We start from the raw sequence: 144,179 nt of genomic DNA on the forward strand, positions 1-144,179 counted from the left end.
CCACAAAGGGACCAGGAACAATGATTGTAATGGCTATATTAGTGGTAATTGAAGATCAGTTAACGGATGTGCAGATATTTCCTTCTTTCTCTACTCATTCACAGGATCTCTCTCTCATGGCCTGACCTACATTCTCTAGACCAACCCTCTTCTTCGTTTCAGAGAGAATAAGCCCCCGTGAATTTCTCTGCCAGAATAAGACATGATAGCGCTATAATAGAGATCTCAATAGGAATAGTTTTCAATTTATTTTATGTAGAACTGAAGTCTATGGGGGGTGCTTCAGGGCAATAGAAAATATGTTTGTCACAACAATTGCTTATAACGATTGCTGTTTTATTCCACCAATACTGAAGATAGACACCAGTAATACAACGTCTCGGTTATAGCACCCATAACACCCCTACCTCTGACAAAATTAGGCTATAGCTCACAATGCAGCGATGATCTATCATGTCTGTCTCAGTGTTTAGTGGTAGAGAGCAACCCTTCTCTCTCTTTTTCTTTCTTTCTTTCTTCCTTTCTCTTTCTCGCTCTTTCTCTTTCTCTGTCTCTTTCTCTCTCTGTCTCTTTCTTTCTTTCTATCTTTCTTTCTTTCTTTCTTTCTTTCTTTCTTTCTTTCTTTCTTTCTTTCTTTCTCTCTCTCTCTCTCTCTCTCTCTCTCTCTCTCTCTCTCTCTCTCTCTCTCTCTCTCTCTCTCTCTCTCTCTCTCTCTCTCTCTCTCTCTCTCTCTCTCTCTCTCTCTCTCTCTCTCTCTCTCTCTCTCTCTCTCTCTCTCTCTCTTTCTCTCTCTCTCTCTCTCAATTCAATTCAATTCAATTCAATTCAAGGGGCTTCATTGGCAAGGGAAACACATGTTAACATTTCCAAAGCAAGTGAAATAGATAATATACAAAAGTGAAATAAACAATAAAAATGAACAGTAAACATTACACTCACAGAAGTTCCAAAATAATAAAGACATTACAAATGTCATATTATGTATATAAACAGTGTTGTAACGATGTGCAAATGGTTAAAGTACAAAAGGGAAAATAAATAAACATAAATATGGGTTGTATTTGAAATGGTGTTTGTTCTTCTCTGGTTGCCCTTTTCTTGTGGCAACAGGTCACAAATCTTGCTGCTGTGATGGCACACTGTGGTATTTCACCCAGTAGATGGGAGTTTATCAAAATTCGATTTGTTTTCGAATTCTTTGTTGATCTGTGTAATCTGAGGAAATATGTGTCTCTAATATGGTCATACATTTGGCAGGAGGTTAGGAAGTGCAGCTCAGTTTCCACCTCCTTTTGTGGGCAGTGTGCACATAGCCTGTCTTCTCTTGAGAGCCAGATCTGCCTACTTTCTCAATAGCAAGGCTATGCTCACTGAGTCTGTACCTAGTCAAAGCTTTCCTTAAGTTTGGGTCAGTCACAGTGGTCAGGTATTCTGCCACTGTGTAGTCTCTGTTTAAAGCCAAATAGCATTCTAGTTTGCTCAGTTTTTTTTGTTAATTCATTCCAATGTGTCAAGCAATTATCTTTTTGTTTTCTCATGATTTGGTTGGGTCTAATTGTGTTGCTGTGCTGGGGATCTGTCACGTTCGTCGTATTGAGGAGACCAAGGCGCAGCATGATATGAATACATTCTTCTTTTAATAAAGGAAGAACACTGAACAAACTAACAAAGTAACAAAAAACGACCGTGACGCTAAATACAACGAGTGCTGACATGCAACTCCACATAGACAACTACCCACAAAACCTAAATGGAAAATGGCAACCTAAATAGGATCCCCAATCAGAGACAACGATAAACAGCTGCCTCTGATTGGGAACCAATTCAGGCCACCATAAACCTACATTACCTAGACATACAAAATCCCCATAGATAAACAAAAACCCTAGACAAGACAAAAACACACATACCCACCCTCGTCACACCCTGACCTGACCAAAATAATACAGAAAATAGAGAAAACTAAGTTCAGGGCGTGACAGAATCTGTGGGGTCTATTTGTGTTTGTGAACAGAGCCCCAGGACCAGCTTGCTTAGGGCACTCTTCTCCAGGTTAATCTCTCTGTAGGTGATGGCTATGTTATGGAAGGTTTGGGAATTGCTTCCTTTTAGGTGGTTGTAGAATTTAACGGCTATTTTCTGGATTTTGATAATTAGCGGGTATCGGCCTAATTCTGCTCTGCATTTGGTATTTGGTGTTTTACGTGGTACACGGAGGATATTTTTGCAGAATTCTGCATGCAGAGTCTCAATTTGGTGAATTCTTGGTTGGTGAGCAGACCTCAGACCCCAGACCTCACAACCGTAAAGGGCAATGGGTTCTATAACTGATTCAAGTATTTTTTGCCAGATCCTAATTGATATGTCGAATTATATGTTCCTTTTGATAGCATAGAACGCCCTTCTTGCCTTGTCTCTCAGATCGTTCACAGCTTTGTGGAAGTTACCTGTGGCGCTGATGTTTAGGCCAAGGTATGTATAGTTTTTTGTGTGCTCTAAGGCAACTGTGTCTAGATGGAATTTGTATTTGTGGTCTTGGCGACTGGAACCTTTTTGGAACACCATTATTTTGGTCTTACTGATGATTTACTGTCAGGGCCCAGGTCTGGCAGAATCTGTGCAGAAGATCTAGGTGCTGCTGTAGGCCCTCCTTGGTTGGAGGGCCTCAGAGTCCAGTCCCTGGACTCCTAAGGACTGGACTCTGAGGCCCTTATCTCTTATAGACCTCACTAAACAACAGAGGACTGGACTCTGAGACTGAAATGGCTCCACATAAAGTGTCAGACAAGTTCATGCAATGACGTAGTGTGTGTGTGTGTATGTGTGTGCGTGTGTGCGTGCGTGTGTGATCATTTGTGTTGTGTATGTGTGTGTATGTGTGTGTCTGTTTCTGTGTCTGTGAAATGCATGCAGAATGGAATGTATTTGCGGGTCAGCAGACACCTGCCTTCTGTAGATTTGTATTGTGGATTGAGAGTTGAGAGGTGGCAGACATGGTGCCACACGTCTGCCCAGAAGGGAGCCATCTTAGAAGTGGAAGGATCATATTCTCAGTCATGTCTGTGTTGATGACCTCACACTGAGAGGGGAATAACAAGCCTGGTCTTACAAGAAGCTAGAATGACTATGCATGCGGAGGATTCCACACTCTACATGTCAGCACCCAAAGCCAATGAGCTCACTGAAATTCTAAGTAAGGAGTTACAGTCAGTATCAGAATAGGTGATTAATAACAAACTGGTCTTAAATACATCTAAAATGAAAGGCATTATATTTGGTTCTAAACATTCTCTAAGACCTAAACCTAAACTGGAGTTGTGCATAAAGAGCAAGTTGAGGAAGTTAAACTCCTAGCTGTAACCTTGGATTGTAAATGATCATGGTCAAGTCATATTGACAAAGTTGTTGTGAAGATGGGGTGGGGTATGTCTATGATAAAAAGGATGTTCTGCGTGTTTGACACAAAAATAAACTGTACTAGTTGTTCAGGCTCTGGTCTTGTCCCATCTTGATTACTGTCCGGTAATATAGCCAAGTGCAGCAAAGAAAGCTCAAAACAGGGTAGCACGTCTTGCCCTTAACTGCAGATACAGAACTAACATCAACAACATGCCAGTCTTTCCTGGTTGAGGATTGACGAGAGATCAACTGCTTCTCTTCTAGTTTTTATGATAAATATTACTGTGATAAAAAATTCCAGATTGTCTGCATAATCAAATAACATTCACCCATACATACCCCACCAGACATGCCACCAGGGGTCTCTTCACAGTCCCCAAATCCAAAACGAATTCACGTCATGTCTTGGAAATTCTAACCAAAAGGAAGAGATACTGTAGATTCTTCAAACAACAACTTTATTATAAGATCACTCAATAGTGCAGAGTTAAAAGCCCAACGAACAGAGTTGATACATGGGATTTAAAGAGCCTTTCAAGAAACCCAAGGACACTGTACAGCAAGAGAGTAAAAACTAAAAAAGGATAAAACAATATAATACAAATAAATAAAAGCTACATAGCTAAGCGATAGCTGAGTAAGGTCTGAGCTAAGCTAAGAGGAGAGACAGACTGAATGGATGATGCAGTGGTGCATCAAAGTTGCAGCATAATTTAAAATGAGCAGTAAAAACCTACCAAGGACATGCATTACTTAAATACAGCTGTAAAAACCTATTCACAAAGATAACTTGCTTTATCCTAACATATTGAATGACATTTGGACCATTTTGGGGTTCCTGGACTCATAAACCTCACATCACTAAAGGTGATTTTATTGGAGATTCTCCATTGGTTTTTAGTCAAGGATAGGCTTAATCCAGTTCTTTAAGTTCAGAGCAACATGTGTGCTAACATAAAACTGTTGAAAGCTAGTGAGTAATTAACGACCATAGAGTTGACCCTAAAGACCTTCCAGTACAGTGTCTTCAACTCTCTGACAGGAAAAATGATTTTAATGGTTCCGTGTTGCACCCAGGTCACACCCATAGAATGACCCCTATTGCAGAGCTCTGATGATTTCACTCAGCTGTTCAGCAAATGGCAAGGTCATAACTGCGTCTCCTACACTGTAGTAAACGGATTCCACTACAGTGTGTCATGTATGAGAGAGAAATATCACACTTGTGCACTGGCTTTAATAGAAAGATGGTTCTCACCATTTCCCTGTACATTTCTATTCCTACTAATCACATAGCAATGAAAAAAATGATACATTATTCACAAGCATTATGGAACCAGTTATATGATACTGACAGTGAATGCTGAGATATTTTGTTAGGCTATGTTTTGTATGTTTGTGGCCGACCTCAATCAAATTACCTTGAGGAGAACACTAGATATATTGGAAAATGATTTTGTCAGTGGAGCATAGTATTTCAATATTAGTGCCAACTCTCTACCTGGGAAGAGAGGTCTCATTGAGAAATGAGTGGCTAGATTTTCCTGACCACATTTGTTTAGCTCAGAGGTTGTGGGTGGCTAAATATAGGGATAAATAAATAAATATGTAAATAAATAAATATTAAGACAAATAAATAAATAATTGGGTGCATTAGCAGACCCACCCACATTAGCAGTTCCAACATGTCGACTAATTGGAAAATTTGCCTTAGTGCTCCATTTGGGAATACCCCAGAAATGGAAGAGAGATGGATTTAAATAAAGAGAGAGAGAGTGAGCGAGCGAGAGAGGGAGAGACAAAGAGACAGAGAGAGTAGCCCTGAGAAGAGAGATTAATTGAAATAAATAAATAAAAAGCTAGAGAGAGAGAGAGGTAGATAGAAAGATAAAGTGAAGCCCTGCAGTGTCGTATCAACCATTCATTCAACATTCAAAGGAATGCCCCAGACACATAAAAGCAGTGAATGAAACAAACTAATTGGAGTAGGTTGTCATATCGACGCCCCTGGCCTTGATCTAGCCATCACTATTATGCTTTTATGACTTGTCTAAGCACCAATATCCTTCTGTTTATATACCTCCCTAGGCTCCAACATTATACAGTACTTTGCAGCGGCTTGTCAAAAATTCAGAAACAAAACAACATATCCCCTCAGGAGAGATATTGGACATGGGTTTCATTTTGTTTTCCACCTCAGGGCCAGAGAACACATTAGAGCTCTTGGGCTGTTTTCCCTTCCCTCCCCGCCTCTGATTTTCAAAACCTCATAGAGTTGGGGAATAATAAGCCACAGATGGATCAGGCTAATACAGGGATGACTGTCTGGTTCTATTTCTTGGTGACATCAGCTCAAACACACATAGCAACACAGAGAGACTGACAGCTCCCCCATCTTGAACTACAAACAACACGATAGTCTTGGCTTTTTAATACTGTGTTTTGACGGGCATCCAGCTTTAATCACAAGGATGTAATGAAACATGATCTACTGTCAGATTGTTTTGCTTTTGGATGTGTGTGTGAGTGTGTGTGTGTGGGGGGGGACTGTCAAGTCCACAATGCTGAACACTCATGCCCATCTTTTGACAAAAAGCATTGATTGGTAACGCTTGCTCTCTTCTATCTGGAGAACAGGGACTAGAGCTCCCGCTCTCGCCTCTCCGGAATTACCATGGCAACGCGGATGAGACAGCAAAGTTGCGGTACTCCTCTCTGCACAGATTCAGAGGCTGCTGGTGACGGTTAAATAGGACACCAGCGTGTGTGTTTGTTTGTTTGTGTGTGTGTGTGTGTGTGTGTGTGTGTGTGTGTGTGTGTGTGTGTGTGTGTGTGTGTGTGTGTGTGTGTGTGTGTGTGTGTGTGTGTGTGTGTGTGTGTGTGTGTGTGGGTGTGGGTGTGTGTGCTCTGCTAGGGAGAGAAAAAAGAAAGCACACAATGCGGTGAAGAAGAGTCCTGTCCAATGGAGCTCCATTGATTGGGTTTTAATGTTGTACATTATTACATTCATGTTTTTTCTTGTTCCTCCAAGATGTCGACAGGACTCAATTGTTCCACATGGCTGATTCAGATACTGGAGCCAAATAACCATGTACTGGTCCTGACAGAATAACCCCTTTGAAATCGATCTGAAATATGAATGCATGATTTAGACACAACACCCTCCCACTGGGCACACACTGGTTGAATCAACGTTGTTCCAGTGTCATTTCATTGAAATTATGTTGAACCAATGTGGAATAGACATTGAATTGACATCTGTGCCCAGTGGGTTGTGTCTATTGCAGTGTTGCTGCAATCATGGAATCCCTACAACAGATTTGAAATAATAAAGGATTCATCTATGTTATATGATGTTGATGTGTTGAGAGGACATGCTCTTTGCAATTGTCCTGTTGCTACGCCTTTTAAAATGTGCCTGAGGAAAAAACATTGCAGAAATACAGACAATTTGAAAAATGTTTTTATCAAACTGAAGGCCGTTCACACTCACAGTGGAAAATAATTTCTAATTTTCCAATCTCGGATGGCATAATGGTTTTAGGGTTCTAACACACAGGGGCAGTTATCACTGTCCTTTGTTCCATGAGAGGACCTACTATTGCTCTGTCACATAGTTCCATGAGAGGACCTACTATCGCTCTGTCACATAGTTCCATGAGAGGACCTACTATCGCTCTGTCACATAGTTCCATGAGAGGACCTACTATTGCTCTGTCACATAGTTCCATGAGAGGACCTACTATCGCTCTGTCACATAGTTCCATGAGAGGACCTACTATTGCTCTGTCACATAGTTCCATGAGAGGACCTACTATTGCTCTGTCACATAGTTCCATGAGAGGACCTACTATCGCTCTGTCACATAGTTCCATCACAAGGCATGCTATCGGGCCGACTCTTTTCTCTGTATACATCAATAATGTCGCTCTTGCTGAGGTTGATTCTCTGATTCACCTCTACGCAGACGACACCATTCTGTATACTTCTGGCCCTTCCTTGGACAATGTGCTAACTAACCTCCAAACGAGCTTCAATGCCATACAACACTCCTTCCGTGGCCTCCAACTGCTCTTAAACGCTAGTAAAACCAAATGCATGCTTTTCAACCGTTCGCTGCCCGCACCTGCCCGCCCAACTAGCATCACCACCCTGGGCGGTTCTGACCTAGAATATGTGGACAACTATAAATACCTAGGTGTCTGGCTAGACTGTAAACTCTCCTTCCAGACTCATATTAAACATCTCCAATCCAAAATCAAATCTAGAATCGGCTTTCTATTTCGCAACAAAGCCTCCTTCACTCACGCCGCCAAACTTACCCTCGTAAAACTGACTACCCGGTCCTCGACTTCGGCGATGTCATCTACAAAATAGCTTCCAATAGTCTACTCAGCAAACTGGATGCAGTCTATCACAGTGCCATCCATTTTGTTACCAAATCACCTGATAACACACACCACCTCGACTTGTATGCCCTAGTCGGCTGGCCCTCGCTACAAATTTGTCGCCAGACCCATTGGCTCCAGGTCATCTATAAGTCTATGCTAGATAAAGCTCCGCCTTATCTTAGTTCACTGGTCACGATAACAACACGTTCTAACAGGTATATCTCACTGATCATCCCCAAAGCCAACACCTTATTTGGCCGCCTTTCCTTCCAGTTCTCTGCTGCCAGTGACTGGAACGAATTGCAAAATTAGCTGAAGCTGGAGACTTATATTTCCCTCATCAACTTTAAACATCAGCTATCTGAGCAGCTAACCGATCGCTGCAGCTGTACATAGTCCATCTGTAAATAGCCCACCCAATCTACCTAACTCATCCCCATACTGTTTTTATTTACTTTTCTGCTCTTTTGCACACCAGTATCTCTACTTGCACATCATCATCTGCTCATTTATCACTCCAGTGTTAATCTGCTAAATTGTAATTATTCGCTCCTATGGCCTATTTATTGCCTACCTCCTCATGCCTTTTGCACACACTGCATATAGACTTTCTTTTTTTCTACTGTGTCATTGACTTGTTTATTGTGTTATTGGCTTGTTTATTGTTTATTCCATGTTATTCCATGTGTAACTCTGTGTTGTTGTCTGTTCACACTGCTATGCTTTATCTTGGCCAGGTCGCAGTTGTAAATGAGAACTTGTTCTCAACTAGCTTACCTGGTTAAATAAATGTGAAATAAAAAAATAAAAAAACTCGTTCCACCACAGAACCCACTCCTTGTCCCCAAGCGCCGTTTCAGAGCCCACTACCTGTCTTGAGAGGTGGACATTGATTTCTGCTTCTCTTCTAAAGCTGTTGTGGCCAGTCTCTAACACTGTTGATTTCTGCATCTCTTCTAAAGCTGTAGTGGCCAGTCTCTAACTCTGTTGATTTCTGTATCTCTTCTAAAGCTGTAGTGGCCAGTCTCTAACTCTGTTGATTTCTGCATCTCTTCTAAAGCTGTAGTGGCCAGTCTCTAACTCTGTTGATTTCTGTATCTCTTCTAAAGCTGTTGTGGCCAGTCTCTAACTCTGTTGATTTCTACATATCTTCTAAAGTTGTTGTGGCCAGTCTCTAACTCTGTTGATTTCTGCATCTCTTCTAAAGCTGTAGTGGCCAGTCTCTAACTCTGTTGATTTCTGCATCTCTTCTAAAGCTGTAGTGGCCAGTCTCTAACTCTGTTGATTTCTGCATCTCTTCTAAAGCTGTAGTGGCCAGTCTCTAACTCTGTTGATTTCTGCATCTCTTCTAAAGCTGTAGTGGCCAGTCTCTAACTCTGTTGATTTCTGCATCTCTTCTAAAGCTGTAGTGGCCAGTCTCTAACTCTGTTGATTTCTGTATCTCTTCTAAAGCTGTAGTGGCCAGTCTCTAACTCTGTTGATTTCTGCATCTCTTCTAAAGCTGTAGTGGCCAGTCTCTAACTCTGTTGATTTCTGCATCTCTTCTAAAGCTGTAGTGGCCAGTTTCTAACTCTGTTGATTTCTGCATCTCTTCTAAAGTTGTTGTGGCCAGTCTCTAACTCTGTTGATTTCTGTATCTCTTCTAAAGCTGTAGTGGCCAGTCTCTAACTCTGTTGATTTCTGCATCTCTTCTAAAGCTGTAGTGGCCAGTCTCTAACTCTGTTGATTTCTGTATCTCTTCTGAAGCTGTAGTGGCCAGTCTCTAACTCTGTTGATTTCTGTATCTCTTCTAAAGCTGTAGTGGCCAGTCTCTAACTCAGTGTCAACTCTTGGACTCCTTAGTTCCCACCCAAAGCTTCTCAAATGCATGCGCCTCGGTTTCACGCTGTCTCTCTTTTTCTCATAGTTGTCTATCACTCTCTCTCTCTCCCTCTCCCTCTCACTCCCTCTCTCTCTCTCTCTCTCTCTCCCCTTCTCTCTCTCTTTCCTCTCTCCCTCAGCGCATTCCATTTGGTCTTCAGGGATGCTGTTTAAGCTGGAGACGAGCAGGATATTTCTCTTTCAATTTAGGTCAACTCCTTGCCCTACTTAAGACCTCCTGATGATTATTACTCTCTCTCTCTCTCTCTCTCTCTGTGCCGTGATAACTAGGCCCATTTCCACCATCACATGTCCACACACGCATGTGTTTCATATATACAGCAATGCTATTAATTAGTAATTATAAAGAGTGAAAAATAGGATGTTAAGGGGTGAACAGTCAATATTGACTGTGGGGTCATGGAAATGCAGAGGCTTGAACAAGTCATGGCAGTGAAGAGGATCACCATTGTTTATGGATGAAGCAGTGTGAAACGGGGTCAAGAACAACACATATCATTTTCACTGTCCAATCACAAAAGCTGCACTTTCACTTAATTTTAATATGATTGTGATGCGTTCTGCAGCCATTTTGATAAGTAAATGTAGCTATACTATTTAATCTTTCCATCTGAGGATAAAAACCTGACAAAAAAATACAATACTTTCATCTGTGCAAATACACTGGTTGCTATAGCTGACAAAAATAGTTGCTATGCAGGATGGCTAATGTCTTCTCACATAGCTAGCTAGTCAACTGAAGTCACAAACTCTACAGTTGGAAGGGCAGCAAAATAAGTGTCTATTTTCATTGCTTTTCTATTGACATTTAATTAGATATAGCTATCCATGATAATAATATTGTTGCAGGATTTTGCATGGATCAGAAAAGTTTGTCTCGTCCGTGCACAGCATTCTCCGTACATGGGCAAGATTGCATTTCAAAAGTGAGAAATTGTTTCTGAGGTCAGAAAGGCAGACAGCAAGGTTTACAAACCATCACTGTTGGAAATCAAATGCTAGGCTAGAAGCAAGAGGACATCATTTGTTAATAAATGCCTTACTTATAACATTGGTTGCATGGCAGAGATAGATTGTTGGTCGCATATTGTGTTTGTCCGTTAGCCCAGGGCTTTGGAATACAAGTGTGAATCCTTAGCCTAGAGCTAAAGCTTAGCGCCAGGTTAACAAATGCTTGTGTGAACACAGGATAAGCTAGCCCAGGACCAGTCTTAGCCTGGGGCTAAGCTAGCCTGGGGCTAAGCTAGCCTGGGGCTAAGAACAATGCAGTGTGAAAAGGCCTTACATGTCAACATACTGTATGTGCTTCTGTGCCACAGTGACCTGAAAGTTTGAAATGCCTGTGTGACAGAGATAAATTACATTATGATGTGCCTCTGTGACACAGAGAAATAATATCACAATATGCCTTTGTGACAGAAAAATTATTTCACCTTGTAATTCTGTAGCACAAAAAAATTACATCACACTGTGCCTCTGCAATACAGAGAAATTACATAACTATGTATCATGACACAGTGATTGTCACGCCCTGACCATAGAGAGCCCTTGTTTCTCTATGGTGTAGTAGGTCAGGGCGTGACGAGGGGGTGTTCTAGTTTAAAATTTCTATGTTGGTGTTTTGGTTTGGTTCCCAATTAGAGGCAGCTGGTAATCGTTGCCTCTAATTGGGGATCATATTTACGTAGCTATGTTTCCCACATAATTTTGTGTTTGTGCACCACGTGTGCACCACGTAGTCACGTTTCGTTGTTCGTTTATTGTTTTTGTTTTGCTTAAGTTTCACTTGATAATAAAGATGTGGAACTCTACGTACGCTGCGCCTTGGTACAGTTCTTACGACAACCGTGACAGTGATGTCATAATTAGGTCCTGCTGTTACACAGAGAAATCACATCACAAAGAATTTGATTCTGTGACACAGAAAAATGACATCACAAAATGTTATTGTGATGCAGAGATATACCATTACACCACAATGTATACCTGTGAGACAAAAGTATATTATATCACTATGCATCTCTGTGACACAGAGTGAGACAGAAAAATACATCACCATCAACAAACCTTTCTCTAGTTTGATATCAAACATTTATTTCAATATTTAGACATTGTCGACCTCATAGAATGGTGAAATACAGAGTGACTTCTGACTGAGACTTCTGTTTCGTTAGCAACAACGCTATCCACCAATCACCACGTCTATTCTGAATGCACACAGGCCAATGTTACAGATGTATAATAAAGCCAACTGACCTAGCAAACATGGAAATATAATGACTAGATTATATTTCTATAAATTCTATTTCTATGCTCTCAACTCTATACAAATACATCCTCTGCCTAAACGTGAAAACATCTTCTTCTGCCAAACCTGATTTCTTTCTGTAGATATGTTGTCCTACCTACTCTACACTGTAACAGCTTTGTCTGCATGGCAAAGTTACAAAGATTGTATTTACAGTGATAGGAAGAATGAAGAGTTAATCAATTGGTTGATTGATGAATTGAGTAGGTATAAATCAAGGTACCAGCCATAACTTTCAAAAGGTGTCATATACAGAAAATAATCCTTTAGATACAGTACATATCAAATTACCATGCAGATATGACCACAGTTTAAAGACATCATGGAAGGTACAAGTATACAGGAAAATATACAACTTTTTCCCTTCAGTTGTCGCTGCTAATATACCCTTTGAGGCGTAAAAAATATGTGTAATATTTATATAATATCAATTCAGTTTCAATGAAAAAAAAGAAAACCTTGATTATTGATAGAAATTTTCAACAATATCCACATTTTATACATCCAATCTTACTTTTGTATTATTGTGTACAAACCAGGTATTGGAACCAGCTCAGGGAACAGAACCGAAAACTGGAAATGAACAACATTTTTCAAGGAACAGAATCAGAACCGGGAATGAAAGTGATTTATACTGTTCCGGAACATAACTCTTATTTTAAAAGGATGGGAACCGTTTAATAACGTTATTTTATGCTCCAAGCATTTTTTTTCTGTCCCACAAAAAAATGCTACAAAGTGCCTATGCAAAGCCCTCACTCTGTCACTCAGAAACATATTCCAGTGTCTGCCTGACTGCCAGCTGAAAGTCTTACATTATTATTCTTTTTTTACTTTGTGGTATCCAATTGGTAGTTACAGTCTTGTCTCATCGCTGCAACTCCTGTACGGACTCGAGAGAGGCGAAGGTCGATAGCCGTGCGTCCTCCGAAACACAACCAAGCCGCACTGCTTCTTGACACAATGCCCACTTAACACGGAAGCCAGCCGCACTAATGTGTCGGAGGAAACACCGTACACCTGGTGACCGTGTCAGCGTGCACTGCGCCTGGCCCGCCACAGGAGTCTCTAGTGCGCGATGGGACAAGGACATCCCATCCGGCCAAACCCTCCCCTACCTCGGACGACGCTGGGCCAATTGTGCGCCGCCCCCATGGGTCTCCCGGTCACGGCTGGCTGCGACAGAGCCTGGACTCAAACTCAGAATCACTAGTGGCACAGCTAGCACTGCGATGCAGTACCTTAGACCACCATGCCACTCGGGAGACCCAGCTGGAAATCTTTGCCTGTGTGTGTACGTGTGTAGGCTACCTGCCCCTACCCTCTGAAGCATAGGCTACTGCAGCCTACTGACATTACTAGCGTGATTCATAAATTAGGGAGAAACATTTTTAATTGGAGAAGAATGGATTCACTTTTTCAATGCTAGTTAAGGATACTATAGTAATTACATGTCACATTGGATTTATTAACTACAAAAAGGTAAGACGTGTTTGTTATTTATTATTCTGGTGTCGCTCTGCACACACACGCTTGCTAGCTAGCTCTGGTCCAACGTTAAGCCAATTCTCGGAAGTTCAAAGACATTCAATGTTCCTCCATAGAAGCCCCTTCTACGTAGGTACAATTCTGTAGGCCTAATTCAGATCATGCATGTCTTAACAGTATGCCCAGTGTTTCAAGCCAAGCCTCCTCCTCCACCCTCTCTTGTTCTCTCCCTACCCGCAAAATTTCAGTCGCATCTCGCACCCTACAGTTGTCTGTCCAATGTAAACACCTATAGCTCCATAGCAAGCTGCTCTATCCACTGATTGATGAAGTAATTTAAATATATATTTTTAACTTTGATTTCAGAGGTTTAAAAAGGAACAGAAATGAACGATATGAACAATTTTTGGGGTTTGAACCGGTTCAGAACTTTATTTTGCTGGTCGGAACAGTGGAAAGGAACAAGAAAAAGAATGGTTGGTTCTGTTCAGAACAAAACGATTGGAAAATAATTTCAGTTTCAACCTCTGGTACAAACACAAACAAGCTCAATACATTAATTACACTTCTCAATACACTTCTCCCAGTCATATTTAACGTTAGAACTACCTTTCTAAGTGTCCTGATACTTCTAGCTTGGAGTTGTATTTTTATGATAACATAGCTTCAGTATTTCCCTTTTTAATGTGTATAGTATTGCTTACTAGGTGTGTCCAATCAATTTTGTAAGCACTCCCTCTTCTAATTAGGGCTATTTGGAAAAGCTGTTCAAAAGAGGACATTGTATTATTTTTTTGTACTCCCTGACGAAGTCCATGCAGCCGAAACGCGTCGGATTTAACATGAACATGCCATACGAATAAAGGCATTTTAATTAATTATATGAAGAGTGCCTTGGTCCTCCTTTCTTTTTGATGACCAATTTACCCTTTTTACCAAAGAGCACCTTCTGTCTACCAAATTTACTATTGTGTACCTTAGCGCTTCCCTTCCTCCTCTTTCTACATGAATTATCTTGGTAATCCAAATGCAACTGGCATGACCACTGTAAAAACGAGTGTAAACACTATTGTAGCTATCTCAGGTGTCATGAGTAAAGGTAGGGTTCTATGCACATAGCACTGTATATCAGGGATCTCAAACTGACGGCCCGCAAGACCATTTTATGTTGCCTAACCTTGATTTAACCTCATTAAAGACAGAATGTGGACCCGGGTGAAATGGCTTTGAGACCCCTGATGTATATGAACAGTAAGCTCTTGGCACTATTATAAAGGTATCAGCATATCAGAGGCTGGTGGGAGGAGCTATATGAGGACGGGCTCATTGTAATGGCTGGAATGAAAACAATGGTTTCCATATGTTTGATGTGTTTGATACCGTTCCATTTATTCCATTCCAGTCATTACAATGAGCACATCCTCCTATAGCTCCTCCCACCAGCTTCCTCTGCAGCGTAGTATACTATATGTACTGTATTGTTGAATGGCCCTACCTTTGCACAACAAACTGGATAAAGATCATTGAAAGGTTTTCATTGAATAATTATATTGTTCAATGGCAGCATATAACACACATAGGGATCCTCACATAGAGTAATGTTAGAATTACAGTGCTGGATACTGAGTATGACTTACGTGTTTACTGTTCTCTTGTGGGAGGGAGAGGGATGCTATTGCCATTATACAACCTCTCCTCAGTCCTGAATCGTGCATGGTTCATTATAGCCCAAGGAACACTAATGTATGATTGATTTTGATCTAACAGCAACCAAAGTTCCCAGCACAGGCTTTGCTGCCACATTGTCCAATCATGAAAATCAAACTGGACAATTAAATCAATTATTGTGCGCATATCAATGAACCAGGAAGAGCAGCCTCTGCCGAGAGCGTTTTCCCTTTTATGTCACTCATCAATAGATACATTTACTTAAAAATGATTTGAGTGCACAGTAAGTAGCATTAACAACTTGTACAGCTGTTAAACATTTTGCAGAAAAAACTAACATTTTCTTAAACTACCATACAGGTTGCTAATAGGAAAAATGTCACTGTATCAAAAAACAGCGAATACTTGTTAGTATACTTCTTCAAAGGCAATACAGGATGCAAAGTGTAAAGTCCCTCTTGAATTTCCAGTCTTTAAGCAATACTAATTTGATTAAGGTACTGTATCCACTGCTCCTGGTAAGCAATTATCTTACATACTGTATCCACTGCCCCTAGAAATATATTGTCTTACATACTGTATCCACTGCCTCTGGTAGTCTATTAACATACTTCATTTGATGCCCTTGTAAGCTAAGAAAAGCATGTTATACTGTTCGAGGGATACAATGTGTGGATAAAGCACAGGGAAAAACTGGTGTGTTCACAGCGATAATTAGGGTTGCAAAATTCTGTTCATTTTCCCCAAATTCCCAGGTTTTACGGAAATCCCAGTTGGAAGAACCCTGGAGTCGTGAGGGAAGTCAACCAGGATTTCTGGACAACCAGGGAATTTGGGGAAAGTTAACGGAATTTTGCAACCCATGGATAATATTTGGTGATTTCTTAAAACATTGCTCTGTTATAAATCACCTGCCAAACCAATTCATATCCCGCAAAAGTTCTAAAAACAACAACATTGAATGAACACATATTTGTTAAAATAGACTATCAATAATTAGTAATAAGCCAATGAAGACATCTGAATATTGTTGCAGATCAATCGGAGAACTATAAATATGTACATAGCAAAAAATATAAACATTTCTTTTCACAATTGTCATGGTACTGTATGTATGAAAGTGGTCTTATGAAAAGCCCCTCCAGCGTTGCTATGCAGTGCAACACCCAATCACGGTCACATTACACAAGGATATTTATATGTTGCTGAGAAAGAGCACAGAACATCAATGGAAAAGGCCTAGAAAACATCATGTCCATCAACTTAATAAATAACTTGCACGGTTCATTGCCATCAAAGGCTCTTGCAGGTTGATAACAAATAGTATCAAATTCGAAGTTCAAACCACTATAGCCATTGTATTAAAAGAGTTAGTACTTGTGCTTGTCAAATGGATGAAAGTTTATGTAATGAAATAAGGGTTGAAAGGTGTGCGCAAAATGACTTTGTGGCGATTATTCCAGCATCTCCTGCATTCTTAAAGGACCATTGTGTGTAAAGAACCATGGCGCGGCTGGTGTGTAAAACCTGCGAATTCAGACAAACAAAGAGGTGTAATGGGTTTGCACTCAAAAATCTGTCACATAAAGCTTACTTAATTATTTAATGTTTAAAATATATATTTTTTTTACTGCATTTCTCAAAGAACACACACCAATACATTTAATCCGGTCCTATCAAACCAAGTCTAACAATAAACTGCTGAAAACAAAAAAAATCAGATTTTTGCAGAATGGAAAAACACTGTAGTGGCCTTCCTGTACTAGACACACTGAGCTAGCTAATGAATGATGACCTTTAGAATGGCACTGGAAAAGTTAAGCCAGCCCAGTTAACACCACTGAATCCATGATGGATTTGATAATTTACAGTCGTAGCTGAATGTGTTCAATGGTCCTATTGTGGGTTCCAGACTAGACCCAGTGTAGAAGGCCACTCATGGGGGGACAGATAGGCCACCACATGGGCGGTAAGGGTAAGGGCTGACTGGGGCAGCTGTTCACTCTCTATAGGCCAGTCCCAGGGTGGGGGGCGGTGTGGGCGATGTCCCTTTGAAATAGTTCCTGGAGTTGTCTGGACTCTGACCTCTATCCGGGAGCAGGATGATGTTGCCTTTTCTCCGCAGGGTGGACTCCCTGCTGGAGGCGATGGAGAGGGTCTCGGAGGCGGCCTCGCTTCCTCCTCCTAGTCCCTCCACAGGGGTCACACGGATGGTGGTGATGCCTTGGTGGGGGTGGTGATGGTGGTGGTAGTGAGGGTGGTGGACGTGTGGGTGACCGCCTCCCCCACCGCCACTGCCGCGCTCGCTGCCGGTGTCGGTGCCCGTCTGGCTCCTTCTGCCATCGAAGGAGCCGTAGCCGTCCTTGAGCGAGTCGCAGCTCTCCGAGTCGCGGTTGAGGTCGTTGAGCTCGAAGGCCTGGCGGATGCTGCCACGCTGCTCCTGGGGCTTCCACCTCCAGGAGCCACTGCCGTCCGGAGGCTTGATCACAGGCTTGTTCTCTGGATGGGCCTCCACCCTCACGATCCCTTGGCCGGGCTCCTGGTCCATCAGGGCCTTGTACTGGATGGAGCCTGTGCAGCTGACCACGCTGCCGTCCTCGGAGCTCTTGGGGCTGCCGTGCTGAAGCAGACCCTGCTGCTTGGACATGGTGATGACCTGCATGATGCGTGGCTGGTTAGTTAGACTGTTAGTCCTGCAGGGGGCGCCGTCCTTCAGCCACTTGGAGCGAACCGAGCCTCCCCCACAAGGAATCCCACCGCCGCCATAGTTATCCTCCCTGTCGTCATCATCCTCGTCCTCCCTACTGGAGGTGCCGCTGTTGACGTGCTCCTGCGTCTCCTCTGGGATGTGGACGAGCTGGGAGGAGCCTGGCCGGGACTGGATGGACACGCGGGCCCCCCCTGCCAGGCCACTGCTGCCCCCGTTGTGGGGGAGGTGGTTGGACAGTGGCACGGTGCTGGCTGCCAGCTTCATGTACTGGGCGGGGATGTGTCCCTGAGCACGGAACTCAGCCTCCAGGCCCATGGCGGACGGCTCAGAGCTGCACCTCAGCTCCATGGTCCTCTGAGGCGAGGAGGAGGAGGACGTTGAATGGTGGCGTCCCACCACCACCCCACTGTCCATCACCTGAAGAGAGAGCTTGCGGTTCTCGTTCTTGCTCTTCCACTGAGACAGCAGCTGCTTGGAGCGCGTGGAGTCCATGGAGGAGTGGATGCTGGCGTGGCGGCGAGGGACGCGGTGCTCCTCGGGTAGTGAGCCACCATGTGACCTGGGTAACGTGCTACTGTTAAAGGTCACCAGACAGTCCTGTTTACCCATGGGACTCGGCGGGGTGATGCACTCCAAGTCGGCGCTGGCCCTCTTCAGATTATTCAGGGAGCTGGACTCACGGCAGGAGGGCACTCGGGTCAGGATGGTCTCGGGGTGGGCCGCGGTGAGGCCGTCGGCGGCGCTCACGCTATTTAGGCTGTTCATGCTGTTGAGGCTGTTGAGCTGCAGGTGGCGACCTGCATTCTGGCTGACGTTGGGCACAGTGTTGCTCCTGGGGGGCTCGCGGAGCGGGGGAGGCTGGGGTTGCTGTCTGGATGTGTCCTCACTGGGCTGGAAGTTACCCACTGCATACAGACCCTGAGAAGAGGAGAGACCATGACAGCATTCATTATTGGTTCAACTTATCTATAACCTATATCTACCTCTACCTACTGTATCTATCTACCTACAACTGTCTAAAATAAGTCTCTTTTGGGAAGACAGCATTCATTATAGGTTGAATGACCTATCCTGAATTACCTCTACCTACCTTTCTATTCCTACTATGTCTATATCTACCTATAACAAAATGGTCTTAGGCGTCTCGAGACAGACATTAGTATAAAATTCCAGGATTCCATGACGTTTTTTCAAGCACTATTGAAGCACAGTGAATATACAGTATCTGACACAATAAGACATAAATAGCCCAACCAAGAGCCAAGAGCCATTTGTTCAACAGGAGGACTGCAAGATTGTGGCAGTAGATTTGTCTTGGTCATTGAGTTAGATAGAATGCAGTCTGAACTGCCATACTGTTGGGGTAAATTACCAGTAGCACGATCATAGCCACAATCATAGCCTCAAGCACCTCTGATTGAAGAATATTAAATGTGAGGATATTGCATGGGTGTGTGTAGGCGGTGTGTCGTGTGTGTGTGGGATGTGCATATGTGGTATTTATAACTTGCTATGATTCAGTACAGTCAAAGATGGAAGTGGATTTTACAGCACATTGCTGAAAGGGACAGTATCTTTCCCAATCGTAATCATGTTATGTACCTGCACATTAAGCTAATTCAATGCACATTTCATTTTCTCACATTTCCATTACCGTATAGCCTACTTACCATTTAGCCTACAATATTTAAATAATGTTCAAACATTGATACACTCATAAACTCAGCAAAAAAAGAAACGTCCCTTTTTCAGGACCCTGTCTTTCAAAGATAATTAGTAAAAATCCAAATAACTTCACAGATCTTCATTATAAAGGGTTTAAACACTGTTTCCCATGCTAGTTCAATGAACCATAAACAATTAATGAACATGCACCTGTGGAACGGTCGTTAAGACACTAACAACTTATAGACGGTAGACAATTAAGGTAACAGTTATGAAAACTTAGGACACTAAAGAGGCCTTTCTACTGACTCCGAAAAACACCAAAAGAAAGATGCCCAGGGTCCCTTCTCACCTGCCTGAACGAGCCTTAGACATGATGCAAGGAGGCATGAGGACTGCAGATGTGGCCAGGGCAATAAATTACAATGTGTGTACTGTGAGACGCCTAAGACAGTGCTACAGGCAGACAGGACGGACAACTGATCGTCCTCGCAGTGGCAGTCCACGTGTAACAACACCTGCACAGGATCGGTACATCCGAACATCACACCTGCGGAACAGGTACAGGATGGCAACAACAACTGCCCGAGTTACACCAGGAACGCACAATCCCTCCATCAGTGCTCAGACTGTCTGCAATAGGCTGAGAGAGGCTGGACTGAGGGCTTGTAGGCCTGTTGTAAGGCAGGTCCTCACCAGACATCACCGGCAACAACGTCACCTATGGGCACAAACCCACCGTCGCTGGACCAGACAGGACTGGCAAAAAGTGCTCTTCACTGAAGAGTTGCGGTTTGTCTCACCAGGGTTGATGGTCGGATTCGCATTTATCGTCAAAGGAATGAGCGTTACACTGAGGCCTGTACTCTGGAGCGGGATCGATTTGGAGATGGAGGGTCCATCATGGTCTGGGGTGGTGTGTCACAGCATCATCGGACGGAGCTTGTTGTCATTGCCGGCAATCTCAACGCTGTACGTTACAGGGAAGACATCCTCCTCCCTCACGTGGTACCCTTCTTGCAGGCTCATCCTGACATGACCCTCCAGCATGACAATGTCACCAGCCATACTGCTCGATCTGTGCGCGATTTCCTGCAAGACAGGAATGTCAGTGTTCTGCCATGACCAGCGAAGAGCCCGGATCTCAATACTATTGAGCATGTCTGGGACCTGTTGGATCGGAGGGTGAGGGCTAGGGCCATTCCCCCCAGAAATGTCCAGGAACTTGCAGGTGCCTTGGTGGAAGAGTGGGGTAACATCTCACAGCAAGAACTGGCAAATCTGGTGCAGTCCATGAGGAGGAGATGCATTGCAGTACTTAATGCAGCTGGTGGCCACACCAGATACTGACTGTTACTTTTGATTTTGACCCTCCCTTTGTTCAGGGACACATTATTCCATTTCTGTTAGTCACATGTCTGTGTAACTTGTTCAGTTTATGTCTCTGTTGCTGAATATTGTTATGTTCATACAAATATTTACACATGTTAAGTTTGCTGAAAATAAACGCAGTTGACAGTGAGAGGACGTTTCTTTTTTTGCTGAGTTTATAATAGCATGAAACATATTGCTCAAAACTAGTGCATCCTGTTCTCATTCATAAAGATAATTGAATATCTCTAACACCCTATACAAAAGCACAACAGGACTCAACAAACAAGATAGCGAAACATGTCAATATTCATTACATCCATCAATATACAGACAGACAATTTTATATCACCTTATATCAGAGAATAATCAAATCAAATCAAATGTAATTTAGCAGATGTTAATGCAGATGTAGCAAAATGCTTGTGTTCCTAGCTCCGACATTGCAGTAATATCTAACAATTCACAACAATTCACACAAATGGAATTAAGAAATATATAATATTAGGACAAGCAATGTCGGAGTCCAGAGTATAAATACAGTATATACAGTTGAAGTCGGAAGTTTACATTCACTTAGGTTGGTGTCATTAAAAATAGTTTTTCAACCCCACAAATTTCTTGTTAACAAACTATAGTTTTGGCAAGTCGGTTAGGACATCAACTTTGTGCATGACACAAGTCATTTTTCCAACAATTGTTTACAGACAGATTATTTCACTTATAATCCACTGTATCACAATTCCAGTGGGTCAGAAGTTTGCATACACTAAGTTGACTGTGTCTTTAAAAAGCTTGGACAATTCCAGAAAATGATGTCATGGCTTTAGAAGCTTCTGAAAGGCTAATTGTGTCACGCCCTGACCATAGTTTGCTTTGTATGTTTCTATGTTTTGTTTGGTCAGGGTGTGATCTGAGTGGGTATTCTATGTTGTTTGTCTAGTTTGTCTATTTCTATGTGTTTGGCCTGATATGGTTCTCAATCAGAGGCAGGTGTTTGTCGTTGTCTCTGATTGGGAGCCATATTTAGGTAGCCTGTTTTGTATTGTGGGTTGTGGGTGATTGTTCCTGTTCCTGTGTTTGGTGTTCACTATTCGGGACTGGTGCGTCTTCGTTCATTTGTCGGTTTATTGTTTTGTTCTTGGTTTCAAGTATTCTAATTAAAATGAATACACACCACGCTACATTTTGGTCCTCTTCTCTTTCTCCTAATGATGGACGTGACAAATTGACAGTATTTGAGTCAATTGGAGGTGTACCTGTGGATGTATTTCAAGGCCTACCTTCAAACTCAGTGCCTCTTTGATTGACATCATGGGAAAATCTAAAGAAATCAGCCAAGACCTCAGAAAAAACATTGTAGACCTCCACAAGTCTGGTTCATCCTTGGGAGCAATTTCCAAATGCCTGAAGGTACTACGTTCATCAATACAAACAATAGTATGCAAGAATAAACACCATGGGACCACGTAGCCGTCCTACCACTCAGTAAGGAGACGCGTTCTGTCTCATAGAGATGAACGTACTTTGGTGCGAAAAGTGAAAATCAATCACAGAACATCAGCAAAGGACCTTGTGAAGATGCTGGAGGAAACAGGTACAAAAGTATCTACATCCACAGTAAAATGAGTCGACATAACCTGAAAGGCCGCTCAGCAAGGAAGATGCCACTGCTCCAAAACCGCCATAAAATAGCCAGACTACGGTTTGCAACTGCACATGGGGACAAAGATCTTACTTTTTGGAGAAATGTCCTCTGGTCTGATGAAACAAAAATATAACTGTTTGGCCATAACACCGTAACATCGTTATGTTTGGAGGAAAAAGGGGGAGGCTTGCAAGCCGAAGAACACCATCCCAACCGTGAAGCACGGGGGTGGCAGCATCATGGTGTGGGGGTGCTTTGCTGCAGGAGGAACTGGTGCACTTCACAAAATAGATGGCATCATGATGCAGGAAAATTATGTGGATATATTGAAGCAACATCTCAAGAGATCAGTCAGGAAGTTACTGCTTGGTCACAAATGGGTCTTCCAAATGGACAATGACCCCAAGCACACTTGGGGTCATTGGAAAAATGGCTTAAGGACAACAAAGTCAAGGTATTGGAGTGGCCATCACAAAGCCCTGACCTCATTCCTATAGAAAATTTGTGGGCAGAACTGAAAAAGCGTGTGCGAGCAAGAAGGCCTACAAACCTGACTCAGTTACACCAGCTCTGTCAGGAGGAATGGGCCAAAATTCACCCAACTTACTGTGGGAAGCTTGTGGAAAGCTACCCGAAACGTTTGACCCAAGTTCAACAATTGAAAGGAAATGCTACTAAATACTAATTGAGTGTATGTAAACTTCTGACCCACTGGGAATGTGATGAAATAAATCATTCTCTCTACTATTATTCTGACATTTCACATTCTTAAAAAAAGTGGTGATCCTAATTGACCTAAGACAGGGAATTGTTACTAGGATTAAATGTCAGGAATTGTGAAAAACTGAGTTTAAATGTATTTGGATAAGGTGTATGTAAACTTCAGACTTCAACTGTATCCAGCAATAGTTGAATAGGATGGCTTTGACCAGAATACAGTATATGCATATGAAATGAGTAAAACAGTATGTAGACATTATTAAAGTGACCACTGTTCCATGTCTATGTACATAGGGCAGCAGCCTCTAAGATGCATAGTAGAGTGACCGGGTGGTAGTCGGCTAGTGACAGTGACTAAGTTCAGGTCAGGGTACTGGGTGGAAGCCGGCTATTGATGTCTATTTAACAATCTGATGGCCTTTAGATATAAGCTGTTTTTCAGTCTCTCGGTCCCAACATTGATGCACCTGTACTGACCTCGCCTTCTGGATGATAGAGGGCTGAACAGGCTGGGCATCGGGCGGTTGATGTCCTTGATGATCTTTTTGGCCTTCTTGTGACATCGGGTGCTGTAGATGTCCTGGAGGGCAGGTAGTGTGCCCCCGGTGATGCGTTGGGAAGACAGTACCACCCTCTGGAGAGCCCAGCGCTTGCAGGCTGTGCAGCTGCCGTACCAGGCGGGGATTCAGCCCAACAGGATGTTCTCAATGGTGCATCAGTAGAAGTTTGTGAGGGTCTAAGGGGCCAAGCCGAATTTCTTCAGCCTCCTGAGGTTGAAGAGCCCCTGTTGTGCCTTCTTCACCACACTGTCTTTGTGGGTGGACCATTTCCAGATTGTCAGTGAAATGTACACAGAGGAACTTGAAGCTTTTCACCTACTGCACTGTGGCCCCGTGGATGTATATAGGGGCGTTCTCCCTCTGCTGTCTCCTGAAGTCCAAGATCAGCTCCTTCGTTTGAATGGTTTCAATAAGATTCATCTTTAGATTAGTGCTCTCCAAACCTGGTCCTAGTGAGCTATCGGGTATGCAGGCTTTTGTTCTATCCCAGTGCTAACACACCTAATTCAATTAATCAATTTGACCTGTTATTTCATTGACTAGATGTATCAGCCAGGTATGTTACAACATGGACTAGAACAAAAACCTGCACCTCCTGTCGGTCTCCAGGACCAGGACTGAAGAGCCTAGGGATGTGTCCGAAATGGCACCATTATAGTGCACTTATTTTGACCAGAAAACATAGTGCCCTTTATAGGGGATATGGTGCTACTGGCAGAGCAGCCTACATCTACAATAGTAGAGTGTATCACCAGGTAGTGTCCATGGACCAAGACTTAGAAGATCAGTGATCTAATGGAGATATACTAGATTTACTTGAGATGTACTGCAGATGCTGTACCTTAATTTGACCCAGTTTCTCACAAAAGGAAAATAATCCTGTAGACTATAAATGGATTATAATTAATATACTTTTTTGGGGGGGGTGATAAAATATTTGTTATGGCTAATCAAGTCTGACATTTTTAAGGGGAAATTAGCCTTTTTATACCTCAAATGGACTACAAATGTGCATTTCCTGCTGTGCAGGTAAATTCCTGCAACAACAGCATGATCAAATTAAGATACGGCATCTGTAGCTCTACTAGAGATCTACTAGAGCATCTCACCAGGTAGACGGCGATCCCTCCTCCGATGAGGAAGCCACAGTAGACGTCGATGGCGTGGTTCTTGAACTGGATGATGCGGGTCAGCCCACAGATGATGCCACCCATGATGAAGGAGAAGACCAACAGGGGCTTCAGCAGCTTGGAGGATTCTGTCAACGTCGCGTTGAAGTACATCTGGAGAAGAGAGGAGCGATACACTCTGGCATCCATATCAGGAAGTCACCAACTAACTAACTAAAGACTTCCTGGAATGGATTACGTACAGCTAATAATTCAGCTGTCTTCTATACAGTTATCTATAGACACTGTATATCCAGTTTAATTAAGGATTCTACTCTGAACAAATTGTTCTTGTCTGTAGAGAGGCCTGGAATCAATATACTATAAACAAAGGACTTTTAACTTCAAACGGAGGTAGCCCCTTGTTCGACACTTGATTTGCATTACGACTGCAGTCCAATTCAATCATTACAAGGATGACTCATGTTTTGGAGAACATTACAACCTTTTACTGCAGTGGGCTGAATCAGCGTCACATGGAGTGTTTATTGGTAGTCTTAAACCAATCTACTTTGAAAAAAAAGTATAGACCTCACACACATGGTTATGGGCTTGTACCATGTCAGATATAGAGTTGAAATGTATTTTGAGTTTGCATCCCAATATTACACTTTATATACACTTTATATACACCATATATATACAATGTATGTATGTAGACACCCCTTCAAATGAGTGGATTCGGCTATTTCAGCCACACCCATTGCTGACAAGCGAGCACACAGCCATGCAATCTCCATAGACAAACATTGGCAGTAGAATGGTCTTACTGAAGAGCTCAGTGACTTTCAACGTGGCACCGTCATAGGATGCCACCTTTCCAGCAAGTCAGTTTCTCAAATTTCTGCCCTGCTGGAGCTGCCCCTGTCAACTCTAAGTGCTGTTATTGTGAAGTGGAAATGTCTAAGAGCAACATCGTCTCAGCCGGAGAGCGCTACCTGCCTTAATGCATAGTGCCAACTGTAAAGTTTGGTGGAGGAGGAACAATGGTCTTGGGCTGTTTTCCATTGATCGGGCTAGGCCCCTTAATTCAAGCGAAGAGAAATCTTAACGCTACAGCATACAATTACATTCTAGACAATTCTGTGCTTCCAACTTTGTGGCAACAGTTTGGGGAAGGTGCTTTGCTGTTTCAGTATGACAATGCACAAAGAGAGGTCCATATAGAAATGGTTTGTTGAGATCGGTGTGGAAGAACTTGACTGGCCTCTACAGAGTCCTGACCTCAACCCCATCGAACACCTTCGGGATGAATTGGAACGCCGACTGCAAGCCAGGTCTAATCGGCCAACATCAGTGCCCGACCTCACTAATGCTCCTGTGGCTGAATGGAAGCAAGTCCCCGCAGCAATGTTCCAACATCTAGAGGAAAGCCTCCATAGAAGCGTGGAGGCTGTTAAAGCAGCAAAGGGGGGACCAACTTCATATTAATGCCCATGATTTTGGAATGAGACGAGCAGGTCATGTAGGTCATGGTCATGTAGTGTACATCACAGAATAATTAAATATAACAAAACCGTTTGACATAAACACCAGATTTCCTGCGTTTTCTTATTTTTATCATGTTGATTAATTATGAAATTACGATAAATATGAATAACATTCCACCCATGAGGCCTCTAGAGGGTGATTTTGTTATTTGACTGCAGGAAATACAGTGAAAATCATCGTAGAGCAGCATCCAGTGCACTTGGATGCGTGTGTACCCCTACAGTATGTGTGTGTGTGTGCGTGTGTGCTTGTAGCTGGATTACTTACAGAGATATAGACAGCAGCGAAGGCGGCCAGAGTAGCATGCTGCGAGGGAAAGGACTTCCTAGAACGACAGGGGAGGGAGACAGACATTTTAATCTTCTGCTTGAGAGATAGTGAGACAGACTCTAAAATTAAATCCACCGTAAAGGGTACAACCCATGATCGCATTGCCACAGCAGTGAGTTGGTTTTATTTGCCCCTCAAATCACTGACCATATTATAAGCAGTTTGAGCACATACGCACAGCAGGCTTTTGTTATAAACCAAGCCTGAGCTAGCTTGCCAGCAAGGAATAAAGTCAACAAATAGCCCTTTATTTACTTTAATAATTGAATGACGACCAATATGATTTCAGGGCTGTGCTATAGCCACCATTTGTCTATGGTCCAGACCCACTTGTCTACTAGAGTTTTCCAAACCCTGCATCATTTGTACAATACAAAAATAGCACTCTTAAAGGACTTAAAAGCGAGTTTTATCTGACAACTGAGGTACTTTCTAATATCGATGCCATAGTTAGTGCAAATTATAACAGGCAAACTTCCCTTCATGAGAGGCTGGACAGAACAGAAGACACACAGTATACATTCCGCATATTGATGAGTAACAGGAAGTGACAGCCGTGGTAAGATCTGAAAATGATAGCTGTGAAACGCTCGGCTGCCTGGGCTGTGTGTGGGTGCAGGCTGGTCTGACACAACATTCCCTGTTTCGTAAGTGCACGAGGGATGAACTGAGTGGGTTGTAGAAACGCCATCTTCAGTTTTCCTCGCTCTCTTCTCATTGCGGTACCAGCAGACCGTAGCTAGGACTGCTACATTGTTCAGTGAGTCAGACACAGTATTCATTAGGTTAAGCCAGTGACTTGGTAGAGAGTGGAGACATTAAGTGCCTTTAACAAACTAATGTCTCTGAGACTGGTAGTGAGTCACTCCTGAGGTAGAGGCTACTATGGGTGTTTTTCCGCAAGCTAGAGCTGTTATTAACATTACCCTGTTATTAAACATTACACTGTTCTTAACATTACACTGTTCTTAACATTACACTGTTCTTAACATTACCCTGTTATTAACATTACACTGTTATTAACAGTACCCTGTTATTAACATTACACTGTTATTAACATTACACTGTTATTAACATTACCCTGTTATTAACATTACCCTGTTATTAACATTACACTGTTCTTAACATTACACTGTTCTTAACATTACACTGTTCTTAACATTTCACTGTAATTAACATTACACTGTTATTAACATTACCCTGTTATTAACATTACACTGTTATTAACATTACCCTGTTATTAACATTACACTGTTATTAACATTACCCTGTTATTAACATTACCCTGTTATTAACATTACACTGTTCTTAACATTACACTGTTATTAACATTACACTGTTCTTAACATTTCACTGTAATTAACATTACCCTGTTATTAACATTACGCTGTTATTAACATTACACTGTTATTAACATTACACTGGTATTAACATTACCCTGTTATTAACATTACACTGTTATTAACATTACCCTGTTATTAACATTACCCTGTTATTAACATTACACTGTTCTTAACATTACCTTGTTATTAACATGACCCTGTTCTTAACATTACACTGTTATTAACATTACACTGTTATTAACATTACACTGTTATTAACATTACACTGTTATTAACATTACACTGTTCTTAACATTACCCTGTTATTAACATTACACCGTTCTTAACATTACACTGTTCTTAACATTACACTGTTCTTAACATTACTCTGTTATTAACATTACACTGTTCTTAACATTACACTGTTCTTAACATTACACTGTTCTTAACATTACACTGTTATTAACATTGCTAATGAGCATTTTGTAACATTCTACTGGGAAAAAACTGGTTGAATCAACGTTGTTTCCACGTCATCCCACATACAAAGTGTTCACTTTATTTTTTTTGCAGACTGAAGTCTACAATATTTACTGTAGTATACTGTAGTATTACAGTTTACTATAGTATAAATACTGTAGTTAAAGAAATTGTAGTGTATACTATAGAAATTACTGTAGTATTTTTGCACACTGTAGTATACTGTAATATTTACTCTAGTTTTTTGCGGACTGTAGTATACTGTACTATTTATTGTTGTGTTTTTGCAGACTGTAGTACAGTATACTGTGCTATTTACTTTAGTGTTTTTGGGGACATTACTGTAGTATTTACTAAAGTGTTTTTGTTTTATTATCTTTGGCATAGAAGTGGGGGGGCTTTCTCCTTGAGGAAACCTACTGAAGAAATACTAAAAGAGCAAATCTTCCATAAGCAGTAGGTCTGAATGGATAGTTCATAGCTTCTCCTCTTTTCTATAACCTACAGGGGACACAATATATTGTCTATACTTGGCATGCAGGTTTCTCATCTACGGATGGCACAAATTGGGATATGGGGGAGTGGAATGAGCAGAGTAAATGCAAATTAAATACTGCAGTATTTACTATAGTCTTTTAGTGTTTATGCGGACTGTTTTGTTTTTTCAGATATTTTATTTTGTGTATAATACTGTAGTGTTTAGTATAGTATTTTACAGTATAATACAACATTCTATAATAAGTACTACACATGATCGAGGGATACTACAGTGTGTAGTAAAGTATCCTACAGTATACTACAGTTTCTGTATACTACTACAATATTTTTTACTTTCTGAAGGCACTGTATACTGTTTCAAACTTTACTACATTACAGAGGTATGCTAATGACCATCTGTGGTAACCCACTAGAGATGACCTTGCAGGCCACTTAGAAAGCACAGTTTCAGAGCCTGTGTTCACAAGCTCCAAGGTTAAGTTTGCTCTAGGTTCAAATCTAGGATCAGCTTCCCCTCCACTAGTCCTAATCGTAACCATTAGTGGGGGAAATGCAAAACTGTCTAGGGCAGGGGTGGGCAAATGTTTTGGCTGAAGAGGCCACATCAGGATTTCAAAATTTAGCGGAGGGCCGCACAGATTTTTATTTGGGCTGATTTGTTCATCAAAAGCAATTTGCATGCCAGAAAAAGGGCAGTTATTTTAAAATATACAGGTCCATTATAATTTCAACATACTTTCTGTCAAGTTTTAGACATTCAAGAGTGGAGTGTTTTTTTAATAATACCTCCCCCCTTCAAATAAAAATAGTCATACTTCCCGCGGGTCGTATTTTGCCCACCCCTGGTCTAGGTGCAACTTCACCCTACACCTGTTTCCACAGACACAGTGGAGATTATTCATAAATGCTTACTGCCATGGTCAACCACATGTTCTACCAACCATATAGTTTCTCCTGAGGGTGATATTGCATTCAAATCTCTATGCATATTTTAAATACATTTTCAGAACAGTCTGGTTTACTGGGCCCGTGTCCATAAACTGTCTCAGGGTAGGAATTCTGATCTAGGATCAGATTTTCCCTGTCCATGTAATCTTATTTATTATTACTTATTTATTAACGCAAAAATTATCCTAGATCTGCACTCTGACCTGCCAGAGTTGATGACGGCTGGGTCTGCTCCATCAGAACAGATGTCCTCTATGATGAAGGAACTGTCGTCACAGGTCATGTTGAGCGTGGTGTAGTTGGGTTTACACACTGTCAGGAAGTAGGGGGCGTGGTAACCCGTCGACAGCTGGATGATGTCAGTGATGAGAGCCGTGATGCATAAGCCAAATACATGGACCCCTGGTAGAGAGAGATGGGAGGATGAGGGGAGAGACAACCCGCAAAGGTGGGGACAGAAAGAGGGAGAGCAAGGGAGATATTACTCAGCTAATCACCAAAACACCAAAAGACAAAACACTATACAAAACATGTGGCTGTTCACTACACAGGCCCCACAGAGTCTATGTTTTGTGAAGTGAGATACACCATATGTTTTTCAAAATGTCATGATTGAGAAAATACCAAAACTTACCAACAAACCGAACAGCTCGCCGTATATACGAGTTGAAATTGCAGCCGGCTGCATTGATATTGGCCTCTGTTTTGACCCCATTCTTTTTCCTGGACAGACAGCAATACAGGATACCTTCTCCTATCATTATCTACGGAGAGATTTGACAGAAAGGACAGACAGAGTGAGGGTTTAATTCCTGTATGTTGAATAATTGGACCAAATAATTTATTAATAGGAGTGCAATTCCATTCCTGAATTGACTGGAATTTAAATAGCAATGACACTAACTGACAGATAAATTATTCATAATCTCAGTTATGAGTTGCCTGTGGATAGCAGCAGCTGTTAGGGAAGGAGAGATAGCTAAAGTCAATGCAGTGCTGCTCCACCACCTAAGCCTTCTGCTTGTGAATCAGCTAAAACAACTACAGTATGGGCCTATGAGGCAACTACACTGACAGCCTGACAATGAGGCAGCTACACTGACAGCCTGACATTGAAGCAGCTACACTAACTGTCTGCCTGTGGGGCAGCTACGCTAACTGTCTGCCTGTGGGGCAGCTATGCTAACTGTCTGCATGTGAGGTAGCTACGCTAACTGTCTGCCTGTGGGGCAACTACCCTAACTGTCTGCCTGTGGGGCAGCTACACTAACTGTCTGCATGTGGGGCAGCTACGCTAACTGTCTGCCTGTGGGGCAGCTACGCTAACTGTCTGCCTATGGAGCAGCTACGCTAACTGCCTGCCTGTGGGGCAGCTACGCTAACTGTCTGCATGTGAGGTAGCTACGCTAACTGTCTGCCTATGGGGCAGCTACGCTAACTGTCTGCCTATGGGGCAGCTACGCTAACTGTCTGCCTGTGGGGCAGCTACACTAACTGCATGGCTGTGGGGCAGCTACACTAACTGTCTGCCTGTGGGGCAGCTACACTAACTGTCTGCCTATGGAGCAGCTACGCTAACTGTCTGCCTGTGGGGCAGCTACACTAACTGCCTGCCTGTGGGGCAGCTACGCTAACTGTCTGCATGTGAGGTAGCTACGCTAACTGTCTGCCTGTGGGGCAGCTACGCTAACTGCATGGCTGTGGGGCAGCTACACTAACTGTCTGCCTGTGGGGCAGCTACGCTAACTGTCTGCCTGTGGGGCAACTACGCTAACTGTCTGCCTGTGGGGCAGCTACACTAACTGTCTGCCTGTGGGCAGCTACGCTAACTGTCTGCCTGTGGGGCAGCTACACTAACTGTCTGCCTGTGGGCAGCTACACTAAATGTCTGCCTGTGGGCAGCTACACTATATGTCTGCCTGTGGGGCAGCTACGCTAACTGTCTACTTGTGGGGCAACTACGCTAACTGTCTGCTTGTGGGGCAACTACGCTAACTGTCTGCCTGTGAGGCAGCTACACTAACTGTCTGCCTGTGGGGCAGCTACACTAACTGTCTGCTTGTGGGGCAACTACACTAACTGTCTGCATGTGGTGCAGCTATGCTAACTGTCTGCCTGTGACACCTGACGCCATGCTGAGGTAGAGATTTGTTACAACAGGATGATAGCTGAGACAAACCTTAGACAGCTAGCACGTACCATCTCACCTGCTGGGGAGAAACAACTGACCTGTGTGGAAACACTAAACATCTGGGTCGAACCATCTAACCAGCGTGTGAGATTTCACTTGGCACATAGGCACGCCCTCTCTGAACAACTTAGTACTCATTGTCAAATTTTGTTACTGTTCTTTAACAGCCTATGTTTTTTTATTTTGATTCTAGGATCAATTACTACTGTATAGCCTATACTGTACAGATTAACGTCTGTGTTCAGAACAGTAGGAGGCACATGACATTTAATAGGGCATTGCCTGCATTTACTTTAATGAAGAAAGGATCAGTGAGTGGGAACAAATTAAACAGGCAGTATATATAGTCAAGGCAATCATATCTCCTGCTGCAGTGTAGTGATGTTATATAGATGATACTGCATTTCTTAAAGAAGGGACCCAATATGAAGTTAATGACTCAAGGAGAGCGATAGGAGTTGCATTAACCATCATAGAACATGCTGCTAGAGGCAAAGCCATTATACTGAAAGGTTTTTAGTATGGCTTTGTATTATATAGCTGTCTGTAGTTTTTGTGTGTAATACTAAAGATGACCTAGTGACCTATTTCTTCTCAACAAAGGAATTAGATTACAAGTCGCAGCTAAATATCTGAACCGTATCCAAGTTGCCTGCGAAGCCAGTGTCATAGTGCGATAACGTCGTCATAGCTAAAGTCAAAGAAAGCAACATAGAGAAACCAAGTGTAATCTGTGTGTTTCGACCAAACATCAAAACCAAGTCATTCAAGCATAAACAAAAACAAGAAAACCCTTCACTGGGAAGCTGTTTTATAAGTCATAAAATCTGTCTGTCTGTCTTTCTGTCTGTCCCTCTGTCTGCCTGTGTTGAAGTTCTGACAGTGGCCCTAGGTGGGCGGCAGTCCAATCGAAGCTGACAGCGCCAGCCAAACTGTACGGGCCTGAAAGACAAGGCATGACACTGCAAGAAGCACCACCCCGCAGGTTGCCTAGGTGATAACAGTCGAAGGAGAGAAAGAGAATGTGTCGCCGAGCGAGACGCAGTCATAGGAATTTTTGCTGAGGAGCATTGAGAGAGAGCAGCAGCAGAGTGATGCTAAGAATTGTACAAATATAACATGTCCAATTAATAGATAATTGTATGAATATAACACGTCAAATTAATGGAGAATTGTTTAAATATAACACGTCAAATTAATGGAGAATTGTATGAAAATAACACGTCAAATTAATGGAGAATTGTATGAATATAACACGTCAAATTAATGGAGATTTGTATGAATATAACACGTCAAATTAATGGAGAATTGTATGAATATAACACGTCAAATTAATGGAGATTTGTATGAATATAACACGTCAAATTAATGGAGAATTGTATGAATATAACACGTCAAATTAATGGAGATTTGGGGTGATCATCAACCAGCAAAATCAGGACATTATATTTTAGGTCAACACTTTTCATAAAAGTCCATTGGAAACTGTCTCGCAGACACCTTAAGGTTTGCTATTTCCTCACATTACTAGTTTATAGAATACAGAAGACACCATAGACAGAACAACATAGAGATGTTATCTTTATAGAAGATACTATTACAAAACCATGACCTTTAGCAAAATGATGACACTTGACCCCTACACCCAAGAGCAGAACACTTCTGGAAGAGTGAGATATTAAATATTAAAACAATGAAAACCTGTTCTTAACTAGACCCTAAAAGCGGAACCACTCTTCAAGAAAAAACTCTAGGGAGCATACACTTCCCTCAGAAGTGATCCCATTGCCTATGAGCGAATTCATCTGCATGAGTAAACACATCTGAGCATACTTTTGGGAGAAAACCCTTCTGATAAATCCAGGAAAATGAGAATGCTAAGTTATTAAATGTGATACTTTTTGGGAATGAACCCCAGACATTGTAAGCAAACCCTTTGGATTCTCCCTGAACCCTTAGGAGTGAACTCTCATTCAGCATGAATAAACCATAAGATGTGATCACTGATAAGTGGATGAACCCTTTGGAAGGAACACAGTGAGTATAAGGGCATGCTGGCCGTGAGTAACCCTTAGAAGTGAAATATGAAGAGTGAATTTTGCTGGTACACTAAATATAGAACCCTTAGAGGGGGACTATCCACACTCACAGAGAGTAAACCAGGACTGAGTGAGTTTGCCAGCAAACAGGCCCTAAAGCCTTAGACGTGATCCCTTGGTAGTGCAATTAGGGTCCCTTGAGAGTAAGAGCACACTGCTGTTATGAATTAAAGATGTTGACAGTATTCTCAGCATGCTCTGGTGAATGGAGAGGGTGAACTCTGATCCGGAGAGTAAAACTGATCCTAATCTATTTGATCTATTGGCATTGCTTTATAAATAGTGGAATCATGATGCTTGTCTTGGGTCATGTTCATTAGGCACCAACGTTTTACTTAAACCAGGAGTCACTACCTGGATTTGTCCAACAAGATATGCTAATTTCTGTTTCTGGGATGGAAATAGCTATTTCCACCATGCTGATCCATTGGAGTGTGCTAGATAACTAAAGCTTATTTTATTAAACTCCATTGTTGCATGCACTGCATTATGCATTAAATATGTGCTTTTCACTGTCTATGAAGATATAGCTTTGAACCTCATAATCTGTATGCATCTTTTGTTTTTCTTCATGGGTTCGTGCAGGTGACTGTGCATCATGACCTCCCCAGACAAATTGGTAGAATAGTTAGAATATGTGTTGGAGGTTGAAATGGGAGTCAGTGCTAAGTTTCTTGGGAGGAGGCTGAGCCAGTGCTATAGCAGCTGGTCACGTGCAGGAACACATGCAATGAGTTATTGCTTTCATGCTTCTTGTTTTATGAAGAATGTATGCATTTTCTACATGTGAGTAACAATTCTTAAATCTTGTAATCTTCTTTTAAATTGAGAGAATTCTCAAAATAGGGGATTATGGTAGAAATTACAAGATTATGTTATAATGCTGTTATTGCATCAAATGGTTGTTTTATGCAATAGAATAAGGGGTTGTTAGATTGCTCATCTGTGTGTGTTTTACTGAGGATGAGCCTCTAGAAGATTTACGATGTCTTTGGGTGATACTGGATTCCAGAGCATGAGTTAATGTTTCTGTTCTATAAGGTACCAGGGAGAGATGACTCCAGGGCCAAACCCTGGTCTTTACACAATGAGATACTGTCCTCTGTGAATTATAAGTATCTTTCATACAAATCTTAACCTTGTGACCCATTCCATACATCTGTTGTTTGTCATGAACATCCAGGAGGATGGATTTTGCTATAAAATGCTGTGGCTCAAATCCGCTCATTGATTTCTCAGTGATCACCTCCAGGGGTGTTTACTGACCAGCTCCATTACTGCACTAATTAAATAATAAAGTTTGATTGTTTTGAAGAAATCTAAAAGTCTCTCCTTTTGATTACAATAATTCCACCACAGGAATGAGATTTGTGGTTACACTGACCGTGGCTGCAGGTCCAGCGAAGGCCAGACTGAAGAGAATGAGGAAGGGGATGGCCTCCTGGGCAGGCTCGATGTAGGGCATGCTCAGACTTCGGTCATTGCAGCTGTAACCCGACCGCACTGGTTTGAACACATCTGTCAGCTCCAGAAAATACAGACTGACCACAGAGGAGGCCAGGATGGGAAGCTGGAGGAAGAGAGAGGGGAGGGAAAGAGAGAGGGCGGGAGGGAGAGAGAGAGGGGAGGGAGAGAGAGAGTAGAGGGGAAAGAGAACGAGAGAGGCAGAGAGAGAGAGAGAGAGAGAGAGAAAGAGAGAAAGAGAGAGAGAGAGAGAGAGAGAAAGAGAGAGATAGATAGATAGATAGATAGATAGATAGATAGATAGATAGAGAGAGAGAAGGAGAGAAGGAGAGAGGGGAGATTATAGAGGGGTAGTGGTAGGGAAGACAGAGAGATGAGGATGAGGGGATAGATAGAGGAAGACAGAAAAAGAAAGATAGGAGAGAGATATATAAAGAAGAGGAGGGTGGTAGAGAGATATTTGAGACAGAAAGAGAAAGAGAGTGAGAGATGAGCGACAAAGAGGGGGAAAGGTTAGAAGCTGTCTTAAGAACATATGGCAAGCAGCAGACCGAAAACAGACTAACATTAGAGCGCTGTCAGACAAGCTATCCATAAAACAACCCACTATTCTTCAAAATGACATCCTTCCTAAGTAATCCTCATTCTTCCTGAGTAATCCTAATCCTTCCTGAGTAATCTTCATCCTTCCTGAGTGATCCTTATCTTGACCTGAGTAATCCTAATCCTTCCAGAATGATACTCATCCTTCCTGTGTAATCCTTATCCTTCCTGAGTAATCCTCATCTATTCTCAGTAATCATCTTCCTTCCTCAGAAATCTTCATTCTTCCTCAGTAATCCTCATCCTTCCTAAGTAATCCTCATTCTTCCTGAGTAATCCTAATCCTTCCTGAGTAATCTTCATCCTTCCTGAGTGATCCTTATCTTGACCTGAGTAATCCTAATCCTTCCAGAATGATACTCATCCTTCCTGTGTAATCCTTATCCTTCCTGAGTAATCCTCATCTATTCTCAGTAATCATCTTCCTTCCTCAGAAATCTTCATTCTTCCTCAGTAATCCTCATCCTTCCTAAGTAATCCTCATTCTTCCTGAGTAATCCTTCCTGAGTAATCTTCATCCTTCCTGAGTGATCCTTATCTTGACCTGAGTAATCCTAATCCTTCCAGAATGATACTCATCCTTCCTGTGTAATCCTTATCCTTCCTGAGTAATCCTCATCTATTCTCAGTAATCATCTTCCTTCCTCAGAAATCTTCATTCTTCCTCAGTAATCCTCATCCTTCCTGAGTGATCATCATTCTTCCTGAGTAATTCTCATCCTTCCTGAGTGATCATCATCTTTCCTGAGTGATCCTCATCCTTCCTGAGTGATCCTCATCCTTCCTGAGTGCTGAGGACTTTTAAACTATAATTCTCTTTCCAGACAGGGCCACAAAGGATCAGAAAATGCTACCATTCAGTGATTTAATAACTTGCACTACAATTTCATTTGGCAAACTAAAAACATAAGGGATACAATAGGATACAACCTCTGGCCTGCTCGCCTCCCTACCACTGAGGAAGTACAGTTCCCGCTCAGCCCAGTCAAAACTGTTCGCTGCTCTGGCCCCCCAATGGTGGAACAAACTCCCTCACGACGCCAGGACAGCGGAGTCAATCACCACCTTCCGGAGACACCTGAAACCCCACCTCTTTAAGGAATACCTAGGATAGGATAAAGTAATCCTTCTCACCCCCCCCCCCCCCCCCCCCCTTAAAAGATTTAGATGCACTATTGTAAAGTGGCTGTTCCACTGGATGTCATAAGGTGAATGCACCAATTTGTAAGTCGCTCTGGATAAGAGCGTCTGCTAAATGACTTAAATGTAAATGTAAATGTAAATGAATAAGTGGTTCTATATTATACACAATTGTGGTAAGAGTGATTGGACCCCAATTATATTTGTAATGGCTAACATAACAGAATGGAAGTCTCTATATAAAAGCTTTACCCCTAGCACCTGTTGATGACCAACTGAGTTACTTTATGTTTGTACTCTTATCTTTTCTTATTGTTGTTGCATTGTCGAGAAGGAACCTGCAAGTAAGCATCTCATTGGACGGTGTATACCATGTGTATCCCGTACATATGACTAATAAAACTTGAAACTTGAAACTGTTACCCAAGCACAAAAACAATGTGTATTCCAGAACATGACCTGAACATAGAGAACATACAATGAGTGGCTTATGAAAGCACAGTGGTTACACAGGGTGGATTTTCCATTCATTCTCCATTTATTGTTCTCTCTACCTCAGCAAAGCAAAGCAATTATCTGAGTGCTCTGTGAGAACTGAATTTCTACAGCAAACACACAGGCAGTTTCCATATGCCTCTTGCTAATGGTGATTACAAATGATTACAACAGCAACAGAACGAGATAGCATACGATCTGTTGAGGATCCGTATGGGCAACGATCAAAAACGATGGAAATGTAACATTTGAAGGGAAATGTTATCTTACTACAGCTGACCAAAGGCATCTTCAGGAGCTACATTAACAGATCTTACATGAGTGAGATCAATGTTCTCTGTTGGGGACGGGGGTTACAGTAGGGAACTCTTTAAAGTAAATGTACACAAATGGGACATTCTCGCACCAGGAGTTTCTCGCACCAGGTCACAAGGTAAGGAAAAACTCCTGGCCCTACACAACTCCTCCCTCTTCCCTCCTGAGGCTTTCTCCATCATGCACTGAATGATGGAGACTAAGGGCTCAATTCAATCAGATACGCTTTAGCCGATATCCACATGTCGGAGGTGGAACTGCGTTAGAGCCGTCAAATCCACATGTCGGAGGTGGAACTGCGTTAGAGCCGTCAAATCCACATGTCGGAGGTGGAACTGCGTTAGAGCCGTCAAATCCACATGTCGGAGGTGGAACTGCGTTAGAGCCGTCAAATCCACATGTCGGAGGTGGAACTGCGTTAGAGCCGTCAAATCCACATGTCGGAGGTGGAACTGCGTTAGAGCCGTCAAATCCACAAGGGGCTCCCGGCAAACTAGAATTTGAGATGTATTCTACACTTCCATTAGGCTGATAGAAATCCTCATTATTTAGTTGAATGATTTGAGCTTCGTTATTAGGGCTCCCGAGTGGCGTACCGGTCTAAGGCACTGCATCTCATGCATCTCAGTGCAAGAGGCGTCACTACAGTCCCTGGTTTGAATTCAGGCTGTATCACATCCTGCCGTGATTGGAAGTCCCATAGGGCAGCGCACAAATGGCCCAGCGTCGTCCGGGTTCGGCCGGGGTAGGTCATCATTGTAAATAAGAATTTGTTCTTAACTGACTTGCCTAGTTGAATAAAGGTTAAAAAATAAATATATATTTCTATATAGCCTAAACTTTCTCGTTCTGAACTTGTAACGCGAATGGGACGAGTGTAGGTTCGTGACAAGCAGCTGCTCCCCGATTTGACAGCTCCAACGCAGTTACACCTCTGACACCGCCAAAACATCAGCTATGCAGGTGTCGGCTACTGCCCGTTAACGTTTGATCTGATTGAATCACTAGATCTAAATTAGACTAATTCAGGTAATTTAAGACTCCAACCAGAAGGAATTTAGAGCCAACCCAGTATGGGTCAATGGGTTATTTCTTCATGCAATTTCCAACCTGCTAATATACCAGTGCTATAAACGGTCTTGCTTAAAATTATACTGGCATTAACAAAATAATGAAGAGGATCATCATGATTGATATAATGCTACAATAACTGGTTCAACTAACGACCACAACACCTGACAATGCTACTAAGTACTGCTACTACTACTATACTGCTACTAGTACTATTAATACTATACTACTACAACTACTACACTACTACTAATACTACTACTGATACTAATAATGATACTACTATACTACTACTACTACTACTACTAATACTACTACTAAAACAACCAAAACCAGAATTTTTACCTACTATTTATGAGCAAAAGAATAAACGGACATAAACAACGGCATCAAAATAATGCTTAGCAAACTATTGGTATAAACCTAATCACAAACAAACACCTTAGGAGCTGTGCTACATGGATGCTGCCTGGTTGCCCACCATACTGATAGCACTTTGCAACCTTGTGCTTGTTTAATAAGAACTAATCATGCAAGTCTGTTCCTGCATCTGTTTGATTACTGACATCCAGGTTATGTGTAGGCTTTCTGCTTGTTGTGATGACACCAGTTCATTTACTATATAATTGAGCTCCATGAAGCAAATAACTGAATGATGATCTGCACGACCATCTTGCCTGTCACTAAGCAGTTGTAAAGGAATATCCATCTAAATAGGCTGAAGGTAAGGAGGAACAGCAGGTTGTCCCCCACCAAAGGGCAAATTACAAAAATGCAATTCCAGTAAATCTGGAAAGCTCTGTTTGAGCAACCATTGTTTTTGGCCACTTCTGCTCTAGTTATGTAGCAAAAATCGAATACTAACCATAACCATAGAAATAGGAATCCCCATTTAAGTCAATAACGCCATGAAGGATGGCATTCTAGTGATTCTATTTCTATGACCATACACTATTTTTAAGTTATTCAACATAACTTGAGTTCATGGTTTCCAGAGATAATGTTTTGTATTTCATTGCACCCTCTACTATTCAATCCTATGATAGAAGAGACTGGGCCACCAGGGCAGCTTGCGGGATCAGGTGGCTAGCGAGGCCAGTGATTTAGGTCCCAGGGTATGACACTTTTATAATCCAATGATCCCTCATACTCTCCCAAGATGGAGTCCCTCCCTCCCTCCCTCCCTCCCTCCCTCCCTCCCTCCCTCCCTCCCTCCCTCCCTCCCTCCCTCCCTCCCTCCCGCCCGCCCGCCCGCCCGCCCGCCCGCCCTCCCTCTCTCTCTCTCTCTCTCTCTCTCTCTCTCTCTCTCTCTCTCTCTCTCTCTCAATTCAATTCAATTCAAGGGGCTTTATTGGCATGGGAAACATGTGTTAACATTGCCAAAGCAAGTGAGGTAGACAATACACAAAAGTGAAACAAACAATACAAATTAACAGTAAACATTACACATACAGAGGTTTCAAAACAATAAAGACATTACAAATGTCATATTATATATATACAGTGTTGTAACAATGTACAAATGGTTAAAGCACACAAGTTAAAATAAATAAGCATAAATATGGGTTGTATTTACAATGGTGTTTGTTTCTCACTGGTTGCCCTTTTCTTGTGACAACAGGTCACAAATCTTGCTGCTGTGATGGCACACTGTGGAATTTCACCCAGTAGATATGGGAGTTTATCAAAATTGGATTTGTTTTCGAATTCTTTGTGGATCTGTGTGATCTGAGGGAAATATGTCTCTCTAATATGGTCATACATTGGGCAGGAGGTTAGGAAGTGCAGCTCAGTCTCTCTCTCTCTCTCTCTCTCTCTCTCTCTCTCTCTCTCTCTCTCTCTCTCTCTCTCTCTCTCTCTCTCTCTCTCTCTCTCTCTCTCTCTCTCTCTCTCTCTCTCTCTCTCTCTCTCTCTCTCTCTCTCTCTCTCTCTCTCTCTCTCTCTCTCTCTCTCTCTCTCTCTCTCTCTCAGGGAGCAGATCCATTGTCTACCAAGGGCTATCCTTCTTGTTGATGTCACACTTAGACAGAGTTAGCCTGCATTCATGTCCTGTTGAGGTTCTTTATGTTTCCTGAAGCATAGCAAACACAGTCGACATATTCAGCTAAAGAGAGTAGAGGAGGAAGTAGAGGATGGAGCAGAGAGCTGCTTGGTGCTCAAATTAGACATCGAGCACCACTGTGTGGTTTCTCCATTTTCATTACTCGTATCTTGTTTTCCTCTCACTCACAAGTTAGCAGGACATTTGTGTTGTTATCGAGCAGCACTGACCTTGCTGATAGCTGCTTTATTGATGAACAGTTCTACTTACTATGACTGATATCTTGTTGTCTTACCTAGCTACAGTTGAAGTGGGAAGTTTACATACACTTAGGTTGGAGTAATTTATACTAGTTTTTCAACCACTCCACAACTTCCTTGTTAACAAACTATAGTTTTGGTAGGTCGGTTAGGACATCTACTTTGTGCATGACTGTCACGTTCTGACCTTTATTTCCTTTGTTTTGTCTTTATTTAGTATGTTCAGGGCGTGAGTTGGGGTGGGCAGTCTATGTTTGTATTTCTATGTTTTGCTATTTCTGTGTTTGGCCTGATATGGTTCTCAATCAAAGGCAGCTGTCAATCATTGTCCCTGATTGGGAACCATATTTAGGTAGCCTGTTTTGTGTTGGGTTTTGTGGGTGGTTGTCTTCAGTCTTCGTGTGTCTGCACCAGATAGAACTGTTTCGGGTTCACATTTGTTGTTTTTGTATTTTGAGTGTTCACTTTTATTAAACAAGATGAACAATTACCACGCTGCGCTTTGGCCCTCCGATCCTTCTAACTTCTCCTCCTCAGACGAGGAGGAAGACAAAAGCCGTTACAATGACACAAGTCATTTTTCCAACAATTGTTTACAGACAAATTATTTCACTTATAATTCACTGTATCACAATTCCAGTGGGTCAGAAGTTTACATACACTAAGTTGACTGTGCCTTTAAAAAGCTTGGAAAATTCCCAAAGATTATGTCATGGCTTTAGAAGCTTCTGATAGGCTAATTGACATAATTTGAGTCAATTGGAGATGTACCTGTGGATGTATTTCAAGGCCTACCTTCAAACTCAGTGCCTCTTTGCTTGACATCATAAGACAATCAAAAGAAATCAGCCAAGACCTCTGAAAAATAATTGTAGACCTCCACAAGTCTGGTTCATCCCTGGGAGCAATTTCCAAACGTCTGAAGGTACCACGTTCATCTGTATAAACAATAGTACGCAAGTATAAACACAGTGGGACCACGCAGCCGTCTTACCGCTCAGGAAGGAGACGCGTTCTGTCTCCTAGAGATGAACGTACTTTGGTGCGAAAAGTGCAAATCAATCCCAGAGCAACAGTAAAGGACCTTGTGAAGATGCTGGAGGAAACAAGTACAAAAGTATCTATATCCACAGTAAAACGAGTCCTATATCGACATAACCTGAAAGGTGGCTCAGCAAGGAAGAAGCCACTGCTCCAAAACCGCCATAAAAAGCCAGACTACGGTTTGCAACTGCACATGGGGACAAAGATTGTACTTTTTGGAGAAATGTCCTCTGGTCTGATGAAACAAAAATAGAACTGTTTGGCCATAATAACCATCATTATGTTTGAAGGAAAAGGAGGGAGGCTTGTGTAACCAATGTGAAATGGGGTGAAGCGGGGTGTGCGCTAATAGCGTTTCAATCTGTGACGACACTCACTCTGAGACCTTGAAGTAGTTGTTCCCCTTGCTCTGCAAGGGCCGCGGCTATTGTGGAGCGATGGGTAACGATGCTTTGTGTGTGTCAGTTGTTGATGTGTGCAGAGGGTCCCTGGTTTGAGCCCAGGTAGGGGTGAGGAAAGGGACGGAAGCTAAAACTGTTACATTGATGCTGTTGACCCGTATCACTGGTTGCTGCAGAAAAGGAGGAGGTCAAAAGGGGGGTGAGTGTAACTAATGTGAAATGGCTAGCTAGTTAGATGGGTGTGCGCTAATAGCATTTCAATCGGTGACGTCACTTGCTCTGAGGCCTTGAAGTAGTTGTTCCCCTTGCTCTGCCACGGCTTTTGTGGAGCGATTGGTAACGATGCTTCGTGGGTGTCAGTTGTTGATGTGTGCGGAGGGTCCCTGGTTCGAGCCCAGGTAGGGGCGAGGAGAGGGACAGAAGCAATACTGTTACACTTGCAAGCCGAAGAACACCTTCCCAACCGTGAAGCACGGGGGTGGCAGCATTATGTTGTGGGGGTGCTTTGCTGCAAGAGGGACCGGTGCACTTTACAAAATAGATCGCATCATGAGGGAGGAAAATGATGTGGATATATTGAAGCAACATCTCAAGACATCAGTCAGGAAGTTAAAGCTTGGTCGCAAATGGGTCTTCCAAATGGACAATGTACCCAAGCATACTTCCAAAGTTGTGGCAAATTGCTTAAGGACAACAAAGTAAAGGTATTGGAGTGGCCATCACAAAGCCCTTACCTCAATCCCATAAAAAATGTGTGGGCAGAACTGAAAAAGCATGTGCGAGCAAGGAGGCCTACAAGCCTGACTCGGTTACACCAGCTCTGTCAGGAGGAATGGGCCAAAATTCACCCAACTTACTGTGGGAAGCTTGTGGAAGGCTACCCGAAACATTTGACCCAAGCTAAACAATTGAAAGGCAATGCTACCAAATACTAATTTAGTGTACGTAAACCTCTTGACACACTGGGAATGTGATGAAAGAAATAAAAGCTGAAATAAATCATTCTCTCTACTATTATTCTGACATTTCACATTCTTAAAATAGAGTGGTGATCCTAACTGACCTAAGACAGGGAATTTTTACTAGGATCAAATGTCAGGAATTGTGAAAAACTGAGTTTAAATGTATTTGGCTAAGGTGCATGTAAACTTCCCACTTCAACTGTACCTTAAGATGAATGCACAAACTGTAAGTCTCTCTGGATAAGAGCGTCTGCTAAATGACTAAAAATGTAAATGTAAAACCAAACAAGTCAGCGTTAACAGACAAAGAAGAGAGAACCTTTGCTTGTCAATGACATATGTTTGCATTTCAACCCTCCTTACCTGCACTATAGAAGCCCCCTGAGAATGCTTGTCCTACTTAATATGGGCATCGTGCCCCTCTCCCATGTGTACATCCAAGAACCAGGCCATATAGCCTTCAATGGCTGCATATACACAGGCAGCCCAATTCAGATCTTTTTCAGAGCTGATTGGTCAAAAGATCAATTTGTGTAAAAAATATCAGAATTGGGCTGCCTGTGTAAATGCAGCCTATGTAGGGGAAAACATATGAGACCCACCCGATGTTCTTTCAGGTAATCATCTATGGTTAATCTTCAATTGCTCTATAATGAATGGTAAAACCTACATATTTGTTGGAGCATCATCAAACTCATAATAATGCATTGAAACCACGCAGCAGTCTTCAGTACTATGGAGAGCTCCCAGATTCAGCAGATGACATTACTGTCTTTGTCAGTTAGGCCTCTAGTCACCAAAAAATGCTAATGCATTTATCAATCCATTGGCTGTATAGGCTTATGTCATTTTACATAGGCGTCACATGCTGTATAATAGAGTAATCCTGCATAAACTAGCATGGCATATCAATATTCGTGATTTGCAGTTTCATTATAATCACTGCGTGGGAGAAAACTAACAGGGCTAAATAGTTTTCCTTCCTGACCCTTGGGAGTCATTTTTGCATAATCCAACTAGTTTTGGACGAACATTCTCTAAAATATGTGGGTGTTGAGTTATATGATCAATAAAATAGAGATTAAACAAGAGAGATGTGACTATTCGGGTCACAAAATTAAAATTATTTATTCTCTATCATGTTCACCACTTTACATCATCGCCACTGTATGCATCTGTGATATGACACAAATGACAGAAAGACATGAAGAGAGCTCGTTAACCTTGAATAAGTAGCTTTATGGCAACCTCATCATTAATCCTAGCTTTGATCGTGACTGCCATACCAATGCACAGCACCGTGACTGAAAATTACACACATTTTGCCCGGCTACCTGTAGACAATGTGGTGCATACAATAAGATACAGCTGCATTTCCGCTGTCAGCGACCGCATATTCATTCAAAACCATAGATATCCTATTAAATTATATTATTATTATAGTATTCTAATTCCTAATTGTATTAACTCACCTACCTCAACGAAATAGAAACATGGCAGCAAGGTAACGCTGTCTTTTGTCACCTTCCCTTTTAATCTCTCTTTTGCAGACATGATGAACCTCCTGTCTCTCCTTTGAGAGGCCGGAGACAGAGAGTTGTATTTAATTCCGCCCGTAATTTTGGCAATGTAAGAGATTACGCTTCTGTAGCTGGTGGTTTCAGCTCCATCGCCAAGTGTCGCGCTTGTGTTGAAGGAACCGCTCCACTGCAGCCAGTCACTCGCGCAAAAAATCACTGTATCGAAACCAGCCACAAAACCAAATGATAAAATTCAAAACATTGTGCGTAATTAGGTATCTAGAGGGGAGAAACATGTTCCAAATATTGCATTACATTCCTTGTGAGTATTTAGTATTTGCAGGTGACAACAACGATGTGGAACGACTCGAGAAGGAAAATGCTAAAAAGATCGATACAAGTGACGTCAGAACAAGTGTACTAAAAACCTATTTTTCGCACGGGTGGCGCGCATTAGAGTACGCGCATACCCGAATGAATACTGGGTGCATGACAAGTGTTTGTATGTGCTACACATATAACTATTGTAGGGTCGACCCTCTAGTGTTGCACCACTAATTGTTAATTTTCATGTCAACACAAAATCAATTTTGCCTTTGTAGCCTAGAGGGGTCTAGATCAGAGAGCTGCAGGCGGAGGAACAGACAGATGCACGCACACACACGCACACACACACACACACACACACACACACACACACACACACACACACACACACACACACACACACACACACACACACACACACACACACACACACACACACACACACACACACACACACACACACACACACACACACACACAAATACCCACCTCCAACTTCATTGTTGTACAACACAAACACATCCTCAACTTCCCTCTGGTTTTCCCCTTTTTACAGAATGCTTTCCAATCCAGTTTCGCTGGTTTTCTCTTGCTTTCTGTGTTATTCCACTCATGTCTTTAAGTGTGAGAATCCTGCCATCTTCCACTTCTTCTTATGACAACCTAGTGAATACTGAGACAGTTAGTTGAAATGTGCCACCCCATCTGGGATTGAAACTCTCAGCTCAACCACAGTGTCTGTTAACTCCTTCATGTGGTCAGTGAGTTCACTTCATGTTCTTATGTGGTGGTGGCAGTTGCATCATCATGGTATTGTGACTGTCATTTCAGCTTTATTCATTATCTGGAAGGCATTTGGGAATTTCAGAGCACACCATCAGTTGCCCTTTCCTTCCAATAAACACTGGACAGTCAGCTTATTTATAACCCACAATAGCTTCATGCAGACAGAAATGGAAACTCCACACGCGTTCATCTCCAGTTTAACTCTCTCTTGAATTACTTCAGATATGAGACAAAAAGGCGCTTGGGGATTAACCATAGCTGTAGTGTAGGCTGCAGAAAAGTTTGATGAGATGTGTTTCACCTCAGGTGTCCAGAAGTCAAAGCAGATAACTGCTGCCATCTAATGGTAGAGCTTTAATATTACAATAGAAGGGAAGACAGCATCCCAATTGTTTTGAAAAGCTTCCTTTCCTCTCTACCTTAGTACTGTACCTACCCTTGACGACCAATTATCTTCAAGGACCTGATTAAACAATCCCCTGAGTTCTTCTGAGACATGTGAGCTGACCAGAAAAACTGTCCTTGTGATAGAGTACAACTACTGCTTAACACAGAGTTTTTCCTGGTCAAGTAACATGGCCAGGAAGAATCCAGGGGCTCTAACTGAAAGTATTATTGAAAAGATTCATTCCAGACATTTCAACTGTCAGTGATTAGCTAGGAAATAGTGCTATTATATAGTACTGGAATATTGCTAATGGTGCGCTATAAAACATGTAAGGTCCTTAAAACCCACAAACTCATAGCTCAGAATAACCACAGCAGGCAAGCAGGCAGGCAGGCAGGCAGTCAGGCAGGCAGGCAGGCAGGCAGTCACACATCTCTCATTTGAACTCCCCCATGGGGTCCAAATGGGTGCTAATGGTAGGTTTCTCCATGAACGAAAATGACCAAGCACTGCATAATGGTCATTTTATAAATAAAGGGGCCAATGTGTGACATTAGTCAAATTTTCAAAATGGTTTGATATACATTTAAATATGATTTTCTTGCAGTTTCACATGTGTAGTTACAGTCTAGATAAGCACAATGAGACCATAGCAACAACAAAACATCGCCATGTAATTTGAAATGTTATACGGAACATGGACACTGCATGTTTCTTTGTCATGCCTAGTAGCCAGGTCTGTTTGTGCTTTAGTCAACTTCGCTATCATTTATAGCCATGTTTAACGTTCCAAAAGAATGAAAAAGAGAATTTCTATATTTTTTAATAGTTGATATAATAATTGAATACAATAATATAATACAATGGGTTCTGTCAACAAAATCATTGACAATAATAATAACCAATAACGGCATCATGATAATCAGGAAACTCTTCAAGCAGTATGTGTGTGTGTGTGTGTGTAAAAACTAGACATCACATTCTTTCTTTTTCTGTCCTTGTTTCCTCCACTCCTTGACTCTCCTTGAAAGTGCATTGGGGCCCGAGGGGAGGAACCTTCCCTCTTCTCCCCCAATGTGCTTTGAGAGGGAGGTGAGGAATGGAGGAAACAAGGGGAGAATCTCAATTGCATTTCCTTGATTATTTGCATCAAGGAGAGGGACCCCTGACCTTCTCATCCAATGGGTTATGAGAAGAAGAAGAGGAGATGAGGATGCAACGAATCAAGGAAATGTAATTGAGATAATCTTCCAAGGACAGAATAAGCAAGTATTTGACAGCTATTACATTTTTTGGGGTAGTGCCCAGACTGCCTGACTGGCTGAGCAATCACAATACACATGGCCTGTCCAGAAACAACCCCTAGTACTTACTGCCAAGAGTCTAGACATTTGTGGAGATCTGAGAGGAATTGATGGGTGGTGACATGGTGAGAGCTCCACCTTACCCTCTAATTCTCCGTGTACACTAGCACGCGGTGCCGCACAGTGAAACACCGCTTCTCATTCATTTTCAATGGAAGGATAGCGGTGAGAAGCGGAGAGGGCGTGGGACCGTTGGGCGGTGCGAACGTGGGATGGCTCATTTTTTTTTTTTATGTCCTCATTTACAACTGCGACCTGGCCAAGATAAAGCAAAGCAGTGTGACACAAACAACACAGAGTTACACATGAGATAAACAAACGTACAGTCAATAACACAATGGAGAAATCGACCCGTAGCACTCACGTCTGTAGCCATGAAGTGCTTTGAAATTCTGGTCATGGCTCACATCAACACCATTATCCCAGAAACCCTAGACCCACTCCAATTCGCATACCGCCCTAACAGATCCACAGATGATGCAATCTCTATTGCACTCCACACTGCCCTTTCCCACCTGGACAAAAGGAACACCTATGTGAGAATGCTATTCAGTGACTACAGCTCAGCGTTCAACACCATAGTGCCCTCAAAGCTCATCGATAAGCTAAGGACCCTGGGACTAAACACCTCCCTCTGCAACTGGATCCTGAACTTCCTGACGGGCCGCCCCCCAGGTGGTAAGGATAGGTAACAACACATCCGCCACACTGATCCTCAACACAGGGGCCCCCCAGGGGTGCGTGCTCAGTCCCCTCCTGTACTCCCTGTTCACTCTTGACTGCACGGCCAGGAACGACTCCAACACCATCATTAAGTTTGCCGATGACACAACAGTGGTAGGCCTGATCACCAACAATGACGAGACAGCCTATAGGGAGGAGGTCAGAGACCTGGCCGTGTGGTGCCAAAATTCAGGGGGTCGCTGAAGGGGGGGGGTTGCCCAGGAGCCATACAAGCTAGAACCGCCACTGTTCCTACAGATACCTTGTAACTGGAGATTCCTTCAAAACGATTGTCTACAGTTACCGTGTAGGGCACTGCAAGGTTGGGTGACCAGGGCCATCTAGGACTGCCTCCTGGGGGAATTCAGGCGTGTGAAGGTTACCTTCAGCCACCCTAGTCAAATACTGTTCTCTCTGCTACCGCACGGCAAGCGGTACCGGAGCACCGAGTCTAGGTCCAAGAGGCTTCTAAACAGCTTCTACCCCCAAGCCATAAGACTCCTGAACACCTAATTAAATGGCTACCCAGACTATTTGCATTGCCAACCCCCCCCCCCCCCCCCTTTTACACTGCTGCTACTCTCTGTTGTTATCATCTATGCATAGTCACTTTAATAACTCTACCTACATGTACATATTACCTCAACTAACCGGTGCCACCGCACATTGACTCTGTACCGGTACCCCCCTGTATATAGTCTCGCTATTGTTATTTTACTGCTGCTCTTTAATTACTTGGTACATTTATTTCTTATTCTTATCTGTATTTTTTTTTACTGCATTGTTGGTTAGGGGCTCGTAAGTAATCATTTCACTGTAAGGTCTGTACCTGTTGTATTTGGTGCATGTGACTAATACAATTTGATTTGATTTGATTTGATACCGTGTCCTGCATACAGTAACTTCATGAGGCTGGAAACGAGGACCAGGAGGGGATCTGCAGCTCGACGCCGTGTGCCAGAGGAGAAGTCTGCTGCTCTGCAGGATGTTTCAAGGATGGGGTCCAACAACGCAGCAAGAGAGGCAATCCGTGTACGGGAGATCTTCACCTCCTACTTCTTCGAAGATAATGCTGTTCCCTGGCAACACCATAGACTACACTATGCACAACCAAAGGCTCTTTTAAGAGCCATCCACATTGCAATAAGAGTATTCTTCCATTTACTTAGCTATGTCAACTGCAGTTATTCAATTTCCATTTTTTCTCCCTTTGATTTCTACTTCTCAGGTGAGGGTGTTGTGTAGGCTATTTTAAGTCACCCATATTGAAACAATGTAGAACAATTAGACACCCTATAACCCACACCTACACACTCATGTATCAATCTGATTGATGGATTGTGTTGTGCAGTAAGCAGGCTCAGGTGTATAACTATGACTCCTTCCACCTTCAAAGAATAGCAAGAGTGCTAACCATGGAGAATAGTAAGACACTTCATTATTTCTATAACTACGCTATATTGCTTGTCCTTGTGTGTCTGTGCATGTTTTTCAGCATAAAGTACTCTGCAGCCATTTAGTGTGGACACCAGGTGAGGCCACACACACAGATTCATGTTGAACATTGTCTCTAACTACCTCATTTTCTCAATAACAGTCTCTATCCTTCACTTCATCTCTCTCTCCCCTTCTCCCTAAATCCTCTAGGTTATATCAGCTGTGTCGGTGAACCCCTCCCACATTTGAACTGGCTACATAGAAGGCACAACATGATCAGAGGTGAGAGGTCACTTGGTCGGGTCAACAGGAAGTATTATTAAAGAGATGCTTTACATAGAAATAGAGATAGATAGAGATGTAGTAGTCTCAGAGTTAATGATCCAAGGTCAGTTTTGCATCTCACCTCCTGATGATTATGATGACTGACAGTGTTAGAATAAAAAAACACAAGGCTAAATCATGCTCTCTCTCTCTCTCTCTCTCTCTCTCTCTCTCTCTCTCTCTCTCTCTCTCTCTCTCTCTCTCTCTCTCTCTCTCTCTCTCTCTCTCTCTCTCTCTCTCTCTCCATCTGTCTCTCAACTGCAGGTATGTTTTGATGTAAGAGAGGATCCCAACCACTGACCAGCTATAGCTAGGGGATATCTCTAGTCTTTATTAGATTTTTTGGGGTGGGGTTATATGTTTTTGTAACTTTTTTACCCCTTGTTTCTCCAAAATTTCGTTATATCCAATTGCTAGTTACTGTAGTTGAGGACTTGGTGGACTGTATATTCTGTAGGGTTAGGTTTACTTGTTCTCTTCCAGGCGCTTGTAAGGGCACAGATGACAGACCGGTAGGAATCTAGTTGAGGTTGTTTAATGACGCTGATTCACATAGAGTAGTAATGGCACAGCACAGCACATTGTATGGCTTGACAATTGTGTTAACCAAGAGTGTGTGTGGTTCTGAAAAGGGAGAAATGAAATACAATAGTAAATGGAAGGTATAGGCTTAATACAACCTCCAATTACATAAGCTATAAATAATATGGCTACAATAGGTTATCTGCTGCACTGGGCAATACAACCTAACAACATGGCTGTGACTTCACTAATGAATGATCAGAGGAGTGAAACTACACAGCAGTACTGAGGAGCACCATCATCCTCACACAACTGCATGAATTTGAATTATAATGCATTCACAAGGTCATTGTTAACAAAATACCCACACAATCTATAAAGTATACATCCATACAACCACAGGGCATATACGACTAGACACTGAAATGCTAAATGTCTGAAATTGGATGACAGAAACAACAGGGTTAGCAAGCTTAGAGTTACTAGCTCGCGGTAAAAATGCAAATTAGCATAACTAAGGAGTGCATCCACAACACATGATTTGTAAGAATATTAACTCACATTTATGAAGGACGCACACTGGCCTTGGCTAGGTAATCACATGAGATGGATGGAACTTATCAAGGCTTGTGTACTTTCTCTAGTTTCTTCCTTCTCATTAGTTAGAGATCGGGGAGAAAAAGGGATTAAAAAAAATATTACAAATATGCGTCCTCCGAAACATGACCCTGCCAAGCCGCACTGCTTCTTGACATACTGCTCGCTTAGGTCAGCCGACCAATGTGTCGGAGGAAACACTGCACAACCGTCAGCGTGCATGCACCCGGCTTGCCACAAGGAGTCACTAAAGCGCGATGGGACAAGGACATCCTGGCCAGCCAAACCCTCCTCTAACCCGGATGACACTGGGCCAATTGTGCGCCACCTCATGGGTTTTCCGGTCTTGGCCGGGATCGAATCCGGATCTGTAGTGACGCCTCAAGCACAGCGATGCAGTGCCTTCGACTGCTGTGTCACTCGGGAGGTCCCTGATATCTCTAGTCTAGCAATAGATGCTGTTGTTTTGTCTGTATAGCCTCATTTAATAAGATTATCAATAGTTAGCTAGGTAGCTGGGATATATCAGTCAGCTAACCATTGACAGAAACTGCAGTTCATTACTAAGTCAATTAGCACTAAAATTGAGAAATCTTACCTCATCTTGGAACTTTGACAATTAATTAAATGCCATGTTTCACAAAAAATATACTGTATATATATGAGTAGTGCAAATATGTATGAATCTGATAAGTCACTTTTTTTTTTGTTTTACAGTTGAAGTCGGAAGTTTACATACACCTTAGCCAAATACATCTAAACTCAGTTTTTCACAATTCCTGACATTTAATCCTTGAAAAAATTCCCTGTCCTAGGTCAGTTAGGATCACCACTTTATTTTAAGATGTGAAATGTCAGAATAATAGCAGAGAGAATTATTTCTATCAGCTTTTATTTCTTTCATCACATTCCCAGTGGGTCACTCCAATACCTTGACTTTGTTGTCCTTAAGCCATTTTTCCACAGCTTTGGAAGTATGCTTGGGGTCATTGTCCATTTGGAAGACCCATTTGCGACCAAGCTTTAACTTCGTGACTGATGTCTTGAGATGTTGCTTCAATATATCCACATAATTTTCCTTCGTCATTATGCCATCTATTTTGTGAAGTGCACTAGTCTCTCTGGCAGCGAAGCACCCCCACAACATGATGCTACCACCCCCGTGCTTCACGGTTGGGAAGGTGTTCTTCGGCTTGCAAGCCTCCCCCTTTTTCCTCCAAACATAACGGTGGTCATTATGGCCAAACAGTTCTATTTTTGTTTCATCAGACCAGAGGACATTTCTCCAAAAAGTACGATCTTTGTCCCCATGTGCAATTGCAAACCGTAGTCTGGCTTTTTATGGAGGTTTTGGAGCAGTGGCTTCTTCCTTGCTGAGTGGCCTTTCAGGTTATGTTGATATAGGACTCGTTTTACTGTGGATATAGATACTTTTGTACCTGTTTCCTCCAACATCTTCACAAGGTCTTTTGCTGTTGTTCTGGGATTGATTTGCACTTTTCGCACCAAAGTACGTTCATATCTAGGAGACAGAACGCGTCTCCTTCCTGAGTGGTATGACGGCTGCGTGGTCCCATTGTGTTTATACTTGCGTACTATTGTTTGTACAGATGAACGTGGTACCTTCAGGCATTTGGAAATTGCTCCCAAGGATGAACCAGACTTGTGGAGGTCTACAATTATTTTTCTGAGGTCTTGGCTGATTTCTTTTGATTGTCTTATGATGTCAAGCAAAGAGGCACTGAGTTTGAAGGTAGGCCTTGAAATACATCCACAGGTACACCTCCAATTGACTCAAATTATGTCAATTAGCCTATCAGAAGCTTCTAAAGCCATGACATCATTTTCTGGAATTTTCCACGCTGTTTATAGGCCCAGTCAACTTAGTGTATGTAAACTTCTGACCTACTGGAATTGTGATACAGTGAATTATAAGTGAAATAATCTTGTCTGTAAACAATTGTTGGAAAATTACTCGTGTCATGCACAAAGTAGATGTCCTAACCGACTTGCCAAAACTATAGTTTGTTAACAAGACATTTGTGGAGTGGTTGAAAAACGAGTTTTAATGATTCCAACCTAAGTGTATGTAAACTTCCGACTTCAACTGTACCTTTCATCATGTTCACTGGACATGATGCTGAACAATTCAACCATTTTGTTAGTGTCATTGATATATGGAAATTCACATACAAATATTCAGTTCATAAGCATTGACTGTAATACCTCTAGGGTCCTGTGGTGAAAGACTGCAGTGCAAGGTATTGGTCAATATCTGTTACAGTATGATATGTTGGATAAAGGAATAAAGACAGACACCAATGTCAAGTTCAATAGCCTTGTTAAGCATTGTACAAATCCCTACACGCGGAGTCCAGGGAACAGTCCGGCTAGTCGATTACCTATCAACTAGACTCCGTAACATCATCATTTTCAATAGAAAGTGCAAACATAACAGCATAACGTTAAGTTCTTACCAGTCAAGTCATAACAATTGAAAAAGCATTACATTTTCTTTTTACTTCAGTTGTCATCTTCCTCTTTTTTTTATTTTATTTTTTTATAAACAGAGGAGAAGTTAACGCAGTCTCTTGCTTACAAAGTAAGCCTGTCTGGGGGCTTGCACAGCCGACCCACCTGTGAATAAGTATTGGCTCTGACAGGGGTAGGATTAGGGCCACGAGCTGGAGCGCTTGGTGGGGTAGAAGCCTCACCTTCAGTTGGCTCATGTCTCAATTCTGCACCCTTACCCTTAGGTCTGGACTGTGATCCAGCTCATCTAGGTGAGTGTATGGTGTGTTCTGATTTGTCTGCTCTGCTACGCGCAGATCCACCTGATTGCGACGATAGAGGGAGCCACCAACATCCACCAGGTAAGAACGTGGTGCAACTCTCTGTAGGCACGTGCCCAGCCTCCAAAGTCCTGTGTGGTCTCCCGGCAGCGGTTTCATCCTTATCGTTTCACCCACCTCCAGCTCTGGTAGGTCTCGAGCAGTCCGGTCGTAGAAGCACTTAGCCAGCTGCTTTCTGTGACGCAGTTTGTCCGTGACGCCAACCATGATGCAGGGCTCAAGTAGCTTGTTAGCTACGGGGATGGTAGTCTTCAGACGTCTGGACAGAAGGCGTTGTGCTGGGCTGCTGTCCATGTTTTCGGTGGGTGTGTTCCTCCACTGTAAGATCGCTTTCCATGGGTCGTTGCTGTCACGCAAGGCCCTGCTTAACAGGTTTTTTGCAATCTTGACAGCTGACTCTGCCTTGCCATTTGCTTTTGGGTGTCTTGGAGAGGAGGTCACGTGGTCAAACTCCCATTCTGCGGCGAAACGCTTGAACTGTGCAGTGAATTGTGGGCCATTGTTCGTGATTACCTTGTCAGGCTGACCTTGCCTTGCAAACTGCGCCTTGCAGCGCTTTATGACCGTCTCTGCAGACAAGTCAGGGAGCAGTTCAATTTCCCAAAAGTCAGAGTAATGATCAACGATGAGAAGATAGTCCTTTTGTCTGTGGCTGAATAAGTCCATGCTGACGATTTGCCAGGCCCTTGTGTGCAGTTCTTGTGACACCAATCAATCAATCAATCAATTTTATTTTATATAGCCCTTCGTACATCAGCTAATATCTCGAAGTGCTGTACAGACACCCAGCCTAAAACCCCAAACAGCTAGTAATGCAGGTGTAGAAGCACGGTGGCTAGGAAAAACTCCCTAGAAAGGCCAAAACCTAGGAAGAAACCTAGAGAGGAACCAGGCTATGAGGGGTGGCCAGTCCTCTTCTGGCTGTGCCGGGTGGAGATTATAACAGAACTATGCCAAGATGTTCAAAAATGTTCATAAGTGACAAGCATGGTCAAATAATAATCATGAATAATTTTCAGTTGGCTTTTCATAGCCGATCATCAAGAGTTGAAAAACAACAGGTCTGGGACAGGTGGCGGTTCCATAACCGCAGGCAGAACAGCTGAAACTGGAATAGCAGCAAGGCCAGGCGGACTGGGGACAGCAAGGAGTCACCACGGGCGGCAGTCCCGACGCATGGTCCTAGGGCCCAGGTCCTCCGAGAGAAAGAAAGAGAGAAGGAGAAAATCAGAGAGAGCCAAGATTTTCAAAATGTTCATAAATGACAAGCATGGTCAAATAATAATCAGGAATAAATCTCAGTTGGCTTTTCATAGCCGATCATTAAGAGTTGAAAACAGCAGGTCTGGGACAGGTAGGGGTTCCATAACCGCAGGCAGAACAGTTGAAACTGGAATAGCAGCAAGGCCAGGCGGACTGGGGACAGCAAGGAGTCACCACGGCCGGTAGTCCCGACGTATGGTCCTAGGGCTCAGGTCCTCCGAGAGAAAGAAAGAGAGAAGGAGAAAATCAGAGAGAGCCAAGATTTTCAAAATGTTCATAAATGACAAGCATGGTCAAATAATAATCAGGAATAAATCTCAGTTGGCTTTTCATAGCCGATCATTAAGAGTTGAAAACAGCAGGTCTGGGACAGGTAGGGGTTCCGTAACCGCAGGCAGAACAGTTGAAACTGGAATAGCAGCAAGGCCAGGCGGACTGGGGACAGCAAGGTGTCATCATGCCCGGTAGTCCTGACGTATGGTCCTAGGGCTCAGGTTCTCAGAGAGAAAGCGAGAACGAGAGAATTAGAGAGAGCATACTTAAATTCACACAGGACACTGGATAAGACAGGAGAAGTACTCCAGGTAACCAACTGACCCTAGCCCCCCGACACATAAACTACTGCAGCATAAATACTGGAGGCTGAGACTGGAGCGGTCAGGAGACACTGTGGCCCCATCCGAAGAAACCCCCGGACAGGGCCAAACAGGAAGGATATAACCCCACCCACTTTGCCAAAGCACAGCCCCCGCACCACTAGAGGGAAATCCTCAACCACCAACTTACAATCCTGAGACAAGGCCGAGTATAGCCCATGGTTTCCTTTTGCTGTTCATGAGCGTACTCGTTGCATGTGGTACAGCTGCTGACAAAGTCTTTAATTTCTGCTTGCATGTTTGGCCAGTATAATGTTTCACGAGCCTGACGGTAACATGCGTCACCTCCAACGTGACTGGAGTGTATGCGGGTAAGCATCTCTGTACGTAGTGATTTGGGAATAATGACCTTCTGACCTCTGAACAAGACGCCATTTTGTACGCTGATCTCATCTCGAAAGGTCCAGTATTCTCTCACTGTGAAAGGTGTCTCCTCTTTCAGGTATGGCCAACCTGCGAGAGCCATGGACTTCAGTGACTGTAGGTGTTCGTCCTTGTCAGTGTGTTGCCTGATCTGGGCTAGGCGGTGATCTGTGACGTTTAAGTAGTCTGCCTGATTGATCTGTTGAACATCTTGTTGTTCCTGCTGTAGCGAACAGAGGGCATGCCGCTGATAGGCAGTGCCTCTGCCTGTACATTGTGCTGTTGCCCTGCTCAGTGTGTCGCTGATGTACATCTCTGGTTCTGGCTTGTAAATGATCTTCAGGCTGTAGTTTTGCAGAGTCAAGAGCATGCTTTGAAGCCTCTAGGGCGCATTGAGGAGAGGTTTACTGAATATGGCAATGAGTGGTTTGTGGTCAGTTTCAGCGTTGACCAGCTCTCGACCATATAAGTAGTGATGGAAGTGCTGGCAGGAAAAGACAATGCTGAGGCACTCTTTCTCAATTTGTGCATAGTTTTGTTCGGTGGGGGTGAGTGTGCTTGAGGCAAACGCAACAGGCTGGCCTTCCTGCATAAGGCAGCATCCAAGTCCCCTTTGGCTGGAGTCACTCTGGATTGTGACAGGCTTCGTGATGTCATAGTAGCGCAACACTGGCATGGATGAAGCCAGAGATTTAAACTCCTGCACTGCGGCCTTGTGCTTGGGTAGCCAGTGCCATGGTGTGTCTTTGTCCAGCAACCGGCGCAGAGGCTTACAGACTGCTGATAGGTGTGGCATGAACTTTGCAAGATAGTTTGCAAAGCCAATGAGATGGTGTACTCCTTTTGCATCAGGGTTTGGCATGTCGAGGATCGCTCTGACCTTGTCTGGGTCCGGCTTCAGGCCTTTTGCCGAGAGAATGTGGCCATGGAAGTGGATGTCTTTCACCTTGAACTGCAGCTTCTTCAGGCCAAGACGAAGCTTAACTGACCGGCAGCGCTCCATCAGTGCCAGGAGCTTCACATCGTGGTCGCGTTCTGCTTCTTCGTCGTGTGACCACAGCCTACGATCAGGACATCATCGGCGATGGGTTCAATGCCCTTGAGCCCAACCAGTAACTCGTGCTGCTTGCGTTGGTATACCTCAGGCGCCACTGAGACACCAAACGGGAGCTTGAGCCAGCATTTCCGACCCCAGGGGGTCCAGAAGGTAGTCATGAAGCTGCTTTCTTCGTTCAGCTTGCATTGAAGGAATGCATCTCGGGCATCCACCAAGGTGAAAATCCTGGCCTTGGGAAGCTCGTATAGAACATCCTCTAGTATCGGCATGATGTAGTGGGATCGTTTCAGTGCTTGGTTCAGATGCTTTGGGTCGATGCAGACCCTCAGCTTCTCTTTTTTTTTTCACTTTTTTTTTCACAGCTTGTGTTTGCGTCCCCGGATAACACATTCGGTCTCAAAGGTGCCCATAGAGCTCATTAGCTCTCCTGAGTAGAGCTTTAGTCTAGTATCGCTGGGCAATAGTTGTGTGTCAGGTGCCAGATTGATTTTGTCTTTGTAGCTCATTACGTTGCATGTAGCACTGGAATCCAGTTGACATTGTTGTGTAATCGTAGTGTCACAAACCATTTCTTGAGTGTACAGCCCCAATGGATTCATGCATGTAAATGTCACTTTAACTGTTCTGCTCTGAACATTGAGTGACATCATCAACACAGTGAATCTTGCCCTCACTCACCCTTCTTTTGCGTTTGAGACACACTTTTGCAGTGATTATTAGTTCCACAAGCACTGCATGGTTTTCCGTAGGCATCGCAGTGCTCTTTGCCACGGGTGTGTGTATTCCCACAGTATTTACATGCGATGGGGCTCTCTGTGTTCACCGTTCGTGGTGAATTACTCTGCCTCGATTGGCTTTGTCTGAATGTCTGCCTGGCAACAGCGTGAACAGTATCAACGTCGGAGCGTGGGGTTTCGATTTCCATTGCTCTCATTCTCATGTCAGTGACTTCAGCAGTGCGGCACATTTCAATGGCAGTTACTAATGTTAAGCCTCTCTCTCTCAGTAGACGCCGGCACGTATCCTCATTTGCAATTCCCAGTACTATTTTGTCACAAATCAAATCATTTTTCAATCCCCCGTATTCACAAGTGGTGGATTTTTGTCTCAAACGGGTTACAAAGTTGTGTACGGACTCACCCTCGTCCTGTTTGCAGCTCCCGAAAACGAACCACTCTTAAATGACGTTTCTGGCAGGTTTGAAGTAATTCTCCAATGCATCCAATATAGCCTTTGCATCACACTGTTGTCGTGCTGTGAGGGTGAGATTGTGCCGGTAGATATGCCTGCATTCGCTGGCCATTAAACTCCTCAGAGTTGCCGCTTGGACCTCGTTGGGTTTCTCATGTAGACCGGTCGCCAGCGCATATTCCTCGAATTCATCCCTGAAGTTGTCCCAATTAGTTGTCCCAATGGAACGTAACTGCGCCTATACTGTACTTAGCTACAAAAATAACAAACGTGGGGTTTTCGAGCCACTTCTGATACCATGTTTCAGTATGATATGTTGGATAAAGGAATAAAGACAGACACCAATGTCAAGTTCAATAGCCTTGTTCATGCATTGTACAAATCCCTACACGCGGAGTCCGGGGAACAGTCCGGCTAGTCGATTACCTATCAACTAGACTCCGTAACAATATCTTTCTTCCCGGACCCGCATTCACAAAGCACCTTGTGGACCCCCCTTTATCAATGTAATCATTCATTGTGATATAAAAGGCTAAACTGATCCTAAATCAGTACTCCTACTCTGAGATCTAACTCCCTCTTCATCTGAAATGCAACACCATAAATATGAATAACAATTAGTCTAGTCAGTCAGTAACTTAGTTAACTAATGAAACACTAATGTAAATGTGCACAAGGCTATTCAGCCAAATTATACCAAAACAACACAACTTAACTGCAGTGAAATCAAGAGGGGCATTTTTATTTTTCAGCCACCAGTGCTTCAATGAACAGGCAGGGGAATGAAGTAGTTTGACAAAAAGTGTTTACAATAGACAGTATTATAGCTAGCAAATATATCATTATTTTCTAGAAACCTAACTTCAGTCCACTTATCTAGCTACGGTGGTGAACTCAGACAGATGGTGGGAGTTAAGTAATGTTAGCTAACTTTCCCCCAGCATTTTCAATCTAGCCTGCTAATGGCATTTTTTTTTTCTCAACTTTATCAATCAGATGGAAAGCAAATATAGCTATAGCTTCCTGATACAGCTTGCCAGTTGCTAGTAGATTGAATAAGTCAGAAGCCAGCTAGCAATGCCAACTTCATGCTTTTTACCAACAAAAATCATGTACACGAATAAAAGAGACAATTACCTTCAAGCAGATAATGTTTTGTTTTATTCTAGGACTTCAGGCCGAGGAGTAAAAGCTACTTGTTTGTAGAACCGGTATCTTCACCAGATGTCCGGAGTCAGCTCCAGAGCCTTCAACTGAAAGAACGTCACAGGCAAAATCCCAGTCTGCGTCATGCACTTGAGGGGGCGTTGCTTACTAGGGCACGTGCTTCACAAAATGTTTTCTTTAGCAGCCCAAGGAAAAAAATGGCTTTTAATAGATAAAAAGGTTCATAAAATAGAGTTAGGGAAAAGCCTTTTGTCCAACTGAATGTATTCAACTGAAATGTGTCTTCTGCATTTAACCCAACCCCGCTGAATCAGAGAGGTGCGGGGGGCTGCCTTAATCGGCATCCACGTCTTCAGCGTCCGGGGAACTGTGGGTAACCTGCCTTGCTCAGGAGCAGAACGGCAGATTTCTACCTTGTCAGCTCAGGGATTTGATCCAGCACCCTTCCGGTAACTAGCCCAACGCTCTAAACACTAGGCTACCTGCCGCCCCAGTTAGAAAGGTGACCTCCTACTTTGAAAGGACATGAAGTGTTGGCTGTGCGTTTGACCAGGCATTACACATTTAGCCCCACCTACATTTGAACATCGAAGTATCAAGTAGTTTTTCTTTTACATGCAAAAATGAAAACATTTAGAATTTTTTTTATTTCTCGATTTCTATTAAAAACGAATAACTGGACTGCTTTTACGTTCTCAATTGCTCCGTTTTAACTCTAGACAGACCGTAATCTTAACTCAGGAATGTTGATTTAATGTTGTCCAAGAAGTAGGCTAATTATCTTGACCTGGTAACACCATAGACACCAAAAATGTTCTGTCAATCCTCGAGATCAACTTTAATTCCCGCACTTTGGCTGTTGTTAAATCGCGTGCAATATCACACAGGCTCTTTATCACTTGACTGTCATTCAGAAAATTGTTTCCTGAATCAGTTGATGTTGCTAGGTAATGTCCCCACATAACTAAACACCTAGATATCAAACCCCATCAAACAACTATTATGCATAATTCACTAGTGACGACCTGTCATTCAGGGCAGGTGTATACATTTTATATATACAGTATACACTACCTTTCAAAAGTTTAGGGTCAGTTAGAAATGTCCTTGTTTTTGACAGAAATGCCAATTTTTTGCCCATAAAAATAACATCAAATTGATCACAAATACAGTGTAGAGATTGTTAATGTTGTAAATGACTATTGTAGCTGGAAACGGCTGATTTTTTATGGAATATCTACATAGGCATACCCATTATCTGCAACCATCACTCCTGTGTTCCAATGGCACGTTGTTAACACAGGAGTGATGGTTGCTGATATTCCATAAAAAATCAGCCGTTTCCAGCTACAATAGTCATTTACAACATTAACAATGTCTATACTTTATTTCTGATCAATTTGATGTTATTTTAATGGACCAATTTTTTTTTTTTTTTTTTTTTTAAACAAGGAAACGTCTATGTTTCCCCAGACTTTTGAACGGTACTGTATATATATTTTGTTTTGCATGTTATTTTAGCATTAATATCAGTTTGCAAACAATGTAAAAAAATAAATATATATCATTCAGTTAATAAAACCGCATACAAACAGGCAGCTCCAAAATGGAGGTGTTTCACCCTAGCTCAGTGCTTTCTGTGGTGGTGGGGCAGGCCAGCAGAAAATAGGAGCATTGCACCATGATTGGCTCAGCATTGCACCGTGATCGGCTCAGTGTTATGTCACCTATGGGGACACTACGTCACCCGCCTTTAGTAAGGGTAGACATAAAAATGTGAGCCCTTTTGGTGCTGCCATAGAGTTACATTACAAGTTCCCTTCCAAGAAGGCTCAAGGTCATTGGCCACAGAAATTACATCAAATCACGTTATATGTACAGTAGCTTTGACTGGACTGATCATGTCAATATCTTACTTTCACAATCTTAGCTAGTAGTCATCATTATGAATCAAGTCTACTGGCAAATCCTTTTTAATATGAAGAGAAATAATGAAGAGAAAATATAGATAAAACATATCAGTGCTCATCGGCCATTGGACATAAACAATACACAACAGTTTGGATATCGCAAATTCAACTGAGTGGTTTGTAATTAATCGGTGACAGTGGCTAACTGCAAGCATTGCAACTGGGAAGTCTGGAATAAACAGCTCAAACTGGGAAAATATGTTTTGAATGGTCATTCAACTCGGAATTGTAAATCCGACATCTTTCTTTTTGATGACAAAATTTTCCCACGCAGGACCGCCGCGACACTTTCCTGTTCAAGCACATCATAACAATGTGAGTCCAAATATGTCTTATGGTGCTTCATAAATTATGTAGGATGCCAGAGAGATATGTATACTGTAGCTAAGAAAATAATACTAAGTGTATGTTGTGTAGTAAGCTGTTAGTAGCCCATGTGCCTCACCCTAATAATTTGGTCTATTTTTACCAACGCGGTATTGTAAACACATCATTCGCAGCCAGTATGTGCTCGTTTGCAAACTTTTTTTGTACAGCTTTGACAGTGCTACTGATAGTAATACACTGTAAGAACGGCCCATGTTCTGAATTCTGTTGCTTTACATTTCAAAACTGCTGAACAAATAGTTATATTGACTATGTCCGTTGTCGCTCGGTCATTAATGGCTTAATCGAAATTACGGATTGCCTCTTATCCGGATTGCCTCTTAAGCTGTTAGTAGCCCATGTGCCTCACCTTAATAATTTGGTCTATTTTTACCAACACGGTATTGTAAACACATCGTTCGCGGCCAGTATGTGCTCGTTTGCAAACTTGTTTTGTACAGCTTTGACAGTGCTACTGATAGTAGTACACTGTAAGAACGGCCCATGTTCTGAATTCTGTTGCTGTCGTCCCCTTATGCCGTAGTTTGTACGTCTCAATTGTCAGTAGAAACCACATTTGGTTAAGCAAGTCGGCCATATCAGCTATGGTTTTTTTAAAGGCAATAAATTAGGCTAAATTAACTGTTTTGCTGCCAGACAAGGCTCCGCTGAAAGCCAAGTGTTGGGACTGCTGTTGGGACTCTGCTGTTGGGACAGATTTATGTAGGCCCTAACAGTTTGTTGGGCACTGTTTGTCACCGATATAATGCAATTCATGTATTGCTTAGTGTTGTGTTGTGTGGCTTTGCTGGCATGCATCCCACATTTTGTTTTGTTTGCCCCACCAAGATTTACATGTTAAAATCGCCACAGGTTTTCACACAAGAGGTTCACAGGATCAAGGTCAATGTGTAATTCAATTGTTAAATGCTTAGTATATGATTTAACAACAAACAACAGTATCATAAATGTAAAGAAATTAAGTTAGTGTTTTAAGTCACACGATTTTTGCCAAATCTGTGAAGATTCAAAGCATGTGAAACGGTTTAAACAGGTTTTGATTCAACTCATGAATTATGTTGAATGTATCTACAGTATGTTCCCACTTTATATCTTAATGAATGTATTTACATGGGGCAAAAAAGCTAATTATTATTAATGATTTTGTAACAGCGTCAAACAGTTGTACACTACAAGAAATGCTCAAAGGGTACATCCTGTCCTGGACCATCTGCCAATATGGTGGCCTGGTACAATTCACACACAGGGGATCATGTTGGGACAAACTGATGAGTAGGTAAAAGTTGCCCCTAACCACTCTCATAATTGTTATGATGCAACATTGTGTAGCAGTGAATCTCAACCAAGGGGACTAGGACCAGGACCCCAATATTTGGAAGTTATGGCTGGGATTTTTTTTTAAACAATGGAGAGGTCTATTTTCCTTTGGTTCCAATTTATTTTCCCTATTATTTACAGTTCTAAAGTTTGGATTGAAAAAGTCAATATGGCTGCACAGGCAAGAAAATGTGAGTTCGTATAGGACAGCCTTCCCCTTACAGGATTTTGGGCTTCTTATGTTTTGGTTAGGCCTTCGTGATTCTCCAGTGGGAAGTGGCTGCTCCTGATAAGGTCGCTGTACAGTACACTGTCCTGTAGTAGTGAACTTTGGAGTTGTGATTCTGCCGTTGTCCGCCTCAGTCGTTCTGAATCGCAGATTGTCGCGGTTACACCTTGTTGATTTAACATCTGACCTTTTGCATTGTGACAACAAGGTGACCACAGGAGTGTCACTAAGTTGGTAAAGTTTGAGAACCCCTGAAAAAGAGAACATAATTAGCAGTAGGGAAGTGTCTGAAAATCCAATTTCACCACTGCGACCTTCTCAGTCGGTGTGTACACTGCAAGTCTAACCACACAGAAGGGTAGACGGAGGGATTGTGTAGTTCCCTTTGGTCTAGCTAACTCTAAGTCTATGTGAAGATGAAGAATAAGACTGTTGTGTCCTTTGGTTCCTTTGAGGAACAAACAATGTTTACTCTAGTTAAAGACCAGGCTAAACCTTAAACCAGTCCCATAGCTGCTAATCAGAAGTGTTTGCCTTCATATTAACACAACCTCATTTTTATGTAAAGGCTTCCTAGTTAAATGATTCATTATTTAGTAGGATGAGACCTTTAGGAAGAGAAAGGAGGAGAATGTGTTTGCTGTCTCTTCTTATTATTATATAGTTTTGTCAAATAAATTATTCACAGTTCTCTGTCCCTAAATTGTCTCAAATCCAGTCCTGTCTGGGCCACCACCTAAACATTAGTCACTAAGCAACCGCAATAAAACAAAGCAAAATAAATCATTATCACACCAAGAGTGTCCATAGAGGACAAATACAGTAACTGAACCAAGATGGCTGTTTAGTTTCGCTCGCTGACTGAGCTACCCTGCTTTATTTTAGGCACTGTGACAAATCCATTTGTAGGCTACTCTCTGTCTCAACTCCACATGCCTGATTAGGATGGCAAGTCTCACCATCTTATACTCAGATTTAGGTTACCCTGTCTCATTGCAAATGGCCTAGGGGGATTGTATGTATTTCTTTGTCTATTGCTGTTGTGCCGACCTGAGAAAGATTCATTTAGTAAAGATATTCAGGTGTATGGCAGTGGATCTTTACTGAAAAGGTGACATTGATTTGATGTTATGAAATAGGACTTGTTTGACTGGATATGAAAAAACAGCAGTTCATCTAGTGTGTCATTCAGTGACAACGAGGTCATCAGGTTGTTAGTACTAGGAGACAAATATTTTCCTGTTCATCATATTCCACTAGATGGTGCACGGACATGCCACAATATTGTTAAAATGAGGGAACTAAAACAAATCATGATTTATTATTGTTATCAAGAGGCAAATGTTCTTAGTTAACCATTTCTACAATATAAAGTGTTACTGAATATGTCTTAGATCGCCCTTCTATCAAATCTACCTGATTATCAAGGTGATCTGAATTTGAGTAGTGTCAGCTTTTCTTGGTGAATACGACAGTAGTAAATACCAGGAAAACAAGACACCTTATCAGTCTTGATGTTACTGTAGCATACAGTATTTCATTCCTCATATACATTCAATTAATTCACAGTAAACACATTCCATATCCACTGTACAATGTTTCTGTTCTGTGTTTTATCATCACAAGAACCTTTTGATCTAGATGATGGGGTGAACGACATAACAGTATCAACATCTGATTTTCGTAATCCATAATCTGATATTCATAATCTACAAAAATATGTGGCTACTGTAGGATACTTCCAATCTGCTCCGTTTTACTTAGAAAGGGTGCCTTGTTTATTATGCAATATACCAAAAGATTAAAGAAATTCAGGGTTGCCACTCTAACAATACTTGGTTTCCTTTTAAATAATCATGAGGTTGCTGAATAAATTATGGAGCATCCACCTTGTTTAGCTGAGCCACAACTTTTAGAAAGAGGGATTGTGACAGTCACAGCACATTTAGCACATTTTAGGTTGGACTATTAGGAGCCAAACTCTCATCAGATCACCATCAGAAACCCTCTCTACATCAGTGGTTACAAGGGGAACACTGTTAAAGATGATGACATCAACAGGATTTATGAGGATGGTGAGGACAGTGGCGATAACAGTGACAACAGAAATGCTGCTGCTGCTGCTGCTGAAAAAGAAGAAGAAGACAGACAGACGGATGGACAAAACACAAGATTGGATACACAGTTGAAGTCGGAAGTTTACATACACTTAGGTTGTAGTCATTAAAGTTTTTCAACCACTCCACAAATGATGCGTCAGATCACACTGGGCAAACGTCGCCTTATTATTCTACAGACATCTTATTAGTGTAAGATTTGCATTCATTGAGCACTATTACAATGATTTTCATATTATCTCCCCACTGAGCTCTGTCTCTAATGATTTGCTGTCCATGGATGAAAAGGAAGGAAGTATGCTATTCGGAAGGAGTAACTACAGTCACATTTAGTCCTACCATTATTTTCTGAAATCGTTCTCTTTTCAAGATATCTGTAGTTATCTAGCTAGTAATCAAGTGCTTGAGCTTGAGGTTACATAGCAAACCAAAAGTGGTTCTGTCAACATTCCCAGAACATTCATTAGGTTGCCCCAAAATGTCTAATTACACAAAAACTGTCCAGTTGTGCTGATTTGCCTGATGTTGCGAGAACATTCACAGAACTCATTTTGTTATTACATTACCTGGAAACCTAATAAGAACCTTAGGGGAATGTTCTGTGGTGGTTGTTAAAGATGTTGTGCACAACATTTTAGTGAATTTTAGGAGAACATTTCAATTTTTTTTTGTTTTAACTGATTTTTTTATATTTTTTTATCATGTTATCATCCTAATGTTAGATTAAACGATAACTAGAACTTAATGGGAATGTTAGCTAATGTCCTGGGAATGTTCCCGGTTTGCTCGACTCCAGATGACCAGGTGTGTGTGTGTGTGTGTGTGTGTGTGTGTGTGTGTGTGTGTGTGTGTGTGTGTGTGTGTGTGTGTGTGTGTGTGTGTGTGTGTGTGTGTGTGTGTGTGTGTGTGTGAAGGACATTCTCCATTTGATTTATTTTGGCTGACAGGATGATTTATCTAAGTCAAAGACCTCATGGCCTGAAATGCACAGTATAGTAGATCATAAACATCAGGACCTTTGGTCTAGCAAAACACTGACACACACACACACACACACACACACACACAGACACACTTGTAAATTACCTAGAGCATATCATAGCCTATTAACACCTGAAGAGCATGAGTCATTGGTGAGGATTTGGCTGCTACTGACCTGTATACTTTTTTGACATGCATAAAACATCAAACTGATGTCAAATAATATGATTTCTTTTCGAGAATTGTGTTAGTGACCCGTAGCCTAGTATTTCGCTCACACATTAACGTTAACAAGTGTTTGGGACTACAATAAACGCAATATTGGCTCATCGTTGGCCCGCGCTGTCCTTCATCATCGCTCGAGGCGGGAGGAGGGCTGCACGCCACGCATATCTCTCGCGCCACCGAGTCCATTCCATTCCACGCGTGCATTTTCTACCCCCCTCCCCTCACTTTTTCGCGGAGCTATTGAGTGGTGTCATGACTGAAAGCTCGCCTGTTCACCCAACACAATGTTTTATGGATTATCTTCCCTTGTAGCAACGAGAGATAGATGTGGAAGGAACGCGGAGCGAGACGGAGCACTGCCCGGGTTACAGCAGTAGCCTAAAAACCGGGCGACTGGGGGGTTCCATTCAACCGGGCTTTTCTAATGCCCGTCGATTTCGTGGGGCTCGGTTCGCTTCACTTCTGTGATCATGCTTTACTTCCAGCTGGTGATCATGGCAGGGACTGTCATGTTGGCTTACTACTTTGAGTACACCGACACTTTCAACGTGCACGTCCAAGGGTTTTTCTGCTATGACAATGCATACACGAAGCCCTACCTTGGACCCGAGGCGTCCAGCGCTGTTCCTCCTGCCATACTCTATGCAGTGGTCTGCGGAGTGCCGTCGCTTCTGGTGAGTTTTGGGAAATGGACAAATGTATGGATAAGTAGGGCATAAGTTAATGGACACACCGATTGTATAGAGATGAACAACACAAATGTCATACTTTAGGTTACAGCAGTTGCACAGCTATCCCCTTGGAAAGAGGCACTCTAACCTCAATGAGGCTACGTTGGTAAAGAATCGATGGAGATTGGTTGTGCCAGCCATATATTATTGATAAGCCATTCAATATTTCCCCTTGCTCTTACACGTCTGATACTGTGGAGCAGTCATTACTGCACCGCTTTGACAGTCCCCATGGATGTATTCAGGTGTTTCATAATTTTGTAATTAATAAATAGATGTCTTTCTTCAAGCTGCTGATGCCTGACAGGAATGGTGAACTCACCATGCAGCCAACTAGAACCACGAGGTATAATGTCACTTTTAACATAGTCTTACAGGTGCTCTATTCTACTTGTATGGGTTTAGGCTTAAACAACAGCTAGATAGATGCATTGGGTTACAAGAAAACATAACAAGTTATTTTCCATTATGGGTACTTCCATTTGCCAAACCTATTTAGTTTATTTGTGCAAAATACAGCCAAAACCTGTCTGTGAATTGTTATAAACCCTTCTCTCTTCTCAGCTGTCAAGGTATGGTCCGTTTGTCGAGATGTCCTCATCTTTATTGGTCCTCAGAGCCTGTTAGTCTACAGTGATGTTACAGCAAAATGCATTCATTCAAATGTATTCATTCATTGTAGTCCTGCTGCCATTTTTAACTTCTGACATTGGAAATCATTAACAGTAAGAACACGCCTCAGGCTGCAACATGTTTCTCAAGGAGTCTGTGTGGGTGGGTGTATCTGTGTGCTTGTGTGTCCTCCTAGACTAAACAGCCTACACTCTTAGAAAAAAAGGTTCCAAAAGGGTTCCTCGACTGTCTCCATAGGAGAACCCTTTTGGGTTCCATGTAGAATCCTCTTTGGGAATTGTTCTACATTGAACCCAAAAGGGTTCTACCTGGAACCAAAAAGGTTCTACTTGGAAACAAAAAGTGTTCTTCAAACGGTTCTCCTATGGGGACAGCCAAAGAACCCTTTTTAGGTTCTAGATGGCACCCTTTTTTCTAAGAGTGTATAATAAAAACGTAGTAACAGAACTCTGAATTTATGATCGACTGAGTCAGGGCAGGCCTCATCTCCCCCATCCCAAACTGATTAAGTAACCGCTGCTATCCAACCTTCTCATTGCCATCCATTTCCCCAGAGTTGTTACCTTTGAGACTGGAGGTAAGATAGTGAAGAAAAAAAATCTAGCAATACCAACGTAGGACAAGTTTTTATTGCAGATAGATAGGGAACAGCTAGGAGGTTCATACAAAAATACCTTTTACTCAGCTGCTCTAAGACCGACCTGAGCTTTGGAAAAATTGCCAGAGCTAGAGAGCTAGATTAAAAAGCCTGACTTGACACCTCAGTGTACAGTCGTGGGCAAAAGTTTTGAGAATGACACAAATATTAATTTTCACAAAGTCTGCTGCCTCAGTTTGTATGATGGCAATTTGCATATACTCCAGAATGTTATGAAGAGTGATCAGATGAATTGCAATTAATTGCAAAGTCCCTATTTGCCATGCAAATGAACTGTATCCCCAAAAAACATTTCCACTGCATTTCTGCAGAAGGCTTCAGGGCGCCCAAGAAAGTCCAGCTAGCGCCAAGACCGTCTCCTAAAGTTGATTCAGCTGCGGGATCGGGGCACCACCAGTACAGAGCTTGCTCGGGAATGGCAGCAGGCAGGTGTGAGTGCATCTGCACGCACAGTGAGGCGAAGACTTTTGGAGGATGGCCTAGTGTCAAGAAGGGCAGCAAAGAAGCCACTTCTCTCCAGGACAAACATCAGGGACAGACTGATATTCTGCAAAAGGTACAGGGATTGGACTGCTGAGGACTGGGGTAAAGTCATTTTCTCTGATGAATCCCCTTTCCGATTGTTTGGGGCACTTGGAAAAAAGCTTGTCCGGATTAGACAAGGTGAGCGCTACCATCAGTCCTGTGTCATGCCAACAGTAAAGCATCCTGAGACCATTCATGTGTGGGGTTGCTTCTCAGCCAAGGGAGTGGGATCACTCACAATTTTGTCTAAGAACACAGCCATGACTAAAGAATGGTACCAACACACCCTCCGAGAGCAACTTCTCCCAACCATCCAGAAACAGTTTGGTGACTAACAATGCCTTTTCCAGTATGATGGAGCACCTTGCCATAAGGCAAAAGTGATAACTAAGTGGCTCGGGGAACAAAACATAGATATTTTGGGTCCATGGCCAGGAAACTCCCCAGACCTTAATCCCATTGAGAACGTGTGGTCAATCCTCAAGAGGCGGGTGGACAAACAAAAACCCACAAATTCTGACTAACTCCAAGCATTGATTATGCAAGAATGGGCTGCCATCAGTCAGGATGTGGCCAAGAAGTTAATTGACAGCATGCCAGGGCGGATTGCAGAGGTCTTGAAAAAGAAGGGTCAACACTGCAAATATTGACTCTTTGCATCAACTTCATGTAATTGTCAATAAAAGCCTTTGACACTTATGAAATGCTTGTAATTATACTTCAGTATTCCATAGTAACATCTGACAAAAATATCTAAAGACACTGAAGCATCAAACTTTGTGGAAATTAATATTTGTGTCATTCTCAAAACTTTTGGCCACGACTGTAATATTGCAGATGTTAACTAGCTAACTAGCTAGTGAGAGCTAGCCATGCTTGTTCAGTGACCTCACCTTTTTTTGAGACCTGAAGTACTGCCATGGTTTAGTAGGCTACCAGTTGTCAGTAGCTTTGTGGGTTTTATGTATTGTTGGGAATGCAAATCCTTTTCAACCATGCGCCCAAAGGCGTATGTCTGAGGACCTTTGAGTTGGGTAGAGAAATCCTTGGCTCTGTCAGTTCCTGGCCTGTACAGGGATGAATTCCATTTTATCATTAGATGGGGTAAATATCTTACACAGTCCAACCCCCAAATCCTGGGAAGATTAGAATCAGAAACATCCACTGAAGTCTCTCACCGGCTTAGCCTTGCCCTAGAGTTCCCTGGACCTCCCTTATGGCCCTATATAATGTTGAGGGGGAATTTGTGATGAGCGAGATATTGACGGACCCAGCTATCAATAAAAGAGTAGCAGCAGAAGCATCACCATCGAGACACATGCACGCACACACACACACACACACACACACACACACACACACACACACACACACACACACACACACACACACACACACACACACACACACACACACACACACACACACACACACACACACACACACACACACACAAAAACACAAGACAATTCAAACACTGACTTCTCAAGCTAAATCAAAGGAGATGGCACAGTTTTCCACTGTGCTGTCTCTAAATCAAATCAAAGTTTATTTGCCACATGCACAGGATACAGCAGGTGTAAACAGTACAGTGAAATGCTTACTTGCAAGCTCTTCCTCAGCAATGCAGTATTCCTTGTGGAATTGACAAGAGAGCAGGAACAGACTGGCACCCAGGCTAGGATGAGTTACCTTTATACACTATCTATGTTGTCAAGATTAGGGATGTCGCGGTGACCGTATTACCGTCAAACCGGCGGTCACCAGTCATGACCATTTAGTCACGGTAATTAGGCTTCTCCAAGCTCTGATGCTGCTGCTGGTCATTAGTAGCCTACCAAACTTTCTAACTGCCTGGTAATCAGCACTCTATTGTCCCTCTAATCACTCTGACATCAATGCAAATGTAATCAGAAATCTAAACAAACACTTCATGAGAGCCCATGAGCTCATGTTGTGCAACATTTCTATAGGCTATGCAGTTGCGTGAGAAAACATAGTGATGGCCTTTACTAAAAAGAGAAGGATCCCATCAGCTTTCTATAGGCTAGGCCTATTATATTTATTTCTCAACTTTCCTAATATTAAGCAAATTGATTATACACTGCTCAAAAAAAGTAAGGGAACACTTAAACAACACAATGTAACTCCAAGTCAATCACACTTCTGTGAAATTAAACTGTCCACTTAGGAAGCAACACTGATTGACAATAAATTTCACATGCTGTTGTGCAAATGGAATAGACAAAAGGTGGAAATTATAGGCAATTAGCAAGACACCCCCAATAAAGGAGTGATTCTGCAGGTGGTGACCACAGACCACTTCTCAGTTCCTATGCTTCCTGGCTGATGTTTTGGTCACTTTTGAATGCTGGCGGTGCTCTCACTCTAGTGGTAGCATGAGATGGAGTCTACAACCCACACAAGTGGCTCAGGTAGTGCAGCTCATCCAGGATGGCACATCAATGCGAGCTGTGGCAAGAAGGTTTGCTGTGTCTGTCAGCGTAGTGTCCAGAGCATGGAGGCGCTTCCAGGAGACAGGCCAGTACATCAGGAGACGTGGAGGAGGCCGTAGGAGGACAACAACCCAGCAGCAGGACCGCTACCTCCACCTTTGTGCAAAGAGGAGCACTGCCAGAGCCCTGCAAAATGACCTCCAGCAGGCCACAAATGTGCATGTGTCTGCTCAAACGGTCAGAAACAGACTCCATGAGGGTGGTATGAGGGCCCGACGTCCACAGGTGGGGGTTGTGCTTACAGCCCAACACCGTGCAGGACGTTTGGCATTTGCCAGAGAACACCAAGATTGGCAAATTTGCCACTGGCGCCCTGTGCTCTTCACAGATGAAAGCAGGTTCACACTGAGCACATGAGCACATGTGACAGACGTGACAGAGTCTGGAGACGCCGTGGAGAACGTTCTGCTGCCTGCAACATCCTCCAGCATGACCGGTTTGGTCGGTGGGTCAGTCATGGTGTGGGGTGGCATTTCTTTGTGGGGCCGCACAGCCCTCCATGTGCTCGCCAGAGGTAGCCTGACTGCCATTAGGTACCGAGATGAGATCCTCAGACCCCTTGTGAGACCATATGCTGACACATGCACATTTGTGGCCTGCTGGAGGTCATTTTGCAGGGCTCTGGCAGTGCTCCTCTTTGCACGAAGGCGGAGGTAGCGGTCCTGCTGCTGGGTTGTTGCCCACCTACGGCCTCCTCCACGTCTCCTGATGTACTGGCCTGTCTCCTGGAAGCGCCTCCATGCTCTGGACACTACGCTGACAGACACAGCAAACCTTCTTGCCACAGCTCGCATTGATGTGCCACCCTGGATGAGCTGCACTACCTGAGCCACTTGTGTGGGTTGTAGACTCCATCTCATGCTACCACTAGAGTGAGAGCGCCGCCAGCATTCAAAAGTGACCAAAACATCAGCCAGGAAGCATAGGAACTGAGAAGTGGTCTGTGGTCACCACCTGCAGAATCACTCCTTTATTGGGGGTGTCTTGCTAATTGCCTATAATTTCCACCTTTTGTCTATTCCATTTGCACAACAGCATGTGACATTTATTGTCAATCAGTGTTGCTTCCTAAGTGGACAGTTTGATTTCACAGAAGTGTGATTGACTTGGAGTTACATTGTGTTGTTTAAGTGTTCCCTTTATTTTTTTGAGCAGTGTATTTACAACAGGAGTATAGCCTACCTGGCTGACATGAAAAGGAACCACGTGAAAAGCATCCTCCATCCGCTATTAAAGTGCATAGATGACATGTATTTTTTCCCACTGCTCCTGTTTCGAGACAGGTGCATCATAATGCTCCATTCTAAATCAAAACAAATTTCACACATATTATTTTGTATATGTAAAGACAAGATTAAATCAAGAATAGTCTGATGGGTGACAATATTAGCCTATCACTTGTGAATTATATATTATCACTTGTGATTGATGCCCAGCATAAGAAACAATGCCTTTTTTGCGACTTTTTCTAATCATAGTTGCACCCCTCATGTAGCCTAGCCCATACGCCTATATGTTTTGATACGGTTTGTATCACAACTAAAGTAGCCAAATCACTTCTTAAAATTAAGCACATTAATCCGCTTTACAATGGGTGTAGATCCTAACTGGCATACATAAGCAGTGCGTGAGTTTCAAGTTTGGGAAAGATAATTTTCACCATAAAAATGCACCTTTATAATAAATGCATTACATGCATAATTGCATTTGCGGTCATTTTTGATAATGGTGTTTTCTGCTAATGGAACATTCGTGCTGATAGCCTACTACCAGGTGCGCATTGCTGCGCTTATAATGTGAAGAAAAAGCCTAATAGTCGGTCAACATTTTAAGCTAAACGTTCTCATCTGTTGTGTCAGCCACATTGCGTAAAAAATCTAACGCATCCCACAACTGTCCCAGACTATGTTTGGAATATTTATTTCTCGCACAGAATAGAATAGGTAGGCTTCTGTACTATGAGGGATAGTAGATTGGCATAGGCTAGTGCTTTTGCTGTTCATTATGTCTACTCATCTTCTTGGCTGACGAAAAGTAAATGTGGACAGTTCTTCCAATATCGTCAATATGTACCTTGGAATTGGATAAGGACGCACGCAGTTGCGTAAAAGGCATGGATTTTTTAGGGTGCGTTATGGCCACACAAGGGGATGCCACCGTGAAATTTTAGGCATTATCAAGAGCTTGTCAAATTGTGAATGAGTGACTGATGTAGTGTGTACAGCCTGCATGAAAAACAAAGCAGAGCTCATGCCTTTCAAGCAACTTTTTTCAAATCATCATTAGAGTCGCATAATGCAGCCTTTCAATGTATTAAAAATCAAAACACATAGCCCAACATTTGTAGTAGGGATGCATGATATATCGGTAAGCATGTCGGAATCGGACGATATAAAAATGCCAACATCGTCATCGGCACGATGTCTAATTTAACGCCGTTGTGCAAAACCGATGTCAAGCTGATGTTTATACCTATATAACGTAGGTAGATGACTTAATGACGCCAGGAAAAATATAGCGCTACACGCACAACACAGCATTCCAAACTTAGCCCACAATGTCTGCTGTTTGGATCGAGCAGTCAACAAGTCGAGCTGTCATTTGAAAGAGTAAGAACATTTCAGCGAGACAACTCAAAGGCAAAATCTATTATCACCAAGATAATGGAATTCATTGCCCTTGACAATCAACCGTTCTCTGTCGTGGATGATGTTGGCTTTCGCCGACTGGTCGAGCACCTTGAGCCCCGGTACACTACCAAGGAGGCACTATTTTTCAGATGTTGCCCTACCGGAGTTACACAGTATTGTTGAAATGCACATCCATGAGCTACTTGCTATGGGCGTCACTGCTATTAGCTTCACGACTGACATATGGACCTGTGATGTCAGCCCCATGAGCATACTGAGTCTGACAGCATAGTGGGTCGATTTCGTACTGAGGAAAGCCGTATTGCATGCTTAAGAATGTGCTGGTTCTCATACCGCTGCTACCATTTCAATGGCATTTGACAACATGTTTGAAACTTGGAAACATGAACACACTCCTAGCTCCATTCGAACAACTGACTCGAGAAATAATCTCATCAACTGCGTCTGCAGCAGACGTGATAGCCTCTGTCATGGCATTGAAACACCTGCTCAACAAAACTGCCGACACAGACCGTGGGGTTAATTTGGAAAAGTAGTCTACTAGAGGCTGTGAACAAGCGATTCGGTGGCATTCACTCTGAGCCTCTTTACTGTGTCGCCACCATGCTTGATGCTAGGTACAAGGACCGCTACTTCGATGCCGACAAGAAACAGGGTTTACGTGAAACGTTACAGTGCGCACCGAGGAAGAGAGGCCACGGACAGACAGAGCTGAAACTTCACTGCTTGACATGTATGATGAAATCCTGGTTGAGAATGAAACGACTGAACAAATTAAGAACGAAACATCACAGCAAGTAAGTGAAAGAAATAGGTTTTGATTATGTTTTACTGGTAATGGGGACATACGTAAATGTCAACAAAATAACTTTTTGGTCAGTGTGTGTGTGCGTGTACGTGTGTGTGCGTGTGTGTGTGTTTCAACTATTTAACTGTACTAGAAGGCCTAAAAGGCCGCGAAACAGTTTTATATTGGGTGTCGGTATCGGGTTTTTTGACAAGGAAAATATCGGTATCGGCCAAAAATGTCATATTGGTGCATCCCTAGTTTGTAGAACAACTAAAGTTACATTAATAACTCTAAATTAAGCATATAGGAATACCTATTTCTTTATTAACTGCTCAACACAGAATAGCCGCATGTGCACACTCCCTCATTGTTTGGAGAAAATATCATTTCTATTTTATTCAGCTTTGTTCAATTCTATTCTTCATACTATAAAATAATGCCACGGAATTCTAAGCAAATCTTGTCCGCTAAAGATTTGCTAAATGAACTAGTGTAGCCCACAGCCATTTGGCATTGTCACGTTGTTCGTAATAATGGTGGTCGGACCAAGGCGCAGAGTGAATGTAGAGTTCCACATATTTATTAAAGAGTAAAGTGAAACTTTAGCAAAGACAAAACAAATAAAGAATAAACGAACCGTGACGACAATGCAGTGCTAACTGTCAACTAAACATAAACAATATCACATAACCCACAGGTGGAAAAATGCAACTTAAGTATGGTCCCAATTAGAGACAACGATTACCAGCTGCCTCTAATTGGGAATCATACACAAACCCCAACATAGAAAATGAAACCTAGACCCCCACATAGAAATAATAAACTAGACTAAAACCCCTAGTCACGCCCTGACCTACTCTACCATAGACAATACTGGCTTTCTATGGTCAGGACGTGACAGGCATAGCCAGATCAGGACCTAACATAACGACAACTCAGAGTATGCTATTCTGTTCTTCTGAAATAGACTACATTTTCTTCATATCATACTTCTTTAGACCTGTCTAAAATAAGTAATGGATTTATTGTAAAGGTGTAGGCTATATGACATGGATTTATTAGACTTTTTAAAATGTAGATGTTCCAAAGGTCTGTATCAGTGGCTTGTTGGAAGCCAGGAGATGCTAAATGTGTTTATGTTAATTAATGGTAAATTACCCTGAGACTGACAGTTATTCGCTTGACAATCACCGTCTGATGAAATTTCGTGACCGCCACAGCCCTAGTCAAGACTTCTATTTTTGACAACACATGTTACTAATGTGTACATTACTAACTTGATGCAGGAAAATTCTCAGCAACAAAAGATTGATCAAATTAACATTTTACTGCACTGGGCTGTATCAGGGTCACCCAGAGTGTTTCTTGGTAGTCTTAAACAAATCTACTTTGAAACGGAAGTATACACCTCACATACGTACATGCTATTCGCTTAAACAAAAGAAAACACCTGTACCATGTCAGATATACAGTTGAAATGTATTACATTTTGAGTTTGCAACCCAATATTACACTTAATATATATCACAGAAGACTGAAATAGAACAAAAGCGTTAGACTTTTTTATTTTTAAGTAATGTTTAGTAATGAAGAAATTCTGAAAAATATTAATAACATTCCACCCATGAGGCTACTAGTGGGCGATTTGGTCATTTGAATGCAGGAAAGGTCTACAATCATACATATATATATATATAGCCTCAAAACATGGTTAAAACTATAATTTTGATACCATGGAGGGTCAGTCCTTGCATCCATAGCTCGGTCAATGAATTTGAGAGGGGTTACATCTCTCCAGCCCCATCCCTCAGCTTTATACCGAAACAGGAACGGGGAGAACACTTTGTTGTTGTTTCAGCTGATGATCGCCACTTTTAGATTAATTAACATCAGGAAAGGTCAGCTCATAAACAGTTATGTTTATGTTATGTATGAAAACTGTATACAGTTTCTATAGCTGTGTGTTACTATGTTTAGTAGCATCAAGCATCCTGATAGGTACCTCTCCCCAACTACCCAACTCCACAACCAATGTATTAGTTGAATCCACTGCTGCCATTGTTGGACTAGTAACCGAAAGGTTGCAAGATCGAATCCCCGAGCTAACAAGGTAAAAAGCTGTCGTTCTGCCCATGAACAAGGCAGTTAACCCACTGTTCCTAGGCCGTCATTGAAAATAAGAATTTGTTCTTAAACTGACTTGCCTAGTTAAATAAAGGTAAAATAAAAAATACAAATAAATAACAATAGTGATAGGACTAGGAACAACACAGGGCCTACCTAACCATTGTAATGGTCATTATTGATCAGTGATTTGACATCCTTATCCATCATCCACAATGTGAAATAGTCAATGCCTGCAATTTAATTATTGTCATGAGCTAGGTTTCCATCCAATTGGTGACAGATTTTCATGCAAATATTCAAAAATCTGCATACAAACATTTCCCCAACAGAGATGTTTCCATCAAATTGACTTGTTGTGGATAAAAATACAAAAGTTAAATTGGTTTCCGCCGCATTTTCAACTCTACCGATGATTTTGTGACAAACTGTTGCGTTAAATAGCAAATGTGCCCACACTGGTCTTGGTACGTGTGCTCCGTGTGCTCTAGCCAACAGCTTGCAGACATAGTGAGGATAGGCTAGCCTACATGATGAGATTATTATAGACAAGAGCAAGATTATTTTTATTTGTCAAACAACAGCCAAGCATCACCCATCATGTCACCAGAATAAGACCCTCAATATTTATTAGAAAGGAGCATCAAGCTCATCACTGTGCACATTCACCACCCTATGAAGTTCATCATAACTTATTTCATCTGTAGCATAATAAACTGCATGCTTTCCCCAAGTCGTAGTGGGAAGACCACACAACATGTCATCGCGTGACTCCAACTTTACTACGATATAATGGTTATTATATCAGTATTTGCGCATAAAGGCATTTCCACTGCCATTTCTCGCATTAAACATTTTACAGACACAAAAACATTCCACCTTGTCCAGCGTATTTTGTTTTGTCAACATTTGGAAACTTAACCGACAAAGGCCTGTCGTGACTCGCATAAAAATGTTGGATGGAAACTTTATTTTCATACCATGACATACATTGCATCAATGTTCATCGGAAAGGACACATTAGCTCTATACATTGTGCACTGCTATTGACATTGCCTTAACCAGGAACTCATTCTCTCTCCATGTCCATTAGAGTAAGTCTACATTGATTTTAAACCGCCCATATAAAACACACGAACACATCCATGCATTCACACACACGTGCAGACACAATAATTTGGACACACACTTTTTACGCCCCTTGGTTGTTGGACAACAACAGCCTTTTTTCTTCTGATGGATGATTTCATTAAAACCGGAACTATGTGACCTGTCATTAGTAGTACAGTCGCCACATGTTTAGCGAACTTGCTTTTTCCTTCTGCTTCACTTATATCTTTTAAATCACTTCTGCCCCCTGCGATTGGATGTCAGGATGCTTAATGATAACACTGTTTGAGATCTAGGCCACTTATTAATCCATAGTGCTGTTTTGTGAGATGTTCCACTCAACGCTTGGCTTTAAATGAGATCATGAATAATTTGATTCCAGGAGGTAGACTCGGTGTGATTTTCACAAGTGAGTTTAGGGGGAGTTTCTCTCTCTCTAATCTCAAAACTGTTAAAGAGTGAGTTTGGGTCATTGGTAGTCACAGAACTTATTTTATTAAGTGGATATGTTTATTTGTGATTCGTGGAATGGATCAGCTATCTTTCTCCATAATTCTCCAAGGCATTAGATATTTATTTATTACTATAGTCATTCATTAAAAAAAAAAAAATCTTAGCAGTTGTATGCAGATTTGTCTTTCCGGCTTTCATGTCACTCTTCTGCTGCTTTGTTCAGTTCTTCAATGTCTTCACAAGTTACAAAATATACTGGTTAAGTTATACAGCAGTTGAGGATATTCCAAAATGTAAAGTTGTCCAACATGTCCTCTGTGCAGTATCATGCTAGCACATACTTTTCAGATGTAGCCTAGCTCTGAATGTCCAGTCCAGCTCCCATTGACCACTAGCCGCACAGTTTGAGTAACCTCTAACCAATAATCACCTCATTTCAATTTCATTTGACGCTTTAAATGAGCAAAGTTTAAAGTCATCTATGACGTACACGCAGAACCCTGCTGATCCCTTTTCATTTGGATGAGATAGATGATGAGATCACCCAATCAAATGTGTATTTGTGACCGACCGCCTCGATTCGGTCTTATGTAGCAAAATTTGAAATTGTTTTTTTACATTGGATAAAAGTAAAGACTCAGAGCTACAAAATGGTATATCCTACACTACAGTTGAGGAACAATGGGAAAGTAATTCTGCTTTGAAACTTGTAACCCCGCTTGAATGTTTTGGTACACCTACTGGAGAGCTTTTCTTTGTCTAAACCCATTCAGCATCATTACTTACTTACTTACTTTATTGTGCCCATGGGGAAATTTTGTTGCAGTGTCATGTACACATTTAAAGTGGCGTTAAATACAAAACAAGATTTACAATACAACTTTCAATAACAGTCACGCACCAATAAATAAAATAAAATTTACAATTTAAAATTTAAAAAATAAGAAAAGACTAACCTACTGGCCTTACGGGGTCAATGGGAACATTTGCCCGAGCTATTTAAGAGGGATATCACACCTGGCACAAATGATTGTCCCGTTCTATTTTTCCTGCTGAGGGGTGCCCTATACCTGCGCCCAGAGGGGAGTAATTCAAAGTCCAGGTACAGGGGGTGACTTGGGTCTAAAATGATTTTGTGAGCCTTACGGAGGGCCCTGACCTTAAAAATCTCATCCAGGCCTGTCTGTTTGACTCCAAGTACCTTGCTTGCTGTGCTAATAATCCTTCTCAGCATGTTTCTCTGACTGACAGTGGCATTGCCAAACCAACAAAGCCTCATTCACAGCCTCTTAAGCCTTAGCCCCACCCATCTCTTTATGGATTCACATGCCAGGCCATGTGGCAAACACACTATATCAAATAAGTTTTTCACATGCACAGGATACAGAAGGTGTATTTATTGTTGTTGTTTTATTTAACCTTTATTTAACTAGGCAAGTCAGTTAAGAACAAATTATTATTTACAATGACAGCCTAGGAACAGTGGGTTAACAGCCTTGTTCAGGGGCAGAACGACAGATTTTTACCTTGTCAGCTCGGGGATTCAATCTAGCAACCTTTTGGTTACTGGTCCAACACTCTAACCACTAGGCTGCCTGCCGCCCCAAAACGGTACAGTGAAGTGGTTACATGCATAGTAGCAATATCAAAAACAGAAATATTTTATAATTATTAGATGACGCTTACCTGACACACTTGTCTAAATTGATGAGTAACTTGAAGGAAATGTCACCCCCCCAGCCACATCTAGCTAAGTGGATGGGTCACTATTGTCTAGATATGTACACATGTTCATAAAATCAAATAGATAGCCGTAATCACCCCCAGACACACCTGGCTAATTTGATGGATTATGTAATAATCTGGCCGAAGTGGAGTCTTTTGTTTAGACATGTAGCTAGCTAGCTAAACAATTAACCCGGCATAATCCCAACTCATACTACTACCAATACAAACATTGTCATAGCTGTAATATGAATCTTCAGGTAGCTAAAGCTAATAAACTAGGTTCAATGTTAGCTAGCTAACATTAGGCTATAACTAGCAATGCAAATGGTTTTCTGATTCTAATAATATTACTGGATCATACACATAACGTTAGCTAGCGAGCCAGCAAGCTAACGTTTGCTAGATAACTAACAGTACACTTGAACTTGCAATAAAAACAACTTTTTGACAAAATGAGAAACGTATATCTGAAAATGTAGCTAGACTCTTACCCGTATACATGGATGAACGCTTCACAATTTAACTCCATTTTGTTTGTAGCTACATCTTGTTTGGCCAGCGTTGTGTCAAGTCACTCCGGTTCACACTGACACTTGTGCAGAAAGTAGCCCATCACTTTTTCCAACTGATCTGTTGATAGCACCTGCTAAATTCAGGGCATCAATGTTGTTGAGAAAAGTAGCAAAACTTTTGTAGTTCTCGATGGCTAACGTTATATCTTTCAAAAACAGTGCAGTAGAAAGGACTGTCAACTCATACTGAACAGCTCACGTTATAGACAGAAGCATGCTACATGGCAGACCAATCCAAACTCATCTCCCAGCATGTCCAGCCCATTCCGTGGCTAAATCAACTAATTTAACAATTGTATGCGTATTGATGGACAAGTTTGTTATTAAGGCATTACATTTACATTTACATTTAAGTCATTTAGCAGACGCTCTTATCCAGAGCGACTTACAAATTGGTGCATTCACCTTATGATATCCAGTGGAACAACCACTTTACAATAGTGCATCTAACTCTTTTAAGGGGGGGGGGGGTTAAAAGGATTACTTTATCCTATCCTAGGTATTCCTTAAAGAGGTGGGGTTTCAGGTGTCTCCGGAAGGTGGTGATTGACTCCGCTGACCTGGCGTCGTGAGGGAGTTTGTTCCACCATTGGGGTGCCAGAGCAGCGAACAGTTTTGACTGGGCTGAGCGGGAACTGTACTTCCTCAGAGGTAGGGAGGCGAGCAGGCCAGAGGTGGATGAACGCAGTGCCCTTGTTTGGGTGTAGGGCCTGATCAGAGCCTGAAGGTACGGAGGTGCCGTTCCCCTCACAGCTCCGTAGGCAAGCACCATGGTCTTGTAGCGGATGCGAGCTTCAACTGGAAGCCAGTGGAGAGAGCGGAGGAGCGGGGTGACGTGAGAGAACTTGGGAAAGTTGAACACCAGACGGGCTGCGGCGTTCTGGATGAGTTGTAGGGGTTTAATGGCACAGGCAGGGAGCCCAGCCAACAGCGAGTTGCAGTAATCCAGACGGGAGATGACAAGTGCCTGGATTAGGACCTGCGCCGCTTCCTGCGTGAGGCAGGGTCGTACTCTGCGAATGTTGTAGAGCATGAACCTACAGGAACGGGTCACCGCCTTGATGTTAGTTGAGAACGACAGGGTGTTGTCCAGGATCACGCCAAGGTTCTTAGCACTCTGGGAGGAGGACACAATGGAGTTGTCAACCGTGATGGCGAGATCATGGAACGGGCAGTCCTTCCCCGGGAGGAAGAGCAGCTCCGTCTTGCCGAGGTTCAGCTTGAGGTGGTGATCCGTCATCCACACTGATATGTCTGCCAGACATGCAGAGATGCGATTCACCACCTGGTTATCAGAGGGGGGAAAGGAGAAGATTAATTGTGTGTCGTCTGCATAGCAATGATAGGAGAGACCATGTGAGGATATGACAGAGCCAAGTGACTTGGTGTATAGCGAGAATAGGAGAGGGCCTAGAACAGAGCCCTGGGGGACACCAGTGGTGAGAGCACGTGGTGCGGAGACAGATTCTCGCCACGCCACCTGGTAGGAGCGACCTGTCAGGTAGGACGCAATCCAAGCGTGGGCCGCGCCGGAGATGCCCAGCTCGGAGAGGGTGGAGAGGAGGATCTGATGGTTCACAGTATCAAAGGCAGCCGATAGGTCAATCAAGCGAAGAACAAGGCATGTTCCATAAGGCGTTTCCCCCCCCAAAAATGTGATAAAAAATAAATGTTTGCGTTCAAATGCCGCTCTCGTGAGACATATGCCTTGTTTCCTGAGACGAGCCACATTTATGAGAGACATATAGTGCAAGTATCAAATTCCACCCAAAGTTGTGCCCCATATGGGAATGATGTGTAATTTGTGACAAAGCCACAGGTAAGGGTTTGGTCTCATTACTCTAGACCAGGGGTTCTTAAACTTTTGCAGCCTTGGGACCCAAATTACAAATTCAGCATTTTCCTGGGACCCAAGCTCATGAAAACATATGTCCCCTAAGCGGGATTTTGTTAGGAGACACCCCACCCCCCCAAAAAAAACACATTTTTAGTGGCACCCCTCCTCACGATGGAGAGAAACATTTAAGTTTTAAAGTACATTTACTGCAATCCTACACATTTTGGGGTGTAGAGAATGTGTTATTGTTTTAAAACAAGTTTTCATGCCATGTGGTGGAGAGAAATCTTTGCAGTTTAAAGCAATTCTACACATTATGTCATGACTTATGTCATGTTAATATAATATCTGAGTGAGAGTGACTAATAAAATCAATGGCGGGGCCCTGGAGGTCTGGGCCCCTGGGCACGTGCCCTGCGTGCTCTGCCGTTATTTGGCCAAGAATAAAATAATTGCCTGCTGTAGTCCTTGTAAAGCGGCCAGAGGAACAGTCCCACTCATCAGGGTAATACTGTTTGACATTTATGGGCCAAAGATGGCATGATTGCTATTATTAGTGAGCAGTGAGTAAGGCTCGGGCTCGATCTTGTTCACAGTATAGGACCAGGGAATAGGGGATGGGTTTGCAGTGAGACGTGAATACACTGCACAGGGTTTAGGCCACTGTGCTCTGTGAAGAGAAATGGGGAGCATATTAGAGTTTAATTAATGGCTATTAATAACTTCCTTTATGAACAATCGTTTATATGTTTTTTTATTGAAAAGACTGGTGATTTGTCATGAAGCAGATTGACCAACACTTGTCTTATTTACAGTAGGTTTCTAAAGCCTAAATAATGATTGCTCGACAACATTAAAAGAAAAGTGGGAATAGATTAAATGGATGGTTTGTTCATGGAAAGCAAGTCTTAGGCTACTGGGCACATCATGTCCAAAGGCTTGATTCAAGTAGGCTGACCATCACATTCAATGGTTTCCTTCATATAATTGTTTTATCAGCTGATATTAGTCATCACCATGTTTTGAACTGCTTCTCAATGGATTGGGGGCTTGGACTATTTGATAGAGATTTCTTTTTCACATTATTTGTCTGTCTGTCTGTCTGTCTGTCTGTCTGTCTGTCTGTCTGTCTGTCTGTCTGTCTGTCTGTCTGTCTGTCTGTCTGTCTGTCTGTCTGTCTGTCTGTCTGTCTGTCTGTCTGTCTGTCTGTCTCTCTCACTCTCTCTCTCACTCTCTGAGCCAGTCAGGTGTTTGTTTGTAATTAGCACAACAGGAAGTGAGCTGGTGAGTCCACAGTGTTCTATATCTGTCACTGAGTGTCTGTTGTGCGGCGCACATGAGGTGATGAAGTTACACCTGTATGCAATTCACTACTTAATGTTTGCCATCAGATATCTTATGACTTTCTGCCAGAAGTCAAAGAGCTCTGGATGAGTTCTGTACAGTTGCCATTTTTTCCCTGTGCTTCCTACTAGAGTTTTTTTCCTCCTCTGTTCTTGTTACCTCTGCTCCGTGTATACATGCTGCTCTTCCTTCAGAAAACATGCATCACAACATTTTTCATTTGCACAATTTATTTTGTTTACTTTTACTTATAAATGTCCACACTCACTGAAAATGACATTCAGTAGCTACTAGAAATGCTTGTATAACTTTATGAGCTGGATTTGCCTCTCTTTGCAATTCGTTTAAGTTCGGTTTCACTCGTTAGCATTTATGTGATTTCACTATTAGTTTGTGCAAATTTTATTAGCATTCTGGTTATAGAGGCCCAATGGGCTTTACTTGCGTTTTTAGTGCCCCCTTGTGTGCTATGCCGGTAATACCGTAAATCCCGGGATGAGAAAAGGATGGTATGACGATATGAAAATCTGGATACCGCCCAATCCTAGAAACAACGTTGATTCAACCAGTGGGTCTTTCTCGTTCTCTCCCACTTTCTCTCACTGGAATGTGAGGGCCAGCTGCAAAGAGTGCCAGTAGTAGAGAGAGAGAGATGATCCCACTGATTTCTCATTGTAACGTCAGCTGCACTCATGCCTACTGTGCTGTACTTCGAAGACACCCTGGTTCGAGTGGATAGCTGTGTCACATTTTGTGGCCGAGTTCACAAGTTCGACCAGCCACTCCATGTGCTTTTTCACACTGTTACAAGACCAGAGACATGGGCGATAATGGAGGGGAAATCTGTTCGCACAAGGTCACACTGTCACAAGGAGAAACAGGGTGGCTAGAGAGAAGAATGCACAAAAAGAATAGTGGTTTGTTTGTGCTCCACAGCAGGCCTACCTATGAGAAGTGCCTAATGTTATGTTATGCATTGGGCTGAAGTGCTGATGGGTTAAAATATATATCTGATACATATTTGATCAAAGAGATAATGTTGCATTTATTAATAAGTAGATGTATTGAAGATGACAGATCAGAATGGAAGAGTAAAGGTAGCTGAAGTCACTTCTTTGAAGACAGGAATGCTCAAACAGTTTTATGCACAATTGATTTCATGAACTTTCCAAACCAAACACTTGTCAAACATTTACCTATGGAAAAGTTCTAGAACAAGACTATATAATTAAAAGTGACACAGTTAGGATGGCACACTCAAAATCATCAGACAGAAAATAAATAATGAAAGTAATCTGGCTTCATTCCAGATGGAAACAAAGGAAGTTATTACTGGATTTCTGTCCGTTTTTTGTGTGTGCTTCAGAACTGTGCCATTATGACTTGTAAAATGAATGTTAACAACTTACAAAGTCCTGAACATCTAAGTATTTAGAAGGCATAGGCCCAGTTGGCATACTTTTCTGCTGTGATTCCATCATGATTCTGTTTTTGATTGTTCCATACTCAATAGGTCTGGTAAGGATAGTGTCTAGGGACACTAGGGAGAAAGAAGAACAGAACCCAGTTTTGACTAAGAGATGTGCTGTTACAGAAGATTATGAACATGTCTGCTCTCTCTGCTGCATTATGAATGGTCCAACTGGTCTAGACTGCAGCTTTACTGTTCCACACTCTTAAAGCTGATGGCTTAAGTCACAAACCTATCATGATTGCCAACCACCGGTGTCACACACAATGGTTTAACGTTCTACCACCACAAAATGTTTAGTTCTCTGTTTCAGGAAATGATTGCACACATTATACTAGGCATCTGCACAGTTCCTTGTGTCTTTTTCTGAAGGCGCTTATCAGTGTTTCAACCCATTGACCTCTGGCGATTCAGCTAAACGGGCCAATCAAGGCCAACAGCTGTAGTGGAACACTGGCATTACAGCTGAACTGAATCAGAGCCCAAATCAACTCCATTGTTCATTGGTGCAGTATTCTTCCGCCTTAGGTTTATATACTGGACTCTATTCTTGGTTGCAGCGAGACAACAAGAATAGGTCTTAATTTGTGCCCTCAAGGGAATATTTGGTTCAAGTGGTACAAAGGCATCGCTATATCAGAGAAATGTCCCGAAAATCAGCTGCATTTGTTAGCATAACGGACCATGATTTCAATGAATGGCATTTTCTGCAAAATCAGGTCACAATATTCAGATCCTGTTATCAGTGATTAGAGTCTATCTCTCTCTCTCTCTCTGTATGTTAGATCACAGTGATTAGAGTCTCTCTCTCTCTCTCTCTGTATGTTAGATCACAGTGATTAGAGTCTCTCTCTCTCTCTCTCTCTCTGTATGTTAGATCACAGCGATTAGAGTCTCTCTCTCTCTCTCTCTCTGTATGTTAGATCACAGCGATTAGAGTCTCTCTCTCTCTCTCTCTGTATGTTAGATCACAGCGATTAGAGTCTCTCTCTCTCTCTCTCTCTCTGTATGTTAGATCACAGCGATTAGAGTCTCTCTCTCTCTCTCTCTGTATGTTAGATCACAGCGATTAGAGTCTCTCTCTCTCTCTCTCTGTATGTTAGATCACAGCGATAGAGTCGCTGTTGTTTCTGCTCCAGTATGTGTCAGAGGACCTGGACAATCGGGAGAAGATCATTGTCATGGGAGACTGCTGTTACCTCAACCCTCTGGTGCGCAGGACCTTCCGCTTCCTAGGTACGTATTTTGGCAGTAACCTACCTCCATACCATTTGCCGAATGCTTACTGTCCCCATGTAAAATGGCTGCCCTAACTTATGATGTGGTAGCACGTACCTTGTGCACAATATAATTTCAAAGGTCTGCACTTCAAATTCAACAACGATTGTTTCCTGTTCACCATAAGTGGTGAACAGGAAAGGTCTGACTCAAAATAAGATGATAAGTGATGCTTATCTATATTTAATGCTGCTAGTAAAATGCAATGTAGAAACATCTTCTAAGCTATCATCAGTGTCAACAAAGTTGAACCTATCCTATGTCTGGCTGCAGTCAACACTAAAGATGAATGGAATGTTTGTCTTTGCCGTGGGCTTGCTTGAAGCAATGCTCTGGGGTGTTTACCCTTGCTGTATGAAAATAAAATGACCAAATGCTCTAGAAATTGCATGGAGCGGAATTGATTGGATAAAATCATTTTGAGTAGCTGTACTATGGACTAGGACTGTCGCCGACAGCCAGTCGACAACCAGTCGATTGTTTGAAATGTTTCAACTTATTTTCCCATATGTAGACAGACAGTGTTTGAATAAAATCAACTACATATGCACTGAGCTTGTCTGATGCTTTAAGCATACAGTTTGATTAAATAATTAAGACACAAAAATGACTCAAGAAAGAGCCTGATGACAGCGAGTGCCTGTGTGACTGGCGCACGTTGTCTCTCTCTCCTCCCTACTGCAGTGAAAAGGCACCACAGCACAGTAAGTGTTTATTGCGTTATCCGTGCTGAAGCTGCAACATCATTACAGCCATTTAGTTTCTTACTTGTTTCTGACTGAAAAGTTCTGTTACTGAAATGCCTGGAGGTCAAGAAAAATGAGGTTATAGGAGCAAGCGTTGTGAGTGTATTATGTGTGACAAACAGTTGCTGTTAGATTTGAATAATATATTTTTTTCAGACCATTTTTAACAGTGTAAACAACACTAAATAAATGTGTGAATCAGAGAGTCTGTTCTAACAAAAAAAAAATATATATATATATATAAAGCAGTCTAAAAACAGTTGCATGCATTCATTAATTGCGGTTTATTTATTGTTTATGCTAATTATTCAAGCTCCTTTTGTTATTTAATTTTATAACTAAAATGCTTGATTGCATTTCAAAGCATGAATGTCTCGTATGCTGTGTGATGGCATGAACGAATTAATGATTGGTTGACTGATACAGTAGCTTATTTATTGAAATATAGGCGTAAGTAGGTTATGGTATTAAGACTTAACAGGCCTACAGCTCGATGGTGGTTATACAAGGCTACTATACAAACCTACTAATGATAACTACATTACTTATCATTATTATGATGATCATAATAATAATTGAAATAATAACAATAAGGAGGGTATAGGAGCTGCGTGCATAGACAGTAGGGGGGCTGCGTGCATAGACAGTAGGAGGGCTGCCTGCATAGACAGTAGGAGGGCTGCGTGCATAGACAGTAGGGGGGCTGCGTGCATAGACAGTAGGGGGGCTGCCTGCATAGACAGTAGGAGGGCTGCCTGCATAGACAGTAGGGGGGCTGCCTGCATAGACAGTAGGAGGGCTGCCTGCATAGACAGTAGGAGGGCTGCCTGCATAGACAGTAGGAGGGCTGCCTGCATAGACAGTAGGGGGGCTGCGTGCATAGACAGTAGGAGGGCTGCGTGCATAGACAGTAGGAGGGCTGCCTGCATAGACAGTAGGGGGGCTGCCTGCATAGACAGTAGGGGGGCTGCGTGCATAGACAGTAGGGGGGCTGCGTGCATAGACAGTAGGAGGGCTGCGTGCATAGACAGTAGGAGGGCTGCCTGCATAGACAGTAGGAGGGCTGCGTGCATAGACAGTAGGGGGGCTGCGTGCATAGACAGTAGGGGGGCTGCCTGCATAGACAGTAGGAGGGCTGCCTGCATAGACAGTAGGGGGGCTGCCTGCATAGACAGTAGGAGGGCTGCCTGCATAGACAGTAGGAGGGCTGCCTGCATAGACAGTAGGAGGGCTGCCTGCATAGACAGTAGGGGGGCTGCGTGCATAGACAGTAGGAGGGCTGCGTGCATAGACAGTAGGAGGGCTGCCTGCATAGACAGTAGGGGGGCTGCCTGCATAGACAGTAGGGGGGCTGCGTGCATAGACAGTAGGGGGGCTGCGTGCATAGACAGTAGGAGGGCTGCCTGCATAGACAGTAGGAGGGCTGCCTGCATAGACAGTAGGAGGGCTGCCTGCATAGACAGTAGGGGGGCTGCCTGCATAGACAGTAGGAGGGCTGCCTGCATAGACAGTAGGGGGGCTGCCTGCATAGACAGTAGGAGGGCTGCCTGCATAGACAGTAGGAGGGCTGCCTGCATAGACAGTAGGAGGGCTGCGTGCATAGACAGTGGGGGGGCTGCCTGCATAGACAGTAGGGGGGCTGCCTGCATAGACAGTAGGGGGGCTGCCTGCATAGACAGTAGGAGGGCTGCCTGCATAGACAGTAGGGGGGCTGCCTGCATAGACAGTAGGAGGGCTGCGTGCATAGACAGTAGGGGGGCTGCCTGCATAGACAGTAGGAGGGCTGCCTGCATAGACAGTAGGAGGGCTGCCTGCATAGACAGTAGGGGGGCTGCCTGCATAGACAGTAGGAGGGCTGCCTGCATAGACAGTAGGAGGGCTGCCTGCATAGACAGTAGGAGGGCTGCCTGCATAGACAGTAGGAGGGCTGCCTGCATAGACAGTAGGAGGGCTGCCTGCATAGACAGTAGGAGGGCTGCGTGCATAGACAGTAGGGGGGCTGCGTGCATAGACAGTAGGAGGGCTGCGTGCATAGACAGTAGGAGGGCTGCCTGCATAGACAGTAGGAGGGCTGCGTGCATAGACAGTAGGAGGGCTGCCTGCATAGACAGTAGGAGGGCTGCCTGCATAGACAGTAGGAGGGCTGCCTGCATAGACAGTAGGAGGGCTGCCTGCATAGACAGTAGGAGGGCTGCGTGCATAGACAGTAGAAGGGCTGCCTGCATAGACAGTAGGGGGGCTGCCTGCATAGACAGTAGGAGGGCTGCCTGCATAGACAGTAGGAGGGCTGCGTGCATAGACAGTAGGGGGGCTGCGTGCATAGACAGTGGGGGGGCTGCCTGCATAGACAGTAGGGGGGCTGCCTGCATAGACAGTAGGAGGGCTGCGTGCATAGACAGTAGGGGGGCTGCCTGCATAGACAGTAGGAGGGCTGCCTGCATAGACAGTAGGAGGGCTGCGTGCATAGACAGTAGGGGGGCTGCCTGCATAGACAGTAGGAGGGCTGCCTGCATAGACAGTAGGAGGGCTGCCTGCATAGACAGTAGGAGGGCTGCCTGCATAGACAGTAGGAGGGCTGCCTGCATAGACAGTAGGAGGGCTGCCTGCATAGACAGTAGGAGGTCTGCGTGCATAGACAGTAGGAGGGCTGCGTGCATAGACAGTAGGAGGGCTGCCTGCATAGACAGTAGGAGGGCTGCGTGCATAGACAGTAGGAGGGCTGCCTGCATAGACAGTAGGAGGGCTGCCTGCATAGACAGTAGGAGGGCTGCCTGCATAGACAGTAGGAGGGCTGCCTGCATAGACAGTAGGAGGGCTGCGTGCATAGACAGTAGGAGGGCTCCCTGCATAGACAGTAGGGGGGCTGCCTGCATAGACAGTAGGGGGGCTGCCTGCATAGACAGTAGGGGGGCTGCCTGCATAGACAGTAGGAGGGCTGCGTGCATAGACTGAGACAGACGCAAATCAGACAGGTATCTTGTGCACCATGCAACAACAAAAAAAGATTGCGACTACTCAACGTAATAAATCTCGGTCGACCAACAGCCTATCGGCCAAACAATCGTCCAGTCAACTAAGTGGAGTCAGCCCTAAAATGAACAGTAGTGTTATATTTTACCAGAGGATGCTGGTGGGTGGAGCTGTAGGAGGATGGGCTCGGACTCATTGTAATGGCTGGAATGTAATAATGGGAATTGAGTCAAACATGTGGATTCCATATGTTTGATGTGTTTGTTACTGTTTTTATTCCATTCCTAATGAGCCCATCCTCATATAGCTCCTCCTATCAGCCTCCTCTGGTTTTTGCAGTGACTGTGAGACTCTGAGTATTTCCTCAGAGAGACCCTGTAGTCTTGGCCAGTGGCAGCTTATAGGACAGGAAGCACATTTCCAGTGTAACCCTCTGAGCTTAAGTGTGTCCAACCTGATTTTCTTGCAATGACAGTCTTAGAAGTAAATGTGTCAGACCTAGTAGTAAATGGAAACCCACTACCATCCTGTCTTGTTCTTACCACTCATTTAGAGATTTTAAAGATCTTTGGGTAGTTAAGTTAAATAGATTCTCAGCTCAATGACTAGTAGTTTGTCATCTCACTTTTGAGAATAATCATAAACTGCAGTCAAGCATTTAGCAATTGTTTGTTTATTTTATCTGGATTAGTGTTGCACCATCAATGCATCAAAGGACACATTCAAGGTGAAGGACTATAGTCTAGACAAGATAATTACATGGTGCTCATCAGTAGTCTGTGACTCATAAGACACAGTGGTTGATCACTCTGTCTCTTCACTTCCTCACCTCTGACCTTTGTTGATGTCCTCATCAATCTCCCTCTTTCTGCCCCTCCTTTCTCTCTGTCTCTCTCCCGCCTTTGTCTCTCTCTTTCTCTCGCTGTCTCTACCCCCGTTCTTTCTCTCTCTCTGTCGCTCTCTCTCGCTTTCTCTATTTCTCCCCCTCCCTCTCCAGGTGTGTACGCTTTTGGCCTTTTCTCCACTGACATATTTGTGAACGCGGGCCAAGTGGTGACGGGGAACCTGTCCCCCCACTTCCTGACGGTGTGTAAGCCCAACTACACGGCCCTGGGCTGCGTGCAGACCGCCCGCTTCGTCAACCAACAGGGGGCGTGCACGGGCAACGAGGATGACATCATGCACGCCCGCAAATCCTTCCCCTCCAAAGAGGCGGCGCTCAGTGTCTATGCCGCACTCTACACAGCGGTAAATCAGGGATGCAATTTGGAGAAGTCACCGTTTTTGTTTGTTTGTTATTAGGGATGATGTATGATGGTATTATTACACCACAGTTTGCTATTATACAGTACATAGTGTGAAGTGGGGGATGTCATGCTAACTATACGTTTCTCACCCTGCAGACTACGCCAAATGTACTACTAAACACAGTTTGTAGCCAATCTACACCGGCTCTCAATCTACACTGAGAACCGCATCCAGGACCTATATAATAGGCGGTGTCAGAGGAAAGCCTATAAAATTGTCAGACACCAGTCACCCAAGTTATAGACTGTTTTCTCTGCTACCGCACGGCAAGCGGTACTGGAGCGCCAAGTCTAGGAACAAAAGGCTCCTCAACAGCTTCTAACCCCAAGCCCAAGTCTAATGACTGCTGAGCAATTCATAAAAATCGCCACCGGACAATTTACATTAGCCTCGTTATTGTTATTCATATTGTGTTACTTTTTATTATTACTTTTTATTTTAGCCTACTTGGTAAATATTTAATTTTTCTTAAACTGCACTGTTGGTTAAGGGCTTGTAAGTAAGCATTTCACGGTGAAGTCTACACTTGTTGTATTCGGCGCATGTGGCAAAAAAAATAATTTGATTTGTTTAAAGGGGCTATTATACATAGTTAATTTATATTGGTGGTCCTACTTCAGTAGCTTGATGTTGACTCTGCTGGTACCTCTTTAACATTTGAGAATAGAAAATATTCCCTGATTTGACCAAAGCGAGCTCATTGCTATGAAATTCTGAATGGATTTCAGAATGTTAATGTTTGCCTATTAATTTGATGTTCATGAGACTGAGAAGTTCCATTGGAAAGATGTTTGACTTGACTACTTTTTGAACAGCTAAATTATGTTCATTTAAAGGGAGATCTGAGTAGACCGTTGTGCAATATCTCTGTGGTGACTACCTGTTTAGTTCAGATTTAGAACCTAATTGTATACAGTTGTTATTTAGAAAGGTAGGCCCATGGCTTTTCACCCCGGGCCTACATTGTACTGCTGCTATGATATTGAATGAAAGGTTGGATGTAGGCTGAGCAGAATGCTCTGCTTGGATTCTGCTCTGCTCAGAATGCCCTGTTGATGTTTTGAGGGGTTGCTGCTGTTGTTGATGTCACTGGTATTGAGCGCTTTGATCAAATTAGTTCTTATTGAAGAGCTTCCTCTCTGAAGACGGTGGGAGAAGGGTGCTGCAAAATCAGCAGCATCAGCACCCGGTCCTCTTCTGTGCTCCCTCATTTCCAAATTCAGCTCAAGTGGCGAGTTCTCTAAGATTTGGATGTTTCTAAGGAGGAAAAGAGTTCTCTCCTAGAAATGGATTGTATGTGAAGTCTGAGGGTAGAGGCTAGACACAGCAGTTTGGTGGGCATGCTTTTCAGAAACGATAACAGTTCATGATAATGGAACCTTGGAGGTTAGTGGAAAATGGTCTGATCTGTGTGGCTCAGTTGGTAAGAGTATGGCAATGGTGGTACTAGCAGACTAACATCAAGGTTTTGTTTTTTCCCCCTGCAGGAATCACAGCCACACACATAGCAAAAATGTATGCCCTCACTGTACTGTAAGTTTCTTGGGAAGTGTCATATTTAATTAGTCTCAGTTGGATAGACATGTTACTGTAGTGTTGCCACAATATACAGTGCATTCGGAAAGTATTCATACCCCTTGACTTTTTCCACATTTTGTTACGTTACAGCTTTATTATCAAATCTATACACAGTACCCCATAATGATAAAGCGAAAACAGGTTTTTTAAATTAAATAAAAATACCTTATTTATAGGGATGCACGATATATTGGTGAACATATCGGAATCTGACGATATTAGCTAAAATGCCAACATCGGGATCGGCCCGATGTCTAGTTTAAAGCCTATGTGCAAAACCGATATACCTATATAACGTAGGTACATGACGTAATGATGCCACATAAAATGTTGCGCCACACGTGCAACACAGCATTCCTAACCTAGCCCACAATGTCTGCTGTGTGGATCGAGCAGTCAACAAGTCGAGCAGTCATTTGAAGGAGTAAGAACATTTCAGCGAGACAACTCAATGGCGAAATCCATTAACGCCAAGATAATGGAATTCCTTGCCCTTGACAATCAACCATTCTCTGTCGTGAGTGATGTTGGCTTTCGCGACTGGTCGAGCACCGGTACACACTACCAAGTGCTCTATTTTTCAGATGTTGCCTTACCGGAGTTACACAGTAATAGCGTCACTGCTATTAGCTTCACGACATACTATGGGATGCCATTTGGGTCTTTGCGTTTCAAAAAATATACACGTCAAATAACACTATTTGACAATAACACTATTTGACACGTTAAATAAGCTTTTAATTTGACATGTAAAATAACAGTTCTATTATAGAATGTTGTGTGTTCTGAATTTGCACGTGGAAGCCACCACTATCAGTAGCACTGTCAAAGCTGTACAAACTAGCAAACACTGGCCACAAATGATGTGTTTACAATACCGCGTTAGAAATTAAGCATTATTTGTTTGACGCAACTTCTGGGGTAGCTAGCTAGCTTTAGCTTGGTACCTAGCTAGCACCAATACAACCAGCCTGAAAACAATAACCAGTAGAAACTGCAGTCATGTTCATTATTCTTAGCAATGATTTATGAAGTATTGGCTAGGTAGCCACTTGTTCGCCTATTGAAATTGAACTTCAGTTCATGAAAATAAATAGCTAGCCAGCTACTTAACCCTGTTGCCCAAAGCCCAACATTATAAGCAACCAGCTAGCTTGATCTGGCTAGTGATGCTCGACCGGACCGTCTTATGTGTTGTGAAGCTAGCCGCAATAAGGATTAGGCACAATAGTGGAATTGGCAGTTTGCCTTCAAAATGAAAGTACCTCTTTGAAAGTGATGCAGAAGGTTACAATTTGTGGAATCATGCCATATTTAGACTAGATAATTTCAAACAAGGTTAGAATGTGAAGCAGTGAAATGGGGTATCAGTCTATTCTGTGATACGCACATAACACGACTGTGAAGAGTTACGCAAATATTAGCGTTGTAGCTCTTATCACGGGACTGTGAAATCACCTCCCCAGTCAGCCTATGGTGTGTATTGACATTCATATTGCACTGTACAGCTTTACGTAAGGATTTGGGATCAATGAAATGGCATATCAGTCTACTCAATACCCAAGCTATTTTTTCCCAACGTCCTCCACAGAGTTATCAGACTCCAAAACATCCATGCAGAGTCCCACAATAAGAGCTACGACGAGCAATCGGGGGAGAAGTGTCTTGGTCAGGGAGGTCACGTCGTAGCTCTTATTGTGGGACTCTGAAACAACTGTGAATTGAGCCACATTTATTGTCAACCTATGTGTATTGAACACTATTCCAAAGGAAAAACAATACTGCATGGATGTTTTGGAGTCTGATAACTCTGTGGAGGACGTTGGGAAAAAATAGCTTGGGTATTGAGTAGACTGATATCCCATGTCATTGATCCACAATCCATACGTAAGGCTGTACAGTGAAATAAGTATGCCCCCAATGCAATTCTAATTCTAATACATCCAGTGTGATTTCAACAGATTTTTGTCAAATTAACAAATTATCGTCTTTTGTTGATTTTATATAACAACATTCCAACCTCGTTTAGCGTGATCTATTCAATTATGGCATAATTCTACTATTTGTATTCATTTGCATCACTGTCAGTTACATACTTTTATTTCGAAGGCTAACTGCAAAGTCCACTATTGTGGCTAATCCTTATTGTGGCTAGCTTCACATAGATGGGTCCGACCACCATTAATCAAATAAGAACTGTCTTATAAATGAGGGTTATTTTAGATGATGACACCTAGCTATTTAGTTAGCTAGCTAACTATAGCTACTGAAACAGATTATGTCGTTTTGCTATGTTTTTGGGGAAGAACATTGTTTTCATCCATGACCAGCACTGTTTGTGCGCTAGACGACTTTACCAGCATTATAGCATACGTATCGATGAATCGTTGTGACATATGAAATACGAGTGATAGTGTAATCAATGTGTAAAAACTACGTAAAAAATGTATGAACGCGTTAAATTATTATGTGACGTGCAGTCATATTCAGGTCCTGATTTATCTACAAGCTTATTTGACACGTCAAATAGTGTAATTTCACACGTATCTTTTTGACACACAAAGACCCAAACGGCATTCCATAGAAATCCTGGTTGAGAATGAAATGACTGAACAAATGAACAACGAAACAGCACAGTAAGTGAAAGAAATAGGTTTTGATTATGTTTTATTGGTAATGGGGACATGCGTAAATGCCAACGAAATAACTTTTTGGTCAGTGTGGTGTGTGCAACCTTTATTTATCTAGACAAGTCAGTTAAGAACAAATTCTTATTTACAATGACGGCCTACCCCGGCCAAACCCAGACGACGGTGGGCCAATTGTGCGCCACCCTATGGGACTCCCAATCACGGCCGGATGTGATACAGCCTGGATTGGAACCAGTGACACCTCATGCAGTGCCTTAGACCGCTGCGTCCATGTGTGTGTGTTAACTATTTAACTGTACTAGAATGCTTAAAAGGCTGCTAAAATTTTAAATATCGGTTATCTGTATCGGTATTTTTCGCAAGGAAAATATCGGATATTGGTATCGGCCAAAAATGTCATATCGGTGCATCACTGCTTATTTACATAGGTATTCAGACCCTTTACTATGAGACTCGAAATTGAGCTGAGGTGCATCCTGTTTCCTCTGATCATCCTTGCGGTGTTTCTACAACTTGATTGAAGCCCACCTGTGGTAAATTTAATTGATTGGACATGATTTGGAAAGGCACACCCCTGTTTATATAAGGTCCCACAGTTGACAGTGCACGTCAGAGCAAAAACCAATCCATGAGGTTGAAGGAATTGTCTGTAGAGCTCCGAGACAGGATTGTTTCGAGGCACAGATCTGGGGAAGGGTACCAAAACATTTCTGCAGCATTGAAGTTCCCCAAGAACACAGTGGCCTCCATCATTCTTAAATGGAAGAAGTTTGGAACCACCAAGACTCTTCCTAGAGCTATCCGCGCGGCCAAACTGAGCAATCGGGGGAGAAGAGTCTTGGTCAGGGAGGTCACCAAGAATCCGATGGTCACTCTGACAGAGCTCCAGAGTTCCTCTGTGGAGATGGGAGAACCTTCCAGAAGGACAACCATCTCTGCAGCACTCGACCAAAGGCCTTTATGGTAGAGTGGCCAGACGGAAGCCACTCCTCAGTAAAAGGCACACGACAGCCCGGTTGAAGTTTGCTAAAAGACGCCTAAACAATTCTCAGACCATGAGAAACAAGATTCTCTGGTCTGATGAAACCAAGATTGAACTGTTTGTCCTGAATGCCAAGCATCACGTCTGGAGAATACCGCGGCAGGGGTTGAGAGACTAGTCAGGATCTAGGGAAAGATGAATGGAGCAAAGTACAGGGAGATCCTTGATGAAAACCTGCTCCAGAGCCCTTAGGAACTCAGACTGGGGCAAAGGTTCACCTTCCAACAGGACAACGACCCTAAGCACACAGCAAAGAGTGGATTTTTTTTTTTTTGCTTTGTCATTATGGGGTATTGTGTGTAAGTTGATGGGGTCGAAAAAAACAATTTCATCCATTTTAGAATAAGGCTGTAATGTAACCAAATGTGTAAAAATTCAAGGGGTCTGAATACTTTCCGAATGCACGTTTCTCTCAAAGAAATTGGACCTCTATTTAACATGGGGCTTCGGGGCGAATTAACTTTAACTCTACCATAGATGAGTGGCTGATGTGTCCAGAATAACATTGGAATGCCTAGAAGACAGTATTTCTATTCGCTTAATTATTTCCAATGTTATCGCTAGAGTAGTGCTGGTTGCTAAAGGAGCGAAGGACTAGAGGTGAGCTGGAAAGGCAGAAACAATGATGCAGCAAGTCGTTTCCAAATGTTACTGGAGCAAAAGTTTCCTCTCATCTCCAACTAAATTGAAACTGCAAAATCATTTAAAATGTTAACCTTTAGTGGCAGATTCAGCAATAGTACCTTTCAGCAAATGAACTACAGAGACAATGGGCTTGTTCGACATTGCAGCCGGCATTGCAGGCGAGTCGCAACTGACTGATCAACAAATCACCTTGCTTCGTTAATAACTACTCATTATTATTTGTAGGTCAGTCACAATTTATCCACAATGCATCACTGATTTGAGGATCTTGAACGCGACCAATTATCTTATAGTTGAAAATTATAAGCCCTCCCAAAAATGTGATGAACTCTTAATAATTCATGCTTATTGCAAATTACCCTTGAGCATCTCCCCTTTACACACTGTCGTGTCTTTGGCTATGCCGGATTAAGTGATATGACATGCTATTCTATAAAATCATTTCTCTGTAATTAATATTACCTGATTAAGCTAATCAGGTGAACATAATTAACTAGAAAGTCGGTGCACCACAAAATAATGTTTATAGTGCTGTTATCTTCCGAATAAACTCTTAAAGACCTAGAAATCTTTTACATCAATAGCAGTCAATATTTAATCGTCACTTTATTCAGTCTCATCTGAAAGTTGTAAATTCTTGGTTATCTTCACGAACCCTGGCTGAAAAGTTGAATCAGCAATACAAAATTTGGTTTAATTATTTATTTACTAAATACCTAAATAATCACACAGAATGGATCATACATTGATTACAAATTATGTCATAAAGAAAACGTATCTGTTCCGTCCACCAGGTACAACGGCTGGTTACACAAAGAGAGGGGGTTGGGTTTGAGTGAAATAGCGGGAAGACTGAGTAACAAAGGGAGAAGCTATGCTACCGTAAATACAGAATCTTATGCATTCTAAATAACCGCCCATTTGAAAAAGGAGAATGCAATAAATATTTACTCTGAGCTGCGCTTCGGTAGATTGGTCGTCGATGGAAGGCCTGTTTGTACTTAATGGATCTCTGGTCCTCTGAAGAATGTCTAGTGGTGAATTGGAGCGTGGTAGAATGGATTACTTGGTAGTACCGTCGTCGTGTGGTAGAACAGTTACTCTGTCCGTCCTCTCCTAGCCCACGTCTACAGTTGCTGCGCTAACACGACGGCTAGGAGGTATCACTTCTTTAGTGAATAAGAGTTCAAAGTTCAAACCAAGTTGCCATGCTATATGCTCATGCTATATTCTGGCTGGTATAGTCGAAATTCATCCTTCCGGCGTGTAGGTTGTCACCTTCACATTGAAATTCGATGCTAATTTCGTTAGATTCTTGCTGAGGTTGGCTTAGTTCTGTAGGTGGTCTTTGTCCTTTCAACGTGGGGACCTCAAGTCCACACGTCCTTGGAACAGGAAGTTACATTTTCGTCAAGGGCTTATATAGGAAGGGAGAGAAGGGCGTGTTTCATAGTTTATAACCAATGTCTGTTCACATGGGCAGGGCCACTGAGTTGAGCATAGTTCACTCATGAAAACCCAATTCTCTCATTTGGAAGCTAAAATTACATTTAAACTTTTCACAAATAGTTTCACATTTAAACATTTAAATTGCACAACAATTCCATGTGAATCTGATAACTATAATGTGTAGGCTTTCCAAGATACAGTTTATGTCGTCCTATCATCAGGAATAATGTCTCAGACGCCAACTGATCTGGCATCATATTCATTTAGTACCAACGCATATTGTCAGCTGGTTGGATTACCGAAATATGGTTCTGTTCCCATCTTTTGATGTCACCAGACTCTCTCTCAATGTTAACAAAGGGATTTTCAATAGTCACATCGGTAAAGTAGAGAGAGGAAAAAGGGGAAAGTTATTTATGGGGGTCATAAAACCTCCCCCACTCAGGCCAACGTCATGACAACACTTAACATACTATCAAACTGAGTACTGTTGTGTGTGTGTTTGTCTCCCTGCTGCAGATGTACATCACGTTAAAAGTGAAGGCCAAGGGGACCAAGCTGGCCAAGCCACTCCTATCTCTGGGACTTATGTGTCTGGCCTTCCTCACAGGAATCAACAGGGTAGTGGAGTACCGCAACCACTGGTGTGACGTCATCGCCGGGTTCATCATCGGAGGGGCAATAGCAGTCTTCATGGTGAGTGAACCAATGTCTTTATACTAGAGACTTCTGTTTAAAGATAAAAAGGATCAGTTCTATGAATGTGTTTGTTAAATCCTGTTACATGCTCATTACATACTCATGTTTATTACATGCTTATAACATACTTATTACATGTGTATTACTGTTTATTACATGTGTATTACATGTTTATTACATGTTTATTACATGTGTATTACTGTTTATTACATGTGTTTTACTGCTTATTACATGTGTATTACTGCTTATTACATGTTTATTACATGCTTATTACACATTTGTTCCATGCTTATAACATGCTTATTACAGTGAGGGAAAAAAGTATTTGATAATGATCAGTCTATAATTTTAATGGTAGGTTTATTTGAACAGTGAGAGACAGAATAACAACAAAAAAATCCAGAAAAACGCATGTCAAAAATGTTATAAATTTGATTTGCATTTTAAATGAGGGAAATAAACCTACCATTAAAATTATAGACTGATCATTTCTTTGTCAGTGGGAAAACGTACAAAATCAGCAGGGGATCAAATACTTTTTTCCCTCACTGTACATATTACGTTTTTTACACATACTCATCATGAGGCCCTCGCCATTTTCAAATGTATATGCTTGTTGTTTTAACTCTGTACAAGTGTTTGTTTTGTATTTGCTACATAAATCATTTTATAAATCATTTTATGCAGTCTCACTGTCAGCTCTTCAATTTCTTTCATTTTAATCTAAAATATGATCACGCCGTCATTACTTTTTTCTGGTCCAAGTCAAGTCATCTACATACTGTATATTCATTTGCATGAAAAAGTGAAGAGTAATTCTGTTCTTGAACTTACATTGGTGAGGCAATAGAAAAGAAGGCTCTATGAATATTTTATATTAGATGAATTGGATCTTGTTATCTCCCCCTTTGACCGATAGACTTGTTTGGACCAGTGTTTTTCTCTGTGTGTTGTGAGGCCGTGTCAAATCCCTGTCCAAGTCTTTCAAAAGCCACAGACGGTGCAAAATCATTTTCCCATGCTGCCAACATCAAGGGAAAACTCATTTGGATAGATGATGGGGGCATCAGGTGTTTTCAATGTTGATATGTCGAACAACCACAACTACCAAACATCAGAGTACCGGTACATACCAGATGGATTTATGGAGTTTCATATTCAATCTGAAGAATCCAGAAGGGAACATAATGGAAAGATGTGCTTTATATTTTAGTCTTGATGAATTTATGAACTTTAATAGGTTCCCCAGGTATCACTGAGTCAGACAAGTATACGTGTGTATCTGCCTGGGGTGTATTCAATTTGAAACTAAATGAATATTACCCTGTGCTTGCCTGTGTCCCTTCTCTCTCACCATCTCCTAGGTGACACAGGTTACCCATGTTTCATATTGCCACAAGGCTCCTAATTTAGAGGAGAATGGCCAGGGATAACAACAAGATGTAGGATGAAGTTGCCCCTAAGCACTGATCTTGGCTATATTCATGAAAACAAAAATGAGCTTTTTGGTCTTCATTTAAGGTTAGGCATGAAGTTAGCATTGTGGTTAAGGTTATGGTTACAGTTAGGGTTATGTTAATAATCACATTTTAAGAAGAGAAATTATCGAAATAGTCAGGGTTTATGACTTTGTGGCTATGGTAGCTTGTGACGACCATCTGATCATGAATCTGCTACCGTGGTCCTTATTTAACTATCTAGATGTTGATGGAAACCCTGCATATCCCTGGCAAAGGCTCAGTCCTGCGAGGGTTTTCTTCCTCGTATGGCTGGCTAATTGGGTCAGATGAATGCAGTGGGGCCATGTGGAGCTGTTTAGGACAGTTCAAGTGAGCTCCTGTATGAGTGGATTCCTGTGATATCTCTGCAATACAATGTTATTCTATGGTGTGTTTCTTAATAGATTGAGTATGAACAAGCGTTTCTCAGATTTCAGAGCACTATTCTGTGGAGAAATCTAGCTGAACTGGTTGTGGATTACAAATTGGGTGTGGATACATTAGCGCTAGGTTGTTGCTCATACTGTAGCTAACATGTTTGTCCTCAACAACTCCATATTACTACTAGCACATACTTCTCTTCAAAGACTAGCAAATCATACAATTTTTCCAGCATGGATGGAGAGTTGTAGTGTAGTTTTTCCCTGGGTAGAAGAGAGGTGGAGGGTTGTGCTAGGTTCTGTCCCAAATGATAAACTACACTATGGGCCCTGGTCAGACGTAGTGCACAATGTAGAGCGTAGGGTTCCATTCGGGACACTAACCTAGTATGGCCTAGTTAACTAGACTGAATGGGGAAAGGGGATACGTGGCTATGGACCAGCATGGGATTTCTGAGACCAAATCACAGGCTAGCAGACGCATATCACGCATTATCAGGAAGAAAGCACAGGTGTGAAAACTTGAAAAAATAATAATATGGTTTTCGGGACACGTGTGAACAATTCCCATAAATGTTTTTGTGATTGAAAGTCAGACATTTTAAAAATGTTTTGATCCCTCGTTTATTTTCACCACTTCCAGCTACATCTGGTCTCCCATCTAGGGACTGACCAGGACCAACCCTGCTTAGCATCAGAGGTAAACCAGCAGTGGGATACAGGGTGCTATGCTGCTGGAATGAATGTGCCAAAACATGCAACTGGAAAAAAGACAGTGAAAGCAAAGCCCAGGGTAACATAACAAAAGATAGTGAAAATTGCAGGAAAGAGGGAGGTGTTTTATATAATCACGTTATCAGATTTTTTTTTTTAGCTCAAAACTTTTTAAATTTAACCTGCTCTAAAACAATATATTCTCTCCTGTTGCGCGAATGTCCCGTAAAATCGTTCCCTTGTCCCGCATTTGGGATTTTTAGATGTGGTCACCCAAATTCCACCAGTAAAAACATTGCAACTGCAACATGTTAACACCATCTTTTCAAGTGTGGAGAATAACATTATTTCTACTCCATATGTGAACTTGCAATTCCACATGTGAAAGTGAGATTTTCTTACATATGGAAATGCAAATTAGAGTTTCACTTTTACATCTGGAATTGCAAGTTGTAGCGGAAGAATCTGAATTATTTGGGTAACATAGATAATTAAGATGTCTTATCTGCATAATATGCTTATGTGATATACTTGTTATTAGAATGTATCCCTTCGGACTACGGTGTTGGCAGTTGCACTTCTTCCCTCAGCTGGGGCTCAGTCACCTGGGGCCCAGAGAGGGGAGAGGTCAGGCTTGTCTTTCACATGTCCCTGGTGCTATGCAGAATATCAGAAAGGAAAGAGGACAGGAGGGAACATTGTCTTCATATGTGAATATATCTTTACCTATTCTTAAACCGTGAAGGGATGGTGTGATTAATGGGGAACCAATTACTTGTCTCCACAATGTCTGTACCAATGCCAGTCACTCCCTCCTTTGGCATTGGGGGATGTGTGTGGTAGTGTCTGGAACCATTGTATGTCATCTCTGATGTTGCACTTGTCCTGGGATAGTGTATGACCTAGAGGCTCACTACCCTCAGTGAGCTTGTCCAGGAGTGGGGTCAAGAAGGGGTTTAACTTGAGATGGGTGTATCTGGAGTTGACAATTGATTTATGCCATTGGATGAGTTGGTGTTTTTTTGCTATGAAGTACCAGGAACTAGATCGGAACCTCGTCTTAGGGGCCAAACTGAACGATAATTTATAGTGAATGCTATCTGGCTACGGGATACTCCTTTCTCATTTAAAAAGTCTCACCTTGTGACCCGTTCCAAACATCTGTGGTTTGTTATGTAGACTAGGGGGTGGATCTTTGCTATTAAAGATCTCAGTAGCCTTTGTGTTGTGGCTCTCAATGAATCATCTGAGGGTGATTTGTCGACCAGCCATCGCTATTGCAAAGCTCTCACTAATAAAGATTCAGTTTAAGTATAACTCTGACTTCTGTGATACGTTTGTCTCTCCTCATTTGATATTCATACAGAAATGAATCACCACAAAGTTAACGTGTAAAAAACAATCACAAGTGGAAGTTATTCACATGTGAAATTGTAAATGTGATTTTTACATGTGAGTGTTTTTCACATCTGTGGAGTTTTCTTACATGTGAACCTGTGAATTTGATTTTCAAATGTGATTGAATTTCACATGTGAACTTGCAATTCCACATGTGAAAGTGAGATTTTCACTTGTGTAACTTCATATCCGATTTCACGTGAATGTTTTTAACATGTAAAACTGCTAATTTCATATCTGAGGTGAAAATGTTATTCTTCTCCCATGTGAATAGGTGGCGTTAACATGTGAACTATAATTATGGTTTCACGTCTGAAATTTAAACTGAACATGTGAAAACAGCTATTTCACGTGAAAATTGGATTAGCAAATTTGATGTGTTTATATGTAGAATGTGTTCTTTCTGGGTGTGTACACAACATACTGTATGTATCTCACATTACCGCACACATGTCTTTTACCTCTGATGTGCACTATATTTGTTCACTGGCTATATGCTTGTACCCTGCTTGTGTTAATCCACTCTCACATGCAATGTTCAGTCACGCCTGTGTCTGGAGAATTTAGTGCCGTGGTGTGAGATCGCAATTTGCGCACAAACGGTTATTACCACATTTGAAGTTTTATAACATGCCATATCTCAAGCTGAGGCAGGTGTTTATGCTGCATACTACAGCAACCTGCTGAGATAATGGAAGTGTGCTGAACACATACTGAAAATAACTACCACGTATACAGTATTATTTATTTATTTGGGATGTAATTCAACAAATGACTGCGGGGCTCTTTGGCCTGTAATGGTAATGGAAGAGTCCCTTTAGAGGAGAAATGCAACTCAGAGAACAATATCATCTGTCTGAACATTGCCTTAGATAGTAGTCAAATACAAAAAGCTTGTTTGGCTCTGGTAATGGATGGAACTCCTTGAGGACACACACATGCATGCATGCATGCACACACACACTCAGGCGTGCATGCATTCAAACACACACACACACACACACACACACACACACACACACACACACACACACACACACACACACACACACACACACACACACACACACACACACACACACACACACACACACACACACAGCTCTGATTGAATTCATATTTTTGGGCAAGTCATGCGAATCCTTTATCTTAGGAAAAAGGACTTATGTAACCCTTGTTACGAGAAGTGAAAGGAAATCTGCTCTGCAAAAAACGCCACAGGGTCTCTATCTCCATATCCGCCTAACTTACTTACTAACTACAGATGTAGGAGCCAGTTTGCTACAGCAGGAAAATAATCCTTCAGCAAGCCAGTAACAGGAAATGTGAATTAATGGACATTTTTGTAGGGGTTGATACATTTTCTGTAAGGGAAAATCAAGTCTGACATTTTAAAATGGAAATTAAAACATCAGAAGCCTTTTTAAACCTCATACTACACGTAAGATATGTTCTGCAACAGGGTGATCAAATTAAGATCCTATATCGGTACAGTATCTCTTTTCCTTATCTCTTTGTCCTGTCTTTTCTTTTTCTTTCCTGCTCTCTCTCTCTGTCTCTCTCTCTGTCTCGGTCTTTCTATCTCTCTTTTGCTCTTTCCCTCGCTCTTCCTCACCCTCTCTCTCACTCTCTCTCTTTTCCTTTGTCTCTGCCGTGGCTGTGAGTGTAGGTTCTAGGGGTGGTGCAGAACTTCAAAGGGAAGAGCCTGCTGAATGAGATCCCGCCGGAGGAGAGTGTGGTCAGCAGTATTCCTATGATGGGCCAGCCCAGGATCATGGACAACACAATGGAGAAGTACATAGCCTCACAGGTACTGGCAGACACATTTAACTGTAGTAGGCTAAGTACAACATACTGTGCTCCCGGCTCTGCTAGGTACACTTTCCTAGTGTACTTTGCATTTTAGCCTCAGCCAATTCTCCTGTGCCCACCATACAGAAAGACACATCAAATGTATCCTATCCTCCATTCTCTGTATAGAAATATCAACATTTCCACCATTTCCGTGGTGTGAGGGTGTATGAAAATGGATAAAAAAATATAAATATGTGTTTGGAATACAAAGTACTGTGTCTAACTTGAGAGTCCTATATATTGTGCAGGTACAATTCTTTTAAGCTCTTTCAATGTCTCAGGCAAGAGTCCACAATCCCGGTCCCTGAGGGAGATAGTGTCTGTCTAATGTCTAATTTCCTAAATAGTTTCATACAGGTGATTAGCTACAGTATATACTGTACCACACACAGTGTTACTTTGGGATAAACCACACACAGTGTTACTTTGGGATAAACCACACAGTGTTACTTTGGGATAAACCACACACGGTGTTACATTGGGATAAACCACACACGGTGTTACATTGGGATAAACCACACACGGTGTTACATTGGGATAAACCACACACGGTGTTACATTGGGATAAACCACACACGGTGTTACATTGGGATAAACCACACACGGTGTTACATTGGGATAAACCACACACGGTGTTACATTGGGATAAACCACACACGGTGTTACATTGGGATAAACCACACACGGTGTTACATTGGGATAAACCACACACAGTGTAAACAGATAAGGTAAGAAGAAAAACCTGTCTCTGTTACCTGTCTGTACACAGTGTTTTGATAACTACAAAGCCATGCTGGTATAAACTGTGTGTGTGTGTGTGAGAGAAATTGGGCTAAGTTGCCCATTTGCGGTTTATTGATTTGAAGCTAGAGTAACCCTATAACTGACAGGAGATCACTGTTCAGACCATTGGAAGCTAGAGTAACCCTATAACTGACAGGAGATCACTGTTCAGACCATTGGACGCTAGAGTAACCCTATAACTGACAGGAGATCACTGTTCAGACCATTGGAAGCTAGAATAACCCTATAACTGGCAGGAGATCACTGTTCAGACCATTGGAAGTTAGAATAACCCTATAACTGACAGATCACTGTTCAGACCATTGGAAGCTAGAATAACCCAATAACTGACATTAGATCACTGTTCAGACCATTGGAAGCTAGAGTAACCCTATAACTGACAGATCACTGTTCAGACTATTGGAAGCTAGAATAACCCTATAACTGACAGGAGATCACTGTTCAGACCATTGGAAGCTAGAATAACCCTATAACTGACAGGAGATCACTGTTCAGACCATTGGAAGCTAGAATAACCCTATAACTGACAGATCACTGTTCAGACCATTGGAAGCTAGAGTAAACCCCTATAACTGTCAGGAGATCACTGTTCAGACCATTGGAAGCTAGAGTAACCCTATAACTGGCAGGAGATCACTGTTCAGACCATTGGAAGCTAGAGTAACCCTATAACTGGCAGGAGATCACTGTTCAGACCATTGGAAGCTAGAATAACCCTATAACTGACAGATCACTGTTCAGACCATTGGAAGCTAGAATAACCCTATAACTGACAGGAGATCACTGTTCAGACCATTGGACGCTAGAATAACCCTATAACTGACAGATCACTGTTCAGACCATTGGAAGCTAGAATAACCCTATAGCTGACAGATCACTGTTCAGACCATTGGAAGCTAGAATAACCCTATAACTGACAGGAGATCACTGTTCAGACCATTGGACGCTAGAATAACCTTATAACTGACAGATCACTGTTCAGACCATTGGAAGCTAGAATAACCCTATAACTGACAGATCACTGTTCAGACCATTGGAAGCTAGAGTAACCCTATAACTGACAGGAGATCACTGTTCAGACCATTGGAAGCTAGAATAACCCTATAACTGACAGGAGATCACTGTTAAGACCATTGGAAGCTAGAATAACCCTATAACTGACAGGAGATCACTGTTCAGACCATTGGAAGCTAGAGTAACCCTATAACTGACAGATCACTATTCAGACCATTGGATGCTAGAGTAACCCTATAACTGGCAGGAGATCACTGTTCAGACCATTGGAAGCTAGAGTAACCCTATAACTGACAGATCACTGTTCAGACCATTGGAAGCTAGAATAACCCTATAACTGACAGGAGATCACTGTTCAGACCATTGGACGCTAGAATAACCCTATAACTGACAGGAGATCACTGTTCAGACCATTGGAAGCTAGAATAACCCTATAACTGGCAGGAGATCACTGTTCAGACCATTGGAAGCTAGAATAACCCTATAACTGGCAGGAGATCACTGTTCAGACCATTGGAAGCTAGAATAATCCTATAACTGACAGGAGATCACTGTTCAGACCATTGGAAGCTAGAATAACCCTATAACTGGCAGGAGATCACTGTTCAGACCATTGGAAGCTAGAATAACCCTATAACTGACAGGAGATCACTGTTCAGACCATTGGAAGCTAGAATAACCCTATAACTGGCAGGAGATCACTGTTCAGACCATTGGACGCTAGAATAACCCTATAACTGACAGGAGATCACTGTTCAGACCATTGGAAGCTAGAATAACCCTATAACTGGCAGGAGATCACTGTTCAGACCATTGGAAGCTAGAATAACCCTATAACTGGCAGGAGATCACTGTTCAGACCATTGGAAGCTAGAATAATCCTATAACTGACAGGAGATCACTGTTCAGACCATTGGAAGCTAGAATAACCCTATAACTGGCAGGAGATCACTGTTCAGACCATTGGAAGCTAGAATAACCCTATAACTGACAGGAGATCACTGTTCAGACCATTGGAAGCTAGAATAACCCTATAACTGGCAGGAGATCACTGTTCAGACCATTGGAAGCTAGAATAACCCTATAACTGACAGGAGATCACTGTTCAGACCATTGGAAGCTAGAATAACCCTATAACTGACAGGAGATCACTGTTCAGACCATTGGAAGCTAGAATAACCCTATAACTGACAGGAGATCACTGTTCAGACCATTGGAAGCTAGAATAACCCTATAACTGACAGGAGAGAAGAACACTACTGGAATACACAGTGTTTGTCGATGGATGGGGATACATGTTTCACAACATCAAGTTTTTGTCTAATGACATAATTCTGTTTTGTTTATTGTTTTCAGTTGAATTCATGTAACCCATATGCAACGATAGTTTCATCCGGGAAAAACTGTAATGCCCTTTAAAATACTAATTTTGCCCTTTCAATATTATTATTACTTTTTGTATTAGTAGTAAGACATGATATCCTTCATTACTAACAACTGGCTTGATTATGGGATGTTTATTAATGAACTCTGTTCAAATCTCTGAATGCTGTAGCAGGCAGCCAGGACGTCAGGCAGCCAGGACGTCAGGCAGCCAGGCAGTCTGGGGAGCAGTGAGCCTGTCTCTAAAGGGTTTTCTAAAACATCCTAATGTGTCAGATGTATTTGGGTCACCTTCTGTCCTCTGTTTCCAGATGGCCTATGGCCATGGTGATGTTGAGTGTGGCAATGCATTCAGATATATCCTCCTTGCTGCAACGCTACATTGTACACTGAGTGAAAGGGCTTTCCATTGGATGTTTGATTCCTATAGTACACCTAAAGTACATCTTGTCCCTCAAACCTAACCTACTACAAATTTGATCATTCTTGCCATTAAGGCTTTGTTCATCGTACGCATGCACGCACACACACACACCTCTCCACATATCCGCCTCCTTATTCACCTCACATATCTCATGTTAGCGAGATGAGGGCATCCTCTTTTGCTTTGACGAATGGCCCAATGTAACTTCCCCTGGACTCATTGTGGATTCATATAGGTGGAGCACCTGGTCTCCACAAGGCACTTCATCAAGATTACCAAGGAGGTCAGCGACATTATTTCCCTGCAATGCATGGCCTAGCATTCCCTACCACTATAGGGCCTCCAAAGACTAAATCATTAATCTCCAGGAGCTTTGCTATATGCTTAGAGGCAAACCAGAAGCTGTACAGTGTGTTAGCTTCAACTTCATGCAGGCCCTGTGTGTGTGTCAGAGGGACCGGGAAGATTTTAATTTACTGGCCATTTGAGAAATTTCACGGACCCATATGCATTGGGTGCATGGTAATGCATCTTAACAGAACATGCAACTAATTGCCAAAATGTAATTCACAGGAAAACACCATTCTTAACAGTGCACCTTATAGCGGTTCCATATGTGACAGAGATAAAAATGTCTGCTTGAAACGTAGAAAGAGGGGAAATCTAAAGATGCAACAACTACGATGGGTTGCTAATATGACTAGGATTTCGCCTTTGGCTTCCAGACAACTAAAGAAAGTTGATATGAAAACCAATAGAACAGGAAAGAAATGGCATAGCGGTGGGTCCAATAGGGAAGTAAATGAAAATACAGTGCCTTCAGAAAGTATTCACACCCCTTGACTTTATTCACATGTTATTGTGTTACAGTCTGAATTTAATATTGATTAAATTTAGATTTTTGTGTCACTGGCCTACACACACTACCCCATAGTGTCAAAGTGAAATAATGCTTTATTTTATTTTTTATTAAAAATTAAAAACAGAAATGTCAAGAGTCAGTAAGTAGCCAACCCCTTTGTTATGGCAAGCCTAAATAAGTTCAGGAGTAAAAATGTGCTTAACAAGTCACATAATAAGTTACATGGACTCACTCTGTGTGCAATAATAGTTTTTAACGTTCTTTTTTATTGACTAAATAATCTCTGTACCCCACACATCTGTAAGGTCCCTCAGTCGAGCAGTGAATTTCAAACACAGATTAAATCATAGAGATTTTCCAATGCCTTGCAAAGAAGGGCACCTATTGGTAAATGGGTAAAAAAAATTAAGCAGACATTGATATCCCTTTCAGCATGGTGAAGTTATTAATTTCACCTTGGATGGTGTAACCCAGTCACTACAAAGATACAGGCATTCTTCCTAACTCAGTTGCCGGAGAGGAAGGAAACCGCTCAGGGATTTCACCATGAGGCCAATAGTGACCTCAAAACAGTTAGAATTTAATGGCTGTTATAGAACACTGAGGATGGATAAGCAATATTGTAGTTATTCCACAATACTAACATCATTGACAGAGTGAAAAGAAGTATAGAATAAATATTCCAAAACATGCATCCTGTTTGCAACAAGGCACTAAAGTAATACTGCAAAAAATGTGGCAAAGAAATTCACTTTTTGTCTTGAATACAACATTTAATGTTTGGGGCAAATGCAATACAATGTGTTACTGAGTACCACTCTCCATATTTTCAAGTGGTGGCTGCGTCATGTTTTGGGTATGCTTGTAATAGTTAAGGACTTGGGAGCTTTTCAGGATAAAAAAATAAACGGAATGGTACTAAGCACAGGCAAAGTCCTAGAGGAATACCTGGTTCAGTCTGCTTTCCACCAGACACTGGGAGATGAATCTTTCAGCAGGACAATAACCTAAAACACAAGGCCAAATCTACACTGGAGTTGCTTACCAAGAAGACAGTGAATGTTCCTGAGTTGCTGAGTTACAGTTTTGACTTAAATATGCTAGAAAATCTATGGTAAAGTTTGAAAATGGTTGTCTAGCAATGATCAACATCCAATTTGACAGAGCTTGAGGAATTCTGAAACGAATAATGGGCACATATATTGTACAATCCAGGCATGTAAACCTCTTTGAGACTTACCCAGAAAGCCTCACAGATTTAATCCCTGTCAAAGGTGATTCTAACATGTATTGACTCAGGGGTGTGAATAATTATGTAAATTAGATATTTCTGTATTTCATTTTCAATACATTTTCAAACATTTCTAACAGCATGTTTTCACTTTTTCATTATGGGGTGTTTTGTGTAGATGGATGAGAAACTAAATCAATTTAATCAATTTTTAATTCAGGCTGCAACACAACAAAATGTGGAATATGTCAAGGGGTCAGAATACTTTTTAAAGGCACTGTAAATTTGCCAAAATTATTTAATTACTCCTGTCTATAGGGAAATAAAATCATTAAAAATAGCTCACCAGAAAGCATGACAGCCACAGAATAATCGAGGATCATTAACGTATTTTAAATTGCTGTGAATTGTTTCAAATCACAAGCTCCTAGGTTGATGCCTATTTGTTGAGTCCTCAATTTGGGCAGCGCACCTGGCAATAGACCTAGCTAATTATTGGGTTGCAGCTGTCAGTGAAAAGCATCTAAAATATGTGTGAAAATGTGTCTTGAGTATAATTTAAAATGTTGAGACAAGAAAGGGAGGGGTAAGTGACGAAGGTATAGTCAAGTCTGTCTCCTGCCAATTCTTGCGCATTCATAGTTAAAAAATAAATAATAATTTAACCCCTTTTTCTCCCCAATTTCATGATTACGATCTTGTCTCATCGCTGCAAAGGCGAAGGTTGAGTCCTGCGTCCTCGGAAACATGACCCGCCAAGCCGCGCTTCTTAACACCTGCTCGCTTAACCCGGAAGCCAGCTGCACCAATGTGTCTGAGGAAACACCGTTCAACTCACGACTGATGTCAGCCAGCAGGTGCCCGGCCCACCACAAGGAGTCGCTAGAGCGCGATGAGCCAAGTAAAGCCTCCCTGGCCGAACCCTCCTCTAATCCGGATGAGGCTGGGATAGTTGTGCGCCGCCATGTAGTGACGCCGCAACACTGCAATGCAGTGCTTTAGACCGATGTGCCACTCGGGAGATTCATTGTTTCATTGTGTGTATTATTTCCCCTTTATACATTTTTTAAAATAAATTCCCCATTACATATGTCACCGGTAGTAAATGTACCATTAATCCCCGTTATTTGGTTACATTCATTTCTGTTAATGCATGTATTAATTACAGTCGTTTACCGTTCTCATTCTTGGAGTGGAAATATTGTTTGCAGAGTTCACAACCTGCTAGACTTGTGAGAAACATGTTTTGGTTTATTTCATAACCATCTTTTACGAGTTTTGTAAAATGTTTTCTTTGTTTGTTTGGAGTGCTACGTGTGAGCAATGAGCATGTGTCTGGTTTCTCTGTCCTGATAATGTTGAAGGAGCGCTCACGCCTGAGCATGCATAGAAGTACTTGGCCTGCTGCGCAGAAATGCAGGAAATAGTATTTTTTTTTACATCCATTTCGAATGATAGTATATTAAAACTAATACATCCTCACAGTAGGCTATTTGAAAATCTTTCCAACCATCTCCCCCTCGATAATCACCAATCCTCGATGTGAAATAGCAATGGAAGTTATTGGCCTACTATTGCATTGCCCTATAGGTTATATGTTCCATGCACTCATTTCTTTAGCCGCCAATGGAATCACGGTGTATCAATGTCTCCATGTGGCAGAGGCTGGCGATCTCGCATTTTTTGATTAGTATCATTTTAATTCTTATGATTAACCACATTACAATGATTTTGAGAAACTAAAACATTTATTGAAATGAAACTGTTCCATAAAATTGTGCATATGAAAATCATAACTGGCACTCAGAACAGAAGAAATGGTATGATAAATTGTAAGCTACCCCAGACTTGAAACTCTCGCTGCCTATAAAGTCTTTATAAAATAATTGCCTTCATGTTTCCATGGTCCCATTTAGCCTATAGGCTACTTTGAAGAAAGGTAAAACTCATAATTCCTCATAATATGAAATAAAACATTCAGGTTTCAAACAATTAAGTATGTTTTCAAAATGCATACTGCCTTCAGCTCACATTGTAAAGTGGTGGGTGACGCGCTGATATCCTGTTGCCTGCACTTGAATGGTGAATGGGAGGCGCGCTTCAATTACCAGTTGAGAAATAAAATAGTAGCTCTTTTTAATCGCACCAAAACAGTTTTAACACAGGATTGTATTTAGAATTGTTGCGAAATGAATGGGCTTATATAAGCATGTTTTACTCCAGCAGCAACCAGCTGAGTAGCAGCAGGAGAAATCCCGCTCAAGATAGCTGTATGCTGTGCGCATGTGGTAGTTGTGTTGGATAAATAAGATGCATGATGACTAACGCAAATATACACAGGCCAAGTTAATTCCACTAAATGATGGTAATGAACTGATAGACAAATGAGCATGACGGTCAAATGTATTTCCATCGACTGGTATTTTCATCAATGATAAAAAGCATTATTTTGGCTTTTTTTTTCTCCTAGTCATTTTGGCCAGCAACAGTTTTATTTATCGGCTTTAAATGTTTTTAATCAGCCAAAAGCCGGCAATTGCTTAACGGAAACCCTGGTGTGTGTTTGCGTGCGTGTCTACGTTTGTGCGTGTGTTTGTGTGTGGACAGCCAGCCCTACAAGCACCTCAGCTGGTCAAATAAAAGCAACTGACTCATTAGCTGATGGTTATGTAAGGGTTATTACATAATTGAAGAAAGGAAAGGTGGAGATGTTGGGGATGAAGATATAATTGGACCGATACTATGCTGTATCTTGTTAGATGTTTTTTTTTACTTTGTAGTAAATTGACCAAAAATATAAGCAATATTCTTCTTCCGTTAAATCGAGACCGCAATTATCATCATGATACCAAGTAGCCTACTGTTTGATCTGTCTGAATCAGTATACTTAATAAATGCTTCAGTATGGCATTTCTGGTCTAATCCTGGAATGTGTTTAATCATTGAAGATATTTCGCTGTTCTTTACATTTTTTTCTTCTTTTCTCTTTAGAATCCTATTACTTTTGCCGAGGTTACATGACAATGAATGTGTCACATGACACACATTGTTTGGACGTGGTTGCTGCTCGCTTATCAGTCATCATGGTCGCCGGAGGGAGGGTCACACAGATCCTGATGTTGACGTGTATCTATACTAGGGTTGGGGATCAATTACATTTTAATTCAGGCATAAAACTGAAATTCCTATTCAATTATTTACTTCTCAATAAACTGAAAACCTTTTCAGTTTTTGAATTGTATATTTAAATAACTTCCAGAATTAACTGAGTGACTTTAATTATAATTGACCCCAACCCTGATCTATACAGTATGACACTATTTCCAATCAAACATTATGTTCACCCTGATCATTCCAAAGGAATTGTAGATATTTCTGTAGCTTTACCAGTTTATTTTATTATTTCCAACCAATCATAATTTTCTCTCCTTCTTTCTTCTTCTTCATTACTCTCTCCTGTTGCAGTTTGACGTTTATTGTCATGAATCTTTCCCTGGCGGCAGAAGTGAGTGCAGCTGGCCCATCTAGTGGAAATCAATGTCACAATTGGCTATTTCGTAAAAATTAATGGAAACAAACATTTGATTTTTGGTCTTAATTTAAGGTTAAGGTTAGGCATTAGGGTTAGCAGTGTGGTTAACATTATTGTTAAGTTTAGGTTTCAAATCAGATTGTTTGACTTTGTGACTGTGCCAGCAAGTGAGCACTCTGCAGAGCTGCCTCCAGAACACGAGTCATCCCAATAAAATGCCAAGCTGCTCTTCTGTTCTGCTGATTATTGGCGTTCATTGAATTCCCCAAAAGTATTCCTTATTTTATATACTGTATCAAACAAACATAATACTGCTGTATATGCATTTTTATTTCCTCAAAGATTACGAATCCTAAAGCCCAACTGTGTAAACCTGTATTATGTTTATTTCTTATTATGTTATATGTGTTGGCTTGACAGTATGATGTATGTATTGTAACCAGTGCAATCCAAACTATGTTGTCAGAGCCACTCTGTGGGTTTATTTTCCCAACCTGAGAGAACGAAGATCCAAAGATCACTGACATTTTAGTATAGTCTTTATTGGTCGTTTTCAGAGGAATCCCTCTTGCGATTAGCTAGAAATACGTGGGTGTGCGACTGTGTGTACGTGTGCGAATGGATCCGTACATGTGTGTGCATGTGTACTGTAGGTGTGCTTGGTAAACGTTTCAACATAATTTTCTCTTGTGGATTGAAGGATGTTGCTTAGGGCTTGCCAGACAATCAACAAGCATAATATTGCCACGGTCAGGCAACAGAGCTATTATGGAAATATAAAGATGTTTTTTAGGAGGGTGTGTTTTTATTCCTCAGTTCTATTTTAATGTGTTGCGAAAGCATTGATCTTTTTGTATATTTTCAACATTTCATTAAATTGATATGCTATATGTTTTGTATATTGATTCATACTGTATGTTGATATGGCAGATACTTGTTTAGTACAATATGGAGTATTGTTTTAAACTCACAGGCCAGCAATGAGATTCATAGTTGATGTACGACTAGACGTCAGTTTCCCGAATGCATTGTGGTTGAAGTTGTTTTTATACCACCACAGTTTGATGAAATCTCCTCTTGTATGTTCTTCTCCATGATTACATTTTTACACCATTTTTATACCCTTATACTGTATGTGACTGTACTGTTTACCTAAATGTCTTACTGTATGTCCCCTCAATGTCTCATAGATATCATCTGAACATTGAGAGTTTCGGTATTCATGAGGCGTTAGAAAAAGGTTTCTATCCATGTAGAGTTTGATTATATGGTTTTTATGCATTTAACATTTTTAAAAATGAATTCCTTTCATACTTTGTTCTAGTTTTTCTAGAAATGTATGGGACATTTGAATGATTCTGGAGATGTTCACTGTCAACCATTATGGTACTTTCAAAAATATGTAAAGATATATTAATTATTATATACCATATCAAATATATCATATTAAAGTTGGATTTGTGTATTGTTTTGATTTTAGTTTCTGAGTGTTGGTTTTTTCCTTTGTACAGCTTGTGTTACTATTCTAACCTCTATGACTCTTCTGTTTTGTTACTATTAACTTCTGTTTTGATATTGTCCCATTCTACCTGATCTTTGTTTATTGATCTTGTCACTATGAGTAACAGTAGCCCAGCAGCAGCACCTCTTACACTGTAGAAACATGTAAAAGAACCAAACCGTGAGAAAGTTGCGGGGTGAAATGTATTTGAATATAATCTAAATAAATATGTTCTACTCAGGCATGTTTGTTGTGTTGAATATGTATCAGACTGGTGATGATGACAGAGCAAAACATATATTGGAAAGAAAAGGTGTAGGGCCAAGTACTGCACAACCCAAAAGGTTAGGCCAATTTAATTCACAACCAAATGGTTACTGGTTAATATCCTATATGTGGGCTATACAGCAGTGGAACAAATGCCCTTGACAAAGAACATGTACAGTTACCTAAATTGAAACTACTGTGGATGTGGCTAATAATTGTGTTTTGGCATCCCGTACTAGTGATACGGAATCCATATTAGGACTTCATATATAAAGCAAAACTATCTGATGACTTCCTAATATGGATTCCGTTAAAACAACTTTATATCTTGTATGTAAAATATAGGCCGACTACTCCAAATCATCTAGGATTTCTGGGAAGAAAGTAGGTGGCATAGTAAATAGAAAGTGTGTTCAATATTTCAAATTAATATTCAACGAGACATTTACTTTGCAGCTTTGCACGATTTGTTACCATGGCAGCTCCGGTTTATATTGATTAGCTGTAATGAAGCTTCTTTTTATCTGCTCCTAGCAACTGACTGGGAGACATGTAGCATTTCCTTCACTGCTTCTCATCATGGGCTGCTGTGTCATGTTTGGAAAAGGGTATGATGGTTAGTGAGAAATATTTGACTGCTGCTTTAGTTAAATGCTAAAAGTGAAGTTGAATTTGTAATTATTGGACAGAATTATGTATTTTTTATACTTTATATTAACATTTTAGTATTTTTGTTAACACACATTGAGGAAGGTAGGTTTTTGTGTGTTTGTTAGTGCTGAGCGATTAGTGCTTTTTGAAGTCCGTTCAGTTTCGGTTTGATTATGAAAAAATAATCACAGCTTTCGGTTTCGATTCTTTCTTTTTTACATGAAATGCACTATGCATTATATGTGTGGAATGCTGTAGCAACACAGAATTATAAATTAATAGAAGTCTCATGATGGTAGTGACTGCCCATTAACCATCATTTAGTCACATTACTTTAATAAAATATTTGATGTGTTTATTTTTTCCTTCCAAGTCATCATCTCATCTCTATAGAGCTGCTGCATACTGTATGCTGTCTGACAAAATCACTATTTTAGTAGTTCTTCAAAGTAAATAAGGCATACTTTTATGACTACTGAATACCAACTATCAAGATCACTATCAAGATTTTGAGGCTCGCGTAGCAACTGCTTTCTATCCCTCTCGATTGTGTGTTCTCTCTTCTCTCAGTCTCCTTGTCCACACAGAACAGAGAAGTTTAAGTGGGTACGCAATGGATTATGGTAATTGTAGTTAGTTTAATGCAGAAAATGAGTAAAATTATGTAGAATATTAACCTTTTGGAAACTACAACTCCCTACTACATTGCACAGTTCAGGCTTGATCTGGTTTATCTCTACAGAAACTGCACATCGAGCTTACAGAAGAAAAAAAATAACTAAATGGAATTCAAATAATTGAACCAACGTCGGTCAATTAGTTGTTTAAAAAACTAAAACTAGCCAACATTTTGGTTAATCGCTCAGCACTAGTGTGTGTGTGCAAATGTGTGCATGGTTGCGTCTGCCTGTTTCTCTCTGTTTCTCTCTCTGCACAGAACAGTGAGCAGGGTTTTCTCTCAGGTGGTGGGTTTGGACTGGCGGTTCTGCTGTTGTTAGAGATCAGGCCAGGCCACAGATGCTCCCAGCCCTGCTCTGCTCTCTTCTCTGTGTTCCTGTACAGATGTCTCCGTCTCCCTCAGAGCCCTCTGCTCTCATCTCCACTGCTAATGGACAGACTCCTGCTGCAGTCTTGTCAGTCAGCCAACACATCCTACTTTCATCTTTTCTTTTAGTTTGCTCTTTGGATGGATATGTTGTGGTGTGTGTGTGTGTGTGTGTGTGTGGTCATGCAGTGTATGGCATATACAATATAATAGCCAATCGAGAAGACAACTTTGACCGTATGACACATACATGACATACATGTCCCTATGTAGGCAATTCTGCCTGGATATTATAGTCTTCTCATTATAGTTTACTGAGGCTTTCTCTCCTATTATTCTCTGTCCATTAGTTCCTACTGGTCTCCACTTTACAATGGAACTGTATCTAATCACATCAAAATGTATTGGTTATAGATAGATAGGTTTATTTGATCAATTAAAACACAATACGACACATTTTGAAAACGTATTTCAGGTTACACAGTAGGCCTAGGTTACACAGTAGGCCTAGGTTACACAGTAGGCCTATGTTACACAGTAGGCCTAGGTTACACAGTAAGTCTAGGTTACACAGTAGGCCTAGGTTACACAGTAAGCCTAGGTTACACAGTAGGCCTAGGTTACGCAGTAGACCTAGCCTACTAGGCATACTTGGGTTACTCATATAATAATAATGAATACATTTTTGAACTTGTATAGCGGTTTTCAAAGAATCTCAAAGCACATCAAAAGTAAAACAACAAACACTTTTTTTTATGAGAGAGATTGAAGGTCAAATCAAATCAAATCAAATTTTATTAGTCACATACACATGGTTAGCAGATGTTAATGCGAGTGTAGCGAAATGCTTGTGCTTCTAGTTCCGACAATGCAGTAATAACAACAAGTAATCTAACCTAACAATTCCACAACTACTACCTTATACACACAAGTGTAAAGGGATAAAGAATATGTACATAAAGATATATGAATGAGTGATGGTACAGAACGGCATAGGCAAGATGCAGTAGATGGTATAGAGTACGGTATATACATATGAGATGAGTACTGTAGGGTATGTAAACATAAAGTGGCATAGTTTAAAGTGGCTAGTGGTACATGTATTACATAAAGATGGCAAGATGCAGTAGATGATATAGAGTACAGTATATACATATACATATGAGATGGGTAATGTAGGGTGTGTAAACATTATATTAAGTGGCATTGTTTAAAGTGGCTAGTGGTACATTTTTACATAATTTCCATCAATTCCCATTTTTAAAGTGGCTGGAGTTGAGTCAGTATGTTGGCAGCGGCCGCTAAATGTTAGTGGTGGCTGTTTAACAGTCTGATGGCCTTGAGATAGAAGCTGTTTTTCAGTCTCTCGGTCCCTGCTTTGATGCACCTGTACTGACCTCGCCTTCTGGATGATAGCGGGGTGAACAGGCAGTGGCTTGGGTGGTTGTTGTCCTTGATGATCTTTATGGCCTTCCTGTGACATCGGGTGGTGTAGGTGTCCTGGAGGGCAGGTAGTTTGCCCCCGGTGATGCGTTCTGCAGACCTCACTACCCTCTGGAGAGCCTTACGGTTGTGGGCGGAGCAGTTGCCGTACCAGGCGGTGATACAGCCCGACAGGATGCTCTCGATTGTGCATCTGTAGAAGTTTGTGAGTGCTTTTGGTGACAAGCCGAATTTATTCAGCCTCCTGAGGTTGAAGAGGCGCTGCTGCGCCTTCTTCACAACGCTGTCTGTGTGGGTGGACCAATTCAGTTTGTCCGTGATGTGTACACCGAGGAACTTAAAACTTTCCACCTTCTCCACTACTGACCCGTCGATGTGGATAGGGGGGTGCTCCCTCTGCTGTTTCCTGAAGTCCACAATCATCTCCTTTGTTTTGTTGACGTTGAGTGTGAGGTTATTTTCCTGACACCACACTCCGAGGGCCCTCACCTCCTCCCTGTAGGCCGTCTCGTCGTTGTTGGTAATCAAGCCTACCACTGTAGTGTCATCCGCAAACTTGATGATTGAGTTGGAGGCGTGCATGGCCACGCAGTCGTGGGTGAACAGGGAGTACAGGAGAGGGCTCAGAACGCACCCTTGTGGGGCCCCAGTGTTGAGGATCAGCGGGGTGGAGATGTTGTTACCTACCCTCACCACCTGGGGGCGGCCCGTCAGGAAGTCCAGGACCCAGTTGCACAGGGCGGGGTCGAGACCCAGGGTCTCGAGCTTGATGACGAGTTTGGAGGGTACTATGGTGTTAAATGCTGAGCTGTAATCGATGAACAGCATTCTCACATAGGTATTCCTCTTGTCCAGATGGGTTAGGGCAGTGTGCAGTGTGGTTGCGATTGCGTCGTCTGTGGACCTATTGGGTCGGTAAGCAAATTGGAGTGGGTCTAGGGTGTCCGGTAGGGTGGAGGTGATATGGTCCTTGACTAGTCTCTCAAAGCACTTCATGATGACGGAAGTGAGTGCTACGGGGCGGTAGTCGTTTAGCTCAGTTACCTTAGCTTTCTTGGGAACAGGAACAATGGTGGCCCTCTTGAAGCATGTGGGAACAGCAGACTGGGATAAGGATTGATTGAATATGTCCGTAAACACACCAGCCAGCTGGTCTGCGCATGCTCTGAGGACGCGGCTGGGAATGCCGTCTGGGCCTGCAGCCTTGCGAGGGTTAACACGTTTAAATGTTTTACTCACCTCGGCTGCAGTGAAGGAGAGCCCGCAGGTTTTGGTAGCGGGCCGTGTCAGTGGCACTGTATTGTCCTCAAAGCGGGCAAAAAAGTTATTTAGCCTGTCTGGGAGCAAGACATCCTGGTCCGCGACCGGGCTGGTTTTCTTTTTGTAATCCGAGGTCTCAGTCAGCTTGGGATGGAATTGATCCAGTTTGGACTGGAAAGGCAGTGTAGGTTCAGTGGAGGGGGCATTGATGGGACAGCCAAGGAGAAACAACAGTGCACCGCACCTGCTTCTCTGAATGGTCAGTCACTCCACTGAAGCCGCTGTGTTGGTACTGGTGCTCAATTGCCAGGAATGTAGCACCCAGCTTTGGTGATGCCACGGCTGCTGAAAAGCGCATGAAAAGCCACCACATCTTGGCAGCGGTTAGGAGCATTCACTGAACGGTCCCTGGACTGACTCTGCTACCTCTGGACACAGCATGCAGTCCTTGGTGTAATACTTACAAACAGATTATTTGAATCCAAACAGCCAGCTAGCTGCTAGCTAGCTATCAAGCCAAAAGATAGACTTTCAATCACGACCCTGCAACTCTGACAGTCAAGACCACAGGACATACAGTAGTGATCAAATCCTAGAGCAGCCAAAACCCTAAAATCTGCTTAACTGTTGCATACACAGTTTAGCAGATGTTATAGCAGGTGCAGTGAAAGTATTATGTTTCTAGCTCTTTACAATACAGTAAAATGACAAACAAGAACACAAATAATTAAAATGTACAAAAAGTACAACAAAAAAACAAGAAATCAAGAACATCGGGATTAATCCAATTAACAAAGCAAATAGGAACCCAACTATGTTGTTGTTAATTGTACGGTGTTTGTTCAGGTCATGTTGCCAGACCAGTGGTGGATGTATGACCATGTTGCCAGACCAGTGGTGGATGTATGACCATGTTGCCAGACCAGTGGTGGATGTATGACCATGTTGCCATACCAGTGGTGGATGTATGACCATGTTGCCAGACCAGTGGTGGGTATAAAGATGGTGCCGATAGAGATGGTAGCTCCGCTTCAAGTCCTTAGGAAACTCTGCAGTATTTAGTTTTTTATGTATTATTTCTTACTTTGTTAGCCCAGAAAAGTGTTATTACATATAGCCGAGAAGAACTATTGGATATCAGAGAGACGTCAACTTACCAGCACTACGACCAGGAATATGACTTTCCCAAAGCGGATCCTTTGTCTGCACTTCCCAGGGCATTTGAACTGATTCCAGAGGCCGACCCAAAACAACGCCTTCGGAGAGGGTGCCAAAGCGGTCTTCTATTGAGGCTTCAGATGCGCGCACATTAACGACTCATGGTGTAATTGTAACAACATACAACAACTCAAGTCCTTTTGTTCACCTGACCTAGAATTCCTCACAATCAAATGCCGACCATATTATCTCCCAAGGGAACTCTCCTCAGTTATCGTCACAACCGTGTATATCCCCCTGCAAGCGGATACCAAGACGGCCATCAAGGAACTTCTCTGGACTTTATGCAAATTGGAAACCATATATCCTGAGGCTGCATTTATTGTAGCTGGAGATTTTAACAAAGCTAATCTGAGAACAAGGCTACCTAAATTCTATCAGCATATCGATTGCAGTACACGAGCGAGTAACACACTCGACCACTGCTACTCTAACTTCTGCAATGCATACAAGGCACTCCCCCGCCCTCCTTTTGGCAAATCTGACCATGACTCCATCTTGTTGCTCCCCTCCTATAGGCAGCAACTAAAACAGGAAGCGCCCGTGCTTAGGTCTATGCAACGCTGGTCTGACCAATCGGATTTCACACTTCAACATTGCTTTGCTCACGTGGACTGGGATATGTTCCCGGTAGCCTCAGACAATAACATTGACGTATACGCTGACTCGGTGAGCGAGTTTATTAGCAAGTGTATAGGAGATGTTGTACCCACTGTGACTGTTAAAACCTTCCCTAACCAGAAACCGTGGATTGATGGTAGCATTCGCGCAAAACTGAAAGCACGTACCACTGCATTTAATCATGGCAAGGCGACGGGAAACATGACAGAATACAAACAGTGTAGTTATTCCCTCCGTAAGGCAATCAAACAAGCAAAGCGTCAGTATAGAGACCAAGTGGAGTCGCAATTCAACGGCTCGAACACGAGACGTATGTGGCAGGGTCTACAGACAATCACGAATTATAAAAAGAAAGAAAACCAGCCCCGTCGCAGACATCGTCTTGCTCCCAGACAAATTAAACAACTTCTTTGCACGCTTTGAGGACAATACAGTGCCACCGACAAGGCTTGCTACCAAAAACTGTGGGCTCTCCTTCTCTATGGCCGACGTGAGTAAAACATTTAAACATGTTAACACTCGCAAGGCTCAGGATGCCCAGGTGGCATCCCTAGCCACGTCCTCAGAGCATACACAGACCAGCTGGCTGGTGTGTTTACGGACATATTCAATCAATCCCAGGCAATCCCACATGCTTCAAGATGGCCACCATTGTTCAGGTTCCCAAGAAAGCTAAGGTAACTGAACTAAATGACTATCGCCCCGTAGCACTCACTTCTGTCATCATGAAGTGCTTTGAGAGACTACTCAAGCATCATATCACCTCCACCCTACCTGTTACCCTAGACCCACTTCAATTTGCTTACCACCCCAATAGGTCCACAGACGATGCAATCGCCATCACACTGCACACTGCCCTATCCCACCTGGACAAGAGGAATGCCTATGTAAGAATGCTGTTCATTGACTACAGCTCAGCATTTAACACCATAGTACCCTCCATACTCGTCATTAAGCTCAAGACCCTGGGTCTCGACCCCGCCCTGTGCAACTGGGTCCTGGACTTCCTGACGGGCCACTCCCAGGTGGTGAAAGTAGGAAACAACATCTCCACTCCGCTGATCCTCAACACTGGGGCCCCACAAGGGTGCGTTCTCAGCCCTCTCCTGTACTCCCTGTTCACCCGCGACTGCGTGGCCATGCACGCCTCCAACTCAATCATCAAGTTTGCAGACGACACTACAGTGGTAGGCTTGGTTACCAACAACGACGAGACAGCCTACAGGGAGGAGGCGAGGGCCCTCGGAGTGTGGTGTCAGGAAAATAACCTCTCACTCAATGTCAGCAAAACAAAGGAGATGATTGTGGACTTCAGGAAACAGCAGAGGGAGCACCCCCCTATCCACATCCACAGGACAGCAGTGGAGAAGGTGGAAAGTTTTATGTTCCTCAGTGTACATAACACAGACAAACTGAAATGGTCCACGCACACAGACAGTGTGGTGAAGAAGACACAACAGAGCCTCTTCAACCTCAGTAGGCTGAAAAAATCTGTCTTGTCACCGAAAACCCTCACTAACTTTTACAGGTGCACAATTGAGAGCATCCCGTCGGGCTGTATCACCGCCTGGTACGGCAACTGTACCACCCACAACCGCAGGGTTCTCCAGAGGTTGGTGCGATCTGCACAACGCATCACCGGGGGCAGGACACCTACAACACCCGGTGTCACAGGAAGGCAAAAAAGATCATCAAGGACAATAACCACCCGAGCCACTACCTGTTCTCCCTGATTCCATCCAGAAGGCGAGGTCAGTACAGGTGCATCAAAGCTGAGACAGAGAGATTGAAAAACAGCTTCTATCTCAAGGCCATCAGATTGTTAAACAGCCACCACTAGCACAGAGAGGCGGCTGCCTACCTACAGACTTGATATCATTGGCCACTTTAATAAATGGAACACTAGTCACTTTAATAATGCCACTTTAAAAATGTTTACATATTTCACATTAGTCATCTCATATGAATGTACTGTATACTCTATCCTTCATATCTATTCTTTACTATCTATTGCATCTTAGCCTCTTTGTCACTGCTCATTCATATATTTTATACTTATACTGTATATTCTCATCCCATTCCTTTACTAGATTGTGTGTATTAGGTTTTGTTGTGGAAGTTGTTAGATATTAGGTTTTGTTGTGGAATTGTTAGATATTACCTGTTAGATCAGTGGTCACCAACCTTTTCTGAGTCCAGATCACTTTCACAGTCAAAAAGCAAGCTGAGATCTACTGCTCAGATTTTTTTAACATTAACCTCACACAAAGTTTTGTAGGAATGAGGTTTGGGCAGAAGGCCTAATACATTATCACAGCATATTGGCTATATGATTGGCCTCCCAATATTGTTAATCAGACCATATTATATTTCAAACCCTGAGCTTTGATAACAAAATAGATCAGCTGGTTTAGCACTTGTGAGGCACTGTGGAGCATGAATTTAAATAATTAGCTTTTTTATTTTACTGGACTGATGGTACTTGCATCGGATGGTCAATGAGGTCAAATCACGACGTCAGTGATCTTCAGGTCGAAAAGTCGGCGCTCTAGAAAGATGCCCGAGTTTCCGACTTGGAATTCTGAGTTGGATGACCATTCAAAACTATGTTTCCCAACCTTCTCTCATGGTCCCTGCTTTCTTTCCTCCGATGAGACTGACCAGAGAGAAGGGGACACCGTCTTCTTCTGCCTCATGCACAAATTCATGTTATTCCCACGACCAGAGAAAGTTAAATATTCCTTAATGTTAAAATCGACACGACGAGCTGCTAATAATAATAAAACGCAGGGTTATCGATACTTGGCTACTCATTCATTGCAGCTGCAGCCCGAGCGGAAGTACGGAGAAGCGCGTTTTGTAATAGTGTTGAATAAAAACAGTGACAGTGCTGAATATAAACTTAAACATGAACTCACTCATAAAAACAGCAGCTCTTTGCTGTATTCGTTGACAGTCTGGTAATTCAACCATGATTATAGCTAAATTTAGACAGCTGGTCACTAGTAACTGCACAAACAGTAACAGTAACTTACTGTACCAATCTAAAAAATGTCATGGGCTAATTGAGTGACTATCAGTGACTGATAATACAACTGCTGATGCACAACCAAAATGTCAAAACTAAGGAGTTATGTTTTTCCTGGTTTAGAATTGATCCAGTTTTTTTGACTGTCAATGTTACAATTATTTATAGAGACAACAACAATTTATGTTTTAAGTCCATGTCAATGCTTTAATCACATCAGAAGAAGAAAAAAATAGGTCTGAAAAAAATTACGTAAATGTTTCTTTTTGACTGTAATTCTTCTTTAATTGCACATCTAGCAAGAGAATAATGTATTGGTGTAGTGATGTTTCTGCTCTTAGGCCTACATCTGTTGCACATGTCATGGCAGAGTTTGCAAAACAATCAACACCCAATTGATACAAATAATCATGATATAGCTCTGTCAGGATTACATTTAATTGAGAATACTTTTGGGGAAAGTCTTTCCGTCTACCAGCAAGACGGTTATCATTAGCATCGCTAACTGGCTACATAGACAGTGATAGACAAACACCAAACAGACAGACAGGGGCAATATTGCTGGAAATGAATTGGCCGAAATTGTCTTACTTTTGGCTTTTTAAATCAATAGTTGCCAACCGGGGTGGGATACTGTCAATGTGGCTTTGATTGTAGCCGGGAGATTTAAGTTTATGACAGTTTGCAATGGAACACATTAAAAAATGCATGTCTTTTCAGAATTGATTGCCGATCTAATCTAGCTGTTGGAGACCCTAGCTCTAGGGGAAAGCATTAAAGACACAGTGCAGTCAAAAACGTGATTTCCTGTGTTTTTATATATTTCCACACTATGAGGTTGGAATAATACAGTGAAAATGATGATAATGCCATTTTAGTGTAAGAGCTGTTTGAAAAGACTGCCTGAAATTTAAGCCTGTTTTCATTGGATGGAGTTTTGGCCTTCCATGGTGACATCGCAATTCAATAAATTAGTTAATAGACTAATAAGAAAGAGAGTTCCAAACCTCTCTGCCAAAACCAGCAGAATTTCAGTTTTCCACTCGCCAATCAGACCATTCCTAGACAGTCTAATAAAATTCCTGCTTGAGAAATTTGCTAAGAAGCTATTATTTATTTATTTTTAAACATTTTAATTGAAAACAATCACAGTAAGGTACTTAATTGTTGCCCAGAAATGATTTGATATTGAGATAGTCGGAAGTTTACATACACCTTAGCCAAGTCGGAAGTTTACATACACCTTAGCCAAATACATTTAAACTCAGTTTTTCACAATTCCTGACATTTAATCCTAGTAAAAATTCCCTGTCTTAGGTCAGTTAGGGTCACCACTTTATTTTTAGAATGTGAAATGTCAGAATAATAGTAAAGAGAATGATTTATTTCAGCTTTAATTTCTTTCATCACATTCCCAGTGGGTCAGAAGTTTGCATACACTCAATTAGTATTTGGTAGCATTGCCTTTAAATTGTTTAACTTGGGTCAATCATTTCGGGTAGCCTTCCACAAGCTTCACACAGTAAGTTGGGTGGATTTTGCCCCATTCCTCCTGACAGAGCTGGTGTAACTGAGTCAGGCTTGTAGGCCTCCTTGTTTGCACACGCTTTTTCAGTTCTGCCCACAAATTTTCTATAGGAATGAGGTCAGGGCTTTGTGATGGCCACTCCAATACCTTGACTTTGTTGTCCTTAAGCCATTTTGCCACAACTTTGGAAGTATGCTTGTGTAACAGTATAACTTTATGTCGTCCCCTCGCCCCGACACGGGCGCGAACCAGGGACCCTCTGCACACATCAACAACTGACACCCACGAAGCGTCGTTACCCATCGCTCCACAAAAGCCGCGGCCCTTGCAGAGCAAGGGGAAACCCTACTTAAGTCTCAGAGCAAGTGACGTAACTGATTGAAATGCTAGTAGCGCGTACCCGCTAACTAGCTAGCCATTTCACATCCGTTACACTCACCCCCCTTTCAACCTCCTCCTTTTCCGCAGCAACCAGTGATCCGGGTCAACAGCATCAATGTAACAGTATAACTTTAAACCGTCCCCTCGCCCCGAAACGGGCGCGAACCAGGGACCCTCTGCACACATCAACAACAGTCACCCTCGAAGCATCGTTACCCATCGCTCCACAAAAGCCGCGGCCCTTGCAGAGCAAGGGGAAACCCTACTTAAGTCTCAGAGCAAGTGACGTAACTGATTGAAATGCTAGTAGCGCGTACCCGCTAACTAGCTAGCCATTTCACATCCGTTACACTTGGGGTCACTGTCCATTAGGGAAGACCCATTTGCCACCAAGCTTTAACTTCCTGACTGATGTCTTGAGATGTTGCTTCAATATATCCACATAATTTTCAATTCCTCATGATGCCATGTATTTTGTGAAGTGCACCAGTCCCTCCTGCAGCAAAGCACCCCCACAACGTGATGCTGCCACCCCGTGCTTCACGGTTGGGATGGTGTTCTTCGGCTTGCAAGCCTCCCCCTTTTTCCTCCAAACATAACGATGGTCATTATGGCCAAACAGTTCTATTTTTGTTTCATCAGACCATAGGACATTTCTCCAAAAAGTACGATCTTTGTCCCCATGTGCAGTTGCAAACCGTAGTCTGGCTATTTTATGACGGTTTTGGAGCAGTGGCTTCTTCCTTGCTGAGCGGCCTTTCAGATTATGTCGATATAGGACTCGTTTTACTGTGGATATAGATACTTTTGTACCTGTTTCCTCCAGCATCTTCACAAGGTCCTTTGCTGTTGTTCTGGGATTGATTTGCACTTTTTGCACTAAATTAAGTTCATCTCTAGGAGACAGAATGCGTCTCCTTCCTGAGCGGTATGACGGCTGTGTGGTCCCATGGTGTTTATACTTGCGTACTATTGTTTGTACAGATGGACGTGATACCTTCAGGCGTTTGGAAATTGCTCCCAAGGATGAACCAGACTTGTGGAAGTCTACAATTTTATTTCTGAGGTCTTGGCTGATTTCTTTTGATTTTCCCATGATGTCAAGCAAAGAGGCACTGAGTTTGAAGGTAGGCCTTGAAATACGTCCACAGGTACACCTCCAATTGACTCAAATTATGTCAATTAGCCTATCAGAAGCTTCTAAAGCCATGACATCATTTTCTGGAAATTTCCAAGCTGTTTATGGGCACAGTCAACTTAGTGTATGTAAACTTCTGACCCACTGGAATTGTGATACAGTGAATTATATGTGAAATAATCTGTCTGTAAACAATTGTTGGAAAAATGACTTGTGCCATGCACAAAGTAGATGTCCTAACCGACTTGCCAAAACTATAGTTTGTTAACAAGACATTTGTGGAGTGGTTGAAAAACTAGTTTTAATGACTCCAACCTAAGTGTATTTAAACTTCCAACTTCAACTGTAAGTGTTGGTATTACAGCAGTCAAAAAGTCCATTTTCATTTGGAGCATGTCCATGTCACATAGCCTAAACAACGACAGCTGTTGATTGCTTTGCTGATTTGATTTCTTGCTTGAGATGTACTGTAGGGCCTGCTCCCTCATTGATGACATTTTGTACTGATAATAGCCCATAGATTTCTCATTGGCTTGTTCTATTCCAAAGGTGCCATGCTCTCTCCTGTCTCACCATTTCATTTGGTGGTGGAGGGCACCTGCTCAGTGCGCACAGTTCTGGCTTTTTTGCACTTAGGCCTCAGAGGTGTAGGTTCAGGTTGAGGCTCAGAATCAGAAGAATACATTTCAGATTCTTCATCATGACTCATTTCTTCCCCACCATCGGAGTCGTATTTATTCAAATTTTGTAGTAACGCTCCATTCGTCTTGGTCTTCTTGCCATTGTAAATGACGCACGCTCTCACTGTGTACTCCAAGATGGCCAGAGTAGACTGATAGAATACATAACATTTTGAGATTATAATTAGAATAGATCAGTACAATAGAATGGCCTACCCTGTTCTTCATTCACAATGGGTGATTACATAACTATGCATCCTTCGCTTCCCCTCGCTCATCAATTCAGTCATTTCCCCCATCATACACTGAACAAAAATATAAACGCACATTTTCTCCACAGATTTGTTTACATTGCTGATAGTGAACATTTCTCCTTTGCCAGGATAATCCATCCACCTGTCAGGTGTAGCATATCAGGAAGCTGAACAGAGTGGTTATAGTATGTGCAGGTATAAGCTATGGACAACGAACACAATTGCAATTCATCGATGGGAATTTGAATGCACAGAGATTCCGTGACGTGATGCTCAGGCTCATTGTCGTGTCATTCATCCTTCACCATCACCTCATGTTTCAGATTCCTGAAAATGTCTCAGTTCTTCAATGGCCTGCATACTCACCAGACATGTCACTCATTGAGCATGTTTGGGATGCTCTGGATCGACGTGTACAACAGCATGTTCCGGTTTCCGCCAATATCCAGCAACTTCGCACAGCCATTGAAGAGGAGTGAGACAACATTCCACAGGCCACAATCAACAGCCTGATCAACTCTATGCGAAGAATATGTGTTACATGAGGCAAATGGTGGTCACACCAGATACTGACTGGTTTTCTGATCCACACCTCTACTTTTTTTTAGGGACAGTATCTGTGACCCACAGATTCATATCTGTATTCCCAGTCATGTGAAATCCATAGATTAGGGCTTAATGAATTAATTTAATTTGACTGATTTCCTTATTTGAACTGTAACAGTAAAATCTTTGAAATTGTTGCATGTTGCATTTATATTTTGGTTCAGTATACTTTCGTCTCCTTCATTTATTTAATATTTTATTGTATGTGTGAAATTAGTTGCTGTATAGTTTAGGTAAACCTTTGAGGCAATTATCACGTTGATTTTCAACTGGGAATGGCAGCTTCAACTATCGGGAGAAGGAGGGGAGCAGGCCCTACTATCGAGAGGGGCAAAGGGGAAATCCATATTAAAATGACATGTCCTTCTAAAACTGTCTGTAACACCAGTTCTATCTATGATATTAAGATTTTAACATTAACAGTGTATTGTATAGACTTATTTAGGAAAAGTCGAAGACGGGGGGGGGGGGTGGCATGACTTAAAAATGGCAAAGTTATACATTTTTTAAATTCATGAGCAGTCCAAATGACTGCTTTAGTGGTTTTATTATGGATTTTATAATAACAACATTTAATTTAACAGTAACAATGTATTAGCCTAGATTTTAATGTGGCATGAACACAACCAGTCATGATGTTTGTAAAATAAATCACTTTAAAAAGTAGGTTACATTCACGGCTTCTAGGAGTAGTGGGTTTGGAGTCAGGCGCAGAGAGCAGAGGGTTTAGGACAATCGTATTTATTCTGGTACAGAAACGGTCACGCCAAAAACACCAGGCGCATACTACCGACCGGCCCAAAAACAGGACCCAAACAGTCCGGAGAAAATAAGATAAACATGCACATCCACAAACTAACAGAGGAACAAGCCCGCACAAAAGCAGGCGGGCATAACCGGCTTAAATAGCCCTAACCAAAACCCAAACAAGAAACAGGTGTAACCAATAAGACAAAACCAACAGAAAAGGAAAAGGGGATCGGTGGCAGCTAGTAGACCGGTGACGACGACAGCCGAGCACCGCCCGAACAGGAAGAGAAGCTACCTTCGGTGGGAGTCGTGACAGTTACCTTTGCACATTAGTCCAAAATAGCATCCAATCGGCTGAAACAGTACTCTTCTGTCTTACAATATGACCCCATGTCCCTGATGTGGTCTGGCAAAAAAAAGATGTCATGCCGTATTCTTTTAGTCCAGATAGCATCAGATACATGGGCTACACATACTGAGACACGGATGCTTTATCTGACAATGATGGGTCTTACTGTAAGCGTGTGTTTCGGTCAAAGAAATTATCAATATTTAAATATTTTATTTGGATGAGCAAGGAGGTACGTTAGGGTGGGCTAGGCCCCCTAAGGTCTGCCCATACCGCCGGCCCTGGTTGACAGTCTTGTCTCATACCCTCTGACCCTGTGAATAGGCTCAGCCAAACGAAGAAGGGAAAAACGATTTAATTTCTCCAGTGGCAAGAAGGATGATGATATGCGTATTCATTTTCCAGCTGTTGATCTGACTCTATTAATCCTTTAGCTCCAGCCTCTGCCACTCTGCCCAAGGAGAATACATTTCCATGAATTTATTCATATACTGGGTAGGGTACGTATTAATGCTGGGACTCCAGCACAGCAAGTCTGCTGGTAAGAACTCCACATTCATCTATTGGAGATAGTGGCGGAATACACCATGTCTGACTACACCACATTCTGAGAGACAAATTGACAATGTAAGCTAAGAAGTAAACAACGGGGGCTATCAAACTTCATATAGAGTCTAGCTCCAAACGAATGCCATGTTAAGACTGGAATATCTCTGTTAAGACGCGTCAGATATTCCTCCTGATTAAGTGACCTGACAAGGAAAACTCTGGGCCCTAGTATCATACAGGTCACAAGCTGATGATGATGATGATGATGATGATGATGATGGTACAGTAAGTATGATAAATAGGGCTATGATTTTCCCTGACCACCTGGCCTGATCGGGAAAAACTCCAGGTCCTAGATAAAGATTTATTTGAAGTGCATGACCTTGAATAACCAAACCTAATGACCTTGAACAAAGAAAGTAATTCCATTTCAGGATTTTAAATTCATCCCAACTCAGAGGGAGATGACTGAGTTAACACTGCATTTTACTTCAGGGAAATTCCACGGTATCAGTGTGATGCTGAGACGATTTTTCACTTTAAAATGTATGCCAAACAAAAACCATACAATTCAATGCACAAGGACTACTTTTAAAAAACTCCACAGAAAATGTTACAACAGAATGACGGTACCAACAGCACAAACAGTCATTCTGTTACCAAACTTTGCATCTGCACTGTGTTTTTGTAAAATGTTCAGTGCAAATTGTTAGAAGTTGTCCTTGTGCAATAGAGTGGTATGGTTTGTTTAACTTTGCAATCATTGCTTTTTGTTTGGCATACATCTTAAAGTGAAAAAATTCAGAGTCTCAGCATCACTCTGTTACCGTGGAATTAGAAGCTTCTGAAAAGGAGAGTGACGACATTAAGAATTGGGTCACTGAGTTTACAAATGGCTGCAATAATGACATTAGGTATAAAAATAGCGCTTTGGAGCTCTGACACAGTGTCTATATTTAATTCTAGATCTTATCAGAGCCAGCCGTCTGACCACGTTGTCCTGCTAGCTGAATGATACAGCAGTAGAAGGTCACATTCAGGCCTGTATTTTGTTATGTGAAGGGTTAGGCACAATATACAGTATATTCCATGGTCCATCACATTACTTTATTCAAGGAAATAATGATTGATTATAATGGTATAATGAAATCACTGCGGTTTTCTATCAAATGATTTTCACCGGTAATGTAATATGACGAAGGTTCTGTTGATGATCAAAAGGTACGTTGTTATATTATTTGCATATGGTCTGTGGAGAAAGTGTTTTTATAGACGCTGTCTGTAGGCTATGGCATGATGGCATCGATGATGTCAACCCCTTACACCCCAAAAAAGGGAGAGTAGAATAATTATGTTTATGAAAGGCAATAAAAGACTCAGCATGCAGGAAGAGAAACGGACATTCTTAACTTTTCTAGTCCCTCGTCTAACAACAAGGCGTATAAATCCATCCTCTTAATCCAAAAGGTGAAAACGAAGGATATTTAATTCTAGGAATATTCTGTATAGAATATTCTACAGCACGTCCCAACGTCCTCGATGCCATCATGCCATAGCCTACAGACAGCGTCTATAAAATCCAGAACAACATGACTGTTGAGCCACCTTCATCGCCACTGCACCACTTCGTCTCCGCTCCCTCTCTGTGTCGCAGTGTCCTTCTGACAGCAACCAAAAAAGCCTCCTGTATGATCGATATTGACAGCCAATAGGACTGACTGACATCACGTTTGACTCCGTCCCCTGTTAGTGTTATCAGTTTCAGAGGGTATACAAACTGTATACCCTGTTTGTTTATGAAACGCCAGGGAAGGGCCAGGGGGGAGGTGTGTGTCTGTTACGTGACAGAGATGGAGCTATCAGACAATGGATCTGGACAGAACTGTTGTCTGTTCTCTCTCCCTGTCCTTCCAGACCACCTGGGATAATCTAAAAGCAAAGCTGTTTTAATTTAGGGGCTATGATTGCTCAGAGGGATTGTTGTTTAGCTGCTTCTGGTCGTGATAGCAACAGGTCAACATGTAATTGATTCTGCAAGTAAAGTTCCCTGCTCCAATCCAGGATTCCAAGAATCATGTTCCAGTGTAGTTATTGGCCAGAAAACCTGTTGGTGGTAATATTGCCATTGTATCGTATTATTAAATGGTTTAACCATATCAGTTGCTACTGTCAACCACACTTGACAGGCTGCTTGTAAATGCACATTAAAGTGTTAAATGATTAACTCAGTAATTCACTTGTGTCAATCAATATGAAATGGTGTTTTGTCATTTACTGTCATTCTGGAAAACAGACGGGCCTATATCTGACACAAACAGATCAAAGACACTGAAATCCCTCTCTTTTCTCCCTATTTTTCTCAGAAAGCTATATCATTTTTCATTTGATTAAGCCAACTCGTTAACTTAGAATGTGATCACACAGCCATATCACAGATTCCTTTATGTGTGCATTATAAACATACACTAGATTAAAATAAAAAGGAACCTTTAGCTGTTTGCACACACACGCACAAAGTAAACACCATTAAAATACATTTTGAAAGGAGTAGAGTTTGCTAGTTAGGGTTTTCTTTCCTCTAGCCTCTAGCTTGGATGTTTACTATGGCATGGATCGCTTTTGAAGCACTAATTTAACACCATAGTACCCTCCAAACTCGTCATTAAGCTCGAAACCCCAGGTCTTGACCCCGCCATGTGCAACTGGGTCCTGGACTTCCTGACTGGCCGCCCCCTGGTGGTGATGGTAGGAAACAACATCTCCACCCCGCTGATCCTCAACACTAGGGCCCCACAAGGGTGCGTTCTCAGTCCTCTCCTGTACTCCCTGTTCACCCATGACTGTGTGGCCATGCACGCCTCCAACTCAATCATCGAGTTTGCAGACAACGCTATAGTGGTAGGCTTGATTACCAACAACAACGAGACGGCCTACAGGGAGGAGGTGAGGGCCCTCGGAGTGTGGTGTCAGGAAAATAACCTCACACTCAATGTCAAAAAAACAAAGGAGATGATTGTGGACTTCAGGAAACAGCAGAGGGAGCAGCCCCCTATCTACATCGACGGAACAGTAGTGGAGAAGGTGGAAAGTTTTAAGTTCCTCGGCGTACACATCACGGACAAACTGAAATGGTACACGCACACAGACAGCGTGGTGAAGAAGGTGCAGCAGAGCCTCTTCAACCTCAGGAGGCTGAAGAAATTCGGCTTGTCACCGAAAACCCTCACTAACTTTTGCAGATGCACAATCGAGGGCATCCTGTCGGGCTGTATCACCGCCTGGTACGGCAACTGCTCCGCCCACAACCGTAAGGCTCTCCAGAGGGTAGTGAGGTCTGCACAACGCATCACCGGTGGCAAACTACCTGCCCTCCAGGACACCTACACCACCCGATGTCACAGGAAGGCCAAAAAGATCATCAAGGACAACAACCACCCGAGCCACTGCCTGTTCACCCCGCTACCATCCAGATGGCGAGGTCAGTACAGGTGCATCAAAGCTGGGACCGAGAGACTGAAAAACAGCTTCTATCTCAAGGCCATCAGACTGTTAAACAGCCATCACTAACATTGAGTGGCTGCTGCCAACATACTGACTCAATCTCTAGCCACTTTAATAATTAAAAATTGGATGTAATAAATGTATCACTGGCCACTTTAAACAATGCCACTTTATGTAATGTTTACATACCCTACATTACTCATCTCATATGTATATACTGTACCTTATACCATCTACTGCATCTTGCCTATGCCGTTCGGCCATCGCTCATCCATATATTTTTATGTACATATTCTTATTCATTCCTTTACACTCGTGTGTATAAGGTAGTTGTTGTGAAATTGTTAGATTACTTGTTAGATATTACTGCATGGTCGAAACTAGAAGCACAAGCATTTCGCTACACTTGCATTAACATCTGCTAACCATGTGTATGTGACCAATAAAATTTGATTTGATTTGATTTGAATGCGACTTGACATTGGAAAGGCACGAATTCATACTCAAACACAGGATCAGGCAACCACAGTAACATACATTAAAAACATTTCCAGACATAGTGTAGGCCTATCTGTACAATCCATCTGCAACAGAAACAGTGGCACCATATTGATCATGTTGTTTTAAGATATCAAAGATCTAGAGAGAGATAATAGCCTTTATCGATAAAGCGATGTTTAGCAACAAAGATTGTCTAATGTGGATGTATTACTGTGTGTTATCCTCCTCCTCTGTTTTCATGAAGGCCTGCCTGATCTGTCCTAGACCAATATGTCACAGCCCAGCCCGAGGGCAATTCCACCCACTCACCTGTGATTCCTTCATACAGACGACTCTGTACTGTCCTTTCTATTCTTATTCTGCCTCCACTCACAACAACAAACGGTGAGTGACACAACTCACTGGGCACAGACATCAATTTAACGTCTATTCCATGTTGGTTCAATGAAATTTCATTGAAATGATGTGGAAACAACGTTGATTCAACCACAGTGTGTGCCCAGTGGGATGAGACTGTGCAATCTGCTAGAGGTCTGGATGTCAGGTTAACATCAAGTCCCTGGTGTTGTAGGGAATGCATACAACACCATGAGTTATAGAGGTCCTAACACTTGAATCAGCCATAATTGTTTGTCTTTACACGGTTGTAACAAGTAATGGTAAATAGAGAGCTCATCTGATCACATTTCTGATGAGGATAAAGTACCTGTAGATCATATCGGATACATTCGAATTTTTACACATTCTAGTTGTTACAATGGTAAATGTCATAAAGACCTTCATGCAGATCACCTCATGTAAGCCATAAGAAGCTCCATGCGCACCCTTTTAAAGACTATCCATTGGCTTGCATCAGACAGTGACTGACAGCATACCAGAGACTCACGTCCTCTGGTGCAAAACTGTCTAAATGACTGAAGCTATGCAGATACTGACGGTATCACCAATTCTATGTATAAACTCTTTGAATTGTCGCAAAATGGTCTCATTAGAATATGTCAAAATAGTGATATTTAACCATTGTAGTTTTGTCACATGTTGTATGGTCACATATAGGGTGCGTTTACACATGCATTCCAATTCTGATCTCAATAGCTGACCAATTAGTGAAAAGACCAATTAGAGAACAATTAGACCAATTAGTGACACACATATCAGAAATGGGCTGCCTGTGTAAACACAGCCATAGAAACATATTACTTACAGTTAGATCTAGCCTAGTTAAGCTCAAGGTGAACACTCCTGTCCCCCCGTTGGTATAGGTTTGACCCAGGCCCAGAGGCCCATGCAGTGAGGGACAGCTCCCTGTCAGAGGAGGTTAGTTCATGTGAGGACTCTGTTGTTCTGTTTCCCATGACCTTTAGAAAACTGCCTCTCTCAGACAGCCATCCCCACTGTCCAGCATTGGGAGTAACCAAGACTGCAGGATGTAGGATGACACACTGGCTGATACAATGGCTGATACACTGGTTAGCGCAGTGGTCTAAGGCACTGCATCTTGGTGCTAGAGGCGTCTCTACAGACCCTGGTTCGATTCCAACCGGCTGTGATTGGGAGTCCCAAAGGGCGGCGCACAATTGGCCCATTGTCGTCCGGGTTAGGGTTTGGCCGGGGTAGGCCGTCATTGTCAATAAAAATGTGTTCTTAATAACTGACTTACCTACAGTTGAATTCGGAAGTTTACATACACTTAGGTTGAAGTCATTAAAACTCGTTTTTCAACCACTCCACAAATTTCTTGTAAACAAACTATAGTTTTGGCAAGTCGGTTAGGACATCTACTTTGTGCATGACACAAGTCATTTTTCCAACAACTGTTTACAGACAGATTATTTCATTTATAATTCACTGTATCACAATTCCAGTGGGTCAGAAGTTTACATACACTAAGTTGACTGGGCCTATAAACAGCTTGGAAATTTCCATAAAATTATGTCATGGCTTTAGAAGCTTCTGATAGGCTAATTGACATCATTTGAGTCAATTGGAGGTGTACCTGTGGATGTATTCCAAGGCCTACCTTCAAACTCAGTGATCTTTGCTTGACATCATGGGAAAATCAAAAGAAATCAGCCAAGACCTCAGAAATAAAATTGTAGACCTCCACAGTCTGGTTCATCCTTGGCAGCAATTTCCAACCGCCTGAAAGTACCACTGAACAAGCAATAGTACGCAAGAATAAACACCATGGGACCACGTAGCCGTCATACCGCTCAGGAAGGAGACGCGTTCTGTCTCCTAGAGATGAACGTACTTTGGTGCGAAAAGTGCAAATCAATCCCAGAACAACAGCAAAGGACCTTGTGAAGATGCTGGAGGAAACAGGTACAAAAGTATCTATATCCACAGTAAAACGAGCCCTATATCGACATAACCTGAAAGGCCGCTCAGCAAGGAAGAAGCCACTGCTCCAAAACCGCCATAAAATAGCCAGACTACGGTTTGCAACTGCACATGGGGACAAAGATCTTACTTTTTGGAGAAATGTCCTCTGGTCTGATGAAACAAAAATAGAACTGTTTGGCCATAATGACCATTATTATGTTTGGAGGAAAAAGGGGGATGCTTGCAAGCCGAAGAACACCATCCCAACTGTGAAGCACGGGGGTGGCAGCATCATGTTGTGGGGGTGCTTCGCTGCAGGAGGGACTGGTGCACTTCACAAAATCGATGGCATTATGAGGAATTGAAAATTATGTGGAAATATTGAAGCAACATCTCAAGACATCAGTCAGGAAGATAAAGCTTGGTTGCAATGGGTCTTCCAAATGGACAATGACCCCAAGCATACTTCCAAAGTTGTGGAAAAATGGCTTAAGGACAACAAAGTCAAGGTATTGGAGTGGCCATCACAAAGCCCTGACCTCATTCCTATAGAACATTTGTGGGCAGAACTGAAAAAGCGTGTGCGAGCAAGGAGGCCTACAAACCTGACTCAGTTACACCAGCTCTGTCAGGAGGAATGGGCCAAAATCACCCAACTTATTATGGGAAGCTTGTGGAAGGCTACCCGAAACGTTTGACCCAAGTTAAACAATTTAAATGCAATGCTACCAAATATTAATTCAGTGTATGTAAACTTCTGACCCACTGGGAATGTGATGAAATAAATAAGAGCTGAAATAAATCATTCTCTCTACTATTATTCTGACATTTCACATTCTTAAAATAAAGTGGTGATCCTAACTGACCTAAAACAGGGAATTTTTCCTAGTATTAAATGTCAGGAATTGCGAAAAACTGAGTTTAGATGCTGGTTGATACGCTGGCTCTGCTAATGGCTGAGCTATGTCATCCCCTGATGACTAATACACGGGTTGGTGAATGGAGCCACTGTTAAAATTGATGGATAATTTTTCTCACCAATGTTAATGTTGGGTAATGTATGGTTGTACAGACCTATGACTGCATTAGCAGTTAAACAGGTGTAAAATAGAGTGTGTCTATATTAGGAAGACCACCTGGTAGACACATAGCACTTGGGTAAACAACATTAGCATTCAATAGGTGTAGGAGTAGGAGTGTCTCCGTTATTAATGTTATTTTTCATGGCAATACTTTTTGTACCCTTCACCTTAAAAGTCGCCGGATGTACTTTTGAATAAGTCCTCTGACTCCCAAGCATTTGAAAGGATTTGGATGTGCTAATACGCTAAATCAATGTCTTGAATCTGAAAACAGACTATAGAGATCATTGGTGCAGACCTTGTTCTTCCATCTCTTTAAGTAATAATCCTTGTTGCCATGGCATCACCATGGCAATCCCCTGAAAGTTGCAGTAGCCAAAAGTTACTAACAGTGCTGTTTATGAAAAATGAGAGAAAAACATATTTTCATTGTACTGTATATCTTCTCCAGGCACCACCCACCTGCCACCACCGATAGACTCAGTGGGAGTGAAATGAATAATATTTCAAAAGTGTTTTTTAGATATGAGCGACAGTCGTCTTGGGTCATTCACAACATTAAGAAAAACAGCGAGAAAAAGACAAGTGCTATTCCCTTCAGTGAAAAGCACTGATAGTCAGGCAATCCCATCTTGACATCTTCAATGAAATACACCACTCAGTCCTTTCCTAGAAAACACTTCCATGACTGTATATGGCGAGAGACCAAAGATAAAGCTGACACTGGAGACCGTATTACTCCCAATGCAGTGTAGTCAGAACTGTATTTTGTTATAACAGGGGTCTGATAGGACAGCCATAGCTCAGAGGAATTTGTGCAACTCTTCTTCTCTCCATCATTAAATGTGTCTTCAATTTGCATTACTATGCTGGCGCAGTGGCGGAGGAATGAGGCTGACCCCAAAGTGCCGCTCTGCCACTGCCTTTCTCGTCACGCTCACAGGGCTGCATTATCGCACTGACAGTGACACTGCCAAGAGAGAGTGAGGGAGAGGAATAGAGAGAGACTCCGTGTCCCCACAACCCACAACGTCACAACATCCATAAATGTCCCCATAAACCACAATGAATGAACACACCCCATACGGTTCCATATATCGCCGCTCACACATTCACCTCAATCACTCAGTTAACATCTGCCAGGAAGGCTCTGGAACAAAAACAAACCAAGCAACAGCTTAGAAAATGGGATGGGGAAGAAAACTCCCATCCTGGAGCGTCACTTGGCTCGTCTGTTCACGACCCTGGAATCAACACTAATTATCACGCATTAGTGACAATTCACACAGCTGCGAGTGCTGCCGCTTCACCACATCTGTGATCACACAAGGCTTTCAAAGCAGGGGCCGCTTTATTAATAAGACAAGGGGCTGCACTTCCTGTAACGAGGGGCTGCACTTCCCCGACAAGGGGCTGCACTTTCCCGAAGACAGCAGTGAAAACGCAAGGAAGCGTCGGGGGTGGAGGGCGGCCATGTTTGTTTGTTTGAAGAGGAAGACTTGAAGAGGAAGAAAAACATCACAGTGGTAATGAATGGGTAGGATAAGGATAGGAGCCATGATCATGGCCTTGTTCTACCATGAAGATTGATTGGTTCAACTGATTCCATGAATCTGTTTTGTGCTCCATTGTTGCAGAAAACTGCTCCAGTTACATATAGTGTCATGTTTACCAGTTCAACATGTCTGGGAGCTCATAGAGGCTTTCTGGAGAGGTGTGTGTTGAGAAAATACTGCATCCCAAAGTGAGGACAGCCTTGAGCACTTGATGAACTCTCTGAAATGTTAATGGATGCAGCTATAGCTACAGAGGTCTCTTGTGAGGATTCATTGACAGGTAGGCCTATTCCATTACTTACTGCTGGCCCTCTCTTGCACAAAATTACTAAAGCTCCAGCCTCCATGAATAAAGTAATGCAACTGAAAAACATCATTTACAATTTGGGTTTGATCCAATGTTTCCAACAGCACCAAAATGATGTCGCTCCAATTAGCCAAAGAGTACACTTCTGATGAGAAAGCTTGATGAAAGATATTTATAGGCTCGTTCTGAAGTGTTGGAACCATATTGAAATTAGCCTCTTGCATATCATAAGGGCTCTTTGGCTGCCTGTAATCAAGCGTTTTGTTCCTGGTGAATGAGAGTAGCTCTTAGCCTCTGCTTTCTCTCATCCAGAATGGTCCTTAATCAGAGAGACAATATGGTACTCTCATAATATAGTGTGTGTACGTGCGTATGTGCATGCCAGTATTTGTGCGTGCATACGTGTCTTTCTGTGTCTCACAGGTATGCTCATACGAATGCTTGCATGAGGACATTTCCATATGTGTGTGTACACAGTATAATGTATTGTTCAGTTTAGATGTATGTATGGTATCCATATTAGGAAGTCTCTTAGTTGTCAGATGAAATTAAGGGACTTCCTAATATGGATGCCGTATTAGTGTACACGTTGAATCCTTTGACTATCTTTGCTGTGCTGTGTACATGGCTGTTCCAGCCCATGGCCCAAACAGAATGAGACTCCACTGAACACAGCTGGGGCACTGACGTCTTCATCTCAGTTCTCAAGTGTCCGACCGGATGCGGAGGCCTGTTGGGTTCTGTTTTGTGTTCTGCGTACTATGTGTTCAATGTTCTTGTTATATATTCAGGCTTCCCTGCTGTTCATTGTTTAAGTATTCTCTATTCTGTGTTCTGTATTTCATGTACTGTATATCACTCTGTTCTGTGTCCAGTGATCTATGTTCTATGGTCATTATTCTTTGTAGAGTAAAAATGTGCTGGTTTTCAGGACAAACTATTCTGTGTTTTGTATTTCTGTGTTTTATGAGAGCAAAGTGCTGTCTTTAATATAGCACGTTCTGTTTGTCTGTGCACTTTGTTTTGTTCCATAGTTCTGGAGTTTGCATCAGGGACAGACTGGGACAAGAAATCAGCTCGGGCATTTCCAACACATCGGCCCATTTCGTCTTTGAGGCCCACACACTGGCTATTT

The 144,179-nt window shown here is 42.3% G+C and overlaps 2 protein-coding genes and 1 non-coding gene across 4 annotated transcripts; 1 reads left to right on the forward strand and 2 right to left on the reverse strand.

Annotated features, from left to right (window-relative positions):
• Nucleotides 1-11,600: 11,600 nt before the first annotated feature.
• Nucleotides 11,601-46,075, reverse strand: LOC139560595 (phospholipid phosphatase-related protein type 4-like). Of its 2 annotated transcripts, none has more exons than XM_071377515.1 (7): nucleotides 45,610-46,075; nucleotides 35,722-35,907; nucleotides 30,682-30,811; nucleotides 30,251-30,449; nucleotides 26,737-26,794; nucleotides 24,919-25,092; nucleotides 11,601-18,763 (listed from the first exon to the last, which is right to left on the reverse strand). In XM_071377515.1, the coding sequence occupies exons 1-7, from the start codon at nucleotides 45,685-45,687 to the stop codon at nucleotides 17,135-17,137; spliced, it is 2,454 nt and encodes an 817-aa protein (XP_071233616.1). In that variant the 5' UTR covers nucleotides 45,688-46,075; the 3' UTR covers nucleotides 11,601-17,134. The 2 variants fall into 2 exon arrangements, with proteins under 2 accessions (XP_071233616.1, XP_071233617.1); XM_071377516.1 differs by having other exon boundaries at nucleotides 45,606-45,717.
• LOC139560696 (U7 small nuclear RNA) lies at nucleotides 28,995-29,048 on the reverse strand. The gene has a single exon (XR_011672034.1). It is a non-coding gene; the product is annotated as a U7 small nuclear RNA (small nuclear RNA).
• A 21,935-nt stretch (nucleotides 46,076-68,010) lies between the features above and the next one.
• Nucleotides 68,011-118,246, forward strand: LOC139559800 (phospholipid phosphatase-related protein type 5-like). Its single transcript, XM_071376160.1, has 6 exons — nucleotides 68,011-68,573; nucleotides 88,146-88,278; nucleotides 93,034-93,284; nucleotides 101,229-101,405; nucleotides 107,069-107,209; nucleotides 115,963-118,246. The coding sequence occupies exons 1-6, from the start codon at nucleotides 68,370-68,372 to the stop codon at nucleotides 115,990-115,992; spliced, it is 936 nt and encodes a 311-aa protein (XP_071232261.1). The 5' UTR covers nucleotides 68,011-68,369; the 3' UTR covers nucleotides 115,993-118,246.
• Nucleotides 118,247-144,179: the final 25,933 nt, after the last annotated feature.

The sequence above is a fragment of the Salvelinus alpinus genome, chromosome 30 (assembly GCF_045679555.1).
Source record: "Salvelinus alpinus chromosome 30, SLU_Salpinus.1, whole genome shotgun sequence".
In the NCBI taxonomy this organism is placed as follows: Eukaryota; Metazoa; Chordata; class Actinopteri; order Salmoniformes; family Salmonidae; genus Salvelinus; species Salvelinus alpinus.

Excerpts from the sequence above, each read along its gene's own strand:
- LOC139560595 (XM_071377515.1), bottom strand. The coding sequence starts at position 45,687 with ATGTCTGCAAAAGAGAGATTAAAAGGGAAGGTGACAAAAGACAGCGTT. Across the intron at positions 25,093-26,736 it reads TCGCTGCTGTCTATATCTCT|ATGTACTTCAACGCGACGTT; the intron begins GTAAGTAATCCA and ends TCTCTTCTCCAG. Across the intron at positions 18,764-24,918 it reads GAGGGATCGCCGTCTACCTG|GGTCTGTATGCAGTGGGTAA; the intron begins GTGAGATGCTCT and ends TCCTCTTCTCAG.
- LOC139559800 (XM_071376160.1), top strand. The coding sequence starts at position 68,370 with ATGCTTTACTTCCAGCTGGTGATCATGGCAGGGACTGTCATGTTGGCT. Across the intron at positions 68,574-88,145 it reads GCGGAGTGCCGTCGCTTCTG|ATCACAGCGATAGAGTCGCT; the intron begins GTGAGTTTTGGG and ends TCTGTATGTTAG. Across the intron at positions 93,285-101,228 it reads ATGCCGCACTCTACACAGCG|ATGTACATCACGTTAAAAGT; the intron begins GTAAATCAGGGA and ends TCCCTGCTGCAG.